At 37.2% G+C, this 121,896-nt stretch overlaps 1 protein-coding gene across 1 annotated transcript; it reads left to right on the top strand.

Annotated features, from left to right (window-relative positions):
- Positions 1-25,819: 25,819 nt before the first annotated feature.
- Positions 25,820-121,579, top strand: Wwp1 (WW domain containing E3 ubiquitin protein ligase 1). Its single transcript, XM_051198436.1, has 25 exons — positions 25,820-25,995; positions 42,982-43,077; positions 60,501-60,591; positions 66,411-66,549; positions 67,106-67,230; positions 72,244-72,381; positions 72,472-72,538; positions 74,995-75,179; positions 78,795-79,122; positions 88,961-89,056; positions 89,944-90,118; positions 91,612-91,666; positions 91,754-91,838; positions 91,963-92,091; positions 93,252-93,327; positions 93,427-93,498; positions 96,811-96,899; positions 100,940-101,099; positions 104,170-104,303; positions 104,412-104,552; positions 107,623-107,743; positions 109,413-109,517; positions 112,975-113,071; positions 113,862-113,934; positions 120,020-121,579. The coding sequence occupies exons 3-25, from the start codon at positions 60,522-60,524 to the stop codon at positions 120,117-120,119; spliced, it is 2,760 nt and encodes a 919-aa protein (XP_051054393.1). The 5' UTR covers positions 25,820-25,995; positions 42,982-43,077; positions 60,501-60,521; the 3' UTR covers positions 120,120-121,579.
- Positions 121,580-121,896: the final 317 nt, after the last annotated feature.

The following is a 121,896-nucleotide window of genomic DNA, read 5'->3' on the forward strand; positions in this document are numbered from 1 at the left end:
TTAGCTGTAAATTTCACACCACTTGTGGCTCCTTGAGCAAATATGGGTATGCAGTGTCTGCACAGAAAGAATTTGATAGCAAGAAATGTGTTGAACAATTTTCCATACATCTGACTTATATACACAATTCATCTTGCAAATTTATGTTGCTTCCTTCCACTGTAAATTTTATATTTATCATTTTGATGTTGTTACCTGTTTCTTATCTGTTTTTAGAGGAATATGTTTCTTTGGAACTTTTATTTACTATCGTTGGTAAGTGTAATTCTCAAGGCAGTTTTTGGGTGTGTGTGTGTGTGTACTTTGAATTGAAACATTCAAAATATTTACATTTTTTAAAGAAACAATCCTGTTCTACACAGCATTTGCAAAACTGCATATGAAGGAGCTACACTCACTTGGGGGCACAGCACATTTAAGAAAGTGTTTGCATTCAGAAAGTCTGATCAAAACCAAAAGCTTGACAAGTACATTTGGAATGCTTAGATTAAAGAAATATGGGTTATCAAGCATGATTATGACTATTTTTAAATATGTAACTGTAAAAGCTGTTAGACTCATTAATTTATCATGAATTTGAGAGAGGTGCATGGATAGTTCTCTTTTCTAAAAATTTCCCCACTGGAGGGATGAAGTACAAGATAGACATGCCATAGACATGACAGCTAGCCTCTTGCTAATCTGGAGATGCATTGACTCTGTAATTCATCTTTCTTATAATTTAGATAACTTCTCACTGGAATCTGAAACACTGGGTTGATGGATGTAACTTTGTATCTGTATCATACAAAATGATTTTGTGCTAAAGTTAAGAATGGTCTACAAGATGAAACAATTTAAAGTAACCATTTTGTTCACAGAAGAGCAGTTTATCACTTTATTTTGGCCTGCAGTGCCAGAACAGCAGTTCATTGTGGAAGGGAAGGGTATGGCAGCCAGTATGGTTCTGTTTTAGTTACTGACCTTGACAGACCCCATGACCAAAGCAACTTAAAAAATAAAGCATTTAATTGAACTGTTCCAGGGGAAGCAAAGTCTTGGTGGCAGAGGGCAGGAGCAAGTAGCAGCTGGAGTTCACATCTCCATCTGATGTGGAAATAGGAGGCAGTGAGAGCTAGCTGAAATGGGGGTAGTCCTCCTAAATCTCAATTCTCTAAGTGAAACACCTCCAAAGTGACTGTACAAGTTTGCACTCCCACTAGCAATGGAAGAGTGTTCCCCGATCTCCACATCCTCTCCAGCATAAACTGTCATTGGTGGTTTTGATTTTAGCCATTCTAACAGGAGTACGATGGTATCTCAGAGTTATTTTGATCTGCATTTCCCTGGTGGCTAAGGATGTTAAACAATTTCTTAAGTGCCTTTCAGCCATTTGAAATTCCTCCACTGAGAATTCTCTATTTAGATCTGTAGCCTATTTTTTAAATTGGATTACTTGGTATTTTGGTGACTAGCTTGAGTTCTTAGTATATTATAGAGATCAGCCCTCTGTTAGATATGGGGTTGGTGAAGGCCTTTTCCCAGGCTGTGGGCTGCCATTTTGTCTTATTGACTGTATTCTTTTTTGCCTTAAAGAAGCTTCTCAGTTTCAGGAGGTCCCATTTATTAATTGTTGATCTCAGTGTCTGGTGCCAATGCATTTAAGGATACTTCCCACTTTCTCTTCTAAGAGATTCGGTGTGGCTGGATTTATGTTGAGGTCTTTGATCCATTCGGCCTTAACTTTTGTGTATGGTGATAGGATCTATGTGCAATCTTCTACATGCCAGGATCCAGTTATCCCAGCACCATTTGTTGAAGATGCTGTCCTTTTCCCAATGTATAGTTTTAGCTTCTTTGTCAAAAATCAGGTGTTCATAGGTGTGTGGGTTAATGTCAGGATTTTCAATTTTGATTCCATTGGTCTACTTGTCTGTTTTTGTGCCAATACCCAGCTGTTTTCATTACTATTGTTCTATAGTAGAGCTTGAAATCAGGGATGGTGATGCCCCCTGAAGTTCCTTTATTATTCAGGGTTATTTTGGCTATCCTGGGTCTTTTGTTTTTCCTTATAAAGTTGAGTATTGCTCTTTCAAGGTCTATGAAGGATTGTGCTGGCATTTTAATGGGGATTGCATTGAATTTGTACATTGCTTTTGGTAAGATTACAATTTTTATTATGTTGATCCTACCTCTGCAAGATACTTTCTTTAATTTCTTTCTTTAAGGACTTAAAGTTCTTGTCATACTGGTCTTTTACTTGTTTGCACATTCATACCACAAGAACATCTGTTCAACTATCTTCATAGCAGCATTATTTGTAATAGGCAGAATCTGGAAGCAACCTAGATGCTCCTCAACTGAAGAATGAATAAAGAAAATATGGTACATTTACACAATGGAGTAGTACTCAGAGGTGTACAAAACAATGACATCTTGAAATTCTCTGGCAAATGGATGGAACTAGAAGAAACCATCCTGAGTGAAGTAACCCATACCCCCAAGAAAGGAAAGTGACAAGATCTCCTGAGTAAATTGGGAGTATGGGGCGGGGGAGGTAGGGGAAAGAGAAGAAGGGAAGGGAATTGGGAAGGAGAACTTGAGAGATCAGGAAGGTCAACTTAGAGGAAGAACAGAGAAGAAGAGGAAGAAAAGAAATACCTTAATAGAGGGAGCCATTATGGGCTTAATGAGAAATCTGGCACTAGGAATATCTCCAGCGATCCAGAAGGGGACCCCAGCTAAGAATCTAAGCAATAGTAGAAAGGCTGCCTTAAATGCCCTTTCTCTATGACTACCTTAAATGCCATCATAGAGCTTTCATCCAGTAGCTGATGGAAGCAGAAGCAGAGGTTCACAGCTATTCACTGAGCTGAACTCCTGGAATCTAGTTGTAGAGAGGGAAGAGTGATGAACACAGGGGTCAGGATCATGCTGGGGAATCCCACAGGAACAGCTGACCTGAGCAAGTAGGAGCTCATAGAGCCCAGTCTGACAGCTTGGGAACCAGCATAAGACTGAACAAGACTTCCTGAATGTGGGTGTCATTTAGGGGGCTTGGGCAGTCTATGGGGACTCTGGCAGTGGAACCAGTATTTATCCCTAGTGCACGGACAGGCTTTGGTAGCGCATTCCCTATGGAGGGAAACTCTATCAGCCTAGATAAGCGAGGGAAGGTCTAGGTTCTGACTCAAACGATGTGACAGACTTTGATGATCCCCCATGGGAGGCCTTACCCTCACTGAGGAGTGGATGGGGGAAATGGAAGGATGGAACAGGGATTGGAACTGGGATTGGTATGTAAAATAAGATTGTTTTCAATTTAAATAAAAATTAATTTAAAAAGTAAAGTCATATCTCCTAATTCTCACCATATTGTTTCGCCAACTGGGGAGGCAAGTACTCAAACTTATGAGCCTATGCAGCCATAGTTATTCAAAACAAGCTCGGGCTCCATGCTAGTAACAGGGGCTTGAAACTGCCTCTCTTCCATGTACCCCACCAGGAAGCAGAGAACAGAGTTGGAAGTGTGACTGGGCTATAGCCCATAAAAGGCCCATTCTCAGGCCTCCCCTCTCCATTAACCAGGCCAAACAACCTACCAAATCAATGCCACCACCCAGGGGTTTGTGTTCAAATAAATCATCCTCTTTTTCATTGTGTGAAAACACGATAATGCTTTCCTTGGGGATTTAAGAATATGTGGAGGCATGCACAGAATGAAGTAAATTAACTTTTAAATTTAAGAAGTGTCACTTAAATTTTGTGAAGGGTAAGTGGGGTTGCCCTTCTAACTAGAAACTAGGGCTCCAGATAGATTTCAGGAAAGGAAAAAATGTTTTTAATGAATTTTATAAAGAATATGTTGCATAGCTAATAGAGGAAGAAAAGAGAAATCATGGAGAAATAGGAGAAGCCACTCACAGAATATCAAGAAATGTAAAAGGAGCTACACCATCATAGAAAATGAGTCCTTTGGGCAGACAGAGCTCTCCTGTGGGCACGGAAGCAAGAGGACCAGCTAGCCAGACTCCACTGACCTACACATCTCTAAGAAGCTCTGTGGCCAAAGGCACTTGATTTTCTTTTTGGTGAAGGAATGTGCTTTCTAAATTACATTTTGTTTATTATAGAAAAATGCCTGTTACCATATGCTACACACTATGTATTGATGTAGTAAATATAGATACATGTTCTAACTTATGAAAAAAAAGGTATAGAGAAATTTCATATTAACGATTTTACCAATAATTTATCATTATATCAAATTTGAAAAATCAATTCTCTGACACCTCAGGGAAAGAAACATTTGATAGTAATTTTTTTTTTTTTTTTACACAGAGTCTCCTTTTATAGCCGGGGCTGCCCTTTAACTTTTTAACTTGCAATCCTCCTGCTTCGGTCTCTGAGCAGTGAAATATAGGTTTGTGTTACAGGCCTGTTTCCTTTTGTGCTTTTAACAACAAGTAAATGATATTATATTGCTTCTTCATAATCTATTGTCATGTTTATTAGGGAAATAATATGTGGCTTCCTGCTTCAGAGGGATACTATAAGGAACATAAAGATTGCCTATGCAGCAAGCATCCCTGCATTTGAAGTCCTCAGATACTAATAAGAAAAATTATAGTACTATCATCCCAGATAGTTGTATTCATGTTTAAGGCATCTTATAAGAACATTTGTGCTTCACTGGGTGGACACACACTTTTCCCAGCAGCAATTTTAAACATTAAATGGTTTTGTTTTTAGATAATAGAAGAAAATTGAAACTTTCAAGCTAATTGTAATATAATCCCCTCTAGCAAAATGAAAATAAAATTGAAGTGTATCTAAATTTATTAGTGTTATTTAGGATTATTAGGATCAAAGCCCAACAGAAATAAGGGTGCTTGACCATAGTATAGAAACATTTTTAAATAGCAGGTAAAGTTTCTTTTAAAATGCGTATTAAGCTTTACACATCTTTCTGTAACAATAAAGGAAACAATAGGCAAACTCATGAAGGGAAATGGGTTAAAATTAAGTATTTAGCCAATGCTAATTGTCAAGGAGAGCTTGTAGACTTTTTTTTTTTAAAGGATATAGCCAATGCTTATCATGTAGGAATTAGACTGATTAATCAATGGCCTACTTTCAGAACAATGTTGTTAAGCTGAACAAGCTGCTAAGCAAAGTAGAATGAAATATGCCCATGGAACCAGCCTAATTATCAATATTTCATTTGACAAATCTCAAGGCAAGAGAATACCAATAATAAATGACACAAGTAACATCTTAGAGTTGGTTATTATTTACAGTTGGAAAAAATCAACACTAAATGGTGTACTTTCAGACCTGTGCACGAGTGGAGAATATGACAGGAATTTGAAAACCTGGCCAAAATAATTCTCCTTGAAGTCTGCCAGGAGAAAAATAAATCTCCAACATTGTTATCTCCTTTATTTAGCACTCTGGGAAGTCTGCATGCAACTCAGAGGGAAAAGTAAGCAGCCACTTTTGATATGTAATTTGAGAGCAGCAAGCTCTCTCTACTACCCCCAAAATATCTCTACAGTCAGTCTCAGATTTTGCACCCCATAATTATATTCTTTCTCCCTCCTGAAGAGCTTTTGTGTTTAGTTGCCTTCTGGGACTGGAAAATAGTCTTAGGGGAAGCAAATGCATCAATTAACACTTTAAGGAGAATTCGTTACTAAATAGAGATGTGAGAGAACTGAAGCCATGAAGAAGATCACACTAGGAAAGAAATTATCCCTGAGACAAATGTCAAACACTTCTCAGGTATTTGCAAGTGACTGTGTATTGTACTGCCAATAATCATAAATGTTTCCAATTTAATACATCCCATGGTGCAATATACCAACATGCCTACTTGGATAGGAGACTTGAAATAAATAGTTGATTGACTCTTAGATACTTCAAAAAGCCTTTCTTCATTCCTATAGACTTGGACTGCAATGAGTTTAGGAGTACTGGGAACATAAATGCAGATTTTGATCTTAGTGAAAACTCTGAAATTCCACTTGGATCTTTCTTTTCTCTGTTAATAGTATGAGACAAGGATGGCAGTTCAAAGAGGGGAGTGTTTTATGTAGCCTCCTGGCATACAGATTAAATGATCTACTCCAACGCCCTCTTCTAGAGCCCAAAGGCTCCTTTTACTGAGGAAAGTTTCTTTCTACCGGTTTCAGACCCTCAGAATATTGTATCTATCCCAGGAGCTTACCCTTAACTTGGGAATTTAAAGGTATGCATTAGCTTTCAGACTTTAGGCTGAATTCTCCATGCTCCCTCGATTTTTAGGGCAAAGTTTCAGGGCAAGAAGGCAAATCCCACTAGTAAAGAATGTTTCTTTCATTCTGTACAAAGGTTCTTGAACTACACAGCAGTATCTTTCCTAAACTTGGCCAAGGTTAAATCCTACAGACAGGAAGTCTGGGAATTTGCTCAAGTAGGACCAATTGACTGTACAACCTGGGCTCTCATGTCCATGTCTGGTGTCACTGAGAGCTACAACAATAACAACAAAACAAACAAAACCTAGGATCCACTATTGATATCTCTGGGACTTGTTAAGTTCCATGATTTAACAAAGGTCTAGAACATAGAAAAGGCGAAGGGGAAAAAAAAAATCTCTATCATTTGATTTCTTTATGAAAAGACCAGAAAGACACTAACATGAGGAACCCTGGAAGCATTAAGGTCAAAGTTCAGTAGTATTCTTCAAAGTTTATGTCTGTGTTAATTACTTTTTTGTTGTCACTGTAACTACAATATTTTACAAAAATATTTCAGGGGAGGAGGCTCTATTTTGGCTCACAGTTTCAGAAGGTTTAATCTGGAGTTACTTGAGGGGTATACCAGGGTAGAAGATCACCCTGGTGAGGCAGGAGCTTGTGGTAGAGGACAGTTGTTCACATTGTAGAGGACAGGAAGCATAAAAAACAACAGACAAGGGCCAGGACTTATGTTTCCTCTGGGTGCCCTTTAGCTACTCCTTGCCTCCTAATGTTTTCACAGCTTCCCAAAATGGAGCTGCTGGCTGAGAGCATTAAGACTTCAATACATGAACCTAGGTGGGGATACCATCTCAAACTATAACAATATCCATTTGTGGAGGTAATTTTAATTCTTTTGAAATTTAACACTAGGGAGTAGGGACGCTGATTATCTTATGTTCTACACACCACAAATATCAGTACCTCCCGTTAGAGGAAGAAGTGGGCTTCTTTGCCATGAAATGTAACAATCATATTGTGTCCCTTCAGGACAGAAATTGCATGGGTTTGCTTGCAGTGCATCAAGAAAATTCAGTTACTTAATGGTAAGTTTCCTGAGCAGGGACACAAACTTACTGCACATTCATAGTTTTTCTACAGTACTCCATTTTCCTTGCAGCTTGGGGAACAGACATGAACATGAAGTTCATGCTGATTTTATACTGGAACTGATACAGTTCTTGATCTACACAGCTCAGAAGACTGATGTGTTCTACAACCCTCCAGAAAACCATAGAAGGCTAACTTGGGAACTTCAAGTAGAATGAAATCTCATATTTCACAGTTTCTTATAAATCAGTTTTTATTATTATATTACTGGTGTGGGGGGCATGCATGCATACATATGCACAGGGACGTGCTCAAGCACATGTCATGCTACTCATGGAAAAAGGACAACTCTCAGGAGTCATTTCTTTTCTTTCACCCAATTGTTAGGCTTGGTAGAAAGTACCTTTACCTGCTAACTCATCTTGTCAGCCCTCTTTCAGTTTGTTTGTTTTTTGTTGTCTTTAATGGCTGACAAGATCACAGAGTGGCTGAGGTGGAGCATCTCGAAGGATTACAGTTGATGACATGAAAGTCTAGAGCACCAGGATGCATGATGGTAGGTTGCTATCAGTCCTAAACAAAATTAGAAGTCTTGTTTAACCTTGTGTGGCAGAGGAATGAGGACCCACCTAAGTCACATGTTCAGGCCTTCAATATGAAAAGGAAATTATTCCACATTGGCAACCTTCACAATGAAGGTTGTAATTGTGTTGGGATTCTTATCTCAAGAAACAAAGGGCTTCAACAAGACCCTGGGACCAAGGGACTGCTTTTCCTTCCTAGGTCCCCTTCATTTTTCCCAACTTTCTATTCTGCCTCACATGGTACCTGGAGGTGATGGTGAAGAATTCCCATACACTAGACTTGGTAGTGCTTGACTGTGTTCTCAGAGTTGGGAGGCTGAAGCATGAGAGTCCTAAATTCAACCAGCCTGGGCTGCTTAGCAAGATCTTGTAGAAACAACAAAAACAAAAACAGGAGTCAAGATGGAGAATCTGGAGAAGGTAAAACTGCCAGCCACCTCTCGCTGGAAGCTGAGGCAGCACTGGAGTCTAGAGGCCAACCTGGCTATGTTTTCAGATCTTTTTTTCAAAACAAATAGAAAACAACAACAAGGCATCACCAACAAGGGAAAACCCAGAACTGTTTCTGTCTGTCGTCCACAAGCCAGATGTGATAGCAGAAGATCAGAGAGATGCAGCTGTGCTGATGTTGAAGACGAGGAAGGAGCTCGGAGCCAAAGAAAGTGGGAAGCTTCTAGAAGCTGAAAACAGAGAAGTGGATTTCCCCCCAACTACCTCAGCCTTGCCCACATCTTGAGTCTAGAGGAAAGCTGTGGCCACTTTGGATCTGTAGGGCCCTGGGGTTCCCAGCTTGAAGATAGAAATCCCTATCTAAGCAAACAAACTAACAAACCTCTATCCAGCGTTTAAGAAATTTTAAAACATTTCATAAACAAGTCAATTTTGAGCTATCAATTGGGAAAAATCCAGGAAATACCCTAACTCTCAAATGGATTTTCCCAGAGGAAAACTAATGCTGAAAACACTTATATTACTGAATTACAAAAGATAAAAACAATTTGCATAAGACAAGAAGTTGGAGAAAAAGACAATAGCAGTGAAGTTTATGGTAACTTTTAAAAAATTTACATTTTTTAAATGAGCCAATTAAAAATACTTTATTTGACATCAAAAAACAAAAACAAAAGCTGGACATAGGAGCACAAACCTTTAGTCACAGCTCTCTTGAAGGACTGAAGAAGGCAGATCTCTCTGAGTTGGAGACATGACTTGGCCACTGTGTGACTGTCTCAAAAACAAAAACAGAAACAAAACAGAAAAAGAGGAAAGAAAAGTAGCACTGTTGGTGTAGAATTTGTAAACCCAGGATGAGCAGGCAGGTACCAAGTTCAAGATAGAGTGAGTCAATATAGGGAGAGCCAGACTCAAGATAAAAAGTTTAAAAGGAAAAAAGAAAAGAAAGACAAAAGGATATAGCTCAGTGGTAAATTATTTAAAAAATGATTTTGTGTGTTATGTTTTCTGGATGTAACATTACAGAAGCCACTGTAGGAGAGCAGAAATGAAGCATGCCAATAGTTTGAAGCTTACATGTAATGCAATGCTCAGGTGGAAAAGGTTACATAAAGTGCTGGTGCAATCAGGAGTGATGACATCCTGGATTCTCTTCGAAGCTACAGAGCGTTGGTGAAGGAGAGGATGTAATGACTTCACTAGACCCAAGATAAATGATAGATGATAAATGGGTGTTTATTGGGAAACACACAGAAAAATATAAAGAACTGCAGGAGCGTTTCTCTGCCCTTCCTACTGGATCAGCTGACTCACCAGAAAGGGCACATAAACAGAAGCCACTCCTCAAGCTTCCCTCTTTCTGCTTCCATCTGCCTGAAGCACACCCACAGTCTTCTGAGCTGTATAGATAAAGAACTATATCAGTTACAGTACAGGTTCACAAACAAGAAGCCTACATGTTGACTTGACTGGACTAGATGTGGGTATAACAGAGAGGCAAGTCAGCTACCACTCCAGTTTGAATTCTCCCCTCCACATTGTTTGGATTCACTTTCAAATGAGGCCATCATTTCTTTCTTTCTTAAGCAAAATTTCTATTTTACTTTGCATTTTTCCTTCTATTCTTATGAAGCCAGCTCTTTACATTGACTTTGGAGGTCCTGGGTCAGCACCAAAAGGTCTAGATCATCTAACCACAGGTCCTTTAACTTTGTCAAGTTCAACAATTTGAAGACCCAAATTCATAAGAATTAGAGAGTGGTTTCAGTAGCAGTATGAGGACCCTGTTGTAGGGTAGTGAATCTCTTATAGATAAATCATCAGATAGAAGGGATATAGCTTGTCTTTGAGGATAGGTGAGAAAAGGGCAATTCAGGTTCTTCCTATTGCTGGGACCTGTGTTTGAAGTCTTGAACTGCTATGTAAGAAGTCTAAATGAATATGTCCTGAAATGAGAAAAGCCCAAGTCTCACATGGAAGTCTTATGTTAAGAGGGGTATTTGACATCTTGAGAAGGGTCAGTTAAAAAAAAAAATCAGCATTAACTGCCAGAAATGTGAATGAACTTTTCTACAGGCAATTCCAGAACTGAGGCTTCAGATCAGCCTCGACCTCCAGGTGTTTTTAGCGGAAGTTCCAGTTATTTTGAAGCAGAGACAAACCATTCACTCACATGAGCCCTCTTCGTATTTCTCTTACAGAAACAATATGTATAATACTCTCTGTGTGTGTGTGTGTGTGTGTGTGTGTGTGTGTGTGTGTGTGTGTGTGTGGTGTATGTTTGTGTTCATGCACGTGAACTATAGAAGGCATGTGTGGAGGCCAGAGGCTTGTGTGGAGCTGTTTTCCTCAAGCTAGAGGTTTGTGTGGAACTGTATTCCTCAATCCATCCTCTACTTTTGGATATAGGGTTTCCCACTGACCTTGAAGATCACTATTTCGGCTAGACTGGCTAGCCTGTGAACCTCTACAATCTGCCTATACTCACATTCTGGTCCTGGAGTTATAGATGTTGTATGTCATGAGAGCTTTGACTTGGGTGATGGGGATCTAAACTCAGGTCTGCACATTTGCACAATGTGCACTTTTTCTACCTGGCTCTCCTGAGCCCCTTACACAGTGTTTTAAGCTACTGAGTTGCTGCTATTCTTATCAGCAATAATAACCAAAATGTCATCAAAAGAAATGGCATTTCCAGAGAGAAAAGAGACACATTTTAGTAAAATGACTGTTTTCTTAAAGATCTTAAAATTTCAAATTTTCCTTCCCAGCTGAAGCTCTTACCCAAGTTTTTGTTTTTCTTTCTTTTCTTTTCTTTTTTCTTTTCTTTTTTTTTTTTTCATGGATTACATTCAAATTAGCTACATATTTTTGTAAATTTTTCAGGATTTACAAAGACTTTATCTGGACCATTTCTGTTACTTAATCTCCAAGCCTTTTTCAATTTTACCTCCTCTGATGTGATCTTCCACTGCCGCCCTCTAACAGTTTTGCTTTATGACTTGTCTTACCCAATAGACCTGAAAAGTCCAGTCCTTTGCTGTGCTTCTTTGTATTGTGTCCATTTTCAACCTCAGAAAGTTGCAAATAATAGATGTTTAATAAGCAATACTGGTTGACTTAGCCACTAACTTAAATACAGTTACCATATTTTAAAGCTGATCACTTTGTTCTTTAACTTCATAAAATTTGTTCTAGTGTTTTTCTCTCAAAAAGATTTGTATATAAAGTTACCATATAAAGTATATATATGTAACTTCAAAGCTTATCTGTGTGTGTGTGTGTGTGTGTGTGTGTGTGTGTGTGTGTCTGTCTGTCTGTCTGTCTGTGCATGTTGTCAAGGGTTATGTGTGTAGTGTGCGGGTCTGTGTTTGTGGTGTGCCCGGGATCAAACTCTTGAGCCTTGTGTATACTAGGCAAGTGTTCAACCATTGAACTCTACCTTCTGATCTTATCTTTGTCAATAGAATACTTTTTTTTTCCATTTTGATTAAGGGACAGTAATGTCCAGGTTAATAAGTTAGACCATGATATGTATTGGAAAGAGCTTGGCCAAATTTGTACTTACTCATACAATTTTCTAAGAATGGAAAGGAAATAGAGAGACGAAGAGCATCTGACTCAATGGAAGACAGTTTGTTAATTAGTAAATAAGCACTATATACATGCTGGGCCTTGTGGCTGTTATTCAAAGGACAAAGTACATGAACTATTTCATCTGTTTCCTAAAATAGTGTCCACTTACACTTTTCTGGGATGTGTGTTTTACCAGCTGTGAGAATTGAGGAGTTCATCTATTGAGAAGACGTATATAAGAGTTGTAGTTAAGAGACCTGAAGAAACATCTCAGAGGCAGATGAGAGGAGAGAAGCATTTATTGCTGAGGGCTTGCAAAGCAAAAGCAACAGTGGTGAAGTGGTGAAGATCAATGCCATTTATTTTTTATAAGTGTTTAACATTCAGATATTCTAGACAAGAACTGTCAGATCACCATGCTGGGACTGCAGTGTATGCCCTTGGCCCATGCCACTGGACTCATGGTCTTTGTTTATTTGAGTAAGTATTTACTGAGAACATAACAGGAGTCAGACACTGATCAAGGTACTAAAACACAACAATGGGGCAGGAGGGAGAAAAAGATCACCCTCTCTCTGCTCTAGATGAACTTGGGTTTCACTGGTGAACAGACAACAAGTAAATAAATATGACTTTCAGATGATGATAAGGGCAATGAAGAAATTAAGCCAGAACGATGGGATTAAAGACTGACAATGACATTCAGAAAGAAAATCCTCTCCAAGGTATCAAAAGCAGCTCCAGTGATTCCCCACCCCTAGGGCCCTTAATAGATTTGTGAACGAGTCAAAGCCTGCAACTACAGTCATCCTATGGACAATATCCCTGAAGTTCTCTGATTAGTCCTGAAACTTTTTTCTGGCCACTAAATGTTTGTTATATCGATAAACACTAATGTTGTGAAGTAGCCTGGAGCTGTTCCAGTTGCTTGAGCCTCTCTCAGCAGATACACCTAGAATGAAATAACTGATCCCTCCAAGCATGTTCTTATTTATAGTCAGCTTGCTTATTTTTCCTGATTGCTTTAATGCCATTGATATCAGATTCCACTCAACCTTAAATCTTACCTCTTCTGTACTACCATGTCAGGAACATTCTGCTTGCTTTCTGAGACAAGTCAAGTCTACTTGATTTCATCCAGGACTTTACCCTTTCTAATTGTTGTGGCTTGGATGTAACATGCTGGCAACATGCTTCACAAAAATGTGATTCCAGCAGAACTTGATTTTCCCTTCCCTATGTCGACACCAGGAATTTTGCCAGCATATCTATTCTCACAAATGCTACACTGTTTTTTTCTTCTGTTTGTTTGTTTGTATGTTTTTGTTGTTTTGTATCTTCCCTCTCCAGTGTTGAGAATCAATCTACAGCTTAAAACATGCTCAACCACTGAGTTATGCTCTAGCCCTATGGTGTCTTGTAAATCTACATTAGCTTAGAAAGGTTTGCCCACTGAGTGTAAGAGATTATATATTGGTTGCAAAGGATCTTAAATGAGATAACTAAATTCTAGGTTTGTTTGTTTGCCAAAAATCTTCATTAACTGTTTCAAAAACTGTCAAGTGTCTAGGAGGTACACTTGTGATCAGAGGTAGGTACAGTTGCGGTGACACCTACCTGGCCAAGACCTATGAGGCCAGGTTTGTGGTCGCACTGGCAAAGAATTTGAAGGGCTGTGTCCAGCAATTTTCATCACTATGATAACATATCTACAAAAAGAACTTAACAGAGACAAGGTTTATTTTCCTGACAGTATCAGAGGTTTCAGTCCACTTTTGCTAGTTCCATTGTATCTGGGCCTGTGGTAAAGCAGCAAAGCATGGGCAAACTGCTCACCTCATATTGGGCCAAGAAGCAAGAAGACATCAGGAGGTATCAGACACAGGTTACTTTTTTCCAAGGCATTGACCTACTTTTCAAGCTAGGCACACTTTCCTATGCTCCACAATGTCCTATTCTGACATCTTCAAGGGGCTAGACTATTGATTAGGGTGGAGCCCTCATAACCCAATCTCCACTTCCATCTAGCTGGAAACAAAATCTTTTCACAGAGTTTAAATGTAAATTTTTAATGAAAATATCTGTATTGTTTATAATTTCATGAATATATATGATTTATCTTGAATATTATCCATGTCCAACTACTCCTTTCTGCTGCTCTAGGATATGTGCCCCAACACATGCCTCTCTTCTCTTCATGCCCTTCTCTTTTTTATTTCTTTCTTAACCAACTAAGTTCAATTAGAGCTGCCTGCAGACACAAAGGCACCCCACCTGTGGCCACACCACACCCTCAGAGAAAAGTGATCCCCCTTACCTTAGTACCCATTGACAGCCAACAGCTCATCAGTGAGGGGTGGAGCCTCGGGAACCCCTTCTGCACCCATGCTAGAATTATCAAGTAGTTTGACCTTGTGCATATAACTGTAGATTCTGTAAGTTCATGAGTGCAACTACTAGATGTCCATAAGATAGTAAAGTGTTAACATTTTATTTTTTTAATATAGTATTTTTTCTAATTCTCTGAGAGTTTTATACCAGTGTACAATGCATTTTGACCTTACCTGTTCTAACTTCCCAGAACTCCCAAATATATATTCTCTGTCTTCTTTAAATATTTATAAAAATCTAACTCACCAGGTATAATTAATACTCCCTATATATGAACAGGTGCAGGGCCATCCACTGGGGTATGGGCAACTGACCAATGGCCACACCCTTAAGTAAAGTAACTCTTCCTTCCCCATGAACTCCTAATAGCTCTTGAGCTAGGGGCTAGCACCTCAGGGACCTCTCCACCATTGTACTGGAATTTAGGCTGGCTTGCTCTTTATACAATTGTTTGCTGGTAACCACAGCTGTTGCGGGGCCATGAGTGCAGTAGCCATGTCAACCCGGGAGTCTGCATTCCATTTCACTCTGTCTACTCCCGTGCCCTTACAGTCTTTCCACTCACTCTTCCATGATGTTCCCTGAACATTGAGGGGTGGTGAGTCAACCTTTAACACACGAACCTTTGGGAAGGATACCACATGAAAACACTTCATGTCACTGTATGTTCCAAATCATTTGTTTGAGAATCTCCAAAACCTACTTTCAGTAGGTAAGGTGAAAAGAGAATTTACTCAAAGGATAAGTAAGAATCTTATTTTTTATCCAACTACAAATAGTACTATAGAGTCCCATGTACGATGAAAATCTGCAGAAAATTGAGTCCCTCTCTTTCTCTTCTTTAGACAATACCATTTCCCTTTTCTGCACCTCTCTGTGGGTTAATTTCTTTATGGAGCTGGGCTTCTTCACAAGGTTCTTGGTTTCTGTTCTTGGATGACTTTCAGGTAACCTGAGAATTCAGAGCCTGGCCTGACAGAAGCCTGGCCAGATAATGCCACTTCCACACCCTCAACTGACCAGTGAATAAAACTCCAGGTGTCTTACTTAAAATTCTTATGAAAGATAGTCGGATTGACCCAGTGAACTTTGAGTTTATATCCCATGGTTTCTATGTGGCAAGCCTTTGGGGCTGGTGAGTTTATGGCCCTGTGGTATAAATGGTAGCCATGGGTATGTTAAGAGAGGAGTTTTTCTTAGACAATGGGCAGGATTAGAAGTCAGGGGATGATTACAGAAATTACAGAGGCTTGGTGAAGCTATGAAAGTCAGTGATCTTCCATAGCTACCAAAGAGGCCACTCTTTTTTTTTTTTTTTTTTTTTTTACCATTTTTTATTTATTTATTTTATATAACCAAGTCCATTTAAAATGAAAACAAACATTTATATACAATATTTGGGAGTTTCTTTCCAAACTACTTCCTGCTGGTAAAGGCGCTGTCATGGGGGATTCTAAGAAGATGCAGAAATCCTGGCTGTAGTCTGTAAGGCTGCTTTGTCCAGAGTCCACTCTTTGGGAGAGTGGGACAACAATTTCATCTTGTGTAGGTTTTGGTAGGCAGTTGCCTAAAATGCAAGTTCCTTTGTATAAATGTGTGAATTGTCATCACAAGAGCACAATACAGTTCAAAATGTGTTCATTTTTTTCCAAATGGAAATTGTAGTTGTTTGTTTTTTACTCTTTATTCATTACTCTTTTGGGGGCCCGGCACCCAGCTCCCAAATAAATACATGGAAACCCATTCTTTCTTAGTAATGTCTGCCTTTCTAGACAGCTTTTCTTAAATTATTTCAATTACCTTTTGCCACTAGGATTTTATCTCTCTCTTTTCTCTATAGCTTCCTTTAATTCTTATAATGTGGCTTGTTGTGTAGCTTGATGTCCTCCTTTCCTCCTCCTTTTCTCATTCCTCCAGCTTCCCCTTCCAGATTTCTCCCCTATTTATTCTCTATGCCCACCAGCACCTTCTATACTTTCTCCTGCCTATCTATTTTCCATTTAGTTCCTTATTAGACCAATCAAGTGTTTTAGATAAAGCAACACAGATTCAGAGTTAAACAAATGCAATATAAAAGAACTCAACACATCTTTGTATCATTAAACATATATTTCACAGCATAAACGAATGTAGCACATCTTAATATTTCACAAGAGGAAATATGATTGCAGATATGCAAAAGACAAACATTTTGAAAAATATTAGTGCACCAGGATTAGCACAGCAAAACAGAAAGCAATAGTGAATAAGGACATGTATCAAAAACAGTTTATAATAAGCTAGAGTGGCAGCCTTTCTTACACATCAATTCTTTTCTCCAGCATGCCCCCTTTTTCTAAAGCACCCTATTATTTTTTTTACAAAATTATATTTGCTCTTAAAGACCTAGAATAATAATCATGTCTAGAAAGCCCTCTCAGTCTATTTTGATAGTCACATATGATCATCCTTCTTTCTGGTCGCAGAAAATTGAAATACAAAGTCCATATGGGCAAGAAACTCATTTCATTCTTCCTTGAACTTCCAACAACATCTATTACAAAATTTACATGGATTTTAAATTAATATTTATGTTCCAAATCAAATAACCAAGTACACTGGCTAACAGTCTATACAGGAAGCAAGGTGAAAATCTATGGATCATAGCACAAAGTCAATGGTCCACATTACTTTTAAGACATCCACAATGTGATCACTTGCATTATCTCCATGACTATGTCTCTCAATTAACAAATATATTTTTAAGATTCTTTACATCTACACTACCACAATTAGTGCATTTATGCAGCTGCATCAAAATATTAAATATGAGAAGCAATTCTCACTTTTTCTTTGCCATGCATTAATTATAAATGTAGTGTAATAAAGTCAAAAGTGGGGCTGGAGTGATGATGGCTCAGTCCACAAAATGGTTATAAGCAAGAGGACCTGAGTTCAGATCCCTGGCTCTCACTTTAAAAAGCCAGTAAGGTAATGATATATGCCTGTATTCCTAGCACTGGTAAGATGGAGAGTGGAGGAACTTTGAGGCTCTAGCCGAATTTTGACCTCTGACTTCCATGCACACAAATATATTGGCCCACATTAAGTGTATCTACCTACCACCCTTCCAAATATACACATTATAATTGATGAAAATATTTTTAGAAGAGTAGCATGTTTTTAAAAAGTCTCCAAATAGGGAGAATTATAGAACACATATTAAGCAAAGACAACCTGGGCAAGGCAATTTATTTAAGAAATTAAGTTTTTATAAGTAAATCAAAAGAGTAAAAGCCAGAACCTGGAAGCAACCTAAATGTCTCTCAACTGAAGAATGGATGGAAAAAATATGGTACATTTACACAATGGAGTACTACTCAGCAGGGGGAAAAACAAAACAAACAAACAAACAAAAATCCCAGAATGTAATCTTGAAATTCGCAGGCAAATGGATGGAACTAGAAGAAACCATCCTGAGTGAGGTAACCCAGTCACAAAAAGGCAAACACAGTATATACTCACTCATATATGGATTTTAGACATAGAGTAAAGGATTACCAGCCTACAATCCACACCACCGGAAAAACTAGGAAACAAGGAGCACCCTAAGAGAAGGGGAAAGGGACAAGATCTCCCAAGCAAATTGAGAGCATGAAGGGAAGAAGAAGTTAGGGAGAAGAGGATGGCAGAGGTGGGCATGACAGAGCATGGAGATTGAGTTAGGGAAAGAATAGAAGAGAGCAAGAAAAGAGATATCATAATAGAGGGAGCCATTATAGGTTTTAATAAAAATCTGGGCCCTAGGGAAATGTTCAGAGATCTACAAGGAAGACTCCAATTAACAATCTAAGCAATAGTGGAGAGGCTACCTTAAATGCCCTTCCCTAGTAGCTGATGGAAGCAGAAGCATACACCCACAACTGAACACTGAGCTGAACTCTTGGAATCCAGTTGCAGATAGGAAGGAGTGATGAGCAAAGGGGTCAAGACCAGGCTGGAGAAACCAACAGAAACTACTGATGTGAACAAGGGGGAGCTTATGTATTCTAGTCTGATAGCTGGGAAACCAACATAGGACTGACCCAGATTCCCTGAATGTGGTGTTATTTGGTAGGACCGGGAAGTCTATGGGGCCTCTGGTAGTGGATCAGTATTTATTCCTACTATATGAATAGACTTTGTGAGCTCATTCCACACAGAGGGATACTCCTTCTGTCTAGACACATGGGGGGAGGGCCTGAGCCCTTACTCCAAAAGATTTGACAGACTTTGAAGACTCTTCATGGAAGGCCTCAACCTCCCTGGGGAGCAGAAAAGGGATGGGATGGGGGTTGGTGGGAGGAATAGGGGAGGAAGGGAGAGGGTGGGAACTGGGATTGGTATATAAAACAAGCTTCTTTCAAATTTAAATAAAAAATATATTTTAAAAAAGAGTAAATTATAACCCTAGTACTTGGGAGGCAGAGGCAGGTGGATCTCTGTGAATTCAAGTACAACCTAATCTACAGGGTGAGTTCCAGGACACCCAAGGCTACAATAAGAAACCCTGTCTGGAAAAAACAACAAAAAGAGTAAATTACGTGATAAAAGATTTGGCAGTCTCACAGGGTTTGGATTTTAGTAATCTGTTTAACAAATATATATGTATGTATTAAATCCACACAAAATGCCAGGCATTTTGCTGGCTTATAAAATGTAGGAACAAATAAGATAAATTCAGCCTCTGCCTCCACATGGTGTCTAGAAATTCACAAAGTATTAGAAGTCATACAGGCCTTTTGGGTGAGGCAGGACATTTCTGGGTCCACTTGGGCTCAATCCATGAATCTGGGGGGTGTCAGACACAGAAACCAATGATTGACTTGAGACAGTGGTTCCAGTGAAGATTAAAGACATGAACACTCTAGGAGTAAGCTACATAGAAATAAGGTTTATTCGTGAGAATTGTAGAAAAGTGAGAAATTGAGAAAAACTGAGACTCCTGAGAATAGTAGGGGTGCCTAAGAGAAGGAGAAAAAAAAAAAAAAACCCAAGAAGTTTGTTTTGCTTGTCTTACATTTTTAAGGGGATATTCCAGAAACCGGATAAAGGCTGAGTTAACTTCTATGAGATTTTTGGTTCTCTGCATTAGGAGGGCTGAGCCAAAGGAGGGCACACACATTCTATGTCCTCTTGGCCCAACCAGCAAGACCACTGCCATCTGTCCATACTGTATCCACTCAGTTAGGAATGATAAACACTTCCCTCTCTCTGTCTCTTGACTTTTGCTCTTCAGCAGCTGTGATGGCTACTCTTGGTTGTCAACTTGACTATATCTGGCATGAACCAGAAATGGAGGGCACACATATGAGAGATCTTTCCCTTGGTCTGAAGTGAGTGAATCTACTTCTAGACTGGACCTTTGAGGTAGGAAAGGCACATATCTTTAATCCAGATCTTGAGGTGGGAGGAGACTCCTTTAATCTGGGCCACACCTTTTTGCTGGGAGCTTATACAAGGACATGGAAGAAGAAGGAAGCTTTTGCTCTTTGTCTGCCTGCTTTCACCTTGCTAGCAAATCCATTCCTTCATTGGCACTAAAGACTACTTCGCTGGGATTCCAGTGTCTACTGAAGGCCTGCTGAGATATCCAGCCTTGTGGACTAAGAGACTTTGGGATTCCTGGACTTTCCATTAATAACCAGCCATTGTTGGATTAGTTGGACCACAATCTGTTAGTGATTCTAATACATATTTCTATACATAGAAAAAAGAGATTCATTCTATAAGTTCTGCTACTTTAGAGAACCTTGACTAATCTTGACTAACACAGCAGCTGACCTTGACACAGCTGTTAGCTGTGCCTGGCACTGCCTTTATCCACTGTTCAGGTGCCTTGCTGATGGTTAATTAAACTAAGCTCTCTTTGTTCTCATACTTACATAACCAACTTGTACCTTGACCACAGCAGAGAGCTAACTCTATCACAGGAACCAGGCTGTAAATGCAGTTTTGTCTATAACCCCAGTACTTGGAAAATAGAAACAGGAGGATAAGAATCTTAAGGAGTGTCTCAGCTGTGTAGTGAGTTCAAGGTCAGTCTAGGTTACATAAAATCCTGTCTCTGTGAAACCCCAAACCTAAAAGAAACAGGAAGAGAAGAAAAGGAGTAAGAAGGAAGAAGAGGACAGAAAGACAGGAAGAGGGGGAGGGTCATCATTTTTGACTTTGTCTATGAGGCTATTGCCAGACAGGCATGGCCTGTGGATTCATGAACTTAGTGGGGGAAGACACAGTTTGAATGTGAGAGAGTACCATCCTTGGATGCAAGGAATGCAAACTTCTGATTCTTCCTCACTGAACAAGGTGTGTATTTTTCTCCTGCTACTGTGATTGTATGAGTCCATTTCCTAATATATCTCTCTGTGTGTTACTCATTCTGATTATCTGAAGAACCCTGATACAGTGGAAAAAAAATAAGATACAGTCTTGTAAGATGTAGTTGCTTCTGTTTATTATCAACTCTTACCTACTTTCTTATTTGAGACAGGGCCTTACTGTCTCACAGTATAGCCCTGGCTGCCCTGGAACTCACTATGTCAACCAAGCTGCTCTTAAAGTCACAGAGATCCACCTGCCTCTACTGCACAAGTGCTGGGATTAAAGTGATGCCATGCCTGCCTATTATTAACTCTTAAGTCTAATATCCTTGACAGCATTGTGTCTTACCTGACAATAAACAGGAGAGAGTTGCTCAGAGGCAGGTAATTCAGCTAATTTCTCTGCTTTGAGAGGAGTTGCAAAGGAGGCATCAGATTGCTTTGAGTGGCACTGCCAAGTAGAGAGTTGAGGCTTTCAGTAGCGGTGGAACACAAGAACACTAGGAAAGGTCAGTAACAATAGAATCACTCAAGTGAATAATGGATGTGAAGCAAAGCTGTCTGAACACACTAGCAAACACCAAAGAGGAAACTTCAGGTATAGTGGACTGTAGGCAGGCTGGGGCAGTGAGCATAATGCTGGGCAATTTGCTACTTGGTTGGTGTTTGACTAGGAATGGAAGCTGTCTTGTTCATTATAGAATGTTTAGTACCACCCTCTAAATAGCAACCAAAACCACCTTCCTAAAAACTCATATTTCTCTCTCTCTCTCTCTCTCTCTCTCTCTCTCTCTCTCTCTCTCTCTCTCTCTCACACACACACACACACACACACACACACACACACACACACAAAACTTCAAGGCATCACTGGATTCCTCTGCAATGCAAGGTTGTCCCAGGTTGAGAATCACTGGATTAGTGTACTTGTTCTCTGTCTATTGTTGGATATAGTTATGTCCCAATGGCTTAGAACTATAACAAAGCCATTCCATTAATTTCATTGTTCTGAGAGGTGCGTGAACGACTTAACTGGGTGGTTTTGGTTTCATATCTCTGTAAGTCTTTGACCAAGATGATATCCTCTGAAGTGGTGAAGGATCTGCTTCTCTGTCACTCAAGTGATAACTGGCAGGAGGCCCAGGTCCTTCCTGGTCTCAGAAAAGATGCCATAGTTTCTTACAATGTGGGTCCCTTCCCAAGGACCCTAGTATGTCCTTGCCACTTGCTAATGATCTGAGGGGGCAGGGGCATGCTTTTTGTACCAGGCTTTTCTTTTAGGCCATTAACCAGATCCCAAATCATGACATGGAAACTTGTTATTAATTTTAAATGCTCGGCTTAGCTTAAGCTCATTTCTGGCTAGCTCCTTTAACTGAAATTAACCTATTTATCTACCTTTTGCTTCAGGGCTTTTTACTTTCTTCTTGTATGTCTTACTCTATGTCTACTGGCTGCCAGTTGCCTCACTTCTTGCTGTAGTAGTCTCCATTGTTCTCTCCTCCTTCTTCTCTCATTCCTCTGAACCTAGATTTCTCCTCCTATTTATTCTCTTTGTCTGCCAGCCCCTTCTATCCTTTTTCTGCCTAGCTGTTCAGCTTTAGACCAATCAGATGCCTTAGGCAGGCAACATGATACAGATGCAACACATCTTTACATAATTAAACAAATGTTATTGATGGGAGATGTCATTCTGTAAATATGTTTCTCTTATTGGTTAATGAATAAAGCACTGTTGGCCAATACGAAAGAAAGATAGGTGGGACTAGGAGACAAGGGGGAGAAAGGAAGTAGTAAGGGGGAGTCAGCATGTAGAGACTGGAAAGAACAGAGGTCTGGGCCCTCTCTCTGGTAAGATAAGACCACGTGGAAATACTTAGATTAATAGAAATGGGTTAATATTTTAGACAGAGCTAGCCGATAAGAAACTAGCAACTGGCCTACAGAATTATATCTAATACAATGTCTTAGTGTATTAATTGGGGCTGGCTCAGTGGTGGGACCAGACCGGTGGGAGGAAAACCTACTCCTAACATGTTATCATAAACAAAAGCAATTAACACACCTTTACATAGTTAAAATAATATTCTGCAATAAACAAAGCAGGGTTCTTTTCCAAATTAAAATAATATTCCATAACACCTTTTTATGACCCAATGTCAGAAATGACAGTTCAGTTTTGTTGTATATGTAAAAGCCAAGTTGCTAACTGTGGGCTATACTGAAAGAGAATTAGGCTTTAGTTCTCAAGGAAAGAAGTGTCCACAAACTTGTGAACACACTTTTTTTTTTTAAGACCACTACTGTTGGAGAAAAGTCCTTTAGCAAATATAATGGAGGGTACTGTGAGCTACTTAGAGAAAATCATTCTAAAACAAATGTTAGATGATTGTTTAATGAAACAGTAAGTTATTAAGGAAGTAGAAAACAGACACAGAGATTATATACTGTTAGAATGAAATGGATGTACATAGTGAAAAAGGAAACAAAAATAAAAAAGACAAATGTTTCACCTAAACCAGTATCTATATTGTATGGCATGCCAGTGAATAGTTCTGTAACAAAGTAGATAGTGATAAATAAGTACATATTTGCTCACATGGAATGAACTGTGATCACTTGGACATGTGGGAAAACTGGTAACATTGCAGCAGCAATTATTTGCTGAGTAGCCTATGTGTTAGGTGGCTGTAAGTATTGTACTTATAGCAAATTATTTATTTATTTATTTATTTTACTACATCGTGTAGTTATCACTATACCAATTTTCTAGCTTAGATACAATCAGATCAAGGAATTCGTAAATTCATAGCTTGTGGTGGCAACCAGGCTGGCTCATGCAATTAGGCAGCATAGGTGCAATGGATCTGGCTCACAATACTTTCAGAGTCTGGAAAACCAGTTTAAATCTTATGAAGATTAAAGAAAATTGTAAATACCACTATACTTTAAAGTATAATGTTAACACATTTTACATGGGCCAACGCAATGAGAAAATACAGTTTACAGTGGTTTTTGTTTGTTTAGATGAAAGAAGAGGCCTCACAGGTAGTTTCTAAGGACCTGGAAATGAGAAGTCACTTGCAGTTGCAGAGCTATGTTTTGATCCCAGCAACGTGTCACCTGGGCCTACAATCTTCCTGCAAGGCAATTTGCCAGTGTGTTTCAAAAGGTCTAAACTTATTCATGCTCTGTGATTACTCTGGAGGAGTTAACTGAGGCAGTACACAAGGACATGGGGAATGATTGATGAAAAGATACTAAGGAAATATTCAATAAAAATAAATATTTGATGTTAGGTGCTCAGGGATAGGAGAACCCTAGGGACTTCTTATGGGGCCACAGGGAGAAGGTCTAAGGCACCTGAAGAGTGAAAACAGTGAGGCAGAGCAATGCGCTCTGGAGGAAGGCAACCAAAGCGGGTGTTCTGAAGCAGCTACTGCATTTATTTAAAGAGATCTTACAGCAAAAACGTCCAGGACATGTTAAGGCAACACTGTTTAAACACCGAGCCAAGTGAGCACATCCAGTGATCTCCAAACAGTACAAACAGCATATGAGCTTGAAGGTGCTTTGAAAAGCAGTGTCATAAAAGCTGAGGAGCCAATGAATTTAACCAGTAGAGTGATGTGATGGGTGGTGTCCACTGGAGACTTGGCAGGATCTAGACTCACCTGGGAGATGGATTATCTTGGCTATGTTAACTGAAGTGGGAAGACAAATCTTAAGTGTGGACAGGGACATTTCATGGGCAGAGGATCCTGGACTACATACAATGAAGAAGCATGGTGAACATGCCTTTCCCTCTGTTTCCTGACCTCTGATTTATTATGACCAGCTGCTTCAAGCTCTTGCCACCAGACACCATCCAGAATAAACCCTTCCTCACTGAAGTTGTTTATGTCAGCATTTTACCACAGCAAGAGGATAGAATGGAGACAAGTCAAGTTGTCATGTATATTTTTGAGTAATTTTTGTGTACCTAACTTACATGTGAAGTTGGGGGCAGTAACTAGTGTACCAGAGTGGAAGCGGATATACATTTGTTCATTCAAATGTATTTACCGAGTCCTACAAATACTCATGAAGCCGTAGTGTTCTTGATATCCTATTGTTTCCAAAGTTACGACAACAAAGAGTGAATCAGAAAGGTGGTTTAAGGTCAACAAAAAAATTTTGGGACAGAAGTCTTAAAAAGTGGTTATGTTGAGAAGTTGTTACCTATGGGGCAGAGAAGGTATGCTAAAGCGTCACAGGTAATAGTGGAGAGGTCTTTGAAGAGAAGCCAGGATTTCTGAACGTTTGAAACAAGAGAACTCTGTAGACTCTAGGGTGGGTGTAAGTGATTTGTCGGGCCCATGCGAGGTGTTTGACTAACAACTGTACAATGCTGAAGAACTTTGATCTCTTTCTGAAGTAGAACAGCAGGCCATATGGTAAGTGGTCATCACTACTAGTATTTGCAGTGCGACCTTTCGAGCAATGTAAATTACCAACAGTGCTTTTTTAACCAGTTGACTCATTGGGCAATGGAGTCAAGAGAAGCTATCTTTCAGGATTGCTTTGTGGATTCGCTACAAGGACACGGATACTTGGATTTGCTCAATCAGCAGCTTTGTTATTGGGCCAGCGTGCTGCCAAGGGGAAGGGAACAATTTCCTTTCCCATACAAATGCAAGTCTTTTCAACACTTGCTAAAGGACCCTAAATCAAATGTTAAGCGAGATCAAGGGGTGTTCACTCACATCCTACTTTTGCTGTGATATGCTGGAGCAAGCACGTAAGTGACCTCAGGATCTTTCCTGAGGTTGTGCACGAGGCTCTGCGGCTGACTGAACAGGTCAGGTAGCAAGCAGTAAAGCTTCCAGCTTGGAAAGCCACCACCGGCTTCCCGGGGCTGCCCCGCCCCCTTTCCGGCTCGGGACCCGCCTCTTCCCTCCTATTGGTTGGCTTGCATCTCTGCTCGACCGTCGCGAAGACCCGGAGGAGCGGATCAGTCTTCTGGAGGGCTTGGCGAGGGCTTGCTGCGCATGTCCGAGGGCAGCTGGATTCCGGTTCTGGATTAGACTAGGGGCTCGGAGCGGCTCCGGCGGGGAGGCGCGCCTGTGCGCGGCACCGGCGTCGCGACTACGCTGCGCGTTCCGGAGAGAGGGAGGTGTGGGCCGGGGCGGGGTGGGGGGAGGGCCGGGTGTCGGCGCGCTTGGCGTGCGGGATCCGGTAGGCTGCGGGCGGCCTGGGCTGCCCGGCCGACGCCTGCTGCGAGATGGCTGTCTTGGGCGCGGAGGGCTGAGGAGGCGCCGCCGCGGTGGCCGCGGGCCCCGGAGCCGCAGCTTCGTGCGGGTAAGCACAGTGGGACGCGGGAGGCAGCCTGGAGGGCGGCCGGGCCGGAGTTGGCTGGGGTGGGGTCGCCGGGTTTGCCCCGGGCGGTCCCTGCCACCGGCCTGTGCGGGTGACACCGGAGCCAGACTGCAGTGCTCAGCCGCCTCACCGGCGGCTCGCTAGCGTTCCTGCTTCCCTTCCTCAGAACTGCTGCCCCGACTTTCACCCGGATCCCACCGGCGCGAGCCGGGACACCAGCCTCAGAACGTCCTTTTTTGACATGTTTTTAGCATTCAGGCTTTTTCACTGACTCCGCACCTCCTCCCATCAGCACCCCTAAGTCGCTACCTTTGGTGACCTGATAGGTTCAAGTGACCTTGCAAATTTTTCTAATCCTTATCTTGTGATTCGGGCCCTTTCCTTTAAATCTTCTTTTAAAATTTAAGTGTTGTTAGGATTGGTACTTTGCCCATCGCCCTCAAAGCCTTTAAATGATCAATTTTATGTGCCTAAAGGCTGTGTGTCCCTTTCTTTTTTTTTTTTTTTTACTCATCGGTTTGGAGTTGAAGTTCCTCTGCTTTAAGCGATCATAAGAAACCTTTATTATCAAAAAGGTGTATCTATTATAGTTTTGAAATATTTTACTCTTTCACCATGAAATAATTCATAGATGTCAGTCTTTTTCTATTAGATTTTTGTCTTTTGATGTGCAATAAGATTGAATTTCTGTTCTTAAAATGCTACAAACATTTTGTGTTTTTTTTGTTGTTTTTGTTTCTGTTTTCTCATGAAATACCCTTTTCACAGTTGTCTGTAGGATTCTGCAAGAGTTTATGCTTGCTTACAAATCCACTTGACATGTCTCACCAAGTGTGCTTGTAACTCTTAGTAACACTCACCTTTTAAAAAAAGACATTCTTTCAGTTATTTGGCTTGCTTTAGCCATGAAGTAATATACTTTGAAAATTACCACTTTTTAATAACTGTTAAAATTTAAAATTCAAAGTATAGTAGCCAAGTGTTGGGAGCTGTTGAAACTGAGATGTGTAAAGAATGTGCTTAGTTCTTTGAGACACAGATTTTTAACATTTTCAAATAATTCTTGAGATAACATGTAGAGCTGCTTTTAATACACTGTGCTTTTGAAACCCAGGCTGATCAGGTCTCTTGCCTTCAAAGAGATGTAATCTCTTCAGTTGTCTGAAATTTCTTTTACATGCTTGCACAGTTATTAAGCTTTAACTGGGTGACAGTGTGCAGTTATTTTGGGGTATATATGGATGCAATAATTAGCACCTTCTCTCTTTACAGCCTAGGGAGGAAGGTATGCATGTTAGATTACACACAACTGCTCCTTTTATGTATGTGTGAATAAATGGCAAGACCTCACTAAGTAGCCCAATTTGGCCTTGAACTTGCCATCTTTCTGCCTCAGACCTGAGCTCACAGTTCTATGCCACCATGCCCAGAATACCTCTCTCTCTCTCTCTCTCTCTCTCTCTCTCTCTCTCTGTGTGTGTGTGTGTGTGTGTGTGTGTTTCATACATATAAACATTCTCTCAATTCAAGTTTAGAGACCGTAGTTCTCAGGTGAGTTAAGCAGCTTCTTGTTTTGAAGTTGCTGGATTGAAGGGCGATGTGATTTTTCATAAAGAGGGAACAGTAATTTAAAAAGAAGGATCTAAGAGGATTTGGATGAAATCTAAAGGACTTGTACTTAGGTTACAGGTTAAGAAAACTAGAAATAAATAAAAACCAAGACCAGACCAGTAACAAAATTATTATTTTTGTGTTCTTTAGTTTTTTTGTTTACTTGTTTCTTTGTTTTTTTTTTTTTGTTTTTTTTTTTGTTTGTTTTTTGACAAAGGTTTGCAATGTAGCCATGACTGGCCTGGAACTTGCTTGCTGTGTAGACTAGGCTGGCCTTGAACTCATAGAGATACACCTCCCTCTGCTTTCAGAGCCCTGGAATTAAAGGGGTGTGCCACCACTCTGAACTTAAGAGTATGGTTAATGTCAGACTAATAACTAGGTTAGTAGGCAGTGAGGAGTCCACATGATTTTTGAGTTGGGAGTGAAACAATTTAAACCTTTTTTAAGGAGAATTAATCTAGTAGCATTGTGTAGTATGAATTGAGGGAGGAAGAACCTGAAGATTCATAAACCTCAAGATTTCTATCATTATGGATAGCAAGGGTCTGAACACGTGGAAAGGACAGAGAAAGGAGGATAGAATTTGGTGATTGGGTAAATGAAGACAGTTAAAATAATTGGCAGCATGACTCAGTGGGTAAAGGTGATTTCTGCCAAGCCTGATGACCTAATTTGGGTAATAGTAAGATAATCTACTCCCAAACTTGTTCTCCTATCCTCATACTTGCACAGTGACACAAGCACATCTTCTTCCCTCCACAAAAGATTTTATTTTTATTTATTTATTTGAGAGGGTTTCACAATATAGCTCTGGCTGTCCTGGAACTCACTATGTAGACCAGGTTGGCCTTGAACTCACAGAGATCTGTCTTCCTCTGCCTTCTGAGGGCTGGGATTAAAGATATATATCACTATGCTCAGCTAAAGTAATTGTTTTTAAGACAACTAAATGAAGGTTCTGATTCAGGTCTGTAGAGGGACTAGTGGTAGCATTGAAGTATTATCCTTAGTACTTGTATATAAGGTTCAGACTCCTTTGGGGATTACTGGGATAAAAGAAATCAGCAATCAGCTGGCCATATGCACCCATGCCTTGTGGGTGTGATTTTAGGGGAATCCGTGGATTATCTGAAGCTCCTATATGAAACCCGTGGGTCATCTCTTGTGCTGGGGGTGGCCTTTAGAATTACTGTGAAGTTAGTGACCCTGATTGTATATAGAGGTACTTTGTGCAAGTACCTAGAGACAGAATGATGCACTGTGCTGTGGCTCACACTTTCTATATATAACATTGCCTTTTATTTGTTATATTATGAAGCAAACTTGCCCAAGAGTTTAGATGTCTATCACAAGTCTAGTTGCAAGTGGTAAAATAGAATATGGAGTTTGTTGACAGTGGTGTTTGTTTTCCTTCTTTTCTTTCTTTGTATCAAGGGAACACATCTGATTTACTGTTGATTGGATATAGTTATATATTTTAAGTGTTGAGTCCAGGAGATTCCTTCCAGTTAAACTTTTGTGATTCTTGGTGCTTAGGTTTTCATTGGAACATCTGTACTCATCGTTACTTCTGTATACTTGAGAACTGATGAGACTAAGGGATGATATGGGTGGGTAGAGAACAGATAGCAGTATCAGTTCAGACACTATGTGGCTCTCAATTAGGAATCAGGGAAGAGACGATGGAGGTACCACCATTGGAAGAGACTTGGACAGCATCTTAGTTTCTTCTATTCCTTACTTAGGAATATGCTTATCCTTCATTCAGGAAGCTGCATGTGACAAAGAAGTGAAATAGGGATTCATTTTCAGTAAATTTTCTGAATTTGATTAGTTGGCTTCACTGCACCCATATAAGATTTTTTTTGGTCTGGTTGGAGGGATCATCTTCTGTTAACGAAGCTTTGAGTTCATAATTATTAGACAGGGTCTCACTATTGAACCCTGGCTGGCCTGGAATTCCCTGTGTGTACTTTGAACTCACAGAGCTCTGCCTTTGCCTCTCAAGTGGTGACACTAAAGACCTGTGTTAGCACACCTGGAAAAATCATTTTACTTTTATATAGATGTCTGATATAATTATAATGAACAGTAGAAACCCCAATAAATTGTGTATTATAAGTGGTATTCAAGGAGCTAGTCCCTAATATAAGTGGAAGACTTGCTGGCAAAAACACACATGGACTTTCTTATTTGCTGATATGGACACAATATCTCATGGCACACCATAGTATTTTTTATTCTTTTTATGATAGTTTTTACACTTTATCATGTGATTCTTGTGACATTTAAGAATTAGGTGGGTAGAGAGGAAGCTATCATGTTCTAATCTACGTGGTTCACTGAAGTTTTAAATGTTAAGTGCCCTGCATGACTAGTTAGCAGCCCAGATTAGAATTAGAACTAAAACCTACATTCTGTTCTTAATTCGGTATTTTTTTTCCCACCGAATTTCTGATCCTTTGCATACAGTGGAACTTTGAAGTTACAGCATGTACCTATTGGAAGTGTTTGTTGCTTTCTTTGTATTGACATTGGTAACTTCATTTGATGTGGCTACTGGTTGGTAATTTGGAAATTTATAAATATTTTATCACCAAATAGTTAATCTCTAGTCAAGGATAAAGCAAACATGTAAGATGGATATCCTCTGTGGAAGAAACATTGGGAAAATGTTGACATTAATTTACTTTGGAAAGTTTGTTGATTTTTTTTTTAATTTTTGTTTTAAAGATAGAGTTTGATTATCTTATATAAAAGGTTAGCCTTGAAAATGTTTTACTTATTTATCTACGTGTGTGTGTGTGTGTGTGTGTGTGTGTGTGTGTGTGTGTGTATAGCACAGAAGTAAGAATCTTATTTCAAACTGATATTGTGATGTCTTATGATTTTTACTATTATATAAGTTTATATATCACCCCTCTTCATGTATAAAAGCTCTTAGTAAACTTCAAATTAATATTTAAACATTTTTAGTGTTGTAGATTGTTTTTAAAGTATCAGATGATTTTTAAGTTATAGTGAAGAATAGCATGTGTTGATTCGGCTTGGACATTTCCTAAGTTACTATTCATTTGCCACACATACTGTATGTTACTCTATGTCAGATGTGCTAGCTGCTGGGGTTTTGAGACAATACACTGGAAGCCTATTCTAATGGAATTAGAGCTCATTAGAGTCTTTGGCACCAAGAAAAGCATAGACCTTATCTGCTGTTGTTGGGAAAGTAAGATTAATGACGTCCCTTCTTTTCCTGTGGTATTTGGGCAAGTTATGCAGAAACACAAGGAGCCCAGCAGCATTGTTTCACCTATTGATTGCTCTCTAACAAACAACCCTAAAACCAAGTGACTGAAAGCAACTGTCTTTCTTGCTTACAGTTGTCCCTCTTGGGTGTTTTCTGGCATTGTTCATCAACACTATACTGGCTGTATTCAACTGGCATTCCAGCTGGAGTAGTGCACACTCTCCTTTTGTAGTCCTTTATCTCTGTGGCCTTCACAACAGGGTTGTGAGTTTTACCTTGTAATTTAGAACTCTGAAGAGTATAAAAGCTCAAGGAATCAGGCCTTCTTAAGGCGTGTTCCTGGGACTGGCACAAAATCAGTTCTGTTTCATACTTGTGAAATCACAGGTTTGGTCTATATTGGAATAAGGAGCTGGATCCATTTGGGGCTACCTAGTAATGGATTATGGCAGAGTTTTCATAAGAACAGCATCAATTATGTTATGTAAAGACATGTCTGCTAGAAGACTGTTTGGAAGCTCAAGCGTACACTGCTTACTGATTTCCCCAGTCAAAATTTTAAGCTGGGCCTGCCAGAGGGCAAGTAAGTGTACATGACAGTTTGCTTGGCTTACGGCACAGATAGAAAGAAGCCTTTGGCTCTGTCTTTGGTTAAAAATGCAAAAGAACTGTGTGGTAGTTAATCATCTTGTCTGAATTTAGAATCATGCCTTTGGGTGTGTCTGGCCTTGTTCTGCAAGGTGTGTGCTCCACCATTCCAAGGTCTGGAGTTGTGGACTGACTAAAAAGGAGAAGATAGCTGAGCACTGGCTCTCTGCCTCCTGACTTTGGGTGCAGTGTGACCAGCTGGTGCTTGTTCTGATACCTGATTTCCCTGCTGTGAAGGACTGCCCCAAACAGATCCTTCTTTCCCTACTTTGCTTTTGTCAGGTATTTTGTCCCCAAAATGAGAAAAGTAACCAATAGAGGGTAGAATGTAGCTGGCTTAGGGATTGCCTGCCTGGCATATATGAATCCCAGGAATCACAGAAGTGGGGTGCTCTGCAGTTACATATGGCATATGCTAGGGTAGCAGGGAGATTTGCAGCTTCTGTTTGAGGACAATGGGGTTTAAGAAAGTGCAGGCCTCATGACTCCAGATTGATTCAGAGAAATGATTTACCCAGTATTATGTGTTGATCAGACAGTACCCCATGTAGAGAGTGATCTGTGGTAAGCACAGGCCTTATCTCTTCACTCCTTGTGATAAAATGTAAGACCCAAGGGAGCAGAGTTGCTTGATCATTCTTGAACAGCATGTACCTCCTTTTTTGTTTGTTTGTTTGAAATATCTTTAAAGAGGTTGGTACGAGCCTTTCCAATGGAGAGAATACACCATAGGATCCCAGAGTTTATTGAAAGCTTCTAAAGGACTGAAGCTAGTAGGCAGTGTTCCTTTCTTCCTGGCACAGGTGATTAGTCGCTGGCTGGCTATTTCTCATGGTTTTGACCCTGCAGGTACTTTGTCTTTGTTTCCTCATATCTTTTCTGTATTGTTCTAATTAGTTACTGAGTAATGGCATGATTAACTGAGGTAAAAGAAGTGAATGCTTAGTTTTTATTACTTTGTATTTTAGGAGATTAATGAGGTAGTACATTTAACTGAAACAATTATACTCAAAACTTGACCCTGCAACCTATAACAAATAATCTTGCAGATTTCTGAAGAGGTTTGGTGATTGGGTGTGCTGAGAAACATGATTTAGGAAAGGCTGGCTTGCAGGCAGGATGGGTGGAATTTTCTTAAGGTATCTCTTGGCATTTTTCCTGCCCCTTAATTACACAGATATTTAAAAAAAATGTCCCAGCAGTAACAGAATTGCTAGTATTGTAGCTTTGTTTCAATAAAGAAAACAAGTTCTTTGGATAGCTGTTTAGTACTCTTGTAATTATTAAGGTGGGTGGAAGCAAAAGTTGAGTCCTGACTTGAAGTAGGATACTTTGGCATCAATCCATCCTAACTTGCCAGTATGCACTACTCTTTGTACGTTGTAAATTAGAGTGGGGAGAATTAGTTAAGTGAGGCTTCTCTCTGTAAGAAGTTAAATCAGGCATTCAGGCATGGTTGTTTACACAGAGGTCAAGGCAGGAGGATTTCCAGTTTGAGGCCAGCATCTCTCTCTCTCTCTCTCTCTCTCTCTCTCTCTCTCTCTCTCTCTCTCTCTCTCTCACACACACACACACACACACACACACAGACAGACACACACAGACACACACACACAGACACACATACACACCATTTACTCAGAGGTCAAGGCAGGAGGATTTCCAGTTTGAGGCCAGCATATCTCTCTCTCTCTCTCTCTCTCTCTCTCTCTCTCTCTCTCTCTCTCTCTCTCTCTCACACACACACACACACACACTCCTGAAAAAAAATAAAAACAAAACAAAAATCCCCCAGCAAAACAACCACAAAGGAGGCAAAGTAAATTGCTTCCAAAGTGTAACCTTTAGAACAGAAACTCTCTTGACCTAGGAGTTTTTTTGTTTGTTTTGTTTTTTGAGACAGGTTTCTTTTTTGTAACATCTCTGGCTGTCTTGGAACTCACTTTGTAGACCAGGCTGCCCTGGAACTCCCAGTGATCCCTTGCCTTTGCCTCCCAAGTGCTGGGATTAAAGGTGTGCACTACCACTGCCTGGCTTTCTGTTTGTGCTGTTTACTTTCAGTGCTGCCCCAATTCCTTCATTTGCAAAATGGAGAGAATGTCTTTATTTGGGGTTTTAATTGAGAGGATGTGTATAAAGTAGAAATCATAGTAGCTTCAAAATTATAAGCCCATACATTTTTATAATTTTAGTTATTAAGTTGAGAGTTCAAACCAGTAGGTAGTTTACTGTGGCCTACTCATTTGGTTAAGGACAGTGCAAGTTTAGTTTTGGTGTATACAAAAGTGAATATCAAATATCTTCTCTCAGTTGAACAAATAAGTTGTAAAAAGAGTAAGGATTATTCTGGGAAAGATCCAGACTCATCAGACTGGTGGTGTATCAGTCGGCAGTGATTAGGCTGCACAACCAGGGGGCCAAAAATTGTTAACATCGTCCTTATTCATTAGGTTAAATGTGTATGAATTGGTTGGTCAAGATTTAGCATCTGCCCAACAGTTATGGGGTGTGGTGTGGGGGATTTGCTGAGCATATGGGTCTTTCAGGACCCAGGTATATGGTCCCTAGAAGGTTTTTTGGGACTCTTTACCTTTACCACTCAGATGATGTTATACATGTTAATTTGATTAACCTTTGACAGAAACTTTCTGTAATTTGGGACCCTAATGTGATTGTTATTCTAGGAAAAATGTTCCTTAGTAGCCATGTGAAAAGTAAACATAAAGAAAATGTAACATTTGAACCTTCCAGATGTTTGAAAAGGCTTACGATAACTGTCAGAAATGTGATCCAAACAAACTACAAAAGCTGGTGTCCAGGGTTTATAGCCCTGAGCAGGCAAGTGAAATGCCCTGACTTCTTTGTTCAAAAACATGTCCCATTCTACCAAAGAAATTCCTTTCAATTTCTTCTTTTTCTTCTTCTAAATGTGGTCTTGAAAGAATTAGATATTATAATAATCTGTTAGATACTCTATTGCATTTTACTTATCTCAGACAAGGCAATTCAGAAATAGATACATTGATTGAAATGTGTCAGATTTGGAATTTGGGCTTTTGGATAGAAAGTAGGTTAACTGTGGGTGTGGTATGTCTTTTGGGAAAAAGCCATTTTGTAGCATAAGGACATTTACTTGGGAAGAAAATCATGAAAAGGGGTTTAAATTTAAAGTCAGTAAAAATGGAAAAAAACTTTATATACTTTTTACTTGTTGATGATGGCCATGTGCTTTGCTGTCACTTAAATGTCTCTCAGATATGTGATCAGCAGGACCTCTAAATTCAATCAGATTTAAATTTTGATTTGTTTTTGGAGTCAGGGTCTTATCCTGTAGCTCTGGCTGTGATGGAACTCACTCTGTAGACCAGGCTCTCCTTGAACTCAGAGTCCTGCCTTTCCCTGTCTTCCAAGTGATGAGAGTAAAAGTGTGCACCATCTTGCCTGGCAGACTTTTTTTTTTTTAACCTTTTATGTGAATGGGTGTTTTGCCTGCATGTGTACCTGCTTTTCACAGAAACCAGAAGAGAATGTCAGATCCCCTGGGACTGAGTTACAGATGACTGTGAGCTGTCTTTGTGGGTTCTATGAACTGAACCTAGGTCCTTTGTAAGAGCAGCCAGTGCTCTTGCTGCTAAACTGTCTCTGTCGGCCTGAGTCAGATCTTTTATTTTAACAGCAGACCTTTAAATTGGGGACAGTTCCTGGAAAAACCAAAGGTGTGGTTGAAAAGCAGAGGCTACTGCAAGTGTGTTCTGGTAAACAACACACCAAGCCCTTGGTTCCTTGTAAATTGGGACGAGTTAGTTGGCATTTCTGTTGGAGGAACCCATTGTTTTTGTGCTTGTCTTCACCGAGGAATATAATGTTGGTATTTAGGTGTAAATACCCAGAATGCATGGTATGCATTTTATTTGGAAATTTTATTTTTCTAGGTTAATAATTTTGGTAATTATAAATTTTCTTTGTAATTTAGATTTTTATTTAAAGTGTGACATCTAATAAAAGCCTAAACCTTATGTAAAGGAATACAAATCTAGATTTGAGATCTGGTACTCATTTTACTTATGAGTGCTTGTATGAACCTAACTTGAGTTTTACTGTGTATCTGTTAGCTATTCATATGTACAGTAAGAAAAATAGCACCCAATTTATAGACATTTATGCAGATTTAAGCCTGACTGTAGTATTGCTCTGGGATGTGTTTGTACTACATTTTCATTCATTGATTCAGATCTGTTTTAGAATTTAGAATGGGCTGGTAGACCATTCAGTAGAAGAGAGCCCTTCCGGTGCAGCAGTGAGGATGTGAGTTCAGATCCCAATCATCCATGTAGATAGGCCCATCCATGTGCATCTCTAACCCAGTGCTAGGTGTGTGTGATGGGGGCAGCAGTGACAGAAAGACATTGTCAGCTTTCTGTTTACCTACCAGTCTAGTTGAAAACAGCCAAGGGAATAGGGTAGAGGAGCTATAGAGGACAGCACTTCATGTCCTCTGCTCACATGTACATACATGCATATGGCACCCTCCTCAACACCCCCCCCCCCACCAAAGCATGAAAGCAGGCAAGCTTAATTCTACATCCAATACAGTTTATGCAAAACTGCAGGGAAGGTCTGAGGCAGTGCCCCTGCTTCAGCAAATGCTGAAGTGTGAAAAAGCAACAAATAGCCAGATTTTACTGCGAACATAAGTACAGATGATTAGTTAAGAGACAGGAACTTTCAGTCTTAAGGCATTTTGTGTTTTGAATTTTTGGGTAACAAGTTGTAATTTTACTATATTTAAGCTTGGTAAAGATTACATTCCCTAGGAACTGAGTTTTAGCTTTTTAATTGGTTACATAATTTTGAAAAGTTCTATGTATTTAATAAGAAGTTATATCTTACTCTGTGCTTTAAAATATATTGCATATAAAGTAATGTTGCATATCTATTATTTGACTAACTCTGAATTACTTTGAAATTGTTTTGTTTGTATTTTGCTATTGTTTGTTTTCAGCAGGATTTGCCATGCAGTCTAAGCTGGCCTTGACCTCACTTCTACCTACTAGGCATTGCCTATATTCTTAACTCTAGAAAAAGTTTCTCCACTTTCCTAGGGTTATTGTTAGCACCTAAAAGGTAAAACAGTTTCATGGTGGTGATTTCATTTTTCACATAAAAAAGAAATGGGTTAAATACAAGTAGGAGAGCAGAAGTTAGACTTAGGTCTTTCTGACTTGAAAACTGTTTTTTTGTGTTAACTTATCTCCAGCATGCTCTTCTGAAACTAAAAATTAAAAAAAGTCACTTTGGAATTTGAGATTAGGAAATATCCATGGCTATAAAAACGGTGGTAAATTAGAATTTGTAATATATTTAGGAATAATAAATATTCGAGGGGAATTTAGCTTTGGTCGTGATAGCCTAGGGTCCAGTGCAACATGAAAGAGTAACCCTTTTCAGCGGGAGTGGGTTTGATGGATATTCAGGGCTTTGTGTCCTGAGTCTCTTCATCTGCGTGAGCTCCTCTTCAACTCCAAGTCTTTGTGACTGCTCTCTGCTGCTTCATGCAGTTGACCCTCTGTATCGGTAGGTCCTGCACTCACAGGTTCAGGCAACCTTGTACTGAAAATCTTTGAGAAAAAATTTCCTGTGTGTGTTGAACATATTCATGACTCCCCCTCATCTTTTATTTTCAGAACAATTACAGTGCAATGTATTTTAGATAGGATTTACATTGTGTTATTTAAGTAATCTGCAAGTGACTAGAGTGTATGGGAGGCTGTGTGTAATTTTATACAAATATTGTACCATTCCATTTAGTTGACACCACATCTGTGGATACAGGTATTCCCTACGGGTACCCAAGAATAATAGTGTTTAGGCATTATTTTCTGTGAGTTAGCTGGGACTCAGTCTCAGAGTCTGAACTAAAATTTAATGTATTTAGTCTTGAAGAGTGGTTTTTAAATTGATACCATGCAGCATTTGAGTAGGACATTTGTTTTCTACAGTGATCCATAGGACAAGAGGAAAAATTACTAAATGCACATTTTTTTTTTTTTTGCTTTAAACTTAGTATTTTCCTATTCTGAAGATAATATTGCATATTATAAGATAATGAGAAATAGCACATTAGGAAAAAAGGAAGTACCTAGTTTCCAGTGCTGACACCATTCAGGTGTAATCCTTTGTTGGTTTAACTGAAGCTTAGTGCCAGTGTTTTTCAGACCAAAAAGAAAAAAAGATAAAAAAAAAAAAAAAAAAAAAAAAAAAGAATGGGAGCTCAGCACTTTGGCACTGGAGGCTGAAGTAGGAGGACTGCTGAGTTTTTGAAGCCAGCCTGAGCTTGAGACCTTAGGGCAAAAAAAAAAAAAAAAAAAAAAAAAAAAAAAAGAGGGGGAAAAAAAGGAAGAAAGAAAAGATTCCCCCCCCCAAATATGAATCACTTCTTAAATTAAGTATAGAAGAAATTGTTAGGCATAGAATACTGAATTGAAATTTTTAATGATGGTCGTGAGGGTACAGTCTTGGGTTTTTATTAGTCTAGGGTTTTTAACTCCTTTGGGCTAAAGGCTGGAAGGGTTGCTGCTAGATTTGAGAATGTTTTCCTTTCTGACTAATGTTTTTGTTTAAAAAAAAAAAAGGCATGCACACTTTTTATGTCCTTTCTTAGAAAAGAGTTAAGCTATTTTCTTTTGGAGAAATTGATAACAAAAAAATAAATGTAACTTTTTTAGGCACCATTTTTATGGTGCAATATCACCATCTTGTGGTGTTTTAGAATATTATTTTCAAAGCTTTCCAAACATGAACTAAATTACATATTTGATGTCTTGATGTTAGCCAAGGATTATACCAGATGTGTATTTGACAATTCTTGTAAATGGGCTGTGGAGTTAAAAATAAAAAGTGTGATTGATGAAAATAATAGTATAAAATGAAACAATTATGAGTTAGAGTTTATGAGTAGTTTACTAATATTTCTTATTTTATGAGATAAGTAGTTTCAGTGAAATAATTGCGAACTTAAAAAAATCCTTGTTCTGTTATGCATTTATTATTTAAGTAGAAACTAAAACATAGAGTGATTTAAGTATTATGTGTTAGATATTAATGGGGATTTAAAATTTATTTTATTGTAAAATAGTGCTTTCTATGCTGATGACTCTTGGAGGAGATTTTTTTGCATTAATTTGTATACTTTATAAGATATTATGATGATAATTCAATTCTTCCCCTTGATGTAGTGTCTCATTTTGCCAAGGCTGCATTTGAATGCCTTTCTGGGCTCAAGTGACCCTTCTAACTCAATTGGGGCATATGGGAGGGAGATGTAAGGTGATTTTCATGATGGTTTTGAGGGAAAGAGAAAAAAAGAGACCAAAAAAACAAACAACAACAGCAACAACAAAAAGACAATGCTATTATACAAAAAACACCTAGAAGGCTTCTGGAAAGGCTTGATGGAAAAAGAAGACCAAGAGGGGCATGCCTGAGAAGAAAAGTGGGCAGAGTGGTAGGGCCCATCAGATCAGGGTGAGAGTCATTTGTGCTAATGGAAAGGTTGAAGACTGGCACACTGCAAGATGGCGAGGAACCAGTGTGACTATGAAGGCCTTACCTTGTCAAGGGCCATGCAAAAGAATGAAGGCCTGGAATGGGAAGAACAGATGGATTGAGTGGTATGAAGTTTATGCAGGAATCTGGATCTCGGAGTCAAAGAAGTGATGATCTAGAGTTTGTTAAAAATGTTTCTGAGAGCTTAGAGAATATTTGGGTGTTTCTTTTTTCCCCTGTGTCTCTCATATGCATTTCCCATGGTGTTATCGTGAACCCTGCTTTGTTCTGCAAGTAACTGATCTGGGTTTCTTTCTATAGTTTCAAGAAACAGAGAAACAGGCTGGGCATTGGTGGCTCACGCTTTTAGTCCCGGCACTCGGGAAGCAAAGGCAGAGGCAGGCGGATCTCTGTGAGTTCGAGGCCAGCCTGGCCTACTGAGCTAGTTCCAGGGGAAAAAAAGTAACAGAGAAATAGGAAATTGCTTTGTCGCAGGACTCTGTTACTTGAAATTCATAAAAAAAGCTAATGCAGGTGTAGCATTACCTTGGTCACTGAGACTTTTGAATGCCCCACTTTCCACAGAATCGAGGAGTTCCCAAGGATGGAAAACTAGAATGTGGATGGTCCTGGACAAGCAAGGCTACCTTCCTGTCATTGTCATGTATTATAAATTTATTAAAATACCAAAAGTATCTTTTTATAATTTATCTTTTATGTAGAAGTAACACTCTTGTTTTATTTTAATTCTCATGTACTATAGTTTACATTTTTATAAAATAATTATTTATGTGCTTTAGAGTTGCTAAATTGGGTATTAGGGAAGCTGATAGATTCATCCACTTTTATTATTTTTACATCCGCTGAGTTTCAAATTTTGTGCTGTTGATACAATAACTGCCTCAATTCAGGATTTGTAGCTTTTTAGTTCCCTGTTTTTCAGCCAAGCTTCTCAAGCACTTGATGCTCTCTGCCCTATCTTGTTACTGGGTTGTTTCCTTTCTTCTTCCAATATTGTCTCCAAAACTAGACTTTCTGTTGTTGAATCTGGACTCTGTCTTCTGCTATTTTCTATCTGTGCTGTTCTTTACAGATTAGACAATCAATGCATATATTTATTGATTGATCCAGGCCTAAGGAGCTGTGACAGTATTTCACCGGCCTTCAAAGCCTTAATACTGTGCTGAGTATATGTAGAATATACGGACAGTTCAGGTTATTTTATTTTATTTTATTTTTATTTTTTTTGCTAGGGGAGTGTTGTTTATTCTTTTATTTTATTGCTTTGACTTTACAGTGGTACCCTGAAAGAAGTAGGCAGTTAGATACATCTTCTAGAGCTGGCAGTGCATGCTATAATTTGAGCACTCAGGATCTGAGGCCAGCCTGGGCTACCTAGTGACCTAATGAGACCCATTCTCTGAAACAACAAACAACCCCTTTCCCATTCCCTCCCCCTCCCCCTTCTTTTTGCTGTTGTTTTTGAGACAGGGCTTCACTGTATAGCTCTGGCTGTCCTAGAACTTATTATGTTGTTCAGGCTGGCCTTGAACTGGCAAAGATCCATCTGCCTCTATCTCATGAGTGTTGGGATTAAAGGTGTGCACCACACCTAGCTTCCTTCCCCCAGTTTCTAAATGAAGCTTTGATAGGTCTCTAATTTCAGAGTACTAGAAATATAGTGTATTGCCTATAGTTAGGATTCCCCCATGTTCTCTGCAGTTGATTAAAAAACCCTTGTGGTTATTTTCAAAGAGTTGGACTGGACAAAATCGGCTTAGATGTACATGCCTTCTCCTCTACACATTGATTTTAACCCAGTCTTATTTGGCCGAATATCCACTTTGTTGAAAAGTTTGGTCAGACTTTGCTATTTCTCTTGCTCACTTACTCTCTGAGTTGCTGACCCTGAATTGACCCTACAGTCTTTCTCTGTCCTTATATGCTGGGTATCAAGTACACTAGGAAGTAGACATACCAACATGCAGATTGTTGTTCCTGTGGGTTTATGATAAACTTCGTATTCTGTGTTTTATCAGCACCTTTTCTTAGTCCTCTAGGAAATTGTTCCAGAATATCTCCTCCATGAACAAGCCTGTTATCTTCTATGTTTAATACCTATGATGAACTTACTTCAAATATGTCTTCTACATTGACCTAAGCCTAGCTATCTCTGATATGGGGATGTTCACGGATTTACTTTGAACATCGAACATCATACTCCCAATGAATACTGTCTAATTTCTCAAAAGTAGAGTAGCAGCCGCCTCTTGAGAGGTAGTTGTTTTGTACCACGAAATCCAAGTGCTAAGGTCTATGTGTTCTGTGTCATGAGGTAATGGCTCTGCTCTTTTTGTTCTGCCAATACAGATAGCTTAGAACACAGCTCAAGAGGCAGGACTGGAAATGAAATCCTCATTGTTCAACTGCAAAACTGTCTCTTGAAAACCTTGTAGATGTAATGTGTTCCACATTTGCTCCCCTTCCCCCTCTGCTGCTATGACACCATTGTCTACCCACACTGAAGCAGAATATCTTAGTTTTGGACTTAGTTACATTTTTTATTATTAACCCTCAGCCATGACATAGTCCTCCTTTACCCCAGGACTTTTTTTTTTATGTTGCCTGTGTGCTTGTTTAGTTAAACTTACTCCTTTGAATCTAGCTTCATAGTTGTCAAATTATCATTCATTATTGAAGCCCCTTAGTATAAATCTACAGTTTTGTGCACAATATAATTAGGATTTCCCCCCCCCCCCCCGTTGCTTCTTTTTCCCCTTGTTCCACTGCTCAGCCATACTGTCAGCTCTCTGTAATTTTGTCTTGAAGAATTGTACTTAAAGGGCCGGAGAGATGGCTAAGTGGCAGTAGTGCTTACTGCTTTTGTAGAGGATTCAGGTTCGATTCCTAATATCCCCATTGGGCAGCTTACAACCACTTGTAATTCCATTTCCAGGGATCTGAAGCACTTCTGGCTTTTGCAAGCATCTGCATACATGTGGCATATACACATATGTAAAAATATTTTTAAATAATTGTGAGGCTGGTGAGATGGCTCAGCTTATAATGGGTCCTCTTCTAGAGGACCCAGGTTTTATTCCTAGAACCTACATGGTAGTTCATAGTTTTTTGTAACTCCAATTTCAGAGGACCCTCTTCTAAAGTCCATGAGCACTGGGATTGTGTGTGGTGCACAGATTTGCATTCAGGCCGTCTTAGGGTTTCTGTTCTGTGAAGAGACACTGGCACCATGGTAACTTTTCATTGTGGGTGGCTTACAGTTTCATAGTTTTAGTCCATTGTCATTATTGTGGAAAGCATGGCAGCCTGCAAGCAGACACAGTGCTGGAGGAGCTGAGAGTTCTCTATTTTGATTAGTGGGCATCAGAAGAAGACTATCACACTAGGCCTAGCTTGAGCAAGTAAGACCTCCAAGTCTGCCTCCACAGTGATACACTTCCTCCAGTAAGGCCACACCTTTTTTTAATGTCTCTCCCTGTGGGCCAAGTTTTCAAATACAAGTCTATGGGGGCCACTCCTAACCACTCCTAATTAAGCCACCACACAGGCAAAACACTCGTACACTTTTTTTTTTTTTTAAACATGGTAGAATCACAATCATAGAGATCTGCTTGCCTCTGCCTCCTGAGTCCTGGGATTAATGGTGTGTGCCACTATGTCTGGCACAAGTCTTCTTTAATACTAACCAACTATATCTGGCACAAGTCTTCTTAAATACTAACTAACTAGACAAACAAACAAACAAATAAATAAATGTTACTGTTGAAGTTACATGTGCAAGTTATCTCCTCTGTGATGCCTCTGCTCTTTGACTAAAGGTTATCTGCTTTCTTTATGTGCTCTGCAGGAAGAGCTTGTCATTCTGTGTCACACTGAAAACTGTTTGTTTGCAGGGTTATCTCCTCACCAGACTATGAGCTCCTTGACAGAAGAAATCGTGTCTTACTCTTCTTTGTATCCTCACTGTCTGTCACAATTCCTGATACACAGTAAGTGTTTGACCCCTTTTGTTTTAAGTGAAAATTATGTAGCTAATGGTCAAACATAAGTATATGTTGATTGTTAATATTTATACCTACAAATCAATTAATACATTTTTATAAAAATAAAACTTTTGCAGGGTATATATCTTTAGCTCTAGTACTTGAAAGGTAGAGTAGGTGGATCTCTCTAAGACTGAGTATAGTCTGGTCTACATAACAAGTTCTAGGACAGCCAGGACTACATTTGAGGGACCCTGTCTCAAAAGAAATAAAACATTTTGCAAAGTGAAGCTGTGCACTTTAAACACTTCCTGAAGTTCAAGTTTCGAATCATTTAATCATGTTTTCCAGTCTTGAGTTTAAAGATTGGAATGTATAGAGGGTTTATCTAAAACAAAGAATAAATAGACAAATTAATCAGTACAGTGAAACCGTACAGAAAGTTAATTAGTACAGACAAGTCCCCATCTGTGTAGTGTTTAAACTTACAAATTTCTTCTTAGAGAACTAATCTGATGCTTGCTTGTCTTTAGTCTCAGCAAAGATCTGTCTAATACAATAATGATGTCCTTTGATTTTTTTTAATTGTTGTTGCTTATTTTTAAGTTCACTTCTAAATAAAAGGTACTTTATAGCCTCTATATTATTTAATGCCCAGAGAAAGTATTATCTTTATTGGAAGAATGATTAAGTGGGTGAAAGCTATATCTTTCCCTTTGTTTCCATCATAGACTATGGAAAGCACACTTGATGGATTAGTGATTTACCATCTCCTCTGTCTACTTTATCGGCTTCATTGTTTAAAATACTGGGGCTGTGGTAATAGCTCAGTAAATAATTTGCTGTCTAAGCATGAGGACCCCAATGGATCCCCAGAACTGGATGTAAAAGCTGGGCAGACTTGGCAGCTACCTATAATGCTAACATTAGGGAGGTAGATGGGATCATTGAGGACAAACTGGGTAGTTAGATTACTAAGAATAGGTCAGCTTGTGTTCCAGTGAGAAAACTGCCAGAAAATAAAAGGAGTGCAATTGAGGAAATTGAGGAAGATTTTTGAAGTCAACTTCAGGCTGATGTATATATATTACATATATCAATCTCCACCTCAAATATGAATGTACATTACATACACATGCTTATGCATACCATCCACACACACATGCAAAAAAAAGGAACAACATACAACCATTTCAAAGTTAAAACTAGATTACTACTAAAAGGGTTAAGGAGCTTACTGTGACTGATTCCCATACTCCACATTCCTTTCTTTTTCCAGCTCTGATGAAGTTACTATCTTGAGTTGGCTTTTGTCACTCCCCACCCCCTCCAAACAAGGTCTGGCTTTGTGGTTCTGGCTGGCCTCGGATTTGAACTCAGACTGTCACTGCTTCCTCTTCTCCTGCGCTGAGATTAGAGAGAGGTATGTGCCACTGTGCCTGGCTTTGACCTTTTTTCTATACAGAAAAAAAATTTAATTTATCTGTCTTGGTCATTTTTCTATTGCTGTGATGAAGCATTATGACCAGGGTATCATGTAAAAGAAAGTGTTTGGGGTTATGGTTCAGGAGGGGTAGTGTATGTGTTGGCAGAGCAAAGGCATAGTGGTAGCTGAGTGACAGCTGAGAGCTCATATTCTGACCTACAAGCAGGAGAGAGAGAGTGGAATGGTGTGAGTCTTTTGAAACCTCAAAGCCTGCCTTTAGTAACACACCTCCTCCAACAAGGCCTCCAATCCTTCCTAAGCAGTTCCACCAACTGGAGACCAAACGTTCAAACACATGAGCCTGTGGGGGTCATTCTCATTCAAACCATCACAGTATTCATTCACTGTGCTTTTTAAAGCTTGCCCAAAGAGGATTATATTTTAGAGGAACATCAAATTTACAAATATTTATATATTTCAAGCAAATATTGGAAGATAAAAGGCCATATAGAAGCATTACATTATGTAAATGCTGTAAATTCAGACTAATATCCAAAAATTAATTGCAAAGAGTCAAGTGACAGCTTGCCATTTGGTGGCTTCTTTGGACCTTAGTAACCTTCAAATGTGCTTCATTTAGTTTTATGTTTGCTCTACAGGATTTTGAAGTCCATCATCCACAATTACTTACATTTTTGGTTTTCTTTTTCAGCCATGGAATCATGGTATTTTCAAAGGAAATTAGGAGCAAAATATGAGGCCACAGTAACTGCCAAACAAACAAATAAAAATCCATTTTCTTTCTTTGCCGTTAGGATTGGGAGAATTTCTTGTGACAAAGTACTGGTGTAGGGATGAGAGGAAGATGTTAACCACATGGAAGTCTTGTCTCTCCCCAGCTCACTGTTAACGTTTCTTAGTTCATTCCCTTTCACTACTGTATAGTGCTCTATTATATGAACTAGCCACTAGCCCAATTATGTACCCTTTTTTTTTTTTTTTTTTTTTTTTTTGGCCAGTTTGAATAGATTTAGTTTTGTTGTTTTTTTATTATGTGGAATGGTTCTACTTAAAATGCAAGTATAAAAGCATTTTTATTCAAAAATTGAGAATTGCCCATAAAAGAGCACGATACCAAGTTATTTTTCAGCAGGATATTACCAGGATTTTATACCTATGTGACATCTATTAGATATGTCCCCATTCTGTGTTTCTTGCCAATATTTCATGCCAACTCTTCTAGTTTTTACTATTCTAAAAACTTTAAAATGGCATCCTGTGTTCTGAAGTTGTATTTTGTTTTTTAAATAATGACTTCCTGTATTTCTTCATTTTTTTTGTCCATTTTATAAGTTTCCTTGTCTGTGAAATTCCAGTCAAGAGTTTGCCAATTTGCTTGCTGAATTATCTTTTTCTTATTACTTGTAGACAGTGTTTTTGTCTTATTTGTACATGCATATATGTGTTAGCATGCTTGTACATGGTATGTGTGCATGAATGGAAACCAGAGTACAACTTAAGCTGTTGTCCTTAGGTGCTGCCTTCTCATCTAACCCCTACCCACCATTTATCTCTGTTTTGAGATAGGCCTCTCACTTGCTTGGAACTCACCATGTAATTAGACTAGGCTGTGCCTCCATATTTGACCTTTTTTTTTTTTTTAACTTAGGTTCTAGGGCTGGGGTTCAGGTCCTTGTTCTTGCAAGACAAGTGCTTTACTGACTTATGTATCTTCCCAGAACTTGTAAGAATCCTTACATAGTTTAGATACTAATCTTTAGATTTTTGTTTTATAGCATTTCCCAGCTCATAACTCATCTTTTGATTTTCTTTATACTCCTAGCGAAGACTTTTTATTACATTTTTCATGTGTGTGTATATACACACCAGGATATGTGTCTAGCCCTGTGTGTAGGTCAGAGGACAACTTGCAGGAATTGATCTTTGCTTTCTATCATGTAGATCTCAGACATTAAACTCAAGTCATGAGGCTTGAGAAGACTATCTGCTGAACCATCTCCCCAGCCCTGAAAAATTAGTTACTGTAATTTTCTTTATGTTTTGTGATAAATAGAAGTTCTCAGCTTGCATATAATCAAAATTCTGTCTTTTGGTTAGTAAGACTCATCTGTCTTGTTTAAAAAGCTCTTCTGCCCAGCAGTTGCATATTATTACATCTGTCACATGGGCATGCTCTTACACGCATTGTTCTTTTTCAGGTAGGGCTGTCTGTTTCTTCATCGATCTTGCTAGCCATTTATTTACTAGTGTTCTGTTCGTTTCCCTGAGAGATGTGGATAAACATCCGTTCTTTCCAGATAGAGCATTGACAATAGGCCAAAGGAACAATCGCATCTAAGTCTAGCTTGGTGAACCGGTTAGTTAAATGAGGTTATTTTCAAGAGCATGGTTGAAGAACATTGTGTCACCCTAGCATGGGATTATACTGATTGTATAATCTTGGGGAGGGGTCTTGTGAATCTTAAAAATGTCTCAGTTTTGAGTCTTGTTTTCTAAGCCTACCTTTTCTTACCTTCTGGAGTCTTATGAACCTCCTACTTCCTTCCAGTAGGCAATAATTCAATTCAGAGGAAATAGCTAAGCAGCAGGATTTTTTTTTTTTTTCCCCTAAGAAATAGGTTTTAGAGCTGGGCATGGTGGTACATGCTTTTAATCCCAGCACTTGAGAGGCAGAGGCAGGTAAATCTCTGTGAATTTGAGGCTTGCCTGTTCTACAAATCCAGTTCCAGGACAGCCAGGGCTGTTAATACTGTCTTGAAAAACCAAAAAGGGGGGGGGCACTTTGTCTTTATTTAAAGATCCTTTTGATCACTATTTTTTTCTAATTCATTATCATGTCCTTACTGTTTTCTTCAGGTATATTATGCCTAATTAACTCATGACTTCTGTTTTCTTAGGATATATATATATATATATATATATATATATATATATATATATATATCTTGTAAGAATAACTTAACTTTTTGGTATTCCACAAACTTTTTAAAATTTTTAAAATTTTTCTTATTTTACATATTCATCTCAGTTCCCGCTCCATTCCTCCCTCCTCTTCCACCGTCCCATGGCCCCCGACCACCCTCCCATCCCATCCCCCCCCATACACTCCACATGTAGGGTGATGTGTTCCTGGAGGGGTCATCTAAATCTGTGAAGTCATTTGAAGTAGGGACTAGGTCCTCCCTCCTGCCTCTAGGTTAAGGGAGTATCCCTCCATGGGGAATGTGCTTCCAAACTGCTTTTATGTACCAGGGATACATCCTGGTTCTACTGTTAGAGGTCCCTTAAACTGCCTAGGCCTTCTAACTGAGACCCATGTTCAGGGGGTCTGAGTTGGTTCAATGCTAGATTCCCAGCTATCAGTCTGGGGGCCCATTAGCTCCTCCTTGTTCAGGTCAGAAGGCTCTGTGGGTTTCTCCAGCCTGGTTTTGTCCTCCCTCTCTGCATTTGCATTCCAGTTTGGCTCAGTGTTTAGTTGTGGGTGTCTGCTTCTGTTTCTATCAGCTACTAGATAAGGGCTTTATGATGTTGGATAAGTTAGTCATTCATTTCATTATCAGGGAAGAACATTTATGGTAGCCTTTCCACTGTTGTTCAAATTGTTAGTTGGAGTCAGTCTTGTAGGTCTCTGGACATTTCTCTAGAGTCAGTTTTCTCTCAAAACCTATAATGGCTCCCTCTTTTGTGGTATCTGTCTCTCTCTCTTCTTTTCTCTTATCTATTCTTCCCCTGACTCAATCTTCCTAGTCCCACATGCTTTCCCCTCCTCCCCTTTTCTTTCTCCAAGTCCCCTCTCCACTCACGCACCCCCTCTTCCAATATGCTCAGGAGATCTTGTTCCTTTTCCCTTCTGTGAGGGACCTTGTATGAATCTCTGTGAATCCTTCTTGTATCCTAGTTTCTCTGGCAGTGTGAATTATAGTCTGGTGATCCTTTGCTCTATGTCTAAAATCCCTATATGAGTGAGTACATACATGTTCCTCTTTTTTGTGACTGGGTCACCTCATTCAGGATGGTTTCTTCAAGTGCCATCCACTTGCCTGCGAATTTCAAGATTCCATTGTTTTTTCCGCAGAGTAGTATTCCATTGTATAGTTGTGCCACATCTTCTTTATCCATTCTTCAATTGAGGGGCATCTAGGTTGTTTTCAGGTTCTTGCTATTACAAATAATGCTGTTATGAACATAGTTGAACAGATGTCTTTGTTGCATGGATTCCACAAACTTTTAGATGTAATATTTTTCGTGGTATTTAATTCTTTTTCATTTGAAAATTGTTCCAATGGTTTATTAAATGAATAGTTCTTAAAAAATTTTTAGAAGTGGCTTTTAATTCTGTTTGCATTAGAAATTACCTTTTTTTTTTATCTCAGAAGTTTTATTAGTAGCCAAATATACGCTCCCATGAACATTTAAAAAAGACATAGAAAAGAATACGTAGGTATAATTTTAGGGGCAGAAAAGAAAAGGACATTCCCAAGCTTAACACAAAAATAGCGCTGTAAATACAATAGCAGCTATCGAGTAGAGGATTCAGGTGAGTAACAGAAGGCTCCAGGATTTGATCCCTAGCAAAATAAAAATGGGATAAAAGATGACTTACACATATGACTGTATATAAATATGATAACATGATTATGTATAACAAATGGCAAAAACTCTGACACAAGTAGAATTAAAGTTTAAATACATTCATAATGTATTCCATAGTCAAACATTCCTACTAGTATATGTGTAGGCACAGATAAAGCATGAACAGCACATTCAGATAACTGGTATAAAAAGAAATTCACTCTATGGATGTTCAGTGAAGACATAAGAAAACAAATTCTCCTTGTTACTGGAATAGAAATTACCTTTTGATAATGAATTTTAGTTGATCTTATGGCCAGAGAACAAGAAACTACATTATTTGAAATTACATGAGACTTTCTTTATTGTATTGTCATTTTATAATTCCTTTGAGTCCTTTAGAATATTTATTTACTAAGAATTAGAACAGATAAAATTTCTGGTTTTGTTCATTAACTCCTCCCCATCTTTTGGTTCTTCACACCACTAATACATGATGAGTTTTGACTTGTGATTAGAGATTTGTTCTGAAAGGGGCGGGGGAGAGAGGGAGACAGAGAGAGAGATTAGGAAAACCCACAGGTGTTGACATCTGTTTAGCAAGGTTTTCTCTTTGCCATCAGCCTAGAGAGCAGCATATGCCTGTGCAGAGCTTCAGATGGGTGCCCTTCAGCTTTTTTTTTGACTGAGTTATAGATCTGGAATCTTGATCTTACTTTCTTTCAGGATCCTCTTGTTGTCTTCATTCATTCTACAAATGAATGGAGGGCCTGCTGTTTCTCATTCTCTTAGTTGATTCTTCCAGAGAAGTTAAGCTGTGTGTGCAGTGTTTGAGCAGTAAGATCAGATAGAGAGATAACACTTGGCTAACCCAGATGTTCTTTTTTGGAGAGGCCATTCAGCTTTTAGCTGCTATAAATGTATCTTAGTTGTGTTTCTAGTGCCACGATAAAACAGCAGAAGAAAGGATTTGTTTGGGGCTTAGGGTTCAAGAGAGATAACAGATATGATGGCAGTGTGGAGATAGGCTGCTGGAGCAACAGCTGAATCCTCACATTGAGGTCCACAAACAGACAGCATCGAAATTGAAATGACACTAGTCTTTTGAAACCATATTTTATATTTCTTCCAGCAAGGTCACACCCATTGACTCTCCCCAAACAGTCCATTAACAGGGGACCAAGTGTTTAAGTGCCTGAGACTTGTGGGGACATCTCTCTCATTCGAACCACCACATCAGGTTTCGGAGACTTAGAAGTTGGAGAGTAGTGAGTATTTTTCCTCACTCTCCTTCATGCATCCTGGTCTGACTCCTCACAAAAGTGGCCAAGACCCCAGTCTCAGATGACTGACTCATTGCCTGTTTTTTGTTTATTTTGATTTCTGTATTCCTTTACTTTGTCTATTTGGACACCATCAGTCTAATGGGTCACCTAACTGATATTTCAGTTTCTTCTGCTTTCTATAATTGCTCTTCTACTTCTCACTCTCCACTTAGTCATCAGATGTTGTCTTTCACATATAAAAGTTGTTGAGCTGAATTGGGAGGTGTCAGCAGGAGTGGAGTTAATTTATTTAAGAGTAATCTGAAGTTTTGTATTTGAGTTTTTTGGAAGAGGTGTCTATCACTGATTCATGTTCTGGATCTTGGTAGATAGTAAGGGAAAATGGCCCATTGTGAAAACTGGAAGTACTTCATTTGTGTTGCAATGAAAAATAGAGCTGTGGTTATAAAGAAAGAGGTTTAGTGTTAAAACAGTTGAAGCAGAAACAAGAGCTGAGAAATGAAGTATGAAATAGCCTAGGAGACATAAGAGAAAAACAGGCCAGTGTTGGTAGTCTGGCTGTCTGTCTTCTGTGAAACTCATTCCTACCTAACATACAGAGAATGTATGTTAGCCACTATTGATGTTTTACATTTTCTTGCTTCTAGTACAGCCAGTTATAATGGAATAAAAATAGTGTCTAAGAAAACTTCTATCTATTCTAGAAAAGAGACCCAAGCCATTTTGTAAATCAAGAGTTAATAAGAACTATTTTAGCTACTTTCTGGTGGCTCTGAGGAACAAAGAGAGCTTAGTATAATTAACAGCACAGAGAGACCTACAAGACTGAAGGTAACAACTCTAGCCAGTAATTAATAATTAATAGCTATCAGACAGTCAAGGTCAACAACTTAAAAAGCTGGAGTCAGAGATGGACAAAGCAGAATTTGGGGGGGTTCAACTATACATAAATGGTGAACATGCGAACAGAACACAGCCATCTTTTTGGTTGGGACAAGGGAGATGCATAGAGCATGTGAGCCCTCCAATGGCTCAGCCCATGATAGCCTAGAGGACTAGCCAGTCTCATAGTGATTATCTCAGCCTTTAGCCAGTTTTTGATACAGTTCTATAAAATCACTAGACAAAGAAGTTCAAGGCGTTTTTCTTAGGATCTTTCCACTCTTGGGAATTTCTCTTATTTCCTCGTATGTTCTTAATTTCCTTCAATATGTTCTAATAAAGCTTGCTTTTGCTTTGCTTTCTCCTATTGACTATCAGGAGCAATTGTTTCAGATTGGTTTTTGGTAATAGTGAGTATCTGCCATCCTATTTGCATCAAGAACAACTGTGTGGTGAGAACTCTTGTTACGCTATAAACGAAACTCTGAAATGTTACCATTCCTGTAATCATCCCATGGGTCACTGTTTTTACAGTTTCACAATTGATTGTGCCATATGCCATAGGCACTTTAGTGGTCCACACTTAAAACATAATCCCTCTTTCTACAGGAGATACCTGCCAAGTGCTTTTCCTGAAATTAACCCCAGTATCTTAGTATTTACAGTCTCAGTCATAGCAGTCTCTCTATCAGTTGTTTCTGTGACAATTATATTTGCCTTCTAAGTTTTGAGATCATTGCCTCTTTTATGTTATGTTTTGCAAGATAGACTGCCCATTCTGTATCTGTTTAATCATTATCCTGAATTCAGTATTGGCCAAAAGAAAAATTACTTGCTCCTGTCTTTGTCCTGTATATGATAAACAATATCAACTTAATCTCTTTCTTAAAAACTCTTCATTGATGCTAAGGGCAGTGAGGATAGAATCCTGGTCTTTAAATTTAATGTATTCAATCCCAGCACTCAGAAGGCAGAGGCAGGTAGAACTCTTGAGTTTGAGGCCAGGACAGCCAGGGCTGGCCAATGTAACCCTGTCTAACAAAAGAAAAAGTTGAAGTAATCAAAGCCTTCTGACTTCTCTAAGTTGCTGGGCTTGTGTGGTTAATTGATTGATATTTAGTGCTCCAAAGGATTCTTTTTTTTTTTTTTTAGTTTATTATTTTACATGTCGATCCCAGTTCCCTCTTTCCCTTTTACCCTCTTTGCCCCCTCACATGCACCGTGACCACCCTCCCCTCCCATCCTCCCACCCCAATTCCACATGTAGGGCAATGCCATCCAGGTGGGGTCATGTAGATCTGTCAGGTCATTTGAAGTAGGGACTAGGACTTTTCTCCTGTCTCTAGGTTAAGGCAGTATCCCTCCATGGGTCATTTGTGCACCAGGAATACATCCTGGTTCCACTGTCTGAGGTCCCTTAGACTGCTCAGTCCTTCTGGCCGAGACCCATATTCAGGGGGGCCTGAGTCAGTCCCATGTTGGATTTCCAGCTATCAGTCTGGGGGCCGTTATCTCCTCCTTGTTCAGGTCAGCTGTCTATGTGTTTCTGCAACCTGGTCTTGTCCTCTCCATCTGCATCTGGATTCTAGTTCAACTCAGTGTTTAGGTATGGGTGTTTGCTTCTGTTTCCAACAGGTATTAGATGAGGGCTCCATGGATAAGTTAGTTGTTGATCTCACTCTCCAGGAAGGGCATTTATGGTAGCCTTTCCACTGTTGCTCAAATTGTTAGTTGGCGACAGTATTGTAGGTCTCTAGACCTTTCTTTAGGTTGTTTTCTCTTCAAACCAATATTGGCTCCTTCATTTATGTTCTCTCTCTCTCTCTCTCTCTCTCTCTCTCTCCTGTCTTCTATTCCTAACCGGACTCAATCTTCCTAGTCACATGTGTTTTCCTCTCCTCTCCCTCTCTTTCTCCTACTTCTCTTTCCATTCACTGCCCCCCCCCACTTCCTCTGTGCTTTGGGGGACTTGTCCCTTCCCGCTTCTGTGAGGGACTTTATATGAATCTCTTAGAATACACCTTGTATCCTAGTTCCTCTGGTGGTGTGAATTATAGGCTGGTGATCCTTTGATCTAGGTCTAAAATCCATATATGAGCAAGTACATACCATGTTTCTCTTTTTGTGACTGGGTTACCTCTTTCAGGATGGTTTCTTCAAGTGCCATCCACTTGCCTGCGAATTTCAAGATTCCATCATTTTTTTCTGATGAGTAGTATTCCATTGTATAGTTGTGCCACATCTTCTTTATCCATTCCTCAATTGGGGCATCTTTGTTGCTTCCAGGTTCTTGCTATTACAAATAGTGCTGCTATGAACATAGTTGAACAGATGTCTTTGTTGCATGGATGTGAATCCTTTGGGTATATGCCTAAGAGGGGGATTGCCGGGTCCTGTGGCAAACTAATTCCCATTTTCCTGAGGAACCACCATACTGATCTCCAAAATGGCTGTATGAGTTTGTACTCCCATCAGCAGTGGTGGAGTGTTCCCCTTTCTCCACATCCTCTCCAGCATGAGTTGTCATTGGTGTTTCTAATTTTAGCCATTCTGGCAGGAGTAAGATGGTATCTCAAAGTTGTTTTGATTTACATTTCCCTGGTAGCTAAGGATGTTGAGCACTTTCTTAAGTGTCTTTCAGCCTTTTTGATTTCCTCTATTGAGAATTCTTTCTTCGGTTCTGTACCCCATTTTTTAATAGGGTTATTTGGTGTTTTGTTGATTAGTTTCTTGAGTTCTTTGTATATTTTGGAGATCAGCCCTTTGTCGGATACAGGATTGGTGAAAATCTTTTCCCAGTCTGTGGGCTGCCGTTGCTCCAAAGGATTCTTTAATGGAGGTTTCTATTACATCACAAATCACATTCCCTAGAAAGCAGTGCAAAGTGTAAGTTTGTGAAGATGACACTGGCTAATATTGGATTCTTAAACCTCCCAATCAAGTGGAGATGGCCTATACCTGCTGTCTTCATCACTGTGCCAAGGGGCTAAGACATCCTTTCTGTTACTTCAGTGGATTAGTTTGAAGCATATTAGCAAGGCATGTATCAAAAAGTTGGATTACCTTTGGTTTATTTGAGTTTATATGAGTTTGCTTGTTTTTAAAGCATGGCAGTTTGGTTTTATGTCTTCTAACTGAACAGAACCTTGTATCATTTTCTTTAATAGTGATGTTTTCTTTCTTTCTGGATTCCCAACCTTCTTATTTGTCTGTATTTTATATTTCTTATCTGCTTCTATGTATTTATTCTGTTTTTATATTTAAATTCTTAATTTGTGATTTTTAACCTTTTTGATTGAGAGTTATTTTTTTATTCTGTATTTTCCTTTATAATTTGGAAGCTATCCTCCTGTTTCCTTATGACCAGCCTTGAAAATCTGCCAAGAAATCTTTATAATGTTCAGCCATATTATAGTACCTCTGCTGGGTGGCAATTTTATATCTGCTCAAGTCTCTACATTTAAATTATAATTAAAATTATAATAAAATGTTAATATATTATACATATTTATGGATTTACTTGTTTGTTTAGCTTCTTCATTCATCTTTTTCTTTTTATACCTGAGATCATCCTTCTGATAATTTCCTTTTCATTTCTTGAAGTGAAAGTTTGCTATTGATAATACCTTTTTGGGTTTATCTAAGCATTTTCTCATGCCATCTCTGTTCCCCAAAGGGACTTTTAGTGGTTATATTATTTTATTTCAAACTTTTTATTTGTGTTTTATTCAGGTGAGTGTTTTCCTGAATGTGTGTTGGTACACCACATGTGTGCCTGGTACCTATTGGAGGCCAGAAGAAGACATTAGATTTCCTTAAACAGGAGTTTCAGATGGTTGTAAGTCACTGTGTGGGTGCTGGGAATAGAACCTGGGTCATCTGCAACCACTGAGCCATCTTTCCAGCCCCTATTAAATAATTAATTGTAGATCAGCTCAGCTTGTTGAAAGGGTTTAGTCTGCTTTCTAAGCATCCTTGCTGCCATTAAGGGTGTTCTGTTACTCTCCTTTTTATTGTGAGCTCATTCTTCTTGGGTTACTTTTAATGTAAATCTTTTGATACTCTGAAGAAGTTTTATTGCTGCTGTGTATCTAGTGTGAATTTCCTTTTTTTCCCCTTCCTTCCTTCCTTCCTTCCTTCCTTCCTTCCTCCCTCCCTCCCTCTCTCCTTCCCTCCCTCCCTCCTCACTTCCTTCTTTCCTTTCTTTTTTTCTTAATTTTTGTTTGTTTGTTTGGTTGGTTGGTTTTTTCCAGACAGGGTTTTTCTGTATAACAGTCTTGGCTGTCCTGGAACTCAGTCTATAGACAAGGCTGGTCTTGAACTCAGAGATTTGCCTGCCTCTGCCTTCCCATTGCAGGGATGAAAGGCATGCACCCTTTTGATGTTCTTACTGTTCCATTTTGTAGTGAAAAGTGAGAAACCTGAAGCTAAACAAAGCTTTGAGTTTCTTTCCATTTAATTTGATTATGGCAATTGGTTTGCTATATATTGCTTTTATAATGTTTAGGTATGTTTCTGGTATCCCCGATCTTTCTAAGGCCTTTATCATAAAGGGGTGTTGTATTTTGTCAAAGGCTTTTTCAGCATCTAGTGAGATGATTATGTAGTGTTTTAATCTGTTTGTTTACATGGTGGATTACATTGACAGGATTTCATATGTTGAACCATTCCTGCATATTTCATATCTGGGATGAAGCCTAGTTGATTTTTTTTATGTGTTCTTGGATTTTGTTTTCTAATATGTATTGACTCTTTCTGCATCTATGTTCATGAAGGAAATTGGTCAGTAATTCAAGAGACTTTGTTGAGAATTTGTGGGTTTGGATATCAGAGTAACTAAGGCCTCATAGAATTTGGCAATGTTCCTTCTGTTTCTATTTTGTGGAATAATTTGAAGAGTATGACTTTTAGCTCTTCATTGAAAGTGTGGTAGAATTCAGTGCTAAAACAGTCTGGTGCTGAGATTTTTTGGTAAGGAGACTTTTAATGACTTCTATTTTCTTAAGGCTTATAGGTTTATTTAAATTGTTTATCTGATGTTTATTTAATTTTGGTAAATGATATCTATCAAGAAATTTGGCCATTTCTTTTAGATTTTCCAATTTTGTGGAGTATGGGTTTTTTAAGGTTGACATAATCATTTTCTGGATTTCTTCAGTGTCTGCTGTTTGCTATATACATCTTATTACTGATTTTGTTAATTTGAATATTCTTTTTGTGTCTTTTAGTTTGAATTTTGGTGTGTCTACATTGATTTTTCTCAAAGAACCTACTCTTTGTTTCATTGATTCTTTGTGTTGCTCTCTTTGTTTCTATTTTATTGATTTCAGCCCTGAGTTTGATTATTTCCTGCTTTTTACTCCTCATGGGTATGCTTCTTTTTGTTCTAGAGCTTTCAGGTGTGCTTAGCAACTAGCTAAGTTGCTAGTGTGAGATATCTCTGGTATTGTTGTTTTGTTCTTTTTGTTTTGTTTTGTTTTTGTTTTATGTAGGCACTTAGTGCTATGAATTTTCCTCTTAACACTGCTTGCATTATGTCCATAACTTTAGATAGGCTGTGTACTTATTTTTATTGTATTCTAGGAAGTTCTTTTCTTTATTTCTTCCTTGATCCAGAAGTCATTCAGCAGAGAGTTGTTCTTTTTCTATGAATTTGTAGACTTTCTATAGTTTCTATTGTTAAAATCCAGTTTTAGTCCATGGTGATCTGATAGGATACATGGGGTTGCTTCAGTTTTTTTCGTATCTGTCTTGACTTGCTTTGTGGCAGAGTATGTGATAAATTTTGGATAAGGTTTTATGAAGTGCTGAGAAGAAGGTATATTCTTTTGTTTTTGGGTGAAATGTTCTACAGATATATATTATGTTCATTTGAGTCATTACATCTGTTAGTACTGTTGTTTCTCTGTTTAGTTTCTGTCTAGACAACCTGTATATTGGTGAGAGTCTGTCACTATTAATGTGTGTGTGGGCTTAGTCATGTGATTTAAACTTGAGTAATGTTTCTGTTACAAATGTGGGTCCTTACATTTGGGTCACAGATGTTCAGAACTGAGACATCATCTTTGTGGATTTTTTATTTAATGAGTATGAAATGTCTTTCTCCATCTTTTTTTATTAATTTTGGTTTGACGTTTATTTTGTGAGATACTAGGATAGCTATACCAGTTTGCTTCTTGGGTCCATTTGCTTGGGAAATCTTTTTTCTAACATTTTTCTTTGAGGTAATGTCTGTTTTTGATGTTTGAGGTGTATTTCTTGTATGTAGCAGAAGGATGGATCCTGCTTTCATACCCGTTCTGTTAGCTTGTGGAATTGAGTCCATTGATATTGAGAGATATTAATGATTAGTTATTGTTAATTGTTATTTTTTGGTAGTGGTGGTAGTGTGTGTGTGTGTGTGTTTCTTTGGGTTTTACTATTGTGCATTTATTTATTGCTTGTGTTTTCATGGCTGTATTTAACTTCCTTGGAGTAGTTTCCTTCTAGTATCTTCTGTAGGGTTGGATTTGTGGATCGATATTGTCTGAATTTGACTTTGTCATGAACTATCTTGTTTTCTCCGTCTATGCTGATTGAAAATTTTGCTGGATATAATAGTCTGGTCTGGCAACATTTTCATCTTTGATTTTGTTAAATATATTCCCTGGGTTTTTGAGCTGGGATTCTTCTTCTTCTATTCCTGTTATTCCTAGGTTTGGTCTTTTCATAGTGTCCCAGATGTCCTGGATGTTTTGTGATAGGAAACTTTTAGATTTAACTTTTTTTTTTTTTTTTGGCTAATCAATTTATTTCTTCTATTGTATCTTCAATGCCTGAGATTCTTATTTGCATCTCTTGAATTCTGTTGGTGGTGCTTGCTTCTGTAGTTCCTGAATTTTCCATTTCTAGAATTCCCTCAATTTGTGTTTCTTCTATTCTGATTTTCTGTTCTTGAATAGTTTTCTTCGCCTGTTTGTTTGTTCTTGGTTTTATTGGCATTTTTAAAAGTGATTTATTGATTTCTTCCTTTTCTCTTTTTTTTGGTTGCCCTTTTAAAAATGTTTTTAAGGAAGTTTTCATTTCCTCTTTAAGGACCTCATCTTCTTAAAGTCGTTTCAATGTGTTTCTTGTGCTTTAGCTGTAATATTCAGGTCCTGCTGTCATAGGATGGCTGTACTCTGGTGGTGCCATGTTGCCCTGCCTGTTGTTGATTATATTCTTACTCTGGTTTTTAGATACCTGGTTTTGTGATTATTATAGATCTAGGTCCTGATTTCCGAGTTTGTCTTTGTTGGGTGGGTATTTGTATCTTGAGTTCTGCTTCCTTTTTGGTCTTCTGGTCTTTATGGTCTGGATTTCTGGTGGCTAGCATGATCTCTGATCTAATAGGGAGTCTCTTTCCAAGTTGGGAACTGGCCTTGTGGTAGTTAGCTTGGCCTTTGGTGCAGCAGGTCTTTGTTGTTCTGACTGCTTTGGCCTGTACCTGTTCTTCCAACTGGTGTGGTTTGTACCTGATCCTCCGAAGTCTGCTCTTCACACTCGTGTGGTGTGCACTAGTGGATTTTGCAGGTGCTGAAGATAAGGTGGGAGTGAGCTTGTGTGATGGATCATGAGAATCAGAATCTGAGGAGTGGGTCAGCTTGGCTGGCATGCAGATAGGTCACTCATGTCTTCTGACTGCTGTGGACTGTACCTGAGCCAATAAAGTCTACTGGAGTTGGGAGGAAGGGCTAGTCATGGAGAGGATGATGAGGTTGGAAGGCTTGGGCAACAGAATAGGTCATGGGGGAACAGAATCCAGGGAGTGGGGCTGTGCATCCTGTAAGTCTTCTGACTGGTGTCCATATATTACCTTTTTATAAGTTTTTTTTTAAATTATTGATTGGCCACCCTTTATTTCATTATTCATAGATAAAACTAGAATTTTAAAGAATTTTGGAAGTTCTTGACTTCCTCCTGCCAACCCCTTCCCCTCATATGTCCCTCCTTACTCTCTTTCAGATTCATGGCCTTGTTTTTCACTAATTTGTTATTTCATGCATATATGTATAGGTATATGCTTATCTATTTCTAAATATAATTTGTTCAGTCCATACAATGTTACTTGTATCTAAGTTTTTAGGGCTGACTGATTGGTTTCTTATATGAACATGATAGTTGATTGTTCTTAAGTATATATCATTTATAAAACTGTTTCCTCTTCTGTAGAGTAAGAGTATTGACCTGAATGAGGTCTTGATCATAGATTAAGCAACTCTTGTTGTGTGTGTGTCTGCATATGCACTTATGTATATCCCAACACTTAATCTATGTAAATCTAAGCAAGTGAAGAGAGTGTAATGATTTCAGAATATTGGTTCCTAAATGTCGGGAAAGGATCTAAATAGAGCACAGAAAAGACAGTAAATTAAGGGAAAATCAAGATGACATAAGTGTTTCTCAATTTTTCTCAGAATATCCCACTGTAATATTTAGTACATTAAAGGTAGATAGAAGTTGAGCCTTGAGATAATTGACCTGTAGAAGAAAGCTATAGATAGCTCTGCTTTTTAATTTTTTTTTTTTTTTTTTTTTTTTTAGCAAAATTTAGGTTCTTAATTAAGTATAGTTTAAATTGTTGTACTGTGATTATTTGGGAGACTGTTTTTATTCTTAGGAAATACACACTGAAGTATTCAAGAATAAAAGGGCTATCTACTCAGGAGATTTCAATAATACATAAATATATTGCATTTGCATATTCATGTATATTGTGGTTTAGTAAGGCTCAGGAAAAACAGATAGGCTGAATAGATGTTTATTCAGGGAGAAATAGCATACAACAGAGACAGATGAACACCAGCAGGTTTCTGGTCCCAAGCATGACTCTAGATATTCTCTGTTTCCCTTTCTCAGAGCTAGTTCCCCCAGGTTATGTATGCCCCTGTCCCCACCCCTCAATGGGCATGGTCAGTGCCACAGGTGCGGACAAAGTGAATATCTCACTACACCTGTGTATATTCATTTTTAAGTGAACATATGATCCTGAATTCTTAGTATTATTATTTCCTGTGTTGCTCAAGTTCACTCAGGTATGGTTAAATGGCCACACTCTTATATAATGTTTCTATACTGTCTTAATTTTAACTGAAAAAGATAATTGAGAACTTGTGATGAGTGTGAGTGTGAATTCTCATTGATTTAAATGCACAGTTTAATTATCTTGAAAATTGAAATCTCTTTGACATGTGAACATTTTTTTTTTTTTTTTTTTTTTTAAGAGTCAAGGTGAATTTTGGGACATGGCCACTGCTTCACCAAGGTCTGATACTAGTGATAACCACAGTGAAAGGTTACAGCTAAAGGTAACTGGTAAGTGATTTTAATAATAATGTAATATTGTGATGGTTAGATGAAACTGGATTTTGCATACCTAAATAGGTAAATATATTCTATAAGTGATGCCCTTGAGACATACACATTGAAGTTAGATTGATGTTAGGCAGCACTAGGTTTTAATGTCTTGCCTTCATGTTCTATCCTTTTGTCTTTCCTTGACTTTATCATTTTGTTCATTTCTGTTTTTAAAGTAAAAATCACTTTGTAAAATTTATGATCTTGATTTCTCAATAGGTTGAGTAATAAAAACTACCACTTCTGCCATTAAGCAGGAGACTGGGGGTCAGAAGAACCACTGCCTTCTCTTAAGAATGAGTATGCCAGTTGGGTTCTTAGGACTCTAGTCTGTTCCTTTTATCACAAACCATGGTCTTTATAGGTCTGCTTGCCTGCCTTCCTTTTCCTTTCCTTTCCTTTCCTTTCCTTTCCTTTCCTTTCCTTTCCTTTCCTTTCCTTTCCTTTCCTTTTCCTTTTCCCTTTTCCTTTTCCTATTCCTTTTCCTGGAAATTGAAGCCAGTGCCTTGTGTGCACTAGGCAAGCATTCTACCACTGAACTACATCCTCTGTTCAGCATCCTCCTTTAACCCTTTTATTTCAAACAATGAGGCACCATCATGCAAAGCCCCCTCTATTATTGGAGTCTGGCAGTTGTCTATCTGTAAACTGGGAGAATCCATAACCCATTTGCGCTTGGATGTTCATTTCTCCAAAGCTAGCAGTCTGTGCATGATCAGACTGCCAGCTTGGGATGGACACCATGTTATTAACTGCAGAGCTTTTCTTCTGTTGCTTTCTAGGAGCAGGAAGTGCCTTATATACTTTCACCAGTTAGAAGCTTAGTTGGGTGGGTTCTTGCTCTGGTCACTCTGTCTTGCCTTGCTAAGCTGGAAGCTTCTTCTTAATGTTGTTAATTTCCCTGTTTCTTTCAATGGCTGTGTCATTAGATCTCCTGTTTTTTTTTTTTTTTTCTCCAAACTATACATTTTGCATTTATTTGTGCCCAATGTACTCTTTTTCATTGTAGACCCAAATAAGCATTTTTAATAATAAACAGATAACAAATTCATTATTATGTTGCTTTTTGTTGTTGGTTTTTTATTGCTTTACTCTTTTTGCTTTTTTGGGGGCCCATCACTAATCTCCTAAATAAATACATGGAGACTTATTCTTAGTTATGAAAGCCCATCCTTAGCTTGGCTTGTTCTTGCTAGCTTTTCTTAAGTTATCCTGGCTACCTTTTGCCTCTGCGCTTTTTTCTGTTCTTATTTCTGTATATCTTACTTTCACTTTTACTCACACTTTTACTCAGTGGCTGGTTGAGTGGCTGGGTAGCTGGCTTCTGGTGTCCTCCTCTCCTTGTTCTCTCTTGTTCCAGCTTTCTCCTTCTGTTAATACTCTCTGCCTGCAAGCCCAGCCTATTATTTCTCTTGCTTTGCTATTGTTTGTTCAGCGTTTTATTAGACTGTCAGGTGTTCTAGACAGGCAAAGCATCACAGCTTCACAGAGTTCAACAAATGCATCATAAACAAACAAAAGCAACACTTCTTGACATTGTTAGATGAATGTTCCAGAGCATAAACAAATGAACCATACCTTAAAACAATATTCTACAACGGCTTTGAAATTGCCTCCACTAAAGAAATTAGTCAATTACGTTTTAATGTTTGCCTCAGGCAAGTTCTTAGGACAAGAGCAAAAAGCAGTTAAATTAATTGCCAAAATTTCACACAAAAGGCCATAAGTCTGGTTGCTTATGTTGTTCCCCTCTGAAACACTTTTTGAGGTGGTCTTCCATGACATGCATTGCTCTCTGCAATACTGATTCTTCAGTCTTGCTAGGAAGGCTTATTATCTCTGTTTATGGTCTTCAACTGCTTTTCTAGTCCAAAATTTCAAACCTTTCCACATTCCTCCAAAAACCACTTGGTCAGGTTCTTTCCAGCAACAGTGGACTCTCTGGTAGCAACTTCTGTATCACTTTTCTATTGCTGTGATAAAACATCATGGCTAATGCAACTTACAAAAGAAACAGTTTATTTGGGCTTATAGTTAATAAGAGGCAAGAATCCGTTGCAGTGAGAAAAGATGGCATCAGGAGCAGGAAGCCCATAGCTTATATCTTCAAATGTAAGTACAAAGCAGAGAGAACTAGTTTAGTTTAGGTTTTTTTTTGTCTCTGTTTAGTCAAGCTTATATTACTCTGGAACTGTGTAGCCAGGGCTAATGTTCACTTTGTGTTCTTCCTGCTTTAGTTTCCCAAGTACTGGTACTACAGTCATATACTAATATCATGTTCATCACATATTTTTTTTCTTTCTTTTTTTTTTTTTTTTGATTTTTTTGTTTTGTTTTGTTTTGAGACAAATCTCTCTGTAGGGCCTAGGGCGACTTCAGCCCCTTTTAGCCACCTAAGCACTGGAATTACACGTGTGTGCCACTGTGCCCATGTCTCTTCTTTATTTCTGCTTTTTATCTATAGCTGATTGAAGGGAACATACATACAAGAACAGTGTGCTTTCCTGGTGTATCTGAGACTTTGAGTTTCATCTCAGCTTTTAAAAAACCAACCACTCAGTCAACCAATAAATATACTAGAAATAGGAAAATCATGATCTAAAAGTCAAACAGAGGGTAACCCACTGTAATATAATAATTTACTATACCAACAAAATAAATATAATAGCATGCAGAGATAAACAATTTTCAGTATTGTAGATTTTAAGATTTGCAAATGAAAGGATCAGAAGCAAAGTTTGCAAGGTATATATAGTGTCTTAGTTATACTTTAAACACATGTTGATTTTTACATTTATGTATGTGCACATACATGAGCCATGGCACATGTACATGTCAGAATTAACTTTCAGGAATCTCTACTATTTGGGTTCCAGGGATTGAACTCAGGTCATTAGGCTTAGTAGCAAGTGTCTTTACTCACAGAGCCACCCCAGCAGCCCTTAATTTCACTGAAATTGTGAGTGTCTTTAGAGTTTGTGATGTACGTTATAGGTGATTATTCTCAAGCATTTAATTATTTATGGGCTAACTATTTTTTCTTGATTTTAATTGTTACTACCTTACTTATTCTATTGCTATTTTTTACATTATTGTCATACTGTCTAGCTATTTTCATTTTATAGTAAATAAATTTGGAGACATCTTTAATTAGCTCCTATTTTATGCATATTTGTCTCTGTTCTCTATATTCTTTTGCTCCTTATTGGAGTTTAAGCCCCCATTTTTCTCTGTGTCTACCCCAAACACTCAAACTCAATAATTTGATGTTTTTGTTGTAAAATGGTATATTAAATTGGAGATGCTTTAAAACTTTTATGTTAAAGTTACCAGATCAAATCATTTTCTTCCTCTTTGGTTTCCATTGTTCAAGTTTTATGGTAATTTTCATGTGGACATTTGTTATTAAATGTTTTTAGGGGGTTTTTGATTAAAGAACCCCATCTGATGTCTGCTAATTTCCAATATTTACATAGTTTACTGTGAAGGGCATTTTGAGTATAACACCAAAGGTAAACCAACAAATGGGGAAATATAATTTATCCTGTTTCTACTAATTAGAACTCCTGTTTAAGATAGTAGCATTCACTTTATTTAAAACTATTAATTTTATATTTACTTACTATTGAGTCACCATGTTACAAATTTTCATGAGATTAAAAAAAAAGGTATTTTTAAAAATCTTTGTGTGTGTGTGTGGGGGGGGTTCTGTTAATAGTAGTAGCTTTTAGTACTATCAAGCACTTTGCCAAATAAAGATACACAATGAGCATATTTTGAGTGGGTCTGCAGTTAACTCATTAGTAATAGCATAGGTAAAGTCACCATACTGGATGTGGGGAATTTGTTGATGATCGTGCTTTTGCATGCCTTCACTCACCAATCCTAAGAATTGGGTATTATTGTTCCCCTGTTTTTCAGGTGAGAAAATGGAGGGGCAGAGCCGTTAATTGACCTCCTTCAGGTCAGGATTCTAGTAATGGCAAAGTTAAAACCTGAACCCAGATAAATTACACTTGTATGCTTTCAATATGATCCTGTATTGCCTTCTCTTTACTTAAAATTTGGGGAAAGATAGGACCTGTATGTATTAAAGAAATGGCTTTTATGTGGAATGAAACCTTCTATATGGGTAGTTTCTTGAGAAGTAACAAGTCTGGCCCCTTATATCGGTCCCTTGGTGGTAAACTTAGAGCAACTTGCAACATGGAAGGATGAGAATGAGTTTACCAAGACCCTCATATAGTAGCACTTCAGACTTAAATTTAAACATGGTTTGCACTCCAATGTCAGTATTTTAATAAACATTTGTTTAAAATCTTTTTTGTTATTCTTTATGTTTTAATACTATTTCACACACTTTACCCCTCTCCCATCACTTTCACTTTGTATTTCATTGGCTTGTTTGACTAATTTCTCTCAGCAGAATGGAAGCTTATGTATATTGTTTTATTTCTTAACAATTTTTGGGTGTGACATGGGTGCTTTTCTTTTGTCATCTCAGACCCAGGATAGTGAATTGCTTACAGAGTGATCATATGTGCTGTTTTCACTGGTTGGTAGTCAGTATTTTGTCCTAGAATACTGGACAGTTCTGTGTTTGGAATAACAGTTGCAATCATTAAAGGCACATGTTTAAGCTAAATTAATTCCTTACTACTTTGGGTGAATTAAAAATTCCCTTTCTGTAAAAGGTTATGGTTAATTTTTATCTCATGATGACATTTGATTTTCAAAATTTTTAAATAGATAAGTTTTTGATTGAAACTGTTTTTCCAGGTAAAGCATTCAATAATTTGTAATAAATGGGCCACAGTTATATAGCCAATACCACCTTGATGAAGGTGTTTACTTTTCTCACAGTTCTTGGTACAATTTGAAATTATATGTAAATAGCAGGTAAAGATAGAAACCATTCAGGTATGGTAGTGCACACTGATGGCTCTTTGAACTTGAGAGACAGAGGAGAGGATCGTGAATTCGAGTCTAGGTTGGGTTACATTGGGAGAACTTTATCTCAAATATATAATATATATCAGTAGAGACATAAATACCCTGTTCTGTGACAGGAGTGTAAAATGATGAAACCACTTCGGAAAAATCGTCTGGCATTTATTCATCGGAGACTTACTATGCTACCTAGCAGTTCTAATTTATCTAAGGCAAATGAAAACATGTCCACAGCAAAACTTTTACATGAATGTTTATAGAAGTTTTAGACACAATAGCTACAAAGTCATTTAAATATCTTTCAAGTAATAGATAAATAAAATGTGGTATATCAATAATGGAATGGTATTTAGGAGAAAAAAAGAATGAAGTATTGATGAATGCTGCAACACTGGTGGAACTTGAAAGCATGTTAAGTGAAAGAAGGCAGTCATGAAAGACTGTGTATCTGATCCCACAACATGGACTTTTCAGAACAGGTAATCTATACAGACATGTTTGGGGTCACTGGCAGAAGATAGGAACATTACTACTTAATAATCAGTTGGTCTTTGGAAGAATTAGCAAAAATGTTTTAAAATTAATTTGTATGTTTGTATAAATCTGAATCTATCCTATTCAAATGGATGAATTATCTCAATAAATTGAGTACTGAGAAATTCAGATGGCTCTTTCAGACATTAGTAGCTTCTCCTTTTGCCAGTGAGACAGGTACTAGAGGTGGAAGACTTCTGTTTTTATTGGCTTACTAGTTGGCAATGCTGTGATTTTTTTTTTTTTTTTTTTTTTTTTTTTTTGGTTACATAGTAATTATTGTTTTCTATTAGTTTCTAGTGCCAAACTAAAAAGAAAAAAAAACTGGTTTGGAACAGCAATATATACTGAAGTCATTGTAGAAGGAGAAATTAAGAAAACAGCAAAATCCAGTAGTAGTTCTAATCCAAAATGGGATGAGCAGCTGATTGTGTGAGTATCTTATGTAAAGGATATAAAATCTTCAAATCACATGTCCCATGTTTCGTATTTTGTAGAATGACTTCAAGTATGAAGGTTTTTTCTTTATCTAAGAAAGAATTTAACAGATGAAAATTTTAATTTCACTTTTCTCAAAGAGGAAGCATAATCATTGTGTTTTTGTTTTATAGAAAGTTATTTCCATATGGCCCTGTTATCTCTGAATGTTTGTTATAGAAATCAAATAGAAGAATTTTATCACTGCCAGTCATTCTGTACAGTTCTAAAAATGTGTTCCCAGAGGAGAGGTTTTTCTGAGGTCTCAGTAAGACAATCAGTGCTGTGTTGCTCAGTGGGTTGCTAACTACAAAAATCCCGAAGTAGTTTCAAAAGTCATAATGTATTTGTGAATATTTGTTATATTCAATTCTGATCCAATCACTTTACTATTTCATATAGTAGTAAACTGAATTCAAAGTTTTAGAAAAACTTTGAAATAGATGACTTTAAAAGAATTAGCACACACAATGATGCCGTGTTTATTTTTGTTATAATGTTATTCATGCAGAAATGTGACCCCACAGACCACCTTGGAGTTTCGAGTTTGGAGTCACCACACTTTAAAAGCAGATGCTCTGTTAGGAAGAGCAACAGTGGAATTGAAACAAGTGCTGTTAACACATAACAGGAAATGTAAGTGGCTTTCTAACCTTCATTTCTTTATACATTATTTTAGAGACCTTAAACATATCCTTCTAAAGTCTAGAAGTGAGTTGTAGTGTTGTGTTCATAAAGAACTTAAAATTGCCAGTGGTTGCTTTCAGAACTGTGCCATAGTGTACATTGGGCAGTATTTCCCCATCCTTTTTCCACACTGTAGATCATCTACCAGTTCTCTGATACCAGTTACCAGTAATTTCATATTTACTTGTGAACTTTAAGACCTAGTTCAAGCATGGTGGTATATGCCCATAATTCCAGGTTTCAGTAGGCTGAGTCAGAAGAATTGTGAAGTCAAGGTTAACCTAGGGTGAATAGATAAATAGCATGTCCTCTCCCTTCTCTCTGAGTGCTGGGGATCAAACATAGGGTCTTGTGCATACTAGGCAGGGACTTTGCCTCTTCACTGAGTCCCTGCCCTTGATCATATTCTTATTTTCCTTGACAGTGACAACTTTATTTAGATCAAGTATTTTAGCATTATACTTTTTCTCTGATAACCAGTTCATTCTAAAAAGTATGGAAATGAAAAATCAAAGAGGAGTGCCTGGGCAACACAGTAGAGCTGGCCCTCATGGTATCGGTGCAGGAGAGCCAACCCTAGGGCCTGCAAGCAGGAGAACAAGACCCTGCTTGTTGCTTCTTTGCTGCATAGGATATCTAGTTGGGGCAGTGCTGGAAAGCTCTCCCTGGTGGTAAGGATGGGGAAGAGCTGGTGGGCTGATGAACCCAGCTACCACCCAGGGCCAGAACCAGGGCTGAGTTGGCCCATACCACCATCCACTCTACCTATGGACTGCTGGAGCATTTGAAGGGGCCAGTACTGCAGCTTTCTGCAGGATCTACCTGCATGTCAACAACGGATGTCCAAGAGGAGCCCCAGTGAGGGCCCAGTATCGATAATGTAGCAGAAGCCAGAGGCCTCCAACCAGACCAATGACTCATTGCAATGAACATTTGCAAGTAAAGATGTATGGACTAAAGGGTATACTGTGTCATACTACAGCTTCTATGGTGTGATTTTTTTTCTTTTAAATTTTATTTTATTTTGGTGAAAAGTTGCAAGAGCAGAGGATAGATACGAAGGGACAGGGAGATGAATGGGATGGAGATGCATGATGTGAAATTCACAAAGAACCAATAAAAAGTTTTTTAAAAAAGGAAAAAAAGTCACAGCGGAGTATAGAAATTATAATTCTATCTAAAAATAACCACTCAATAATTTGTTTTTTTTCCTTCTTCTTAGATATACTTTTTCCCTGAACTTATCATCTACTTCTCTTTAAAAACAATTAACACTACACTATAAGTACCATAGTTCCATGATTGACATTTTATGGCATTGGGTTTCTTAAAGCAGTTCAGAGGACAGTAACATTTAGCCTTTTGTCAGTATATACACAATTTTGGGTATATAGACTTAGATTTATAATTCTTTAGAGTTTGTGGGTTTTAATCTAAAATTAGTACTTCATTGAAGATTTAAAAACCAGAATTCTAGTTCATGACATATTTTGAGGAGACATTTCACAAGTTTGAAGTTTCACAGGGCCCACTCATCTTTGAATTGTGCCACAAGACTACTGCTGAAGGGGACATTAGTTTGGATTTTTTTTTTAATTATTTTATTTTTAAATTCTATGTATGTGTGTCTTTGTAATGAGAATATGTACATGTAAATGCAGTTGCCCAAGGAGGCTGGAGACATTGGATTTCCCTGGAGGTGGAATTATAGGCAGCTGTGAGACCTGATATAGATGCTCAGGTCCTCTCAAGAGCAGTCCGCACACTTAATTGGTGACTCCTCTCCAGCGCAGGAGCTGCAGAGTGGTTTTCACACTGCCATCCCTGATATCAGGCAGTTTTTAACAGTCCACTTGAAGTAAGGCCTCTTGTTGACATTTGTGGGTCTTTGTGCTCTTTACCTCATTTTCTTAGCTACTTTTTTAGTAATTCCTCAAAGTTGGGGCTAAGGTTGTCTCTTAGTAGTGGAATACTTGCCTAGCGTGGGCAAGGCCTTGGCTCAGTCTCCAGCACTGTGGCAAAAACAAAAAACCCTAAACATTGGTTTGTTAGGTTGAATTTAAAATGTCAGTACTTAAAATAGTAAGTTAATTTTTCTTGTTTTTTTTTTTTTTTTTTTTTAAGTCAGGTTAGTCATTGCCCCAATTTCACAACGGCAGCTTGTGAAATGAAGGATAGGAACAATGGCTAGGCTGTTGAAGATAAAGATACCCCACACCCCCTCAAGATAACCTGTTTCTTTCTTGGGTAAAAGCCAGAACTGTCCTTGAGCTTCTTAGTAGTGTCATCTTTGCCTTAGGCCAGAGATACCAAAAGTGTTTAGGGATTCAGGATCCCTGATCCCAGGTAGTTTGGTTTCCTCTTCAGAGGGGGAAGAGGTGTGAGAATAGCAGTGGGAAACATTTCTGGTTAGTAGAATCAGACACACAACTATCAGTTGGGCAGGTCAACCACTTGGCCAAGGTACCACCCCTCAAGAAGGAATGATTACCTCTAAGAAGACTGGTTTGCTTTAAGGAATTATTACCTCTTTAAAAGTATTGTACTTTAATTATTACAATACTTTCCCTTCCTAGAATTCCTGATCCCACATAGCCTCTCCAACCTAATATGAAGTTGCCACGTCTTTGAGTCTGCCCACCTTTGCAGCTTTTCCTTCTTTCTGTTTCGTTATTTTGGATGCTGGTCAACACCTAAGAATGCTTTTCTGATGTCTTGGACGTCCTTATTCTTTTGCTAAAACTCCCTACCCACCACTCGGCTGTCTTAGCAGAGACCTCCATGCTGGTAATGCAAACAATATGACTCTTCCTTCTAGCATCTATTATTCTCCTGTGAACAACTGCTGAGATTTACAGCTTGCTTGCCCTGGGATGTTTTTCTATTAAACTCTAGTAATATTGCTCCCTAGCATCAAAAGAAAAGAAAAAGTTCCTTCTGAAAATTCACATGTAATTGAAAGTTTTTTAACACTAGAGTTTTAAAGAAGAAAATATATTATTTATGGTTTATACTAATTTAATTATTTGCTATTGCTTGACTTATTTTAGTCATGTTATTTGTCTTGGTACAGAAATTAATAGCCTTTGGAATCCAGCCTTACCTGGATTCTTACATCATCATCTATATTCCTATTGCTCTACATTTAGATTGTGTTTAACTCTGTTCTGAAGGTTAGACTGTACTCAGTCCCAATACAAATATTTAATCACCTAACCCTTATGTAAAGGTATCTATCTTAGCAGTAATCTTTGAGGAAACTTGTAATGTCAATATACTTTGAGAGGAAATCCTCATAAATTGTATAAACTTAGGTATCTGATCTACTTGAGCAAAATGTTTGCACATTTGTACAGTAAGCGGAGGATTTCAGAAAAATAGCAGTAGTATCCTATGTACCAGTCATTACATTTTTGTTGTTTTGTTTGGAGGCAGGGTCTTCCTATGTAGCCAGACTGTCCTTAAACTCATGATTTTTCTGTCTGGGCCTCTTGAGTGCTAAAAACACAGTCATGTTCCATCATACTCAGATCTTGAACAACTGGAGGCTTTTCTCACTTGTGTCTGATCAAGGTGATGGTGGGATTGTTTTCTTCTAATACTTCTTACATTGACTTGTAGATAACCATCCTTTCCCCCATGTCTTCATATAGTTTCTCTGGTATATATGTTTATGTCAGTAAATTTCTACTGGTAGGGCAGCATTTGGGAGGCAGAGGCAGGGAACTCTTTATGAATTTGAGACCAGCTGTGGATATAGTGAGTTCCAGGACAACCAGTGTTACACAAACCAAAAAAATCCACAAAAAAGAAAATCACATTATCACCATATTAGATAATAAAATGATCACTGATGAATTTTAAGGAGAATTATTTTTCTAAATTATTAAATGACAAATTATATTTATGGAGTAAGAAATCATTTTATGGTTTATGTATAAAAGTCAGTAACCAAATCAAGCTAATTAATATGTCTGTTCAAGTATCCTTGCTTGTGATACATGTTTAAGCTTTCAGTGATTTTTGAACTTTACAGTACATAATTACTTGCTAATTCACCACACCATAGTATATTTCAAATGGGAAAACCCATATTCCTTTTGTATATTTGAAGTTTTACACTCTTCCACTGTTGTCTTTACAAATTCTTCTCATTTCCAAGTAAATTTAATATATATTCTGTGGGATGGAAGTTGAATTGAAGTGGCTTTGCATTTAAATCAGAATAAATTTAATGGGAGGGAAGTATGTGGACTTCCATAAGAAAGCAACACCAAGCTGTCTTCACAGATGTAGCATATTGAACAACTGTGTTAGGTGTGGGTCTCCTAACTTTCTGTGCAGCTTTGAAGTAGGTCATTATTGACTCTTGGCTGGGCTTGAAGTTCCTTTTACTTCCTTTTTGTCTTTTTGGTTTTGTTTGTTTGGTTTTGTTTTTGGTTTTTTGAGACAGGGTTTCTCTGTCAACAGTCCTGACCATCTTAGAACTCACTCAGTAGACCACAGTGGCCTGGAACTCACAGAGATCTGCCTTCCTCTGTGTCCTGAGTGCTGGGATTAAGGGCGTGTATCCTTTTGATGCTTTTATTGTTCCATTTTGTAGTGAAAAGTGAGGAAACTGAGGCTAAATAAAGCTTGAATAACAGTGTTGTATTGGCTAGTATGAAATTGTGTCTCATCCATGGGTCTTCACAGTTTTACACAGCTGTTGTGCTTATTGTGTAAATAATATTAGCCTATCCTCTGTAGGTTATACTGTGCACAGCTGCAAATAAAGATAATGTCACAAGTGTGGAGCTTGGGAAGCAGAATCACTGAACTGTCCATGAACCGAATTATTCGTGTTGTGGTTTATGCACAGTCAAGTTCTGAAATACAGCATTCTTGAATTGAGGTATCTCTAAAACATGCTTTTATATGTGGAAAATGTTTTTAAATTGGAATCTTCTTTTTTTTTTCTAGTAGAAAAAGTGAAAGAAATATTAAAACTTTCCTTGGAAAACAAGAATGGCATAGTGCAAACTGGTGAATTGACAGTTGTGCTCGATGGAATAGTGATTGAGCAAGAAAATCTAACAAACCACAACTCTTCTCCAACCAGTAAGCTGTGCTCATGTGCTTTTAAATTTAAGTAAACAAAGTTGACAAGAAATATGTAAAAACTGAGCTGCTTTCCTTCCTGATGTTTAGTAGAAATACAGCAGAATGGTGATGCCTTACATGAAGATGGAGACCCTTCAGTACAGACAACTGCCAGGTAGAATTCTTCCTTTAATTATTTGTGCCACCATGTTGCAATATTTCCCAGGCATGAAGTTTGCTTTTAATTTACTTTATTTTCTGCTAGCTCCCAACTCATGTCCTTCCTGCTTCAGTTTCTTGATTGTTAGTATTATATTTTGGGGTGGAGTTGGGGGTGTTCAGGATCTTATGTAGCTGACTTCAGACTTACTGTGCAGTTAAAGATAACCTCTAATGTCTGATCCCCTTGCTTCTTCCTCTCAGGAGCTGGGGTTAAAGGTACACACCCGATTTAGAAATTTAACCTTTTTTTTTCTTTTGGTGTTTTCAGTCCTGGCTGTCCTAGAACTCATTCTGTAGACCAGGCTGGCCTTGAACTGAGAGATCGCTTGCCTGTGCCTCACAAGTGCTGGCATTAAAGGCACACACCAACCTTAATTTAATATTTGTCATATAATTTAAAAGCCTAGCCAGGGCTACATTAAAAGAACATATATAAAAAACTACCAAAAATATATTAATAAATACAAATTTAAAAACTTAAATATAAAGATGCTATTTGTCTGGTACCTGGGAAAGAAGCTTTAAAATAACAGCTTATTAAGATCTGACACATAAGAAGATCACTGTTCTGTCCATTTTCTGTAAACAAATAATTCTCTCATGTAGCATAATGTTTCAACTATTTACATTGTGGAATGTGGTCATGTTTCTTTCAAATTGAAAATGTCTTTTCACAATCAGTATTTACAGTTTGTTGGTTACTAGAGTGAGTAGTAAGTAGGGAGGCAGACCTTATTGATTTGGCATTCTCCTGTAGCTCACAAGATAATGCTCGAAAGATTATGACCACAGAATTCATCCCACTATTCACATTTTGTGATAATTAAAAGATGATTTTAAAACATGTAAATGGAATGAAAGTATATAATAGTTCAAATATGGTGGAATTTAAATCCAAAAATATGAGGGAAAATATGCCAGTAAGGGACAAAGTACAATCTTTTGGACACTGCACAGTTACTGATAACATCATTCGTAATTACTGTTGGCTGCTTCTTATCAAAAGCACTTGGACAAGTTAAATATGTGGCATACTCCTGCAGTTTGAGATACTTGGGAGGTTGAAGCAAGAGGATAGCAGGTTCGAGGCATCCTGGGGAGCTCAGTGGGATACTGTCTCAAAACAATAGCTGTGAAAAGTGGTCAGGAATATAATTCCTTGATAGAGCATTTGCTTACAGACATTTGGGTTTGATTCTCAGTACTGGCTAATTTTTTTTTTTTTTTTTTTTTTTTTTTTTTGGTTGGGAGTCTAGCAGTTGAGCCATCTCTGCAGCACACCCAATACTCTTTAAAAAGAGCGTTGAAACTATGTTTTCATATTGTGTACTTTAAAGTACAATTTTAGACTTTAAAGGAGTTTAAATTACTACCTGTACTGGCCTGTCCTTGGGATTCTGACGGGATACACCCTCAGCTGCAGTCACTAAGAGCACCATCTGTGTATATTCACTATGTTCCCTTTTAAAAGGACCCTGCCCACCTCCTGTCCTTCTCTCTTCCCTCTTCTCCTTCTCTCCGTCTGCCCACCCACCCCCACACCAGCCTCCTCTTTTCTCTCTCCTGCTGCTCCCATCCCTGCAGGCCAGTCTCCTCAGTCTCCTTCTTTTTCCCCTAATTAAAAAAAAAAACAAAAAACAAAAAATGTCTGCCTGAACCCTCACACATTTTGTCTCTCTCGAGCTACTTTTCTTAAATTACAACAACTATCACCTAAAAGGTAATCCTGCATTGTACATAGTTGCTCATGCCTGTAATGCCAGCACTTGAGAGGCAAAGGGAAAAAGATTTGCTGCAAGTTCAAGCAGGGCTGGCCATAGTTACACAGCAAGTTCTAAGCTAGCCTGATTCTTCTAGGAAGGCCTGTCTTAAGACAAAACCACCAAAACTATTATTGTTTTATTTTATGATGACACATCTTTTTTTTGAAACTAAGCCCTGTGGTGTCAGGAGAACTTCCAAGGACTTATGTCACTTAGACTTCTAGATCACTGATTCTGGATGACTGAGGAGTGATACGAAATCAGAATTATCTAAATACAATTCCAAGGTTAGGATTAATTTTGAGGCATTTCTTATAATTCTATGAGTCTTTGAAGCTACTCTCAGAGCATTTTAAGTAGCCTAACATTCTAATTTAAAATACACAATTGGAACAGTTCTTGAAGGCCTAGATACACTTGGCATACTTGGTGTGTCTTCCTTCCAGTGTGGACACTTACAACTGAAGATAGTGTAGTTGCCTGTGGTAACTGCAGTCTGTATCTTTTTCTCTGCTCTATCTAGCAATCCACCTGAATGTTAGAAAGTCAGGAAATTTTTTATATAAACTCTACTGACAGATTGTTTTATTGTACTTAACTCATTGAAGTTAGAATTTTGTCTTTTGCTTTTTTTTTTTTTTTTAAGGTTGGCTGTTGAAGGTACTGTTGGAGTAGATAATCATGTACCAACAAATACTGTTGTTCCCAACTCATGCTGTTCATATGTAGTTAATGGAGAAAACACACCTTCATCCCCATCTCAGGTTGCTACCAGACCCAAAAATAGTCCACCTCCAAAACCACTCACATCTGAGCCTGCTAGTAACACAGGTAACCTACTGAAATTAGACGTTTATGCATTTATGCCTCCATTTCTTTTATTATGTTATCATTCTTAATATTCTGTAATATGAAGTATAAAGTTATAATACTTTAAGTTTTTTCTAAATTTAAAGTCTTCTGGATTATTTATGTAGGTATTCTAAAAACAGTTAAGACATCGCAACACTTTACTAGCAAGTGCTAATATAATATCAGATTCTTGGTCTTTAGGCCACAAGATAATTAATGATAAAAAGTATTTTTTTAACAAACTTGAGTGAATTCATTGATTTGTTAGTAATAGTAATGAATGGTTTCTTTAATGTGTCTTCAGCATGTGAATTCCCCCTTAGTAACTAACTTATTAGCTTGTGATTTGATACATCTATCAGAAAGCTTTGTATTTCCCCAAGGGAAGAATTACACTGCTGTACAAGAAATTCTTCTGGAAGACTTTATAGTAATTTTGGATTTATCTGAAAATATACCATGGTGTGAACAACACAAAGTTCTCCATGCTTCCAAGAAGGCAGATACAACAGTGACCTTAGTTGTTTCTTGTTCAGAAAAGTGACATGACATGATAGTATAGGCCAAGTAAAAGCCATCTTATGAAGGGGCAGGGCCTCGTGAGCTCCTAGTCCTAAAGAATTAGTGACAGTTGATAACTTTGAGAGTCAATTATCAAGGGGTTGGCCCCACACTCATGAGTGTTTGAGAAGCACAAATTGGACTCAGTGATTTATTTTTAAAAAGAAAAAAATAGAGGGCATAAAGTTGGAGGGTATGGAGAGAGGGATTTGGGAAGAGTAGGGGGTAGATATGGTCATATATATTTTATAATTCTTGAGGAATTAGTGTTATATTTTAAACACTCATCCTATAGCTGGACAAAATAACCCATTCTGAACACATCAGGCTCCCTTTGGGCCAATTTAAAATGTGCACTCTTAAATGTATGGTCTGAAGAAGTAGATACAGAGAGAATAATGGTAGTTTTAAATCAAAATAAAGAGCGGTTTATCTCAGTGCCAGAATTCTTTACATGGTCTAATGCTTTTTATCTTAAAGGGCATTTTAGTTAACTAGATAGTAATTCATAGGAAAGAACAGGAAAAAGCAAAAATATAGTAAAAATCTTATTTAAAGTTATATTTTAACAGTTATTTCCTTATGAACCCTTCCAGTAGGTTATAAAAGTAAAATAACAACCAAAAAGCCCAAACTTGTTCACTCACATATTACCAAAGTTTGTTTTATGTGGCTGTGTTGGATTCGGGAGTTGAAGGAGTTGCATCATCTCTTGCAGTAGTTAGATGTCATGACCAATCATTAAGTCAATTCTTTTTTATGAAAAGAATCAGATGATAAAAAATGTCATTTCAGAAATATACCAAGGTTTCTGAAATCTCCTGGTAGTGGTGGCACATGCCCTTAATCCCAGCACTCCAGAGGCAGAAGAAGGGTGATCTCTGTGAGTTTGAAGCCAGCCTAGTCTACAGAATGAGTTCCAGCACAGCCAGGTCTACACAGAGAAATTTTGTTCAGAGAACCAGAGAGAGAGATAGAGGTAGAGAGAGAGAGTGAGAATGAGAATGTCTGTGTAGTGTGTATGTGTGGTGTGTGTGGTGCATGTGTATGTGGTGTGTGTGGTGTGTGTGTATGTGTGGTATATGGGTGTGTGTGGTGTGTGTGTGTGTGTGTGTGTGTGTTATGCATGGTGTGTGTGTATGTCTGTGTGTGTGTTTTGTAGATTCATTTGAACTGGCACAAGGCTATTTAAAGTTTCTGCCATGATTGGTTTCTAGCCTGCTCGGGTATTGGTGTAATATATAATAATGCATATGCCACATTACTGTTCTAAATTCTAAAACATGTATTCTGGAATACATTTGTCTCCAAGTGTTTCAGATAATGGGTGTGGGGTAATACTAAGGAGTTCCGAGAAATGATAACTTCCCACAAGAGGTAGTATTGCACATGAAGGCCTTTTCTCCCTCTTGATTAAGAAGATTCATTTGACAAGTTTAGTTTCCATAAATATTTATTCTAGATTACAACGAGAAGATGAGATAGTGAGGAATAGAGTAAACCCGAAAAGAGTAGACTTAACCTGATAAAAAGTGACAAAAATATCCGCAAAGTTAGCATCTCTAATGTGACTGATATTCTTTATTGCCTTATAACTCATTTGTAAAGGCTAAATGAAATATTAAATCAAAAATGTCTGCCATAGTTCTTGGAAAGTGGTATTTAGGAAAGTACTATATTCTTTTCCACTTTAATCCTCTAACTTCTAGTATGAGGTAACTTTTGCTAATATATAATTAGTACTTTATATATGTATAATAGATAAGTGTGCCATGGTATCAGACAAACTTAGAAGTATTATGTCCCCCCATTTTTTTTTTTATTAAGAATTATAAATGCTGAGAAAAGTGCAGAGAAATATTTGGGAAGGTCCTATGTACTGGCTTCTACCGACACTAAGTATGCCTGTGACTATAGTAAATTACCAATCAGGAAACTGGTGCTAGTCAAGCTCAGAATTTGTCACTGTGAACAGTTCTGCCTACTTGCTTTGTGTCTGAGTGCTTAATTGGTTCACGGTGTGTTTCATCTAACTACCATTAGGTACAGAGCTGGGCTGTTCCTACAGGGCTGCCTCACAGGCTTTCCCTTTGCAGACGTAGCCACTCTAAAATGATTTACCTGTAAGGAAATTGTATAAGCAAGCAACCAGTTTTCATGCCATAGTTTGAAAAGTAGTAAAATGATGTGTGTGTGTGTGTGTGTGTGTGTAAATACTCAGACTGTGTAACTTACAAATAAAGAGATATTTTAATTCTAGCACTTGGGAGACAGAATCAGGCTGCCTTTGTAAGTTTAAGGTCAGCCTTATTTATATAGTAAATTCCAGACCACTAAGGGATGTATAGTGATATTCTGTCATTTGGGGACTAGGGGGTTGCTTAGAGATATTTAGTTAACTGTTTTCTAGTCTCCAAAGTCCTTTGGAACTCTGGTGAGGACCTCATGTTGGATGTCCTCATGTATCTGTGCAGGCCAGAAGAGGGCACTAAATCTCATTATGGATGGTTGTGAGCCATCATGTGGTTCCTGGGAATTGAACTCAGGACCTCTGTGAGAGCAGCCAGTGCTCTTAACCTCTGAGCCATCTCTCCAGCCCTATGGTACTATCTTAAGAATTAATACAATCATGTATTTCTTATTGGATGAAAGAGTTCTTTTTTTTTGTTTTTGTTTGTTTTTTTTTTTTTTTTTTTTTTTTTTTTTGGAGACTAACTACCACTTACATGTAATAGATTTAAAGTTGATAATTTGAAGGAAAAAACATTTTCTTAATGTTGGTGTGTTACCTGAAGTTAAAGTTATTAATATATGTATACTTAAACTTTTATCATTTACCACTTTATTCTTAAAATTCCTAAAATTTTTATTATTTACTCATTTTATTCCTAAAATTTGATTCCAAAAACATCTTTTATTATTTTATGTTCTTTGATATCTGGTATATTGCTCAGTTTGAATAGGCATTGACGAAGTGTAATAAATTGACTAGGTAATTGGGTTATAGGTCATTTTGCTATTTTTCCCTTGTAGTTAATGGAGAATCATCTTCATCTGTCTTAGCTGATAATATTTCTACCATGGGTACTCCACTACCATCCGAAGAAATCACCTCAACTTCCAATTGCACTAACACCACCATCCAAGAGCCTCCTGTCCAAGAACCCCCATCATCCTCAGAGCACAGTGAATGTATTCCTTCTACCAGTGCCGAAATGGGACCAGAAGCTCAGAACCTCCTAGACCCTGACTCTGATTCCAGAAGCAATTCTGTTTTTGACAAAGTAAGGCAGCCAGAAGGGTTTGCAGAACCTCTGCGGCCACGGTCTAGAAATGCCAACACAGAAACTTTGCCATCAGGGTATGTCAAGAAAATGCTTTTAATATTTCACTTCTATTTAAGTAGAAATTTTATAATGAAGTATGACTATTGAATATGTATATGAAATGTTCCTTTTGTTAAAAACAAACAAAAAACACCTCTAGGGGCTGGCGAGATGGTTCAGCAGTTAAAAGTTCATACTGTTCTTGCAGAGAGCTCAAGTTCAGTTCCTAATATTCATGTCAGGAAGTTCAAAATTTACCTCCAGGACACTGCCTCTGACCTCTATAGGTGCCTGCACTAGTGTGCATACATACCCCACATCCACCCACTGACACATAATTAAAAATGATAAAAGTAAAGCCTTTAAAAAATTAACTATTAGTTGGAGCATTCATACTATTTATTTGCTCCAGTGGAACTACTTTTTAGAGTTAAACACCATCACTTATCTCGTCAAAATATGTTTTGTATGAAATGGACATACAAACCTGATGTGAATCTGCAAGACCTTTTGATTTTATTTTCACTTGACCACGACACACTTGTCATAACCCCAGTTCTCTAGCTCTCTGTGTGATCTTGATAACAGCTAGCCATCCATTTCCAGTCCTAGTGAATACTGGTGACAGTCTCCAAAGGGCTCTATTATAAGCCTGGGTTTCCCTAATCTTAGTTTTTCCTAATGTCCTTTAAGTTTCCTAATTTCCTTTAAGTATGATTATTTAACTCCCAGTGATTTTCTTTAAAGAATGATTCATCTTATTTAAATATTGCTTCCTTCTTATTATCTCCTTTTGGTAATGATGATATTTGTATTAATTAATAATTATTAATATAATAATTAATAAATAAATATTAATTTACTTTTGTATTTCAAGACACAGGTTTAGACTTAGACTTAATACCATGTATACCCAATATAGTTTGAAAGTGCTATAATAAAAATATGACACTTATCTTAATTATTGTTCTATTACTGTGAAAAGACACCATGACCAAGGCAACTTATAAAAGAAAGCATTTAACAGGGGGATTCCTTATAGTTTCTGATTAATTTATGACTATCATGGTGGAGAGCATGGCAATAGGCATACATTGCCCTGGAGCAGTAGTTGAGAGCTCCATAAGCTGATCCATAAGCAGTGGGCAGAAAAGTGATCCTGAGCCTGGTGTGAGTTTTTGAAACCTCAAAGCGTACCCCCAGTGCCAACAAGGAGGCACTTTCTAATCCTTCCTAAACAGTCCACTGGAGACCATGTATTCAAATATATGAGTGGACAGGGGCTATTTTCATTCAAATCACCACATCAGTGTTCAACACAGCCTGCAGTAATTAGAGTGTTGACTTGTAGCCTTTGAAATTGCCCTAGATGGCGCTGATTTTCCTTATTCATTTGATTGCTCATCACAGTACTATGTTCAGGCTTCTTTCCTATTTTTGAAACTTTTTTCTCAGTGCTTTTTACTGGTTGGTTTGGTTTTAACATTGTATAATTGTGATTTCAGACTGTGGTCTGTGTGTGCTTCCTCAGTAGATCTTACCATTTTAGTTTTTGTACCTTTATGTACAGGTCAGAACTTGCTTTTAGTTTTGTTTGTGCCTTCTGCACAGTCCTCTCATGTTTCTTGCAGACATTATTCTCCACCTCTCCTTCAGAAAGCTTTGTCATTTGTCTCCCATCTTTGGTAATTTACTCTTTGTGTTGCCCAAGTTGACTTTGAACACACAGCTTTCCTCCCTCAGCCTTCCAAGCTGAGGCTATATAATGTGGTCTGTGCCTCACTGGAGAGGGGGAGCAGCAGAAGGACTGTGTTAGTAGGGAGAGAGAGAAAGAAAAGCCAGGAGGCCCAAAAAGCTACCATTGTATTCTCACTGTAGTCCATCTTCCTTAAACTATTTTGTTTGCCACACAAAGCAAGAAGAACTACATTTGAATGTTTTCTTTATAGTTTTCTACATTCTATGCATCAGGGCAAACTGGTACGGTGCTAAATAGTAAATAGTTTCAGGTTTGTGTGCCAGGAGGAATAATTAAGACTATTATTTAGGTACTGACATAAAAAGAGATAAAATACCTACACAGCTTCAACTGTTCTGCCTGAGGTAGAACACTGCATATTATGGGTATATTGGATATCAGTTCCCTTTTTTGCTCTTTTCAGATGATATTCTGAGGTCAGAGAGCTCCTGACCCATAGGGAGCCTGTCCAATTTCACTAACTTCCCAGGGCATCCTAAGTCCTAGTATGTTCCTTTTCCCTCACCTCTCAGTGGGTTCAAGGAGAAGCAACTTGCTGAACTGCCATTTTAGGGGTGAGATTCTACCAGTGGGGCCTGAGAGTTGCCCAGAGTGACCTCTGCAGCTGGGAACCAGAGTAGGTGCTCAACAATGAAAAAGAAGGTACTTAGGGTAGGATAAGGTAATGAAGGATCCCTTAGCTTTGTCTACATGTCTCACAGTGGTAGTTGAATAGAATTATACTCATGTACTCTATACAAAAGTGGTAAAGTGCCAGGTGGGCAAGATGGCATGGTGGGTAAAGGCATGAATACATGCATGCATAACCACACACACAAATAAATGTAAAAAGTAAATTAAAAGTTTTTTGGAGGGTGTTGGAGACATGGTTCAGTGATTATGAACACTTGTGTTCTTCCAGAGGATTAAAGTTCAGTTTTCAGTGCCCACATCAGGCATCTAACAACCACCTATAACTCCAGCTTCATGTCATCAACATAATTGTTCTGTTGCTTCGGGTATCTGCACACAGGTGCACATATATGCACACAGACACAAACATACACATTTCAGTAAGTAATAGTAAAACCTTTTTTAAAAAGAATGGTAGGATGAGGCTGACCAGACTCAATAAACTCTTTCATTTCCTGGAGATTACCCCTTCATATTATTATTAATTATTATTCCCAATCATTTCTTCAAATATACCTTTACCACAGTGCTTAAATGTAGTATTATTTGGGGGCAGGAAAAGATCCAGAACTTAGTTTTAATATCTCTGGAGAAGTAATACAAATACTAGCATGTTTGCCAAACTTCCCAGATCAATGCATAGGTCAACTACTTATCTGTACATACAATAATCTAAAGTTAAGACAACAGAGAGTAAAACATATTTTACAGAAGCACTTAAAGTGGTGTTCTCAAGCTGGCTGTAAATCATAAGTACTTCAAAATTTGGCAGTTTAAAGCAACAAACATGTTATCTTGAGATGTCTGATGAGCAGAGATCAGGAAATGGCTTATCAGGGTCCTTCTCCTTAGAGTCCTTCTGTAACATTGAAGTCTTCAGTGGGTGCTGACGCATAAATGTGCCTGACTTCCACCTCAACACTACTGAACTCAGGGCTGCTTGTGAGTAAGCCCCATGTACACATATGCTCCTGTAGAAGGCTCAGCAGATAGTGTCACCATGACATATTGTGCTGTGGATGACGTTGTAAACAGTAAGACTGAGTTAAGTCAGTTTACAGTTGGATTTTGTGGCACAAGCTTGTTGGTCCCATCTTCTTGGAAGGCTGAGGCAGGGAGATTGGAAGTTATGACGGGCATACTTAGATTCTATCTCAAAATATAAAATTTTAAAGGGGTTGGAGATATATATAGTTCAATGACAGCACTTATGTTGCTAGGCTCTTAGTTAAATCCCTATACAACAAAAGGAAAAAAGAAAGAAAAGTTGAAGAAGAAAATCTGTAGTCTTCCTCCCTGCAGCTTGGTCTGCTGCTCTGTTGAAGGGCTTCTTTTCTGGCAACACAAGGCACATTGAAAAGGTAAGGATGGACAATTTCTCTAGAGTCAGTTTTCTCTTCAAATCTATAACAGTTCCCTCTATTACTGTGTCTCTTTTTTCGTTCTTGTCTATTTGTCCCCTGACTCAATCTTCCTGGTCCCACATGTTCTCCTCTCCTTCCCTTCTCTTTCTTCTAACTCCCTCTCCACTCACAGCCCGCCCCCACTCCCAATATCAGGAAATCTTGTTCCTTTCCCTTTCCCCTTCTATGAAAGACCTTGTATGATTCTCTTAGGTTCTTCCTTGTTTCTTAGTTTCTCTGACGGTGTGAATTGTAGTCTGGTGATCCTTTGCTCTATGTATAAAATCCATATGTGAGTGAGTACATACCATGTTCCTCTTTTTGTAACTGGGTTACCTCATTCAGGATGGAAGTTCCATCCCGCAAATTTCAAGATTCCATTGTTTTTTTTTTTTTTTTTCCCCAGCTGAGTAGTATTCCACTATGTAAATGTGCCATATCTTCTTTATCCATTCTTCAGTTGAGGGCATCTAGGTTGCTTCCAGGTTCTTCCTATTACAAATAATGCTGCTACAAACATAGTTGAACAGATGTCTTTGTTGCTTGGATGTGGATCATATGGGTATATGCCTAAGATGGGGATTGCCGGGTCCTGTGGTAGACTGATTCCCATTTTCCTAAGGAACCGTCACACTGATCTCCTAAATGGCTGTATGAGTTTGCACTCCCATCAGCAGTGGAGGAGTGTTCCCCTTTCTCCACATCCTCTCCAGCATTAGTTGTCATTGGTGTTTCTAATTTTAGCCATTCTGACAGGAGTAAGATGGTATCTCAGAATTGTTTTGATTTGCATTTCCCTGATAGCTAAGAATGTTGAGTACTTTCAGCCATTTTGGATTCCTCTATTGAGAGTTCTCTATTCAGTTCAGTACCCCATTTTTTAATAGGGTTTTTTGGTGTTTTGGTGACTAGTTTCTTGAGTTCTTTGTATATTTTGGAAATCAGCATTCTGTCAGATGTGGGACTGGAGAAGATCTTTCCCAGTCTGTGGGCTGCTGTTTGGTCTTGTCAACTATGTCCTTTGCCTTACAGAAGCTTCTCACTTTCAGGAGTTTCTATTTATTAATTACTGATCTTTAGTGTCTGACTCATAGAAATGTTCAGAAACCTACAAGGATGACCCCAATTAACAATCTGAGCAACAATAGAGAGGCTATCTTAAATGCCCTTCCCTGATAATGAGATTGATAACTAACTTATATGCCATCATAGAGCCCTCATCGAGTAGCTGATGGAAGCAGAAGCAGACACCCACAGCTAAACAATGAGCTGAACTCCTGGAATCAAGTTATAGAGGGGGAAGAGAGATAAGATAAGGGGACACAGAGACAGCTGACCTGAACAAGGGGAAGCTCATGGATCCCCAGACTGATAACCGGGAAACCAGCATTATACCTACTCAGACCCCCTGAACATGGGTCTCAGTTAGAAGGCCTGGGCAGTCTGAGGGACCTCGGACAGGACAGTGGAACCAGGATGTATCCCTGGTGCACAAAAGGACTTTGGGTGCACATTCCCCATGGAGGGATACTCCCTTAGCCTAGAGGCAGGAGGGAGGGCCTAGACCCTACTCCACATGACTGACAGATTTTAATGATCCCTCCTGGAAGGCATCACCCTCCCTGTGGAGTGTAGGGGGGAATGGGGCAGGAGGGGCAGTCAGGGGTTATGGGAGGGAAGGAGAGAGAGGGAACTGGGATTGATAAGTAAGATAAGAAAAAATTATATATATATATATATGTAATATATATATGTGCGTATGTGTGTATATATTAATATATGAAATATAAGTGTTCAGTAAAAATATAAAGTAAAAGAAGACTATTACCGAAAATTTTCAATTTATTATATTCCAGAAAGTAAAAATATTTTCATTTGAGATATTTATCAGAAGCTTGCAATATATGAAATTATTAAATAAAAGTTAGTTTAATAATTGTTAGCAATAAACTATTTTAATATGATGAAAATGCATGAAGTCAAAATATAGGACATCATGATGATTTAGAAAAGAAAAAAAAGTCAGGATGGATGAGACCTGTATGAAGCTAATGCATAAAGAAGTTTACTAAATTACAAAAATGCTTCCTCTTTTTCTCAGAAATCCCAGCATACCTAGAACTAGGATTTCACCTTTCTACCCAGGAAATTTGAAGTGACTTCTAGTGGAGATACTAATGCCCTTTCTTACCACACACACTGTAAATACACAATGCTACAATACAGTTTATCGTATCACCTTCAATTAATGCTGTAACCCAAAAGCCCTGTTTTAGAACCCAATTCATTAAATATCTGAGGGAAACCTTGTAATGTGAAAAGGGGACAAAACAGTGTAGAGAATGCTACTTGAGGGCTTAAGAGATGGCTCTGTGGGTAATGATGCCTGCAGCAACATGCAATCCCTGGGAGCCACGTGGTGCTAAAAGTCACCTCCCACAAGTTCTGGTCTGACTTCCATATGCGCACGGGCACACACACACACACACACACACACACACACACAGAGTGCATGATGATATAATAAACTTTAAAAAATAATATAAAGAGAGAGTGCTGCTTAAAAAAGAGACTTATAATGTTGTCAGAGGATAATACCTGCATAACCAGGTATTTTGCAAAATGAATGCTTAAAGAACTTAAGGCAGGCAGGAAAAGTAACTCAGTAGGTTTAGTTGATTTAAAAAGACTTGTCAGCTAATAGAACAAAAAGTTTAGTATGTAACACACAAATCAATTTGAAACATTAGATGACCAGTTACAAAGTTTCAGAAAAAATTTAGAGAAAAGAGTTACCCAAACTCTTTTTTTGTCTGTTTTAAATTATTCACTGTGAACATTTTATTCTATTGTGTGTTCTGTCCCTACCATAAGAAATCTCAAGTACATCCAGAGATTTAAAAAAAAAAAAAAAGATTTATTTTTGCTTTATGTGAATGAGTGTTTTGCTTGCATGTGCCCAACACATGCAAACAATACCTGTGGAGGCCAGAAGTGAATGTCATATCTTCTGAACCTGGAGTTACAGATGCTTCTGAGTCAGCGTGTAGGTGCTGAAAATCAATCCATGTCCTGAACCAGTGCCTTTAATTGCTGAGCCATCTCTCCACTCCCCAGAAGTTTTGTTAAAGGGTAAAACAAATCAGGTTTTATACTAATGAGAATGGCAACAGAGTTGTCAGAATTGACAGAAGCTGGAAACAAATTTACCTTAAGTGTTAAGGGAATTAGGATTTACTAAAAATTTTAATAGATTATTTTCATATGGTCCAGAGTTGAGTAACCAATTACACAATTGGAAGGATATTAGTGTGGTTGGGAAGAAGGTGTTAAGTGTTTCTGGTGTTTAGGAAAGAGACCTATGGCTTCAGAAGTCAATACATTTTACTTGAAATTAAGTAGTATGAAGTTAAGCATGTTAATAAGAAAAGAGGTAAATACCAGAGCTTGTACAAATGGTTTGAAAATGTTGCCATGGAGATGAGATTATAAAGTGATGGGGGGGGGGAAGGTATATTTGTTTGTGTGACCCATACACTGTAAGAGTCTATTTAAGTATGAAAGTATTATAACTTATTGGAAAGTATGTATCATTTTTATAAAAATCAAAGCTATATTTAAAATAATGAAGAATGCATTTAGAAACCAGAGACTATTGCAATAAGGAGTGATTTTAGAAATCATTACTTAAAAATAGCAAAAGTACCATTGCTGGAAATCGCCAGAAATGCTGCTGGTTTTGATTCTTAACTGTTCAGATAAGTAAATGGCCTGAGGTGTATGTTATAGGCATTCCTGAAATGCCTATGAAATCTAAATTCTCTATTTAAATCTTTCTTTTCCTATGAACTTTTTCTAGAAAGGAACAAATGAAAAAAATCTAAAATTTCATGTCACTTATTTTTGTGATATTCTCTAAGAGGAATAATTTTTATTTTTGATGTGCAGAATAGTATGAATGTTGGTACAGTATTGTATGCCTTGATAATTTAATCTGTAAATTTAATCATTTCTATGATTTTAGTGTAAGTATAAATTTGGGGATTTTTTATTGTTTATGGGTATTGCCTGAGCATTCTTGACAATTTCCTTAGTTGTAACAAATAATTATTGAATGAATTTGTGTTTATGTTATTTTTAAGTATGAATGTATAGGCATGACCAGGTCTTAGGAAGTAATTGTATTATATGCAGCCTTAGTATATGAAGACAAAAGAAGGGAAATAAGTGAATAACTAAAGGCTTCTTTGACAGTTAAAATTAAATTGAATTCCTGTGTTTAACAGAAATAAACATATTTTCAATTTGTTTTACTTTAAAATTGAAAATGAAGGTGAAATGTGGAAACATGAGAATTTTTAATTTATTTGAAAATTTTATACAAGTATATAATGCATCTTAATCATATTCCTCCTACCACCCTCCCCCAGCTTCCCCATCCCCCCAGTATAGCTCCCTCCCAACTTCATGTCCTCCTTTTTCTCCTCTATTACCCCACTGTATTCAGTTAATGCTGTCTATATGTACATGGGGCAGGAGCTGATACAGAGGCCTTGGAAGGGTGCTGCTTACTGCCTTGCTCAACATGGCTTGTTCAACCTACTTGGGGGTGGGACCTTGAAAACCCCTCCCCGTTACATTTTAAAGTTTTCACTGCCATGCTCTTGTGCAGATATTAAACAGGTAACTTTGCCACTGAGTTTATGTGTGCAAGAGCCATGACATGTCCTGAGGATAGCATTTCACAGCATACTTCCCCATATGTGCCCTCTTCCATAACGTTCCTTGAGCCTTAACAAGGGGAGTGACAGAGATGTCCTTCTACAGCTGAAGTCACTTAGCACTTCTCAGCACTTTGAATGGTTATAAGGCTTTGTGTAACCACTACCCTTTGCATTAAGAGGCTTCTCTGACCACAGTTTAGAATAGTACAAGTTTATGTATGTAAGTATATTATTAGACAGACGACATGATGCTATGGCAAACAGCATCAGTGGGTTCTTCATGAGGGCCTGTGACTGTCCGACTCATGGGTTTTGACCAGCTGTCAATACCAGACATGAGTTCCCTTCAGTAGAACAAGCCTCATATCCAATCAAGAGCATAGCTGATTACTCCATAAATTGTCTAATCACAATCTGACCAGTGGGCACATTTTATCTGGCAGGTCAGTATTATCATGCAAGGTCCAATGCTGGGTATGACTGTTGATGTCTTTTCTCCTTAAGCAGCCAAGCAGCCTGCCTGACAGTTTCCAGCACCCTGAAAACTAGCCATTAGGGTGATGTTTTTATTTTAAAAATTTTTCCTCCTCCTATATATCATATTGAGAAAATAGCAGAGAAGAAGAAATGGGGAACCAAGAAAGAAAATCAAAGTTGGAAAAATAGATTGAGAGGATTTCAGTAAAAGATAAGTTTGTGATGTTCATTCACAGGACTACCAAAACAAGGGGTAGAATAGATGTGCACAGTAACCTGTATGCACAGAGATGGCAGAATTGTCAGGGACAGTACCACCATGTCTTTAAGGTGCTTCTGCTAGAAACCTTTTAGATGTACAATTTTAAAACAGATATTACTCATTGGCATTTAGTGCTGAAATTCTTTTAGTTTGATTATTTTTCTTTTCTGCTAATTTGGAAGCATGTAAATTGGTAAATTTAAAAATTTTAAGTATTCTATGCTCTATTTCTTTACTATAGTTATTTAGTTTCCAGTTCTGTTATGAAGAAACAATAATTAAGAGATTAAAATACCTTTATAGCTTGGCAGTGGTGGTTCAGGCCTTTAACCCCAGCATTTAGCCCACTTAGAAGCCAGAGGCAGGTGGGTGTCTATTAGTTCAAGGTCAGACAGGGCTACACAGAGAAACCTCTTAGAAAAACAAACAAACAAAAAACAAAGTGTGTGTGAGTGTGTGTGCGCACGCGCGCATGTTTATATGTTATGAATGTGTGGACTTTGTGAAGTAGAGCCTGTTTGTAATGAATATTTTCAGATTTTGTTTTTTACTTCTATTTTCATACTTTTATTATAGGTGGGAACAGAGAAAAGATCCTCATGGTAGAACTTATTATGTGGATCATAATACTAGAACTACCACATGGGAGAGACCACAGCCTTTGCCTCCAGGGTAATACATTGTCCTTATGAGTCTTTAGTTATGTTTTTATGTATAGTTTTATGTATAACTTCTTAATATATCTTAAATTAAGAATAAATAAGAATTTAAAGATAGTCTCTATAATTTTTTGACAGTGGTTTAGTGAAATAGACTTTATGTTATGGTTCTCAATGGATTACATGAATGACTATAACATGGTGATCCTATTTATTTAAAATGAGTCTTCAGATGTCCTATATTGAAACACCACATTTACATTTTCGAGAAATAAGTTCTCAATTAATACTATTAGGGCCAAGTACTGAGTTCTTTCCTTCTGGTTGATAAGAGATACAGAACAGGGCCTCCACTCTTCTGCAGTTACAAGAGTGCCATGACAGGAGGACACACAAGGCACACTTGGACACCAGCAGCTCACTGGTTGGGCTCTCTTATGAGGCCTCTGAGGGGACTCTGTGAAATGAAACTGAAAAGGTTCCTTCTGACCACGTGCCTGAAAACTGTTTCTCAAGAAGTGAGGAGTAAGTCTGTCTGATAGAAAGGAATTTAGCAAAGATAAATACTTCATGGATTCATATCCTCTTTTGAAGAATAAAAATAGCCAGATATGATGGCATATTCCTATAATCTTAGCACGTGGGGGTTGGGGAGAGACAGGAAAATTGTGAGTTGAAAGCCAACTGGTTCACTAGATTAAGACCAATGTGGTCTACATAGCTTCACCCTGTCTCAAAAGATCAAGACTAGGTTGCAGCTCAGCAGGTAGAGAACTTGCCTAATGTGCTTATTTGCCTGGATCCATCCCTAGCAGTGCCAATAGATAAAGTAAAAATATGTATGTTTTAGTTTATCAGGAAATGACTCATTGCTTCATTTTTATTGTTTATTTGTGGTAGTTGGGAAAGAAGAGTTGATGATCGTGGAAGAGTTTATTATGTGGATCATAACACCAGAACAACAACCTGGCAGCGGCCTACCATGGAATCTGTTCGAAATTTTGAACAGTGGCAATCTCAGCGGAATCAATTGCAGGGAGCTATGCAACAATTCAACCAACGATACCTCTATTCGGTAATTAGCAAATTATGAGGTGTTAATGTTACCTTTCCCTTGCTTAGGTGGCTTTGTAAAATATGTAGACTACGTTTCAATGGTTTGTTTGCTTTATTTTATTTTTGGCTAATCTTTAATATTATTTCTGGTTTGTATAAATGGATAAGCATTCTTGAAATTTTTCTGTCTTTGGAATATTTTAGATTTTGGATTAGGGTGCTCATCCAGTATATTGTAAATGAGAAAGTTTGTACCATGAGGTTTATTTTGTTCTGTGTAGGAAGGACTTTGTGTGCATGAAAGTTTGTAAACAGGGCAAAATTAGGTATTGGATATGTGTTAAAATACTTTCTGCTAAGTAACACAATCCTCTTAAATGGATGCAAGTTAAGCTACTTCAGTTGAATACCAAAGCTGGGGTAAGAAAGACTCATTCTCTGGCTTACAGTGCCCTCAATCATCAGAGTTCTGCCTTTTAGGGCATCATCTATTTTTATGCATTTTGCCTGCACCAACTATTATCATATTTTTTGCCTATGCTATCTCTTGTCATGCACTTTATCTACACCTTCTGTTGTCATTCAGTTTACCTACACCATCTAACCACCATCATCTGTTGTTACCCACCTTACCTGCACCATCTCTTCATGCATTTTTACTGGCACCATCTTTTACCATGCATCTTTCCTTGTACCATCTATTGTCATGCACATTCCCTGATCATCTACATCGTCTATTGCTATGCATCTTCCCTGCACCTTCTAATATTGCCTTTCATTTTGCCTGCTAGTGTGAACATAGGAGCTGCTGCCCTTGGCCTTATTTCCAGTATCTCTGCCATGAAAAGAAAGGGTAAACTGAAAGGAGAGAGCTTTCCTGTAGCAGGTCCTTGTACTTAGCAGCCCCTGCATATTTGCTTAGCAGCTTAGCAAAGGAAGCCCTTATCAGGGACTTCTGCTTTTGCATCATTGGCCAGAATTGATCATTTTACATGGTTACTAATCCAGATTCAATGGACTATTCCTTATGAGCACTTTGCTACCTCAAACCTAGTGATTAAATTATAAAGACAGACAAGATAAAGATGGATAATGAGTACAGTTAGCACAGTTTGTGGCAGTACTATCAACATTCATCAAGATGTGTATATATTACCATTGAACAATTATTTTTCAGAATAATTATACTATAATGATTTTTCTATTTTTGAACAAATAATATAATCTCATTTAAATAGAATAATCTCCATATACTGTTTACCCATCTCCTCTTACTCCTTGGAAAGGACTAGGAAATTAGCTTATTGATATTACTACATTATCTCTAAATTATTTACTAATAATTATATCAGCTGATGGCTGCTCTTCATAATACTTTTGAACTTTGTTTCTTGAAATTTTTGTATTCATATTCCTTTATAACATTTTTTTAAAAATTATAAGATATGGTTATTAATTGCTTAGTATAATAGTATATTTCTTATATCTGTCTCCAACCTCTTTTTCAACCAGGCTTCAATGTTAGCTGCAGAAAATGATCCATACGGACCTTTACCACCAGGCTGGGGTAAGCTGATATGATATTTATAAAAATATGTGAAAGGTATATAAATATCAAATTGTTATTGAATGTTATTTATACTTTATGTTTTAGAAAAAAGAGTGGATTCAACAGACAGAGTTTACTTTGTGAATCATAATACAAAAACAACCCAATGGGAAGACCCAAGAACTCAAGGGTATGTGTACACTAAAGTCTTAAGTTATCACATGCGGGTAGATGGATAGAATCAGTAGCCTGTAAGTACCTGAAACATACCCATCATATGATTGTGATTTTTTTTTTTCTTTTTTATCTTACAGCTTACCAAATGAAGAACCCCTGCCAGAAGGCTGGGAAATCAGGTATACTCGGGAAGGTGTTAGGTACTTTGTTGATCATAACACAAGAACAACAACATTCAAAGATCCTCGCAATGGGAAGTCATCTGTGTAAGTGGAAACCTGAAGTTTAAAAATACTACTTAGTGAAGACAAGAGGTTTAGTCTCTAATGCAGCTCCAAATTTAGAAACAAGCCATTTTTGGTTCAAGAAAACATGCAAAAGTAATATTCAGCTATAATTGGTTTTGCTCTATATAATTCCAGAATGGATTTGTGGGATGCCATTTCTTAATTTAATAATATATAACATATACACATATATATTATTTTACATAACAATAGCATATATGTGTATAATAACTACTATATGCCAAAGATTATCCTAAGCATTTCAGTTATGTTAGCTCATTTTTATCTTACAGTATTATTTTCCTGTTTATTTTTTTTTCTTTTAACATGGCCCCTTTAAGAAGTAATAAGCCACTTATTTCATTAAAACATACAATATATTGTTTACTTTTTCATTCTTGTCTATTTCTTTCATTGATATATACATGAAACAGCCACTTTTCCCCCATGTTACTAACAAATAATGCTTTCACTGTCTAGAAGAATGCCAGGGCCCTGTCAAGTGTTTGGTAAACTTTCTTGGATGAATTAACTTCCCGGATTGTGACAGCAGAAGACAGTGTTTTATGTTCACTCTACCATGAAAGTTCCTGTATTTTTTTCGAGACCGTCTAGGCAAAAGAAGCAGGCCGCCTCATTCGCAGCAGACTCTTGTATCTGCCTCTTTTCTCATTGTCCAGCTGAGCCACATGATCTGCATGTAACTTGCTCCAAGAATTATTTATGCTTTGTTTTGTTTTTGTTCAGATTAGGTTTAAGATGAGGGCTAGGGTTTTTTCCTCATGTTCCCTTAATCTAGAATCCCTGACTTCCTCAGCTTTAGGAATTATCAGAATTCTGCTTGTATTTTTTTTTTCACAAATAAAATAGAAGAAAAAGATTATAAAAGATTTTAAGTAGTCTGTAGTAGACTTTAGGCCTTCTATAAATGAAGGGCTTATCAATAGACCTGTCCCTACTTGGAGTCTCTCTGTGTATGTGGTCTGCTGATGGGACAACCTTCATGACTCACGCCTCCATTGTCCTAACGAATACACCTGTGATTATCGCCAGTAAATAGCTTTCCTTAGTCATATTATGATCCGACACACATTGTTTCATACTTATATTACAGTTTGATTTGTTATGCTTCTTTGTAGAACAAAAGGTGGTCCACAGATTGCTTATGAACGCAGCTTTAGGTGGAAGCTTGCTCACTTCCGTTACTTGTGCCAGGTACTACAGTGGTAAATAAATCTCACTTATAATCATTTAGTCTGATAATTATGGAATACATATGCTGTGGCTTACATGGTGTGATATTTTTGTTTTTAGTCTAATGCACTACCCAGTCATGTAAAGATCAATGTGTCCCGGCAGACTTTATTTGAAGATTCCTTCCAACAGGTAAGGAAGGTATTATCAAAATGAAACAGTACTTCTTATTTTATTCTGTGCTTCTAAAGGGAGTTAAAAGCATTTGAGTCTTTAAGTATTTATAATAGGCCTTGCTCCTTGAGTGATTACATTAGTATTTACATTAAACTTTATTATGTATGCTTAAGGCATACATGGAGTTAAAGCATCCATATTCATAAAATAAAATGAAACTTCATCATGTAATAAGTCATGACTGTTTGACAATTATTGACAATTTTTTAGTTGCTTTTTCTTCCCTCCTCACAGCATCTCTGTGAGAGAACTCCTAGCATCATCTCCATTTTATAGATAAAAGTGGGAGACTAGAACAATGAAGAATTTAGGTATAACTGGGCATGGTATCACATGCCTTCAATCTCAGCATTCTAAAAGCAGAGACAGGTAGAGCTTTGTGAATTCCTAGTCGTGTAAGGTAACATAGTGAGAGTCTGCCTTAAAAACCAACCAACCAACAAACAAACGGATAAATGAAATAATGTAGCTGTATACTTACTAAAATAAAGTTTGAACAGCATTTGGAGTAAGTCTGTTTTCACATCTGTAAAATTTGTGAAAATGCTAACAAATCAAATTGATGGATATTAGTAACTCTTTTATGTTCATTCTGACTTCTAGTCTTTACTGTGCTTCATCTAGCCTGAGCATGTTGTTTAAAATAACAGTTCCCTCTTTCCTCATTTTCTAATCATTTCTATTTTATCATTTTTGTAACACTCCCCACTCCCTTTTTCCCTTACTGGAATGCTTGCTTCATGAAGATGTGGACTGTCTGTTTACCTTTGTCCTTTAATAGTGCCTTTCATAGGATAGTTGTTCAGTAAATACTTATGAATGAGTATAATGAAGAAGTTGAGAATTTTTCATGATCTTTCTACTCTCTAAAGCAATGACTATAACTTTCTTGTGTACTCAAATCCCCCCCCCCCCATACTCTCCCATATACCCCTTCTGGCTCTTTTCCAAATTTATAACCTTTTTTTTTTAAACTAAATATATATATATATATATATATATATATATATATATATATATATATTCATTCCTAATCATGTAACATGAAAAATAAATGACCCAGACAGAGACTGATACTGGGGTTCAAACTTCAAGCTGAATATCAGAAAAGCAAAGCAGCTGGCCACTAGCTCTCACCTCAAGCTCAGGCTAAAAGGGCTGACCCATCCAGGAGCTCTTCCCCAAGCCTCAAATTGCTGTCTCTCCTCAGCATGGCTGGAGAATGAATGCTCCTATCTTCAGTGTGGCTGGAGAATGAATGCCTCTCTGAGACCTTGCTTCTGTCTTATATACTTCCCTAATGTTGGGATTAAAGGTGTGAGCTTTAATTCTTTTTTGGATTGATTCACTCTTGTGTAGGTTTGGGTGTCCTTGGACTCACAGAGATCCATCTGTCTCTTAATCCTGAGTCCAAGGATTAAAGATGTGTGCCTGGCTTCTACAGCTTGTGACTTACTTTGCTTTCTGAATCCTCAGTCATAAACAATATATCACCTCAAATACATGAATGCAACCTATTTATTTTGTGTAATGTTAATTGGTATATATAGGTTTTTATGGCTGACTATGTGGTATTAAATAGCCAATTGGTATGCTCTTCCCTAGAAAAGACTATTTCTCCTGCTCTCAGCATTCCTTAGTTTTCTGTAGTTCTGTATATAGTATAGGCCTGAGGCCTTGAGAACCTTCCCTCATCCATATTAGCATGCCCTTTGGTGTCGTCCTTGTTCTCACTCATGGTTAAGCACTCATGTTTTGAGACTTCATGGGTGTAGCTTCTAACATTTCTAGGAGAAACAATTTCACAACAAGCTCCCTGATCCTTTGGCTCTTAAAAGATTTCTGACCCTTTTTCTGCAATCATCTCTGTGCCTTAGGTGTGGGAGTTGTTTTGTAGATATATCAGTTGGGATTGGGCTCCACAACTCTACATTTTCATTGGTTGTGTTCGGTAATAGTCTCTTCTGTTGCAAAGAGAATGTTCTTTGATGAAGGGTAAGAACTACACTTACCTGTGGGTATAAGAACAAATATTTACAATGCAGTTAGAGAATATACTAGTTTAGTGAAGAGGTTCTCTTCCAGGATCTATGACTTCACTATTGCTGGGTAATTGGCTTGGTTTCCAGTACCAGGCATGATATCCCTCTCATTGAAGCAGTCTTAGGTCCAATTACAGAGCTGTTGGTTACTATCTAGGTGTGTTTGACACTACTGGCAACCTGTGGGTTATTGTGCCATGCTGGTTGTGGTTTTTTTTTTTGTACTGGTTAAATTGGGATAGTAATACTGAAAGAGACTTTTACATCATCCTCATTTTACTAGCTATTGTTTAAGCTTTAGAAAAGGTAGCCGTTGTAGCTATTATCCAACTGCTTTTGTGTATGAGTGACTAATTCTGAGCCAAGTTCCAAGTGTGTTTTTACAAATGACTTGTTCAGAATTGTATTTGAATTGCTTTTAGCAACTGTGTATCTAAATTCATTTAATTATTTTACTTTTCCTGTCTTGAATATGTTCAGATATAGGGTTAAGTCCATAATTGCTTCCTAGGGAATCCTGTTAGTGAGCTGTGTTTGGACCCAGACCTGCCAATCTTGGCTGCTATTTTGATGGATGATACTAGATATAAATTTTTATCCCCAAGAAACATAGATTATAAAATTATTTTGATCTTATTTTAAGAAATGCTATTGTATGTATATAACATATATGTATATATATACATATACATATATACATATAATGTATGTTATACACACATATAAATATATATATTATATATTACACATATGTGTGTGTATACACACACACACACACACACACACACACATATATATATATTGCAGTTGAATTTCTATCCTCTTGAGAGTTAGAAGATGTGATGTAGGTGAGACTCATAAATAGTCATTTCACCTTACAATATTGCTGCAGAGAAAAGCTTACCAGTTATATGTTGAAAGAGTATAAAACTCAAAGAGGGGAAGGACAGAAAAGGTAATCTAACTTGTCCTCTCCTACCACTAACTCTAAGTAAAACTATTTAACAGTAGAAGAGGGAAGAATATATGAAAGTGAGTCAGAGAAAACTTGAAGTTTTGTCCATTTTTAGCTGGTTTATGGAACAAACCAGATGAACTGCAGAATTAAATATGAGATATTGAAATGTGTACTTTCGAAAATACAGATTAAATTTAAATTGAATTATTTTGGAAGTAACTTATACAGTGTAAATGTCTAAATATTCATATTTTTGTCTTTAATTAGATCATGGCATTAAAACCATATGACTTAAGGAGGCGATTATATGTAATATTTAGAGGAGAAGAAGGCCTTGATTATGGTGGCCTTGCAAGGTAAAGTTAAAAGTTACTGCTTAGTAATAAGTCTGTTTTGTCATCTGCAGTGAATGTATCTGTAAAAGATATATGAATATATTAATTTACTTTGTTCAGTAGCAACCAGAGTTATATTGGATAATCATTATTTTCACTTTTTTGTATATATGTATGGTATGCTTGTATGTGTACTTGCATGAGTATGGTACACATGTGTGTACATGGGTGAATGTTATCTAGGGGTGTGTGCAATATATGTGGAGCCCTGAGGTTGACATGTGGTTTCCTCTATCCCTTTCTACCTTATATGTTTAGGCATGGTCTCTTGCTGAATCTAGAGTTCAGCATATGAGCTGGTATGATTAGCCAACCATTTCTGGGATTTTCTATCTTCACATGCCATGTACTGGGATTACAGGTGGGTCACCATGACCACATGCCCAGACATCGGTTCTGGGGACCAGAGAACTCAGAATATTTTGCCTGCATCAAAGGGCAGGGTCCAACTGTTATGATGATTCTTCTGTACATGCTAAAGTTTTACCAGACAGCTGTATAATATTCTACATATGGGTATAGCATAATTAATGGGTTTACAGGGTTTTTTTTAATTAATTTTGCTATTTTAACACTGTATATCACTTTTATTTGTGCTTTTGCTCTGAACTGAGTTTATTTGGAAAATAAAATTTTCTGCTTTTACCGAAAAGCTAACAGTGTTGTTTAGAGAAGTAGTTAATGAAAATCCTTTTTTCTTTGTTTTCTCCCTTAATTGCTTCACACAAATCTAAATTGGCATTTTTTAAAATTTAACAGTTTCACTAAGTATTCCCAAGAATTCAGATTTTCATAGATTTTCACAGAATTAGGAATCACAATTTCAGTGTAGCTAACAGAAGTGCAGAACCAAAGTCATACCTGGTAGAAGTAGATACGTAGTATTGCTGTGCGTTTGTCAATGTTTCTATTAACCTATTTTTTAACCAAAACATTATTACATGTTTTCAGTAAGCACTTCTATCCAGAAAATATTCATGTTACATGCATTATGAATGAGTTTTTCTCAATTTCAGAAATGCCTAGACATTCAAAAGAAAAGAGAGAACATATTTTTTTCCTCAGTGCCTGACATGCTAACATTCATATTCTTTTGTGAAGTATTGTTTGTCTTAGTTACTTGTTCCAGTTCTGTGTTTGAATAGCTTAAATTCATGTGATCGGGTTTTGTGTATCATTGTTTTGTTACTACTAACTTTTGATCATGTATTGGTTGGTTAGACTCATCATTGAGGTGCTTATTCAAGAGTTCATGGGGGATATGGTCGTGTAGTTGTTCTAGAAAGATGTTTCTTGCACAGCACTGTCTATCCAGTATTCTTATGTTGATTTAGCATTAAATGTGAGCACTAGGTAGTATAAGGCTAAACCTTTGTTGGAAAATTTCCCTGGGTATCACACTGTCCTTTAAAGTATGCTAGTTTCATTGCAAATGTTTCTTTGTTAGTTTTTTCTCTTTTGGGTTTGTTTTGTGTCCAAGACAGGGTTTGTCTGGGTAGTCCTGACAGTCCTAGAACTCACTCTGTAGACCATGCTGGCCTTGAACTCACAGAGATCCACCTGCTTCTGTCCCCTTTGGAGTGCTGGGATTAAAGATGTGCACCACCACACCTGGCATTTGGACTTTTTTTTAAGGAACATATTAAGAACTTTAATTTCAGGGAAGGTTTCTTCTATTTTATCTTTGAATATTTTTTTTTCTGTTCTATTTGTTCTTTTCTTTCTTCAGGAACATCAATCATGGGTATGTGGAATCTCCTTTGTCAGTCTTATGTGTCTATTATCTTTTTCTCTTATGTGTCTGTCATCTTAATCATTTGATCCTAGTGCTTTTCCTATTTTGGTTTTCTGAAACCTGTCTTCATGTCACCATTTGCAGAATTGCCCTGTGTTTTGCTGCTTCTCATGTGATTTTTCTTCATTTGCTGTTTTACTGTTTTCTTCATTGTCTTCTTTAGGCCATGCTAACTTTTATGTGTTGGGTCATGATTCTTTCAGCCTCATGTGTCTAGTTTGAGAGCGCAGAGCTGAGCTTGTGTTGAAAAAGTCAGTTCTGCCTCTTGCTAGTTAGGAACTCCTCTTTTGTGTTGGTAGTAGGGTAAAGACATGTTATGTATCCATTCTTCTTTTGGATCAATATAGTTTTTTCTTGTTTGCTGCTTTCTAAAAGTGATCTGAAGCAGTTGGAAATTTAATTCGCTCTCTCTCTCTCTCTCTCTGTGTGTGTGTGTGTGTGTGTGTGTGTGTGGTGTGTGCACATGTGTATGGTTCTTACTAGATTTACTTCTCTTCTCTGAGAAAAATGTCTTATTTCAGCTCAACCACAAAGTGAAGTTACTTGGTTCATGTACTATTTTGAGCCTGAACTTAATTTTATGAGCTGACATTAATTCATAGTTGATTTTGTTTAGCAACTATCTTCATACCCTTCAGGTACTTTCAGGGAATGTTTGAAAAGCTCTATTAAACATTTAACAAAATAGCAGACCATAGGAACCGGCATAGAGGTGACCTGTTATGACTTAATAACTTTCAAATTTCTTGATAGTATCACACAAATTACAAGATTGAGATGAAAAATTTAAAGTGCGTCTTTTCTTCAGATAAATGTGGTGATAGCTTTAATCCCAGCACTCAGAAGGCAAAGGTGGACAGATTTTATTTGAGGCCAGCCTAGTCTGCCTAGCAAGTTCCAGGCCAATCTCAAGATACCAAACAAAGAACAACAACTATTACAACAATAATAATTCTGGCTTTCTTTAATAACAGTATACTCAAATTTCTGCTTTTTCTGGCAGTGATTGGCTGAATCCTTTAGGATAGCATGCACTCATTATGATAGATAGTACCCACTATTGTATGCTATCACCATTGTATGAAGACTGTATTATTGTGCCTAGAAGTTTTCTTTTCATAAAGCAAATAATATTTATTATCAGGTTTATAATGAAGAATAGGTATTGTGGCAAGGCCGCCCCATGAACTCACACTGATCTTAGTAAATATTTGAGTTTGAAATCCCGCTTTAGAACATTTTGTAAATGTTTATTTTGTGTTAAAAATTATTGAAGTGAAACAAAATAGGCAGTTAAAAACTAGTAAGCACATAGCACAAAGATTTCACCTTTTTATTTATTTATTTATTTATTTATTTTTGCCATTTTGAATATATTTGTTCTGTAAAAGACAGATATTCTAGCCCTTAGGAACCTGTGGCAGGAAGATTGTTACCAACTCTAAGCTAGCCTAGAGTTTGTATCAAGTTCCAGACTAGCCTAAACTATGAAGTAAGACCTTAACTCAAAAACAAAAACACCACCTCACTGTTGTATAGCAGCAGTGCTGTGTGCTGCAATGTCACCATCAAATGTTTACTAGAACCTGTAATGGAGGCTCAGAACATAGCTCAGGGCTTTATCCATTGCTTAGCATGCATGAAGTCCTGAATTCCATTTCCACCATCAACAAAATTTAAAAAAAAAAAAATGCCAAAACATAACAAAAACTTGTTAAATATTTATTATAGATGGCCTATAAGAGTTAAGAATAATGAAACTATATAGAGGTTAATATGCATAAAATATATTTTCAGATTGTTATTGCACAGTGAATACAATGACAGATATGTACTATACTCTGAAATTGTTTCACAAATTGCTGAGTTTGGATTGAAGTGTGAGTTGAGAAAAAGTGTAATCTACATAGGCTGAATTGAAGTTGAGGAAAGATACCCAAATAAAAGTTTAATGTAGAAAAGAACATATTCATGAGGATTCATGAGTTTGTAGTTTGACAGTACAGAACTAGCAGTGGCTTTGAAAGGAAAGCCAGATCATAAAATATAAATGGAGAAGGGCTAAGAAATTAGGTGTGAGTGTGTGTGTAGAGTGTGTGTGTATTTGTGTGCACGCACATTTATTTACTTACTGATATATTTAAGACCTTTTAAAAATCCACATATATGTGAATACTAAAAGTAATCTTGACTTATTTTCTTATAGAGAATGGTTTTTCTTGCTTTCCCATGAAGTTTTGAACCCAATGTATTGCTTATTTGAGTATGCAGGCAAGAATAACTATTGTTTACAGATAAATCCAGCATCAACCATAAATCCTGATCATCTTTCATACTTCTGTTTTATTGGTCGCTTTATTGCAATGGTGAGTTCCAAAATTTCAGTTATTTTATTTCTGTGTTGCTTATTTCAGAAGTGTTCTAGGGACTAGGGAGATATCTAAATGGGTAAATTTCTTATCAAGCAGGCTCAAGGACTAGAGTTCATACTTCAGTGGCCTGCTTATAATTCCAATACTCAGAAGGCAATACTGGATCTTCAGAGCAAGCTGGCTGGGTAAATTTGCTAAAACTGCAAGTTTCAGGTTTGATTGAGTCTGTGTCAGTGTTGTGGTAAATAATTTAGAAAGACTCAACATCAGCCTTGGGTCTTCACACACATGTATATACCACATAACCAGACATGCACAAAAGTGTATTGTATAAAAATCTTTTGAAAGAGACTTTATAGGTTCCTTGAATACTAACAGGCAATTCTCAGTTGTTGGGGGAACAGTATTTCACTCATGCTCATTCAAGCAACCCAGATTAGATACAATAGGATGTATGTGCTTAAACATGTACATGCATTCTCTCTCTCACACACAAACACACACACACGTACGTAGAAGGGGAGGAATTTGTTAAGAAGAAGAAAAGTTCATTGGAAGAGGGGAGATAACATGATAATGAGAATATGATTAAAGATACACATTATATGTAGGAATGAAATTTAGGAAGAATAAATAAAATTACAAAAAAGTAAAAGCCTTATTGGTTACTCACTTTGTGTGAGGAAAAAGGGGGTATTGTATATAGTTATTTAGCCAAAGGAAAACCAGAGTTTCTATGCAAGTACAGAAGGTTTGCAGTTGCCCTTGTGAATTGTTGTACTTTGAGAGGTGTTTCTAATTTTTACATTCCATTATCCACTAATCATTTAGCAAGGATTTGCTGAGGGTCTAAAATAATTCCATGCCCATTTCTAGGCACTGGGTATTAAAGAATGACAAAACAAAATGGTAGAGTTCCTACTCTTGGAAATTAAATTCTATAAAGCAAGAGCCAGGGGAGGGGGGGTGTTACTTTTTCATGTAATGGATTAAAGGAGACCTTTGAAGGTTGAACATGAATGGAAACATGAAGAAGACAAGAGACTGGGTCACATGAATCCCTTCAAGAAGAGCACTTAGGCTCATGGCTTAGCAGGAAAGGCTACAGAATTTAGAAATGCCTCATTAGTTGAAAAGAACATGGTTGGGGCAAAGTATATGGAAGGAAATATGGTGAGGGATGGGATTTAGAAATTCCACGTAAGACTTTTAGGAGAGTCATATAAACGTTTTGAGTGGGTCAGTTAGTGTCATGAAGTAAGGAAAACCAACAAAAAATCCTCTTAACTGTGCACAGAGGAAAGCAGAGGTAGAGATATACAGAGCACACATAGAGGTTACATATGAGTGAGGACTCATAGTGATTTTGGATCTAAATAGTGTAGTAATAGATGTGAAAATTGGTTTGGATTCAAGATATATTCAGAAATTAGAAAGTACTAGGTTTTCTGGGAGATTAACCGTAAGACATAAGTAAAGTGAGGCACTAAAATGCATGGCCTGTACATTTGCTTGAAATTGCTATTTCCTTAGATAAGGCTTTGGTGGCAGGAACAAATAAATACTGGAGGTAAGGAAAATAAAGAATGTTGTATTTCCTCTGCATTCAGGATGGGTATGGCATCCAGTGGAGGTGTAGAGCAGATAGATAGCCAAATCTGGCAACGGGGAGATGTCCAGGTTAGAAAGAGGCATTTGGGGTTCTAAACATGTAGGAAATACCATAAGTTCATTGTTGTGTTAAAGAGTAATGTGGATAGAGGAATTAAGGGATATTTATAAGATGAGGAGATGAAAAGGAGTGAAAAACATAAACAAACAAAACTACTTGAGATTAGAAAATCGAGTAACTGATTCCTAGAAGAAAATGGAAGTGTTTTCCAAAGACAGCATGGTTAACCCTTTCATGTGTTACTGATGTGTCTTACATCAATCAATTATTAAGGTGGTAGGGTAGAAAGATTGGTATATATTCAAGCAAATTATAAGCATCTGCTTTAGAAAAGTTTGTAGTAAGGTATCAGAGAATTTGATGCCAGTGAGTAGTATTTTGTTATTGTTGCTTGGGCTGATAACCTGTTGCCTCAACCTCCTGAGTGCTGGAATTATAGCCATGTGCCACCAAGCCCAGCTGAGAACAAAGAATTTGCTGAAGTCAATAATACAAGGAGTATAGGAGCAATGACCTTGAATAAAAAGGAGAAGTCTGTACTGCTCACAAAAGTAATAGAAAGTTTATTTGCAATAAGAATATGGGAGTTCAGATGCTAATGGTGAGCAGATCGGGTGGATTACACAAAAGTTTTCCTGGTTTCTATTTCCTATGTGCAATAAGGATAATAAAAATTTGAGGACAGAGGCACAGTGGTGAATAGTCATCTGAGACAGGGAAACTCAACATAGTTTCCTCTGATGTTGCTGGGTACAACTAGCTTCTAGCTTGTAGCTTCTGGTATGTTCTACCATGTTATAGGCAGTGCAAATTTTAAATTGATATTTATCTAGGCTTGGGATTGTGTTCGAAATACAGTGTGTGTGGGGTGAAGTTATGTAAGAGGATAATTTCAGTGACTTGGTGACTGAATCATAAACTGAATAAGGGGCTGAGGGCCAATATAATTGATTTAGTGAGTGGTTTCAGATATCCATAAGATCAAAACTCACTGATGCTTCTTTCCTTCTGTATTGGTGCTGTACGTAGGCATAATGACGTTGAGATCCTGCAGATAGTATAGAAATGGAAAGAGGTTCATGGGGCTTTTCATATCTGTGCCTAATTAATTAAGTTCATTATTAAAGAAATATTAAAAAGTAGGGGGAGTTGATAATAAAGTTCCATATTATATTATATTATATTATATTATATTATATTATATATAGTTTTGATTATACATTATATGTTTGACCTGTGAAATAAATTTTTCATTCTAATTTGTTTTCTGTGCTTTGCATTTTGTATTTTAATTTTCACAATTTATACCATTGAGTCATGACTTCTGTTTTATCATTGTGCTCAAAAGAATATTTTGTAATGTTAACTAAAATGTTTTGTTTTTCTCAACAGGCACTATTCCATGGAAAGTTTATTGACACTGGTTTCTCTTTACCATTCTACAAACGTATGCTAAGTAAAAAACTTACTATTAAGGATTTGGAATCTATAGACACTGAATTTTATAACTCCCTTATCTGGATAAGGTTTGAAGATTTCTTGTATCATTTGAGGTTTTCATTTGAAACCCATTTATATACTTTGTTATATGCATACTCACGTGCTTTTTGTTGGTTTGTTTTGTTTTTATCCAGAGACAACAACATTGAAGAATGTGGCTTAGAAATGTATTTTTCTGTCGACATGGAGATTCTGGGAAAAGTTACTTCACATGATCTGAAGTTGGGAGGTTCCAATATCCTTGTGACGGAAGAAAACAAAGATGAATATATCGGGTAGGTTAATACTCCGTCTGTAGAATTTATGGAGTCTAATTGGAAATATATATATCCTTAATTTTATTAGCTTTTACCCCTTGGGAAATTCTCATCAGGTTCTTGCTCTGCTAGGGTCTAAAGCTCATCCACATCTTCCCTTCCCAATTTTCTTGAAATAAGAAAATGTGTGTCATCTTCCACTTTTCCCATTTGCACTTGCACTAGGAATTTACTTTTGACTAGATCAGAAGACATGAGAACATTGGTGCTGAAAAGGATTTTCATGTTCTCTCTCATATGTGGAACCTACTCTTTATATATCTTATATAATGTGTATGTGGGAAGTGAACATACAGGCAAAGTATAACATGGAGAGAGAACAGGAAAGGGTAGATAGATATTACTTACATTCAAATGTAGGTAATTGACACCTGAATCATGAAGGAGAGTATAAACCTTACTGTTTTTCCTTTTCTAATTCTACCAAGGTTTTTCCATTTTTTGATGGTGGATAAATGCATACAAATATATTCAGTAGTGAAAATGTAAAATCCAGCGTGAAACTCCACAGCTTCAGAATGGCTATTTTTGTTGTATAGAAAGTTTATTGAGATATAGAATTCTGGGATCTGGTTAATTTTGGTATGTGGACTTTTTCAAATTTTAAGTTCTTTATAATAAAATTTTAATTAAGAAAGTATTTTTGCAAAGACTGTTTAGCCTCTTCATTTATAGATGAAGGGACTGAGACTATTCTAGATATGGGCAAAATCAGGTCTGGAAACTGCCCTTTCATTGCCGTTTCATTTCATGCTGCATTCCCACTCTAAAAATTTTACTTATTTATTTTTTGATTGATTGATTGATTTGTTTGTTTGTTTATTTGGTTTTTCAAGATAGAGTTTCTCTTTGTAGCCCTGGTTATCATGGAACTTAATATAATCATCTCTGATTTTATCCATTGTCATCAAATTGAAATAATATAATTACATAATTTCCCTGTTCCCGTCCCTCACTTCAAATTCTCTTCCATGTACCTCTGATCTCTTTCAAATTCATGGCCCCCTTTTTTCAGTGTTGTGTGTGTGTGTATGTGTATACATATATATATATATATATTCTTAAATATAATCTGTTGAGTCTATATAATGTTATATGTGTATTTTCAGGGCTGTTTGGTTTTGGCTAAACAATTGGTATGGTCTAACATGAGAAGAGTTCTATTTTTTGTTTTTACTAATTTTCATAGTAGCAAGACAGGTTACACTCTCATCAGCAGCGTGTAAGGATTCTCTTTTCTCTTTTCTCTGCTTCCTGGCTAGTATTGGTTGTTTTTTCCTGTGTCAGCCATTCTGCATTTCTGTGGTGACTAGTGATGTTGAACTTTTTATGAGTTTTTTGTTTGTTTGTTTGTTTGTTTTTTCTTGCTATTTGTACCTCACTTTTCAAAACTACCCAGTCATTAGACAAAAGTCAAGTGGTATGTAACTCTAGGCCCTGTAATTTCTTTAATTGATCCACATGTTTGTTTTTGAGCCAGGCCATTTTTTTTTTCTTTTTTTTCTTTTTTTTTTTTTTTTTTCCTGACTGCTTCTGTTTAAATTGCTCTTTTTGTTCCAGATTGCCAAGTTTTCTAGGGTATTTTATATTTCTCTACAAATCTTAGGGTCTTTTTCTACTTTTGTTTTTTCCCCTAGAATGGCACTGGAATTTTGATGAAGTTTTCATTGAGTCTGTGTCTTATTTTTGATAGTGTAGGTATTTTCATGCTATTAATTCTGCTGCTCCATGAATATAGGTGGCTTCCATCTTCTGTCTTCTTTAAGTCCCTTCTTTAGTGATTAAATATTTTCACTACAGAAGTCTTTACTTTCTTGATTAAATTTATTCCTAAGATTTATGTTCTGTCTGTCATGACTGATTGTTTTTCTGATTTCTTTCTCAGCATGTTCATTAATGGTGTATAGAAAAACTACTAACTGGCTTCAAAAATTATTAATAGCTAAAAAACCACAAAAATATATTAATATCTGATTTATATATTTGTATTGATTTTGTCCTGTTACTTTACTGAACGTTTTTATTAGTTCTAAGAGTTTTCTGTGTATTTGTCATATACAGAATCATATTGCCTGCAAATAGAAATAACATGACTTGCTCTTGCTTGTGCCCTTTGCTTCTTTCTTACCTTATTACTTTGGCAAAGTTGTTTACTAAGTAAGCACCTGGTCTTGGTCCTGCTCAGAAACACATTGAGGTTTTCCCACATTTACTGCAATGTTAGATTTCTCAGATACAGCCTTCATTATGTTGGTGCATGATATTAGGTTCTTCAGAGCTTTTTTGTCTTGAATAGTTGTACTTTGTCAAAGGCCTTTTCTCCATCCTCTGAAATCCCTTGTGATTTCTATACTATAGTTTCAGAGTCTCAATCTCTCTCTCTCTCTCTCTCTCTCTCTCTCTCTCTCTCTCTATATATATATATATATATATATATATATATATATATATATATCTCAGTGTGTGTGTAAATATCTGTGAGTGTGTCCATCCTTGTGAATTTTTGATATCAGGTGATAACTGTCTTTATAAAATGACTTTGATGGATTTCTTCTATTTTAGACTACTTTGAGGAGGACTGATATTAGTTCTGAAAGTGAGTCCATATAGACCTGAGTCATTTTCTTAGAAGATGCTTTATTATTGCTTCGATCTTGCTGCTTTTTATGGATCTATTTGTTTATATACTCTTCATGTAATTGTGATAGATCATATGTGTCAAGAAATATATCATTTCTTATGGATTTTCATTTTACTGGACTATGGGAGGGTTGTATAAGAGGGTTTAGATGGAGGAAAGGGATGGAGAGATGTTATAATTAAATTATAATCTCAAAAAAAACAAACATAAAAAAGAATGACTTGTTAATGTAAAATTTTGTTTACTCTAAAATCACATATATGCTTGTATGCATGTATTTGCGGAGCATATTTTGAAAAAGAAAAGGAGTTTAAGGCTTTCTTAGTGTTTTTGTCCCTTAGCTTCAAATATAAATGACCTATTTTCCAATAATGTCTTTATTTGCAGTTTAATGACAGAATGGCGTTTTTCTCGAGGAGTACAAGAACAAACCAAAGCTTTCCTTGATGGGTTTAATGAAGTTGTTCCCCTTCAGTGGCTACAATACTTTGATGAAAAAGAATTGGAGGTTGGGCTGTTTTTATCATTTGATAGCAGGAAATGCTGATGTGGGAATTGGTGAACTTTATATCCATGTCTGTTCCCCATTCCTCCACCCCAAAAAAAAAAAAAAACCTCACCTCACCACCACTCCTCTCCAGGTTCAATGTTGTTTGTTTCTTTGTTTAAGACAGGGTCTGCTTCTGCTCAGACTGGTCTTAAAATCCTGACCCTCCTGTTTCAGCCTCCATAGTCTTCACGTGCGAGCACTGCTCCACCATGTTTGGCTTGCTTTATGCTTTTCCACAACATCCACACATTTTGGTATCATATTGATTCCTCTCATTTGTCTAAATGTATTTGGCATTGATTGTGTCTTATATTTTGTGATGTTTTAAGAACAATGGTGTTAAAAGGATAATATCATGAATCTGTGTCATCTGTTAAGGGTCTTAAAGAGTGATTTGATCACTATTAATGATTTAGGGAAACTTCAGAAATCTTAATTTAGTAGTGACTTACCTTGAAAGGTAAGATGCTTAAATTAATTCTTAGTGATCCTGAGTGCATGTAAGGGCATATATCAGAAGTGATTTTGTTTATATATGGTGAAATACATATAAAATTTACCATTACAATGATTTTTTAAGTGTGCAAATCAATAAAATTAAGTATGGCTGCATTGTTATGCATCAAGTCTTGGGAATTCTTCCATATTATAAAACTGAAACTCTGCACACATTAAACACAAAGCCTTGTCTCCCTTCTTTATTTTTATTATTTTGACTGTTTATATCTCCTATGAGTGCAGTCATGCCATACTTGTTCTTTTATGACTATTTCACTTACCATAATCAATATAGCATATTATAAGTGTACACATTTTGATTTATGACATCCAAACAGATCTAGAAACAAATTACAACATGCATTGTCAAATTATTTTCAGCGAATAAAGGGAAAACCTTTTCAACAAATAATGTTGAAGCAATTGGATGTCCATGTGAAAGAAAGTTAACTTTGGTCTGTACCTCTGATTAATTTTAAATGAATATTAAGTGTAAACATAAAAGCCTAAAATAAATCAAGAATATAGTAGCGTAAATGAAATTCCACTTTGGATAATATTGACAAATTCTCAGGTTGTAATGTTACATGTATGTCTTCCTCATGCTCTAGCAAATCATCCATTGTGTGTTTACCTATTGAAATGAAATACATCTTTATACAAATACCTGCATGTAAATATAAATGTTTATGATATAGGTAGAAGTTGATTACAGAGAATTTTTTTAATACTGTAAAGAAAACAGCATGACTTTATAAAAAGTAAAAATTCTGTTCTTTAAAAAATACCATTAAAGAAATACAAAGGCTAAGTTTGGTGGCTGATACCTGTAGTCCCAGCACTGGGAGGATTGGCTGAGGATTGCCTTTAGTTTTAGGCCTGTAGGCTTAGCCGGGTATAGGTGGGAAGTTCCAGACCCCCACCCCCTACCCCAGATGACATAGTGAGACCCTGCCTTGGAAATGAGGGAAAGAAAAACACCATCACACTGGCAGAAACTACCATGACCAACTGTTCTACCCAGAATATATTTCAGAAACTTCTATAAATAATAAAAAGACACAAAACACAGCTCCCCCCCCCCATTCCTGCTAGTTTTATTGTGGCTGATGCCATGCTTCTTCCCCAGGTTATGCTGTGTGGCATGCAAGAGGTTGACTTGGCAGACTGGCAGAGAAACACTGTTTACCGACATTATACAAGAAACAGCAAGCAAATCATTTGGTTTTGGCAGGTATTCGCTTTATCTTTTTGAGATAAATCATTTGAAGAAAATGTTTTAAAAGCTGTTTTGAAATCATTTATTATTTTTGATAATGCTTTTAGACCTGTGTTTTAGCCTTCCGACTCTTTCACTCTTTTCTAGATGGAGGTATGATAGTATCACAAGTATTCTACAAATTCTGCATGTCTCTAGAGTATAGGGTTTTGTTGGGCAGGTTTTGAATTTGTTGGGACAGTACATTGGGATGGGGTCTGCCTGAAAAGCTCAGGCTGGTCTTTAATTTGCTTTCATCTTATATCAGCTCCTGATACAGCCTGGGATTACAGGCATCTTCCACCACTTCCAACCAAGTGTATGTTTTTAATGATAAAGTCAATGTGTGTATTTAGTTCTCCTAAATAACTGGAATAGTTTAGACAGTAATATACAAGACTATTTTTTCTTACTGTGTTTTGGCTTTAACTGTGATCTGGTAGGTCTCAGAACATCCAAGTACACCACACTAATACTTGCACTTTTTTTTTTTTTTTTCTTCAAGTCAGGGTTTTCCTGTGTTGCCCTGGCTGTTTTGGAACTCGGTCTGTAACCCAGGCTGGCCTCAAACTCACAGAGATTTGCCTACCTCCACCTCCTGAGTTCTGGGATTAAAGGCACACACCACCACTACCCAGCTATTTAAACACATTTTTAAGAGACATTTTGCTTTGTTTTGTTCTCTATGTTGAAGATTTTAAATCTCTAATCCTGGGATATTTTTTTCCATAAGTATTTTACTAACTACAACTCATCTGAGTTGGACTTCTAATAATTTTTACACTCAGGTGAAAAGCTTGGTTTCATATTATCATGGGGAGATTTTTCAAAAGGTACATATTTTTATAAGAGTGATTCCAATTAGTTCTTGCATAGTATTTTAAAGTATAGATGCTCTGAGAACCTATCTTAGGTATTCATCATGTACAAAATGGCATACATCAAAGTGCTTAATGCAGTAGTTGTTCATATGCTAACAGAACTCAAGTGTCTACCAGGAGAGGATTGAATGAACTATAACATTTACATTTTGTTTATATATTCTATCGGATATGAATATACCATCTTTGAGAGGTAAGAAGGGAGAGGAAGAGAATAACACAGAAAATTAGTAGTTGGAGGCCAAGCTGAGAAAGCATTTAAAAATCTAGTGTCTAAGTGGAACCAGGATGTATTCCTTCTGCATGAAAAGACTTTGGGAGCACATTCCCCATGGAGGGATACTCCCTTAGCCTAGAGGCCAGAGGGAGACCTAGTCTCTACTCCAAATGACTTGACAGATTTTGATGATCCCTCCTGGAAGGCATCACCCTCCCTGTGGAGTGTGTGTGGGGGTCAAGAATGGGAGGGGTCGGGGGGCCATAGGAGGGAGAAGGAACTGGGATGAATATGTAAAATAAGAAAAAAATTATAGTCTATTGCTCATGTTTACACAGGAGGTATCTGCTTTCAAGCTGAAATACAGAACTGCATACTAGGCAGTGTGCACAAGTGTTCCCCTTTAGACCCTTTGCTATCTCCTTGCACTTTACAAGCCTTCCATTTGGGTCTAGGAACATAGAAATCCAAATGAGAATATTAGTATTTCTGAACTGTTTGACCTAGATAAAATGGTGAGATTTAGAGCTGGTTTTGTGTTTTCCACATCTTGATGGTTTTGTGGCATTAGGTGAAACCACAGACTTAGACTCAGTTCAAATTTGGAAATTATTCTTATTGCTAGCAGAAGGACAGCAGACTTAGAACCAAACAGCATGCCATTACAAAAGGGGGATTAAGGCAGGGTTTTAAGGCAAACTTCAGAAAGGTGTGTATTACAACTATCCATGAAATCCACAACTGTGCAGGAAAATTGTTTTACTTCCTCAGTCGTTTCTTCCATTGCCCACTATAAAAAGACCATTTTATCCCTTTCCTATAGAAACAAGCAGGTTTTACAGCTGTTAAGACCTCACTGCCCATTATCCTATTCTTATCTCACCTGCAGGCCACTAGGATCTCCCAGGTATCCCAGAGCGAAAGGTCAACAATTCTAAGGGATGTCTGGCTCCATATTAAATATCTTTAGTCATTACCAGGGATCGTGTAAATTATTACTCAGGTCTGATGACTAAGATAGAGAAGTCCATTTCTGGATGGGAGAAAACATAGTGTCATCAGATTAGAGCTGCCTGTCACATCCCCACAATGGACTGTGTGCCTTTGCACAATTCTATGCAGTTTTTGACCTGGATTAGCTGTTTTATGTTTAAGCTGTGACATTAGCCACTTTTTCATTTCTATGACAAAATTCTTGACAAGAACTTCTTAAGAAGAAGAAAATGTTAGTTTGACTACTGTTTTAAAAGTACCAGCCATCACAGGAAAGCATGTTAGAAGCAGCTACAGCAGTGACCTTGGGAGTTTGCACATAGCTATAAAGATCAGGAGGTAGAGAGAGCATACTCCCATTTCCTTTTATTCCACCTGCGACTTAGCCCATGGCATTATGGTGCCTCCTCCATAAAAGGGAGAGTCTTCTTCCTTGAGTTAATCCTCTCTGAAACACCTCAGAGACATACTTAAAGCTTGTGCCTCACTAAGGCTTTAGGCTTTTAATTAATCCAGTCAAGTCTACAAATGCAAATTAGCTACCATATATATATTCTGTAATTTAAAGATGACTTTTTGTTCTCAAACTGCCCTCTTAAGTTGCTAGCTTTCTGTTCTATTCAAATGAACCCATAGATTATTTTACCATATTTGCCATTCACATTCATCTTTGAAAAGAACTTGTCAGCAAACTTGTTAATTTTGGAGACAACTTTAGTTTTTCAGGTACTAGTGAAGGGCATAGAAAGTTTGGAAAATGCTTAATAGAAAAGAGAAAAGAGAAAAGCAATGGGAAAGGGTTCCTTTGTTTTTGTAGCTTAAAAGGGAATAGTCACAGCTTAACAGTGGTTTATACTCAATGGGACAAGAGTTCAAATGGTGTACTTTTTAGCAGTTTGAAGAGACAAATTATTTAAACTCTATAGGCCTCCCTTTTCTTGCATGTATGGTAAGATTACTAGTTATTGCAGCTGCCTCATAGATTGTTGTGATGCCTAAGTAAGTGGAGACACATGGCACAGTGCTTAACGCTACCCCTTAATAAAAGACAAGTGTACCTCTTAGAGACATTACTGTAGGCAAGTGACTTAAGGTATCTAAACTTCTTATTTCCCATTTGTAATAGTGGCTTCATGTATTGTAATAGTGAGGGTTAACTGAAGTGAGATCTACAGTGCACCTAGTGGTACTACAAAAACTTTAAACTGCATTATTGCTTGAACTAGTTTCAGTGTTAGTTTTTGGTTTTTGCTTTTTTAACATTTTCACCTATTTATTGTTCATTATTGACAGAATGTTGGCCCTCAATTTATATTAAAGTACATTTGGTTTTGTCATACAGTTTGTGAAAGAGACTGATAATGAAGTAAGAATGCGACTCTTGCAGTTTGTCACTGGAACCTGCCGATTACCTCTAGGCGGATTTGCTGAGCTCATGGGTAAATGCACATTCACTGTGGTTTCTCTGAACTTAGTTTTGTGATAATAGCTGTACATACAGTAGACTTAAATGTAAGGACTATTTTTTTTTTTTTTTTGTTTATATGTAAGGTTTCTACAATAGAAAAATTAGTCATTAATACCAAGGGCATTTGTGTCTTGGCCACTATTCTGTCCTGAAGATACACCATGTGACCATAGCAATTCTTAAAAGGAAAGCATTTAAGTGGGGTTTGTTTACAGTTTCAGAGGTTTAGTCCATTATCATAGCAGGGAGCATGGCAACATGTAGGCAGATACAACGCTGGAGCAGTAACTAAGATTTCTACATTTGGACCAACAGGAAGCAGGAAGAGAAAGACTCTGAACTTACTATGTTCTTTAGAAACCTTAAAGCCCAGCATACTTCCTCCAAAAAAAGCCATACCCCCTAATCATTGTCAATAGTGCCACCCGCTGGTGACTAGGCATTTGATTCTGTGAGCCTGAGGGGGCCATTCTCATTCAGACTATCACAGTTTGTGAGATAAAATGAAACTGTCATCCAGAAGGAGATAGCTACTACTCCATATGGTAATTGCTAGGGAAGCAAGGTTGTGTAAAAATAGATTCCTTTCTCTCTACAGATGTACTTCTTCAGTATCTCTGCAACACCAAAAAGCTTCTCAGTGCAGAAGTAGGCTATATTATGAAATCTTTAGTTTCCTCTATATCATCCATATTACATGCTTCTGTTAGTTTTAAAGGACTACCCAGATAAAATTATCTTCTCTTATGTTCCTGATTTAGGAAGTAATGGGCCTCAAAAGTTTTGTATTGAAAAAGTTGGCAAAGACACCTGGTTACCAAGAAGCCATACATGGTAAGTTCAAGAATCCTAAACAGGAAGGTGAGGGTCAGAGAGAGTTTGTTTGTTTGCAGCTAATAGCCATTATAGCTACTTCTTTATTACATTTTGTGAGCAGAGTTATATAGTGTTCTGTAACTAAGTGCTCTAGAATAAGTTTATATATCTTTAATAGAAATACTTAAGAATGTTTAAGGAGTATTTAGAGTACCCTTATATAGCAAGTACAATGGAATTACTCTTTGCATTTCTGTGAAGTCTTTTAGGACAGAAAAGATAAATAGCTAAAAGGACAAAAGAGTGCTGCAGCAATTTGAGTGCATGTTGTATGGATGTTGTATGGCTGAACCAGATTCCTTGGGAAGTGAAGTATTTAACTTAAGTTTAAGAAATAGCATGTTGTGGGGAAAAGAGGGATATTCTTGGGATAAATGCTAAAGAGACTAAAACCCCTGAAGCAAAAACTGGAATTTGACTAAAGTGACTGGAATTTAGTGATTCAGAAAATATGAACATAATTGGAAATACATGATTTAGCCCATAATTATAATTTGGGCTTCCTTATAAGGAAATTCAGAGGCTTAAAGAATTGTAAATAACAAGTAATGAGATTTAAGAGAAGTCGTGTAGTAAAAGTTTAACAGAAGAGGTGGGTGAAAAAGAATGCAGGGAAATACTACATTATCTACAGCACAAATGATAAAGGCTTCTTTCAGGAGCTCAAAGCTATTTTCATCCTAAGCCATGATTTGGCTTTTTGTTGCCTTGGTATTTCTACATGTGCAGAAACAATAGTGCTAAAGTTTGATAGGGCCTTATGATAAATAAAAGCAGGAATGCCAAGCTGTTCCTTAAAATACTTCAACAACATGTACTTGTCAAAATAAATAAACTAAAGCCAGTGCTTTATGAAGCATTGTTTTTTAACCCTTGATGTTTGGATGTATGCCTTTTCTAACATTAATACTTTATTGACATTTATTCATTGTATATAGTGATGGGTTTGGTATAGACATTTTCATGTAAATATTTCATATATTTAACCAAGTCCTACCTCTTTCCTGCCCTTGTCCCCCTCCTTCATTGTTTCCATTCATTTCCTCCAGTCTTGCTTCTACTTTTATGTAGGATACATAAATGGGAGCGAATATGTAATATTTGTCTTTCTAAGTCTTATCTTGCTTTGTATGATTATCTGTTTGAATATTTTCTTGCAGATGACATAACTTCATTCTTTGTGGCAGAATAAAACTGTTAGTATTTATGTGCACCCCACTTTCTTTGTCCATTCGTTTTCAGACCTGTTGGCTGATAGTATAGCTTGCCTCTGTGAATATTGTTGTAACTGTAAGAATCAATGTGGCATGTTTGGAGTCCTTTAGATGCATACCTAGGGATGGCATAACTGTATCATCCTAGCTTTTGAGAACTCTGCATACTGATTTCCATAGCAGACAGACTACTTATATTTTGACCAGCAGTACATAGGGTCCTATCTTCCTCATATTCTCACCAGCATGTGCTCTCTCTCTCTCTCTTTCTATCTATCTCTCTCTTTCATGATAGCCCTTCTGCCTGGGATAACATGAAATCTCAATGTAGTTTGATTTGTATTTCCCTGGTGGCTGAGGACAATGAACATTTCTTTTTCATATTTATTGGGCATTTCTTTGTTTTGAGAAATGTGTGTGTGTGTGTGTGTACATATATATATATATATATATATATATATATATATATATATATATATAAATTAGTCCTCTTGTCATTAGTGGTTTGTCAAATTTATAGCTGGCAGATTCTTGCCCTTCTCTCTAGGTTGTCTGTTTCTTCATTTGTTCCTTTTGCAGTGCTGAAGTTTGTAATCTAATGCTGACCTGTTTACCAGTTGTTTAATTTCCTGATATAGAACTCCTTTTTAGAGAATCCTGTATATTGGAGTATTTTTCCTGTTTTCTTCTAGCTGTTTCAAGTGTTACATTACGATACTTGATATATATTAAATAGATTATCTATCTAGTTTTATTTTTCTACACCTGGATATCCATTTTCCAGCACTAGTTGTTGAAGAAGGTATCTTTTTCTCTAGTGTATATTTTTGAAATCTTTGTCAAAAGTAAGTTGGCTTTAGCTGTTTCAGGGACTTTTATTCTATTGCATTGATTTGTCTGGTTTGTTTCCTTGACATTCTAGTGTAACTTGAAGTTGGGTAAGCATTGTTCTCTTTGTTCAGTATTGCTTTGCTCTTTGGGATCTTTTGAAACAGACTATAAGAATCACTGTGGCATGTAATTTAGAGACTTTTAGGTACATACCTAAGGAATGGTATAACTGTTTTCATGTAAATTTTAACACTTTAGTTTTCTATTTCTGTATAAGATATCATTAAAATGGTAATAGGGATTGCATTGAATCTGTAGGTGTCTTTCAGTCAAATATTAATTCTACTAATCCATGAGTGTAAGTGGTCTTTCCCCTTTTGGTGTCATCTGTTTCTATTTTGAGTGTGTTTAATAATTTCAGTGTAGAGGTCTATCACTTTTATGGCTAGCTTTATTCATCAGTGGGTTTCTGTTTTGTTTTAAAACTATTGTGAATGGGACTTCTTGCTTAAACTCATTCTTGCCAAGTTCATTTGGATATAAGAAAGCTACCAATTATTGTATCTTGATTTTGTGTCCTGCTACTTCAAAGGGTTTATTAGTTCTAAAAGTCTGGTGTTTATAGTCTCTGACTGACTATACTGTGCAAATAAAGGTACTTTAACTTCTTTCTTATTTATTTCTGTTATTGCTCTAGATGAGACTAAAAGAACTATAGGAAATAGGAGTAGAGAAAATAGACATTCTTTCTCTTCCTGGTTTAGTGGAAATGATATTTCCCCCCCCCCTCATTGCAATATTGATTATAGGTGTCGTGTATGCCCCTTTTGCTACAATTCTTAGGTTCTTCGGGGCTTTTATCTTGAGGGGATGTCTTATATCTCCTATCAAAGGCCTTTTCTACATCTGTTGATACAGGATGATTTCTGGTCTTTGTGTAATACTATGAGGTATTTGTTTTTATATTTTGTACCATTCTTGAATTCCTGAAATGAAACTCTTCATGATGAATATTTTTTTTCTTCCATCCAATATACATAAGTTTTTTGCCTATATGTGTGTCTGTACTCCCTGAGTGTGCCATTGGAGGTTAGAAGGCCTAGAATCCATAGAAACTGGAGTAACAGATGTGCCACTGTGGATGCTAAGATATGAACCTGGGTCCTGTGAAAGATCAAAAAGTACTCTTTACTGTTGAGCCATCTCTCCAGCTTCATGACTGATCTTTTTGGTGTGTTCTTGAATTTTCTTGAACACTGTTACATCAGTGTTCATCAGGGATAAAGGCCTGTAATTTCTTTTTTGCTTTGTCCACTTTGGGTACTAGGGTAATATTAGCCTAAAATGAATGTGGTAAATTTTTTCCCTATTTTATGAAATGCTTTGAGGAGTGCTAGTGTTAGTTTTCTTTAAAAGGCTGGTGGCACTTATTAATGAGTTCATTTAAACCTTTTTAAAAATTGGGCAACATTAGTTACAGTTTTAATCTACTAAAAGTTGTTTATAGCCTCTTGGTATAATTTTGGTATGGTGGTAAAAGAGTATCGCTTTAAACAGGCTTGCGTTTTCATTGAAATAAACTTGAAAGACATGATCAGAAAAAAATATCACGTAAGAAATACTCTTCATTGGTGGTGACAATATTAAAGATCCTGAGGTCAGTAACTGAAGAAAATAGGGCAACAGAACACTCAAGTGAGAAGGGCAAGGAAATGAGAGGCCATGACATTGTTTCACATCCATATGAATACTAAGCTGAAGTTTTAAATGAATGAAACACAACCAAGAACACATAGCAAGAAATTCAGAAAGGTCACAGCTGAACAGGGTATACCTCAGAAAAGGAACACTTTTACTGATTGGCTTCAGAGGAGATGACATTTTTCCACCTTACTGGATTTCAGTTATATCAAGAGATGAAAAGTTAAAACTAAATAAGAGACAGAAAGCAATGAAGCAGAAGTTCGGGCCAGATCTGAAGAAGTCTGAGATGGGGAAAATACAAATGAGTTTTCTGATGAGAATTTGGATAAAAATATAGGTGATGGAAAAATTTTTAGTTTGTAACAATAATGACTAAATATGGTGAACTCATCTGTAATGCAGTTAGCCTTAATGACTCTCAGTAAGATGGGGCATTACTACTACTGTCATCTTCATAGTGAGGTAGGAGCTTTAAAGTTCTCTAGTTAGTCAATAAATAACAAGCATATAATTTTTTCAAGTTACATGGAAAATACATGGGCAAATCTCTTCCCCTTTTCAGAGGAGAAGTAGCAAATTTGAATTTGTCTATTTTGAGTACATGAGACTCAAAGACAGACCTAAAAACCAGCACTTTAATATTTACATATTCAACGCCCAATTAAAAATGATTAATAGGTCTCTGTCCTTTATGAAACAGTGTAAACATGTTTCTTGAAACAGAGATCTCTTTGGGGTATTTGCAAATAATCCATTGCCATCTGTTATTCAACTTAACCTTCCCTAAATTAAGTATTTACTAATAATTCAGAGATGCCTCTGCACTTAATCTAATGGGGAAAACAGTTATGATATAAATGCTAAAATTGAAATAAAGAGCTATGTAAGAGACTGTAGGTAAACTTCTTAGACACCCTAGCATTTAGGATGATTGTGAGACTTTCACATGCAAGGGTATTCTAAGCCAAAGAGGGACAAAGGACATGGCTATAGAGAAAGTGTGTAGTATGTTAAAGAGTACAAAGTAAGTTGATACTAGCCTTCCATCTATCATCCTACGTCTTATGCAGCTTTAGCAGCAAAGGGTTTCTAAGAGTGGTATATCTAGTGTCTTTTTAGCAGAGTGACTCAGACAGTGATGTAAAGAAACATAGGGAATGAAGAAAAAAGTGGATGCAAAGTGAGCAGAGCACCAAATACTCAATGGTGAGACAGAAAAGTATATACAAGGGTGTAATGACAACACAAATGATCAAGGGGAAAAAATAGGATTTAGTAGAAATGTGGCAAAGGATATGTGCAAGATTGTTTTTGTTGTTGTTATTATTTTCCTGACCTCAATTACCATTAAGAGTCTTTTTCTTGGAACATAGTATAAAATGAAAGGTAACCAATATAGTCTAAGTTGCTGCAGTAAATATATTTAAGTTTTTTAGTATGAAAATCTAGTATGTTAAGATGGTTTTCATAACTTGAAATTGGTTGAAATTGGCTGCCTTTTCCTAAAGACTCTTAATTATCAGCTTTCCTAACTTGCACATGTGGTGGGGTCAGGACAGATGAGAAGTGTTTAAAAAAAAAAAAAAAAAAAAAAAGTCTTGTTTCCTTCCTGGGTGTTTCACTAAGATATCAAGACCATGGATACTTGAGTCTAGTGAAATTAGTCAGTACCATATTTTAGAAATTTAATATTATTCTGTTTTAGTTCTACTATTTTTTCTTTTCATCATTTAGTCTCAGAAAAGAATTGATCTTGGAAGGGCTGGGAAATGGTCAGTTTGTAGATTACAATCTAATATGGTGAGATTATTTAAGGAGACAAATGTATGTTATCTATTCACTGATTGTCTCCACTTTCATGAGAGAAAGGACCTAGGATTTTCATCACTGTGTTGCCAGTTGCTGGAACATCTTGCACAAAAAAATTTCTCAGAAAATAATGAATGAATGAATGAATAAATGGATGAAATTAATACTTAACCTAAGAAAAGTTATGGAGACTCATGACCTATGACACAGAAATAGCAAAAGAAAACCCATTTTCTAACCCAGTCTTTCTACATATTGATATTATTTGTGATTCTATTATTCTTTGGTAAATATATAGATATTTTATGTCTTAAAGTTGAATAAATTCTTTTATGAAATTTAGATGTGTTAATATGCTAATTATTAAATTGTTAGGATACCTTTGGCAAAATTTTTACATACATAATATTAAAAGAATACTGTATTAGAAATCTCTTCAGTTTATTTTATTGAAAACGTCTGATTTTGTTTTTGTTTTTGTTCAGTTTTAATCGCTTGGATCTACCACCATATAAGAGTTATGAACAACTAAAGGAAAAACTTCTTTTTGCAATAGAAGAGACAGAGGGATTTGGACAAGAATGAATGTGGCTTCTTGTCTTGGAGGAGCTCTTGCATTTAAATACCCCAGCCAAGAAAAATTGCACAGATAGTGTATATAAGCTGTTCATTCTGTACAGTTAATTTTCTGATTCTCTCAAAGTATAAATGTTTTCCGTTCTTCCACAGAAATATGCAAAACATTTCATCATTTTCTACTTTATTTATTGTTCCCTTGAAATGACTGACCAGGAAAAAGATCATCCTTAAATTTTGAAGCAAGAGAATTTATTAAGGAGTATATATCTATATAGGCAAATGACAGTGGCTCTAGTTTTATAGAGCGCCAAGTGTATTAAACATAGCAGCCGTTCATTCATAAAGCTCTGGATTTGCTTTGCCTTGTTCCTGTTGTCCAGGGGAAAAGTGCAGATGTTCTGTGTTCTTCTCCCTCGGTGACATCTGATTGTTTTTAGTTGCATGGCTGTTCAGGAAGGTATTTAGGGTTTAGGCAAACTCTTTAAGTGTATTTTTAAAATGCTGCTGGCTTTTCTGAAGACAAGTACTTCAACTTACTGAGTTCTAAATGAACAGATAAAAAATTTTCCCATCATTGTTATATCAATAAATATGGAAGTCATGTAATAGATCTAGTAGTGTCTTGGAGCAGCTGGAATTGATTTGCTGAGAATCAGAGGTCTATTTACATGTTACTTTAGGATGCTGGGTATTTGTGGACTTTCAAAGAATCAGGCATTTCTGTACTTAACATTTTTAAATTTATAATGTGCTTCAAATTTAATTAATAATAGTTTAATACTTAGGGGTATGTAAATGGTACTGAACTTTGATGCTTTTGTGCTCAAGGTTTAGTTTTATGAAATTAGAGATGTAATTAAACTTAAATGGATTGAAAAGTTGCATAAGTATTTAAACACCCACACTAAGAACTATTAGTGTTTGAATATCCCCCTTTCTTTAAAATTGATGAAAAATTGTTTCTAAATTTAGTAAGTACATTTAAAAAATCCTTTGTGCCCCCTATTTTATATAGTTCAAGTTTTCTCCAAATAACACTGATTTTCATTATAAGGGCATTCATGGTGTATAAAAAAATTAAAATCTAATGTGAATGATATTGCTACTTTTAGCAAACTGGGCTTCCTAATTAATAAAAAAAATTCCATTTTTATCCTTTCAATATGCAGTGCGAAGTTCATATATGTAAAGGTTTGTAATTATGAAATTCACATAGAATTACAACTTCTAACCACTAGTTTTGGCAAGATTTTATTTTTCTACATATTTAGATTATGTTCTTCAGTTTTATTAAAAAAACAATAAAAGCAGTAATTTACTTAGTTCGATAAAGTACAGAAAATCTGGTTATTTTCAGGCTTAATTTTTTTTATTCCTAATATATGGCAAGTTATATAGTAGAGGATGGCCAGTCATCAAAAGTACTGCATAAATTATTCTGTAAAATAAACTTACTATGACCCAAAGTATTGGCTTTCATTCAGTGGAGGTATTTGACACTATCATTTTGCAGATATGATTCAAGGTGGGTGTCAGGTAGGATTTCAGGAAGGTGGTCCTTTTTATTAAGTTACCTCTCGTTGGTCATAGCCCACAAGACCAAGCTAGTTTCTTTGGGAAGACTAGTTTGCAGACCTCATCAGGCTCTTCTATCTTTCACACCCAGTTATGTTTTTAAGACACACGGGCTTATCTTCTCAGTAGTGAACATAAAAATCAAAGAGATGTGTTCACCTCCTGCCTTCTTCTATCCTCTATCCTTCCCATCCATATTCTGAACTGG

Source organism: Phodopus roborovskii, unplaced genomic scaffold (genome assembly GCF_943737965.1).
Source record: "Phodopus roborovskii unplaced genomic scaffold, PHOROB, whole genome shotgun sequence".
Classification (NCBI taxonomy): Eukaryota; Metazoa; Chordata; class Mammalia; order Rodentia; family Cricetidae; genus Phodopus; species Phodopus roborovskii.

Bases quoted from the DNA above. Each gene is read 5' to 3' on its own strand.
- Wwp1 (XM_051198436.1), top strand. From the start codon at position 60,522: ATGGCCACTGCTTCACCAAGGTCTGATACTAGTGATAACCACAGTGAA. The intron at 104,304-104,411 runs GTTTGAAGATTT...GTTTTTATCCAG, and splicing joins AACTCCCTTATCTGGATAAG to AGACAACAACATTGAAGAAT. The intron at 113,072-113,861 runs GTAAATGCACAT...TTCCTGATTTAG, and splicing joins CGGATTTGCTGAGCTCATGG to GAAGTAATGGGCCTCAAAAG.